The sequence below is a fragment of the Hippoglossus hippoglossus genome, chromosome 6 (genome assembly GCF_009819705.1).
Source record: "Hippoglossus hippoglossus isolate fHipHip1 chromosome 6, fHipHip1.pri, whole genome shotgun sequence".
Classification (NCBI taxonomy): Eukaryota; Metazoa; Chordata; class Actinopteri; order Pleuronectiformes; family Pleuronectidae; genus Hippoglossus; species Hippoglossus hippoglossus.
In genome coordinates, this window is record NC_047156.1 from 7058910 (window position 1) to 7169752 (window position 110843).

Here is a 110843-nt window from a genome sequence, read left to right on the forward strand (position 1 = left end):
GTTTCATAGTCTCTTTTCTTTCATAGGAAGACACACACTCATGAATTAGTCCCTGGGAAATCAGTGTCCACACCAAAATGGACACTACCGTCTTGTAGTTTTTGCTTCATTTTGCTCACAAACACACCAACAAACAAAGTGGACAGGGGTAGAAACAAGGTAAGAACAGATGTCCTGTTAGTCAGAGACTGCAGCAGAAGAATCAAAGAGCGGATGATTCACAATATTCTTTATATTAATCTTTATAGAGGAAAGATATATCAAGTCACACATGTACAGGTCGTATGGTTTCACTTCCTCCCGGAGGGCGTAACGTTGCCTGACCCTGGAGCCTCTCACACATGAAGTGACGACACGTTTACAGACCCATGCTGACGACAGAAGTCTCCTCACACGGCCGTGACAGCAGCTGCTCGGTGCGATCGTCCAACAGCTCAAACAGAAAATTCCAAAACACAGTCATCCCTCTGACATGCAACACTGAAACAGATATTTTACAAGATGAGGCTTTTATGTTTTTTTACAGCCGTATCCAACCGCAACACGCATGAGAAAACATCTGTGGATATATATATGTACATTAACTTACATTATCAATAGCTCTGTTTTTTATGAACAATATGTACACAGTCGCCCGAGGAAGGTAAAAATCCTCTTTACCGACCCAGTCAGCCGACGAAAGTCCCCCTTTTGTATTTTGCATCAGTCACATTAAAGATACTTGTCAGTTGTTTTACTAGTTTGGCTTTTAAGAGTATTCAGCACAGACAATACTAAGTGACTGACAGATGCACAAATTGATGACTCTGTATGGATCCAGATGTTCGAGCAAATAATCACAACACGAGGCAGCGGTTCTTCCTCGTTGGCTCATCACGCGACGCCGAGGCTGTTCGTCATCTGGAGACGCAGATCGAGTCTCCTCCTCTGCGTTTATCAACATGTAGCACACGTAGCTAACGCGCTAATCTGAGAGGTTCCTGCTGGACAGTGTTACAGTAAAAGATGTTATTGGCAAATTGTGACATGACACAGCGATCTTATGACAGTCGTATGGACGGACATCAACGAGGCAGACAGACAGACTTGGATCCATCTGTGCTAAGATAACAAGAAGCATATTAGCAACTGATGAGCTTCACAGAGACAAAGATTGGATCACGAGTCGTATTTTTCTCTTCCCGTCGTGATCTCAGTACAGCGTCACGTCTCTGGTAAACAGTCTCTGCTCCTGCCGGGGTCGGGAGGTCAGACGATGGATCCCTTGGAGGACGACAGGTGGATGGACTGGATGCGGTTGGCCAGCGTTTTCTCCAGGTCCTGCAGGATGTCGCAGCCCGGGCTGTCCGGGGGTGCGTCGTACAGCAGCTGCTTGAACGGCTCCAGCTCGATCAGGATCACCATGTTCTTCAGGAAGTAGCCCTCGATGTAGGACGACAGGACTGGAGCGTCGAGAAACTGCACAGGAAGGGGAGAGAAGGTTTGTTTTTTGTTTTTATCTGAGCACTGAAAACGCATTCTTCCTGTGCACCACTGTGAATGTCTAACTGTGTTTGCACCTTGGTGTGGTTGTAGATCTCCACACACGTTTCTGTGTTGATGTTCTTGGAGCAGATCATCTCACAGTGCCTCTGCAGCGCCTCCAGCTGGAAGAACTTGGCTGCAGACAGAAGCTGCAACAAAACCACAAGTAGCTAATTTTACAAAAACATTATTTATCGTCCACAGGTAACATTGAGATTACTCAGTTAATTTCAGTGCCGACACAGTGATTAGAGGGCGGATCCAGGATAACATTGTTAGATATGGCATTTTTAAACATTTTCATTGATTTCTCAGAGAATAATTCATGGATCTTGATGAAAAAAGAGCAGACTGATATTCACGATGCAAATAAAAATCTGCATCTATTGATTTTAAATGTGATTTCATAAGTGGACTGAGTAAAGTAAAGGCCTAACCTCCATAACCTCAGTGTTCCTGATGTGCATCGCTTCTGTTGCTCCAAAGTAGAGATACTGCATCACCAGCTGAAAGCAAAAACACACGAAAATATATACACAGTACACAATTAGACAGGAAGTACTAGGAGAGCGTTGTGCACGGGTCATAAGTCTGATTATACTGTATTACCTGAAAAATGTTGTATTTAACATTGCTGATTTCAATGCATGTGTTTTCACCACAAGGTCTGTTTGCTAGGAGAGATTTGAACCTTGAGAGAAAGAAAAATAAAAAACAAGAAATTATCAGCTTGGATGGAAAACAAGTTATTTTCATCAGGTTTCTAATATTGATTGAAAAAGAAACATGAATAATACAGAGCAGAATAAGTCTTGGTTGAATTACACAGTAATGGGTTAGTGGAGTTTGTTTGATGTTTCCTCTGAGGACGTGAAGTCAACAACACATTCGACTGACGTGTCATTTCTCTTCAATCACCCTGTGACAGGACTGATTGGTTCATGTCAGTGTCATGAACCAATCAGACACAGGAGTGAAACGGACGTCCTCTCTAGATCCCAGGGGCGGAAGGAAACATGACCTTATTGATCAGCCGGAGGAAAGGTAGCGTTCTGACATCTCATCCCAACGAGGTAGTTGTGTATTTTGAGAGCTGATGCGTTCAAGTACCTGCTGGAAGCTGTGAAGAGCAGGACCTTGTGGGCGTAAAAAGGTTTCCCCTCCACCAGGAAGGTCACATCAGACATCTCCTTATTGTTCAGGAAGTGAGGATCTGAAAGGTGAAAAAACAGGAAAACTTGATTTATTTTTTCTGATAATCATAAAAAATAGAGGTGTACAACTTGGCCGTCCAACATTCTGGACACATTACCAGTAAATCTACATTTCTTTTCCACTCTCCGAACACTAGATGGCGGTATTTGCAGTGTAAACCTATATACTGGTAGAAGCCAACTAAAAAAACTACATCACATCATTTATGCTGCTTTAATCGTGTAGTTTTTCAGTATTAAAGAAAACATCAGAAAAATTAAATAAATAAAGGCAGGGTCTCACCCAGACGTGACGACTGCTTCCTCTTGATCTCGACCATTTTGGGGATGGGGTACGGGCCGTAACACTGGGTGAAGATTGCAGACAGCTGCTGGCTGATCACTTCATTCTAACAACGACAACAACACACACAGAGCAGCAACACATCAGAGGCTGCACAGAGCCGCGCTGCAGATCCGTCCCTGTGTGGCACATTCAGGAGTCCAGGAACATATGCACATGCTGTTACACTCTTCCTCTCTCAATGCAAACATCCTCCAACACAATTATCACCGAGGTTAATGTTCCTCAACCTCTCATCTAGCTCAGCACTGACACTGTTCCTGCAGATGTTTCAATACGCTTCACTCTCGCTGCTATTTCACACCTCAGACGAGGATCAGATGAATATCAGACTCGTTTCTTACTCCCCCGGCTCCTCAGAGAATTCTCTGATGGAAAACAGGACGAGTTAGTGTGGGAGTGTGAGAGGGAGAGAGAGAGACAGGAGAGTGAGATGTTCTTACTCTTACAACTAACTTTCTAGTGTGTGTGTGTGTGTGTGTGTGTGTGTGTGAGGAAAAGGGGGGGGGGGATGTGTCATTCTGCTGCAGCAGCAGTGCGCAACAATACAAACCCCACGTGTACGAGCTGCCTGCTCTTACTGAAGTGTGACGCTGACAAACAGCTACAGCTACTCCATCAATAACACAATACAGTGGATAAATGGATGGATGGATGGATGGATAGATAGATAGATAGATAGATAGATAGATAGATAGATAGATACTGTAGATAGATAGATAGATAGATAGATAGATAGATAGATAGATAGATAGATGAAGTTTCCAGTGGGCTGAGACAGCAGATTCTCGTCCTGGTGGGACAGACAGACAGTGTCAGGGGTCCCTCATAGAGAGGAGGGTCACTGGCCCCATCATATATCAGCCAAGACACAGAAAAGGACCGACACAGCAGCTGTAAGTGTGTGTGTGTGTGAGAGAGAGAGAGAGAGAGAGAGAGAGAGAGAGAGAGAGAGAGAGAGAGAGAGAGAGTGTGTGTGTGTGTGTGTGTGTGTGTGTGTGTGTGTGTGTGTGTGTGTGTGTGTGTGTGTGTGTGTGTGTGTGTGTGTGTGTGTGAGTGTACACTACAGTTCTACATTATCAGCACTGACAGAGAAACTCATGCACGGTGCCCGGGGTAAAGAAGGTAAAACAAACAGCGGTGCCAGATGGGACAATGATGCTGTTTTAGATTTGATAAAACTAAACCAAGAGGATCATGAGCTTAAGTAATGAGATAAAGTCGCGACTGTAATGAGCCGCAGCGGAGAGGAGTGCGGGGGGGGGGGGGGGCCATATCATTAATCATTATCATTTTAGGTAATTGCTATTGAGTCGGCCTCTGGGGCTCCGTCAGTGTGTGTGCAGCTGATGACCTGACGACCTAATGACAGACATCAAATACAGAGGAGGGGGATGAAGCCGTGGATCAGTGAACAGGACAGATACAAATAAAAGCAGTGGTGGAATGTGACAAAGTACATTTACTTTGCTATATATATTTATGTCTCTGGAATGTTTTCCTCCTCAATATTGGTATCACCCTCCAAATGCAGTACAATACAATTTTTGTAAATTTTTTGGTACTTTTACTTGAAATGTTTGCGTACTTCCTACACCACTTCCCCAAAGTGATTCCTCACTCAGTACCTTGCTGGCTCTGAGGATCTGGAACATGAGAGGCAGGCCGTGCGTGATCAGCTCCTCGGTGTACTCCTCTTCCTCGATGCAGCTGAACTCTTTCAGGAGACCCTGGATCAGAGGTCGGCGGTGCTGATGGAAACACGTCCGCAGAGACTCCATCCAGGTGTGCAGAGTCCACGGCACGCCTGGAAGAGGGAAACACACATAAACACACATGAAGCACACACAAACATGCACAGAGGAGGAATGAATGCTGCATGCAGAATGTGATACTGTAGAAAATACATGCACGTGTTTGATAGTGTTTACACAAACGTACCAAGGCTCCGTATATCTATGGTGATGTCTACGTGTCCGTGTTCTGAGCTGTGATACATGGCTTCTTTCAGGGCTTTGAGTTTGGCCTTCCCCGATCGGATCAGGTCAATCTGAGACGCACTTCTTCCTTCCAGGTCTGTACCTTCGGCCAGAATCTCCTCCAGGGACAAGACATCGCCTTTCCCCGTCTCCGTGTGGGACAGGAGCTTACGGAACACGTTCCTAGAAGAAGAGAGGCACAGACACAGAGGCGAAATTTAGTTTGAGCGACGTGCACAGATTACGAGAGCCTGGATAATGACTGATTTTCAGATGTTTGTTGTTGTAAGTCTCCATAAGTGGCACAGTTGTAGAAAAATGTGTAATGTGATACGACAGTGATTGAGTTCCAGTCATTACTGTGATAGGCTAATCGGTAATCTGCATCTTTCAGCCTTGCAGCTTTGATATTTATTCCTGCATGAAATGATGGTTTAATTAACAAGTATAGCAAGATTAACGCATTTTTCTATGCAAATCGATAAACAATAAAAAATCCTTCACGAAGAAAATGCTCCTTTTATGCAAATAGACAATCAACTGTCTTCGCAGGCTGACAAAGAGTTGGTAGGATAAACAATCTGCGACATGAATGAGCGATGAGGGAACACAGGATGTCTTTTAATAGTCTACACCCATTTCACTCATTTCTATAAATAGCTAGAGCCTGTGTGCAGAAACAATGTTTTTTATCTAATGGTGCATGTGCAGAGAAATACATTTTTTTATTTGTTCAATTCCCCTAAAGGTAAGCTTCTTGTTCCTGGTTCTTGTGGCCTTTTGTGAAAACTGGATGAAATATAAATTGGTAATCCTCATTTATGGCATAGGGTCTTCCCAGTCTTTAATTCACTGGCTTAAATTTCATGTAAATTGCCAAATAAAGTTTATTTATTGTTATTGCAGACGTGACTGCTGTGTACGAGCTTTACACATCAAACACAAAACAGAATACAGTGCAAGGATTATTAAGATTAAAACAATTTAAAATTAATTAATGAATTCAATTAAATTAAGTATTATATATAAATTGTAGTAGTATTATCTTTTGGTCACTTTAGTTTCCATTTTTATCCATTTTCATTCAATGCATCATTAACATATATAATATATAGTATACATAGAAATTATATGTATGTTTATGACTATATTTCAAATACATCTATCAAGCAAAGGTGCACGTTCTTTTCCTATCTCCTATTTGTTTTGTGAGCATCAGTTAAACAAACAAATTTATACATCCAAAAAATATGGATGGATATGTGTGTGTGTGTGTGTGTGTGTGTGTGTGTGTGTGTGTGTGTGTGTGTGTGTGTGTGTGTGTGTGTGTGTGTGTGTGTGTGTGTCTGAGTGTGTGTAACCTGTGTCCGTGAGCTGCTGCCAGGCTGTAGGAGTTCATGTCTCCGTGAGGTGCAGTGGAGATGCCGTTACGGTACGTGGTCCCCACCATGGGGTCGGCCCCACGCTCCAGCAGCAAACTCACCAGCTCAAAGTTACCTGTGCATGAAGAATACATGTTTATATACACACAGACACTATAAGATTGAAGCAGAGTGAGACAGAGTGAGACAGAGTGAGACAGAGAGACGGATGAGAGTGAGGCAAACGTTGGATCATTTGTTCTGCATGCATGCTTCTATTTGTCTTTATTTTCCAAGCCCCCAGGATAGATGTGCCTGTGAAGCCGTAACTCAGCCAATGAGCCTGCTGACAGTCAGGTGTTGTTATCAGCTGTTATCAGGAGGGGGGGGGGGGGGGGGGGGGGGGGGGGGGGTCACGTTGTGTGTCTGTACCTGCAGCAGCAGCCAGCTGCAGTGGGGTCTCTGTGTAATTCTCCATCCCGTCCTGCAGGGATCCCTCCACGTTCGCTTTGGCATCCAGCAGCAGCTGCAGAGGTCGGGCGGGGACACAGAGGGGCATGATGGGAGAGAGAGGGAGACGGGTAGACGGGGAGAGGAGGGCGAGGAGAGGAGGAAGAGTCAGTCGGCTAATGCGCCAGTTTGGAGTCAGGTGGGTAAATTTGAGCTTCTCCTGTCTGATGCTGGTTTTAATGAAGAAATCTATAGCAGTGAATGTTTGACTGCTACAAAGCTGCCTGTAATTATACGACCTTTACTTTTCACAAATTATATTGTTCTGCAGATGCTTATTTTATTTTCATAATGTATGACTGTAAATAAAGATGCCAAAACATCTTGAGCGCCTTCTAGGGGCTGGCTGCAGTATAGTTACTCTGCCTTCTCCATGTTAGCAGTTGGGACATGGACCAAACTAAAAATTCTAAGTACATGTCAAAAACATTTTTCTCAAAGATGGCTGCTGTGATTTTAGTCGATTCTTATCAAACAGATGTTTGTGCAAATGTTGATTTTTATAGTTAGTTTGGTTTTAATTTATTAATTTGATGCAATAAAAACGTGGATGAAAGATGACACTTGCCGCTGCAGCTCCACAACAAACAGATGTGAAGACACTTTGTCCATCTTTATATTCAGTCATTGCAGGAAACTCACACATCTGCATTTACAAATTTGAGGCCCTAGCTATAGTACTGTAAAACTATATTTAGTTTTATGGTGTGAAAGTATATCTCACAAAATGTCAAAATACTGTCTCAATGCTAGCTGATGTTTTTAGAAGTAAATGCAGTAGTAACTTGGAAAGTGAGTGGAATTGTGATTAAACGCAGACTAAACAGTCTCACAAATATGTTTTACTGTTAATTAAAATTAATTAATTTGATTTATTCTACTTATTTCATATTTTAAATCACTGCTCTTACCAGTAGAAAGATTTGTCACTGATAAACGATGAAGCTGAATTACAGTTACTTTTTTGTAAATGAGAAAATGTTCTCAACAAGCTCCTGACTCTCAAACCTTTATGTCGTCTAATAAGATGAAAACCAACATCTTGGGAATAGCAAAACATTTCATAATTTCACTCTGAATTTTAATCTTTCCAACTTCATCCTTTCTTTTTTCCCTCAGAGACGTCACAGTGGTCTCACACGGCTTAAACACTTTCCATTTAGAATCTAATGATTCCAAGTCCAATGGACAAATCATTCAGGGGGCAAACTGAATTAATGAAATGAGTTCAATAACAATTAGACAGCTGTGTTTCCTCTTTCCACTCACTTAATGGAGTCTGATCCATTTGCACAAAAACGCAAATGGCCAAGAGGAGGCTACACTCCACATAAAAGCTCAGATCTAAACAGTGACTGGGCAAATGGCCTCTTTAAAGATGAAAAGATTAAAATCTCACATAAAGCATCTCAATAATAATTCAGGAAATAAAAAGAGAGACAGAGAGAGAAAAAGGAGAAAACTCGTAGCGGAGGGACATTATCATCATCACCACCAAGAAGCTTTGATGACAGACAATGACAATGACGATCAACCATGAGCTGAGGCACAACGAGAGGTCGTGATGAGAGAATCACAGGTGAGAGAAGGACGTCACTACCTGCACCACGGGCACATGTCCGTGTAACACGGCGAAAGTGAGGGGCGTCGCCTGCCGTGTTTCAGGAAAGACTGAGGGGTGCTTGTGCACTGAGTTTGGCACCTGGGGAGGGGACACAGGTGGGTGGGTCGGGTAGGTTGGGGGGGGACAAAGGTGAGGGAGAGAGATACGAAGCCATTAAAACTACTACATGGCTTGTGGAGCACAAGACAAGCAGCTGCAGGGGGGAGACAGGGAGGACAGGAAGCTCTACAGGAGAGTAATTAACTGGGAACCCCCGGGGCTGCAGAGGACATCCTGTCACCGTGTTCACCTTCTAATGAACACCATGGATTGATCTGTTCAGTTCAAGCCTCGTCCTAATGGTCTCACCCCGATCTCTTCACCCTCCACTTGGGTTTGTCTGACTGGGCTCTGACCTGACCTCTCTAAGGCTCATCTCTCTGGTCAGGATGAGATGAATAACTATGAGCCAAATGAAAGCGTGACATACATGAGACACGCACATGAGCAGAACACAAAGGCAAACATTGCTCCTCAGGCTGCTTCAAGGGAAAAAAGGGAGGATGCAGCAGAGACACACGCAGACAGAATGATTCAGTGACACTTTGAAATACTGCGACAGAGCATGAGGGCCATGTACAAAATAATTATAATTGGAGATTACGAGAATAAAGTCAGAATTAAGAAGAAAGTCATAATATTAGGAGAATAAAGTCAGAATTTAACAGGAAAGAAAAAGACATAATATTGCGAGAATAAGAAAATTGGATATGAGCTCCAGGGAGAACTCGGGTTCCACTCCTTGTAGATCCAGAATTTTGATTAGCTAAATTTTGATTCGCAACTCAAAAATAACCCCTTCCAATATCATGCAGATGTAACTAACGATATCATCGCAGTCGACCGCCACTTATTCTCATAATGTTACGACTTAATCCTGTAAAATTATATTCTATATATATATATATTCTTGTAAAGTTACGACGATAGTTTTGTAAAATTCCCATAAAGTTCCGACTTTATACTGAAGTTACGACTTTATAGAATAATATATAAAGTCGTATATATTACGAAGTTGTGATTCTCATCAAATCACAACTTTATTCTTTTATTAGTATGACTTTATTCTTGTAATATTATTACTTTTTCCCCCATAATATTACAATTTTATCTTCGGAATATCACAACTTTATTGTTGTAATGTAACAACTTTATTCTCGGTAATCTCAGATTTGTTGTTCCTTTATTTGGCCCTTATACTCTGTCGTAAAATACAGCATGGACACAGTTTGATATAATGAAATACTTACCTGCACCTACTTCACAGGTACTTAAATGTACAGTAACAACAGTGGAAGAGATGTAACAGTCTCAGGGGAGTAAGGGAGCAACACTGGTGTTAATGAAAAATATTTAATCTTAAAAAGAATTTAGGAAACATGTTTCATATTGAGGCGTTTGCAAACATCACAGTCAAACAACATTCATCTTGAACAGTTCACATTTAAAACCAGGAGCATGAAATGAACATGAAAGTGGGACTTAGTCGTGTTAGTGAACAGTGCTTTGTGTTTTGGGGGGGTTCATGATTACGGTGGACTGCAAATCAACTCCGACACAAAGGGCTGATGGGACGTGTTGTGGCTGAGGTTGACTAACGAGGACCGGGATCACGAGGCCTCAACTGACCAACCTCAGCTGAGCTCAGTGGAAGGAAGCCAGCCGGATTCTCTGCAGAATCTATGAGGGATTCTGTTTGTTTTTCAGCCAACCGATCGTTATCACTTTCTCTTTTTTTCCGTGAGTGGTTAAACAAAATCGACTCAGCCACAGACCTCTGAGTCGTGAGGCAGGTGTCGGGGCCTCATGGTCTTTAGGTCTTTTACATTTACCAACGGGACACATGGGAGAGAACAAACAGGGGGGATGAGCGACAGTGTTTGGCTTTCTCCAGTTTAACAATACAAATACTAACACACACTGATACATCTTTCTATCCCTTTGAGACGTTTCATATATAACGCTGTACAAACTGAAGGCTGCAAAGTCCTGTCAACACTTCTCATCTGTCCTAACCCCCCCCTCTCTCTTTGACATATTGCACAAATCAGATGTCTCCCAGTAAAATTGCATGTGACGATCACAGGGTCGATCAATGTCATGATGAGAAACAGATATTTCTATTCTGGTTTCTGGTAAAGGCAATGCAGACATTCTGGTGCATGTGGTTTTTACATAACAATTGTTCTTCCTTTATTTGACATTGATCTCCCAGAGTGTCGACACAAGAATGTTGCAGTAAAAACTTTATTTTTTCACCGACCTCGCTGTTAATATCGGCCCCTGCATCCAGCAGCATCTGCACCATGGCCTCGTCTCCACGGACACAAGCGTACATCAGCGGGGTCATCCCCTTCAGAATGACACAGACACAGAGAACAGGATCGTTGCAGAAGAACATAAACTCCTTCATTTTGCACCAAAGGCAATAAAACATGTACCTTCTCAGTCATTTGTGTATAAGTTGACCTCCATGTCTATAGTTTTTGAGAATAAAGTTGGCTTAACTTTTGCTCGGCTCTAAACTTGTTATAATTGACACTTGGACTCCCAGGACCTCGAGTGTGGTGAGAGTAATAATCTGCTATTGATCAAAGTTTTAAAGGACAAGATATAAGTCAATATTTCCTCTGAGGCCGTAAAGGGCGCCGGCTGAGCCTCTGTGAGAGAAACACACCGTACGAGACTTTCTGCTTTGATCAGCCCAAACTAAAAGTTCATTTTCCCATGGAAAATCATTTCAGTTTCACTTGTAGTTTCCCCTGACGATTTACTGCGCTGGAGGAGATAGTCACGATATAATGCAGAGCTACGAGCTGCAGAACAAAAAAAACAAGTCTGAATATGTATGATCTGCACGGTGCTCACAGGTGAAGGAGCCACAGTTTAACAAAGCAAATGAAACTTTCTCCACAGGCTGTGCACGAGTTTGTGTTTGTATCCGTATCGATGTGTGCTAGTGTAAATGTGCCTGCCTATGCATTATTTAATGCGGCATGTTGCCTGTGTCTCTAACCTGCTCACTCATGCTGTTGATACCATCCGGCCCGAGCAGGTTGACAGCCTGCTTCACCAGGTCCGTGCGTCCGCAGCTGAGCATACGGAAGCCCAGGTCCTGCAGGAACTTTGCCTCAGTGGAGGCAGCATCCAGTTTCCTCGAGGCACAGAAGCAGTCATCCGTTCTGAAGGGCAAAGCACACAAAGTGATTCACAGCGCGAGTCAACTCTTTGGAGTGTTTACAATGCGCCACATCTCCCCTAAACACCTGACAAGCTTGATTTTTCTAGACCGCGAGGGGGGGATGCGTGTTTTTGAGAAATGCACGTATCTCCCCTTGCTCATTTTACTGATAATGAGTGTTTTGCATGTGAGTACACTTGTATGCCTGCTGGTGTTTTGTATGTGCAGATGAACCGCACACACACGCTCTGCGGCTTAAAGGCATGGGGGGGGGGGGGATTTCTTCATGCAACCATACCGGAGCTGGCGGGGCTCACAGTCCACTCCAGGCAGCAGCAGCCTGGCCGCCTGCCGGACATCATCGCTGTCCACAGAGAAGCTGCGTCTGTGTTCCGTGTGGACCACTGCCACGCGCACCCACTCCATCAGAGGCGGCAGCACCAGAAAGGGCCTGTAGGGGGAGATGAAAGCACATGTTCTCTCCACAACACAAACACACACACAGTGAAGTAAAATCACACTGGGGTACTTAGTGTGCTCAGGCACTTCCACGGAAAATCCACCTAATAGAGAATTTGCATATGTTACTGTAGTGATCGTTCCCAGCGCAGCAGATGTTTGAGAACAGGATGAACTCCGACTGGAGCATCCAGACTATTACAGAGACACACTTTGATGTGAGGGAAAGCTAAATGGAGAGGAAGATCATTTGATAAACCACAGATCAGAGCAATACAAACTTTACTCGTCTTGACTTTGTTCTACAGACCTGAAGCTGTAGAGAGTCACACTCAGGCTCCGACGACTTACATCATCAGCATATTGCTTAACAAGCTCTACTTTTGCTTTTAACATGTGTTTTCCATTCTGCATTTCTGCCATCGATTCCCATATATTTCTGTTTGTTATGTGCTTTAGTCTGATCGCCGTGCTTCACTCTGCTTTTTGTGTGTTATCTGTCCCTGTTTAGAATTTGAAGGTCTTGACCTGACTGTGCAAAGTGCCTTGAGATAATGTTTGTTATGATTTGGCCCAATACAAATAAAACTGAATTGAATTGAACAGTTTTTATTTATATATCTCATGTGCTGCCCATCTCGACCGGGACTCAGTGGCAGATGGGATATTGCATCTCACTGGGACCTTCTGGGTTAAATTAAAATAAATATCTTCATCTGCTTTCTATCTATTACGCATGACGTTATAATGTCTTATAAACATCGAGGTGCTATCTGTGAACGTAATGGATGGGGGGGGGGGGTAGTGTCTGCAGTAAAGGTGGACTGTTTTTTTTCTTTTCTTGCTTAGACAGAAGCAGGAAATCACCGTCACACGAGTGTGGATGAATTACAGAACTTCTCCTCCTGCCCACCTCCTCTCCTCCTCCTCCTCCAGTGTTTACCGCAGCCACATGGAATCCATATGCATGAAGATACATATGCATGATGCTACATTTTGACCTTCGTTACTGTACTGAAAGCATGTTGTGGCTATAAATACGCACTTTAGTCACTTAAACTACACAACGAGCTGCCACAAACACATTATGCAAAAACACACCGACGCTCTGTCCAGTATGGAAACAAAAAGCAGCGTGATTTTCATAGGACTTTGTATTATTCATGCCAGATGAATAACATAATGACGTAATTGCTTTTCATTGTTAGATATATTATGATGAGACATTTAATTCCTTATGATAACACATCGCAACACATTATGGAGGATTTTTATTATTCATTGCTCATGTGTTAATTTGCATGCAGGCATATGGGATTTATTAAAATGCTTAATTTTCATTTTCAAACTAAATGATTTGACTATTGTGCGTAAAATATGCTAATGTAATTATAATTATTATTTTATTATTCCAAACCTGTATTCAGATTCGCATTAATAATATGTTGGAGGAGAAACTAAACGTATGCTGGTCATGTGTGTGTTGTCTGAGACTTGATCCGCTCCTCCGGGATTCACTGTTCAATACATCACTTTACAAAGGGTGTGTTAATGCTTTGCTCTGCCTTTGACACAACCTCGGCCCACATCTGTCAATCACCGTTAATCTATCACCCATCAGTATCACTCCGAGTTAATAGGAGGATCTTTTATTAATGGTTTGATCCAGGAGGAAAAGAAAAAGCCTTTTATTTGACTCACTTCAAAGTAGCCTGACTTGCAGCCGAGCGCTGTTATTGGTTCCACAGACTTTAATAAAGACGCACAACACCTAATCAAGAGGCAGGGAACGTATAGTGGCAATACGTTCCCTCACAAGCCCAAAGGAAACACCAGGTCACGAGCAGTTCAAGGTCTGTTTCCATGTGCGCCCCCTTCACGAATCCCAGTAAAGTCCTGACACAGAGTTTGCTGCAGTCTCAGGGCTCTGCCTAATTTTGGCTCTGGTACTGTGCTTAAATATGACTAAAACAAACACGCATGAATGGGATTTTTCTTTACAAACGGTGATTAGAGCTAAAGCAGACGTGAGTCGGACACCGGGGACACACATTAGCTGATAAGTCGCTCCACTGCAGGCGATAAAGCCTGGAGCCCCGGAGGAGGGCTGCTCAGGCTCAACTGTCAGGACTGTTTCCCACCTCTGCCGCAAGCTGACAAGGGTTTTTACCCAAACTGTAGGAAATACTGAACAGCTCGAGGTATAAACGCCGCAGTGGAATATGATCAGTGAAACAAAGACGAAATAAAAAAGAGAGAAACTTAGCAGAGAAGTCGCCTCATGTGTGGAGTGTTCTGTGCTTTTCTGACTAAGTGTCCAAAAACTACAGGATGAAGGATCAAGGGAATTAATACAACGGAAACATTGTCTAACCCTTATGTCATTAGCCTGTAAGTCACCAACGCAGATGCAGCTGCTGCCCGATAATGTCCCACTACGTCAGTGGCAGTAATTATCGATACTGCCTGAGCACATGTCTGTGCACGCTCCTTCCTGCCGCTCCTCAGGTCACCCGCAGGCCTCGCTCAAGTCGCCAGCGAGTCGACAATTCACTAAAACTGTGCTTTCCGTCCAGAGGAAAACATCTGGTGTCTATAAAGTTATACGCCGAGGTGAAAAGCCAGACAGATGCAGCAGGAGTGAGAGTGAGCTGTGGATAACCGAATGGAGTTTCCACTTTTTCACATTGTGGTCCCATGGTTTTCTTTTATTGTTATCCTGGTGAGCATTAAAGGTTTAATATTTTTACTGTCCCACTTTACAAGGTGCAGGGGTCTGATGAATTAGTCAGTGCCAGACGCTTCTGTGACTTTACCTTGTTTTACAATGACACTGTTTTTATCTAGAAACTGTATCTTTTCCTCTCGACCGAAAACAGCACATGAACAATGTTTTCTATTACTGCGCTCTACATTGTGCGACGTTGCCTCATTATCTGATGTTTCTGTTGCTTTTCTGCTCTTACTTGCTTCTTGTTCCACTTGTGAAAACATGAGATTTATATTTCTGTCAGTCACAGGCTTTAAGCTGTGCCACAGTCTTGATGATCACCTTCTCAGCTTCTACGGAGGCTGTGATAAATTCCCAATGACACCAATGTTTTCACGAAGTCTGTTTCGGTCCACGAGTATCTTTTAAATGTGTAACAGGTCTATGCTACTTCTTGGGTAAAGCAGAAAGGAGCTGATATGGAGCAAATCCTCTTAATGGAGTCATGTCCACCTGAAGACTGTGAGGACAATCTTTAACCTCTTTTAGCTCCAGTTTTGGTCTCCACCACCTCATGAGGGAAATATTTGGCTCTGTAGCTCCACTTTGTTCACCAACTAGTCACTAACTCCGTCTGCTATCTGGTGCTGGTTAAGTAACTTTACAGCCTTTTTCACTGAAAACTAAACAGTCACTGACGAGAGGGGAAATAACCAGAACTTTGATGTGGGTTCATCACTAGAAAAGACCTCTTTCACACAGACGTGATCTGTTCATACAAAAATGCTGATTGAAGCTGCTTTAAAGTCACCACATGTAGGACGTTTGATTTATCAGAGCATTTCTTCCAATGATTGTCGTCCCATAAGATTCTGTTCACGAAATAATTTATTGGTGTAAGCGTTTTGTTGTAAGTGTTCCTGGTTCAAACCACAGGGGTGAAGGCCAGTTGTTCTATATATGTCTGTAATGAAAACCAACAATAGACTAACAATGTATTAGTCTATGTCACAAACAGTGACAATCATCAGATATAAGTTAATATTTAAACTGCGGATTAATACATATTTTATGTTATTTGCGCAATATACGCTATTTACAGCAGCAGGACTTTGTTGTAGAGTTATCTCAAAATGTATGACAGTGCCCAGGCTGAGGGTAAAGAAGCGACGTATCATCCAGTGCAACAGTTTGGCTCCTTGATGTTTTTTATATGGCACCAAATCAGGCTTTGGATACACAGACAACACCTGTTAGTCTGATCATTCCATTGCTATTTCTGTCTTTTCATTTTATCTGTTTTAGGATCCGTGTGGTAGTTTATTATAAAGGAATACAGACGTCCTCTTTAAATTCATCACTGTGTTTGTGTCTCACCTCTCTGTTTGCAAAGTAACCTTGGACGGCTCCACATTGGGGTTCTCCCACTCCATCTGAGGGCAGTGCATGAAATAACACAGTGTGTAGATGGCTTCGGGCGCCCAGTGAATCACACTGCTCTTCTGGTGGATTGGAGTCCCATTGTTGTGATTCTTCATGTAGAGTGGCTGTAGGTGGTGCATGGCTCGGGACACCAGGTCACCTGTACACAAAAACACACATACATTAGAGGGAATCAGAAACTGAACACGAGCAGAGGGAGGGGGATTTTAGTGGAAGGCATATTCAGAGGCGAGGGAACGACAGGATTATTCTGAGCACACGGCCTTTAAAAAGACATCGGGGAATCATCCTCATTTCTTCCAGCCCCCTTGGAGCCGACTCTGTCAGGGGAAATCGAGAGTTTCCACAAAGCACAGTCGGGGAAGAGACAGGGTGGGTTCACCCCAGTCCTCACTGTGCAGCTCGCAGAGAGAACAGGGGGAGAGCAGTGAGAATAAGCATGATCAGGACTATACGGTGTGAAGAATGAATATTTATGGATCAACATTAGCTACTCCAAACTACTCCCTCTGCATAATTTGCCAGTACTTTAAGGTCATGCAGCTGGGCTTGAGAAATCAAAGCTGGAGAGGACTCTGCTATAATAACATTTTTAAATATTCTCCTAGTTCGGACTTAAAAGAAAGTAAGTTCAGCCCTTTTTTCAAAAAGTTCTTAAGGGACGAGACAGATCGTCTTTCAGCGCAGCAAATTCAGCTCATCGGAAATCAAGAGAAGGAATTAGAAGTTCTCTTTCAAAACCAGACAGTTTTCCTGAATTCATCCACAAGAAAACATCATGACCAAGCCACAAATCACAGAGTTCTGTCAGATTTCTTTCGCTTCTCCTTCCTGGCTACAACATTGACAGTAAATAAAGATGGATGACGTGTCCACACTCCATCCTCCCACTGTCCAGAAATGAAGCCAAAATATCCCAGATACGAACGCTGCCATCTTGCACCAATGACCTAATTTGGAGCCAGATCGGGGGGGGATGGAGGCCTGGTGGCGATCTCCACTTCCTCGTGTTGCACAAAAGCTAAGATATTCCAAAGTTTTGCAAAGTAGTGATCTTGGTGTGGAGCTGCTGTCTGTCCTGCCAATACACATGCTCGACCAATCATGGGTCAGTCTCAGCCGTCAATCATGAAGTTTCACCCTGTTTTTATAGCATCAAATGCCTTACTAAAACCAATAACTTACCGGGAAAAAATTAACACTTACATAAACATAAAGCTGTTTTATAAGAACTACCTAAATGATGTCCCATGTCCCATCTGCTAACATGGAGGAGGCACGATTTATAACCTATGGTACAGCCAGCCACTAGGGGGCGATGGAGATGCTTTGGCTTCACTTTCAGAGAGCCATCATTTCGTCTGTGTTCTGCACCCACTGCACCGTGACAAAATGTAACGAAGTCCACTTTGCGTAATACGGTTTCTGGTCAATTTGACCCTATTCACAGTGAAAGAGCATTAGAGCGTGATGGCTCTCGGTTCCTCCGTCTGAATGACGAACGCTGCACAGAACAGAGCAGTATATATCTGCCTATACAAAACAGGGAACACACAGCGGACAACAGATTTGTTTAGCATCAAAACTGGGCTGTGTGGCGCTTGCCAACATTCCATTTAGCCTCGACAATATGTGAGAGATGAGTGTGAAAAGGACGCCCGACTGAGGGAAGAGCACTGAGGCAATAAAACAGTCAATCCCTGCACAGTCATTCCCTGCACTGTCCTCTGGGAACACTGAGAGAGAGGGTCGCCTCCTGATGCAACGTGCAGGAAACATCATGACAGGAATGACCGCCTCGTGCACAAACTCCAAGATAGAGCTCTTCCAGTTGCTCCCTGTCGCTCCTCCAGTGACTGTCTCTTAATTGTACCATCAATAATACAGATGATCTTGTAACCATGGTCTCTGAGGTGGTCAGCAGCCGCCAGGTCTCATGTCTTATTATGCCGACCTGTGACATTTCCTATGTTTGCAGAGCAGAGCAGGACGGCACGGCTGAGGAGGAAGATTATTTCTCACAGTGAAAGAGAGCGACGGCAGTGAAGCAGCAGCAGCTTAACATATAAAGTGAGATTTCCGTGCAGCTCGTTCAGCAGGTCTACGCAGAAATAACAGCAGAAGACGGACTTAACCTCCAGCTGCGAGGGTTTGTTTCGGCTAAGAGAGAAAAAACTCGGAAGGCGGAAGTGGAGCGGTTTGATAAGCTGAAATGTCAATATTCTTTTCATTACCTTTAATCGATACACCACATCCTGGGTAATTAATTCTGTACGCTAACAAGAAGAGGTGGAGAGGTAGAGAGGTGGAGAGGTGGAGAGGTGGAGAACACACACAACTAACACAGCTAACTAGTCACTTGCTAATACACAATTTATGTTCACTGATGTGTGGCTTGGCTCAAATCCTACAGAGCTAACAGTAAACCAGGAATGACTTAAACGTGCACCTTACTGAATCTGGAATAGTGCATGGATGTTGGACATGTAATTGGCCCCTCTGTGTTAACTTTGGCCCCTGGAAATCCTATATCCGCCAATGTCTCGGGGACTAACTGTTAGCAGAGGGACGATGCGCTCTTTGTTTTCAAGGCTTTAAAATCGCAAAATCACACAAATACGTCAGTTTCCATGCAGGGAGCTGCTTTGATTTCAGGGTGGCACCTTCAAGGTCAGTACCTGGCACAGAACAGCCAACAGCTTGTTACATCAGCGTGTAAAGGATGTTTAATAGTGAGGCTCTTTGGAAATGTAGGAGTTGCCTCTCATTCCTAATAAAGCAATTATATTCAGGCGTTTACGGGGAAATAAATACACAGTAACCAGCTTTACTTTGGGTTTTGAAGGATGGGTCCTCGCTGCGCAGCTGCTGCCATCATCACAGTTTCCGTGTTTCAATTATTCGCCGCTACGCTGTCATGACTGCGTTTAATGGTCGCCCGTGGCCATCCATACACAAGATGCTGCTGTTCCTCCTGCTAGGTCCGTCCATATCAGATAACATGCAGTGCACAAACATTATCATTATGGAGCGGCTAGTGTGAAAAGACTCACTGAGAAAGAGATAGAAAGGAAAAGGTCAAAAAACAACTTAACCAGATTCTTTTGTGATGCAATGAGTGAAGCTGTCATTAAGAACGTCTTTCCTCATCATCACATCTCTTAACTTTCAGGAGGACTTCACACCGTATAATACACAACTCAGGAACAAGCACACATCGTCCCTGCAGTCTGTCAAAGTCGTGATACCAACCAACGTCAGGGTTTAATGATGTAATCCCTCCAAAATCATTGTCACAGAGCCAATCGCTAAAGATAAAACTTCCCACTAAAAAGAACTAAACTCTTATTTCCTATAATATTCTGCTGCTTTCGGCGCATACATGGTAACGTTATGGTTATTGGAGTTAAAATCTGTAAAGTGAAGTTGCCACAACAAACAGATGTTTGACATGTAGAACTGAGCGGACGGCCAAACAGTCGAGAGTCCAACAGGAAAGACAAAGCATCAGATGGGACGCAAACAGGAAAATGAACCCACATGATCTTTGAAATGGTCACGACCGGCTCCAAACTGTCTGTTTTCTGTGGGGAAATGTGGTTTTAGAATTTAAATTTGTCCAATAATAAGGAATGATTATGTTTCCAGTGTTTTTAATCAGGATTAATTGTGACAATGGCTGAGTGATGGGAGTCTAAAGCCGAGATGACACAGGAGATGAGGAGTAAAAGGCTGAATCTTTACTCACAGTCCAAAAAACACAGGGAGACGGTCCAGGAAAAGACAATAGAGATGAGCAGCAGTCACGAGGAAGAACATGTGCAAGAACATGAGAAACTATAGCTGCTTTCAGACATGCACTGAACTCCGCAGATCCTCTGTATTTTCTCCTAGAGGAGGTGCATGTGTCAACGCAAATGTCTGAGTGCAGTTTCTGCAGACTTTGTCCACCTGGCCTCCTTGTGTGAAGTCCGTAGAGATGTTACAGCAAATTACTGTACATAAAAATGGACGTAGTTTCAGGGGTCAGAAAGTGAAGCCAATGCAGATGTGCCTTAAACCTGTCGAATGACCAGCAGAGGGCCAAAAGAAATCAGTTTATCCAGAAGTCTATGAGAAAATTATCAGTAATCGATTTTCTAAGGAGTTTATGGTCTCGATCGCAATTCATTTCCAATATGATCGGATGTTGTAACTTGTTGTCCCATTTAGACTCAAATAGACGATAAAGCCCTGTATGCATTGGAGCATGGATATCATGTGATTGACAGCTAGTACCGTCCAAGGGGTGCAGGTCATATTTGTTGATCTCTCAGTCAGGCTCCACCCCCTGCTCCTCCAAATATAGTTACTTCTGGTTTAAATAAAACAAGATGGCGCTGGATAAATTGCACAAACTCAAGGCTTTGAAAAAGTGTGACGTCACAGTGGGTCGCCACCGCTGTATAGATGCTTGTGTGTAGAATTTTGTCTCCTGCATGATGACACAACTGCAGGTTTCACAGCCTGCACACTGCTGCCGTTTGAACTTGTTTCACTTTGTTGTGCAGATCGTAAACAGCTGTATAAGTTTTCATATTCTGTACACAGAGAAAACCTCCATCTATTTTGCGTCCTTCATCCGTCAGTGCTTCTAAGAATAGAAATCGAGCACAGTTCGGTAACACATCGAGGTATACACACGACAACTGTGCGGAACATTGTTGAAGCAGGTTGTTATTGGGTATGACTGAGCGATGATGCACACCAACAATTCTAATAATTGCCGTATTTACAATATGCTAATTTGGCATTTTGGCGGAGGAGAAAATGAGAAAATACAAAGAGGTAAATCAGTGGCAAACCTGGAAAACGGAGTCTAAATGCCAGTGCAAAAGAGCGTCCCTGACAGGATGCAAATTTCACTGTGCCTGAGCAGCCGGTGTCATTTCTATGCCTCTGTGCTGGAGACAGCTGTGGAGGGAAGGTTGTCCCTCTCTTCGTCCACCCTCCCATTCTGTTTTGATTGTGATATCTCAGCAACACCTCGAAAAATGATCTTCAGATTTGACCCAAATATTCAGTTCAGGACTCCAGGATGAACTGATTGGAGCTTGGAGGTTAAAGGTCAAAGGACAAGGTCATGGTGACCTTACAGAAAATCTGTGACAGGTTTGGGACATAAATTAAGAATTCAGGTTGCCGGAGCATCGCAGGGCTGCTTTCAGGCATTCTCCGGAGGGGCTGTATGTGAGAACACAAATGTCAGAGTTTAATTATCTGGACTTTCTCCGGAGGGTCTGCTGCCAGCCCCCTACTAAAAACTGAATGTCCAGATGAGCCTATGTTAGATGATGTCAAGAGAGCTTTTGGTGATAAGAGCCCAGTGTTGATTAATACGTCACATCCTGCCTCGGCACCCCTCACCCTGATGCTCCGGGGTGAACGCGTCTGAGTGGAGAATCTCCCACTGCTTTGTTAATGTGTGAAAGGCAACCTCCAGAGAGTCTGGACCCAACTCTCCCAACATCCTAAGGAGTTCATGTCTGAAAACAGCTAATGACAAGCAATCATTCATGCTCACATTCACAGCCATGGTTAATTCAACGTCTCCAATTCACCTAACCCCCGGTCTGGGTGTCTCGTGGGAGGAAGCTGGAGAACCTGGAGAAAACCTACGAGGAGAACAAACTCCACACAGGAGGTGTGAAGACCTTCTTGCTGTGAGGCGTCAGTGCTAATCGTCGCACCATCATGTTACTTCTATTTAAGACAACATACACTTACTACTTTTATTAAATTCCTTCCCTCGTTATGATTGTGGACAGACATGGATGTGATGCTGCTGCAACTTGTCTGGTTTGTGGTAATTCTATGAACTTTATCTTAGAGAAATCAAACTCTCGTCCGTCTTCTTTGCCCAACATTCCCATCTTTTATTCTGTTTTTGTTTCCCATCTCGCTCTCTCTCAAATATACTCTGTGACAGCCTGATAGTGCAATCACCGCTGGTGATTCTGCTATTCTCAATTATTCATTTCTCCCCCAGCTTGAGCCGTGTGTCAGTTTGCAGATCCCATATAGTTATTTACAGAATTCCTCTTCTCCACAGCTGATAACAATACCGTCGCACTAAGCTCTACTATTATCCATCGGCCCCTCCGCTGTCTGTTGTTTGCAGTGTCAACACAACGGAATGAGTCCTTGCTTGGCCTCATCAATACAACACGGCCCGGAGGATGGCGGCTGAATTGCCTCGGCGCTGCACCCTCCACCCCTCCCACCTCGGTCCTGAGAAAACACACACTGAAGAAAACTGGCTCCGTGTTTATTCTGATGATAAATGTTTACACTAGATCTATAGAAAAATATTTTCCCGGCCTTGTCTTGACACAGCGATGCCATGACAACAGAAACAGACCCTGCAGTCATTTCCCCTACAATTCGACTTGAGTATTTTTTTAAACATTGTTCTACACATCAGGGGATAATTTGTGTTTGTGAGTGAATTAGCTTTTCGTCTCTGTCCGCGGACGCTGCAGCTCTGAGATGTGTTTTCCTAGAATCAGCTGCAGAGAAACCAAACTGTGCCTCGCCTCCAATGAGCATCCTGATTCTGTGATTATTTCTGGTTAGGGTTACGTTTGGATTATTGTTGTGTATTCAGTGATTTTCAGATTGAAGCAGATTTATGAAAAGCTTGTCATCAAAGTTTCTGCAAAAATAGAAAACGAGGTAGAAACTCGTTTGTTTTGCCGACTTTGGTTGTGATGTATTGTATCTTATTTATGAGTGGGAACAAGAGGGAGACAATGATTATGCAGAAAACCTATTATTGTAATATAAAATGACTACTAAAGTCTATGTAAATGACTTTGTAAACTGCATAAATGCATTTAGAAAGTATTCTGATGCCCATTATATTTTGAACAATGAGTGCATTGTGAGTGAACAGACATTCAATTAACTTTAAGAGGACTAACTTATAAGCTATTCAGTGGCTCTCGTTTATTATATTAGTGCTGACAGTGACAGCACAACAGCCACTGAGTCACCTTCATTTAAATACTGTAAACACATACAAAGCAGGATTATCAGCAATTATCTATAACGCTTCTCCTTTCTTAAGGGTTGCCAGCGTATCGCATGGTCAACAGAGAATATTCACACTCACAGTCACACCTTCAGAATTAAGAGTCTCTCATTAAAGGTAGGGTTGCACGGAGAGTCGACTTCTAGCAGTTGTCGGATGTGCACGTTCATGTGTTTTGGGAGCAAGGGCCAGTGAATATTAACTACATATCTCTGTATTTTCACAAATCTAATTTCATTTTATTTCATTGGCTATTTTTATTATACTATTCAGTATTCATCACTTTCTTTTTTGTCTACCTCATTTTGTATTCCACAGCATGGGATCAATAAAGCTTATCATGTCGTATCTTATGATGTTTCCAAAAAAACAAACATGTGTTGAGTGTTGGGGTGGTGGGGGGGGGGTCACTCTGCTCGAGAGCCTCTAACACACCAGACTAATTTCATCTATTGTATCAGATGGTTTCAATACTGCTTCAATGCTGAGTTCCAGTCCAAGAACAAAATTCTGGTTATGGAGCATGGAGCGTTTCTTTGGCATGAAAATAGTCAAATTCAAAGCTCTTGAATATCGTCCCAAAATACCAGGTGTCAGCAATTTCAGCTAAAATCCACAGCTACTCGCTTTCCAGAACCCAAACCCGAAGACTAATACACACACTGACTTTGAATGTATTTTTCCAGGATAGTTCCCTGAACTCAAAAAGTAAAAAGTATGTGGACACTAAAACATTATTCTCATGTGACATTTGAACATCTCAACACATCAGTAGGTTGCTGCAGCATGACAGCCTCCACTCAGGGTGTTTCTCGAGATGTCGGTGACCACTGAGCATCTTCACTGAGACAATTGGCTGATAATTGCCTTGCTCAAGGGCAAACTGACCGCAGAGTGTATTGAGGGAGGGTTCAATGATGGTCACGTCTCCGCCCAGAGGCGAGCCGATAATTAGGTCCGTACCAGATCTCCCAGCGGTCCAGACCATTTACCGCACGTCACTTACCTACTCTCTCACCCGTGTCCTGTCTCTCTGTCACTGTCTATTAAAAAAAGAAAAAACACACACACACACACACACAACAGAGACGCACACAGATGACTCACTGAGTTCAGAGATGCTGCCCACTCGTGTTGCCAGTAAGCACTGCTCAACAGAACGCAGCTCAGACTGACTATAGGCGTTTCCGTCCCCGCTCTTTCCTGCTCGCTGCTGCTGCTGCTGCTGCTGCTGCTGCTGGTCCCTGTGAAGAGTCAGACCCTCAGGTAGGCTCAGCACACCTGGAAGAGAGAGAGAGAGAGAGAGAGAGAGAGAGAGAGAGAGAGAGAGAGAGAGAGAGAGAGAGAGAGAGAGAGACATTATTAGTCTTAATTTACCTACTAACTTGAATAATAATAATAATGGAAGGGTGGTTAAAGTTTTTGAGTCCACAACACACATTTGGAGTTTCAGGGGTAAACAGGCTGAAAACATGATGTAATTGATGCTGTTTCAAGTCGATGATAAGTCAATGATATCTGTCCCAGCAGATTTTTTAGTTATTCACCATACCGGACTGATACAGACATTCCTGGGAGTCGCGGTTGTTGATTTCCGTCATGGCAACAAAAATTCATTGAATCACGTAAAGTAAAAGCACAGCATTTGTTTTGTTGCTGTAATGCGTTACAGCAGGCTGAATTAAAGAACTTTTATTTTGAAAAGTTGTGAACTTGAGTCTAAAGAATGTGTCATTGCTTCACAGACCTCTGACATAACCAACAAGCAATGTATGAAAAAGTAAAATCAATTTAGTAAATCAATATGAAAAACATTGAATATAAAATCTTCACTGCCGATAAACCAGGTAGGATGAACGCAAAGTATTGTAACTTCACTCTGCACCACGGACTGTGATTTGTCATTACAGGACACAAGGAGACTTAAATAATGTCCTGATATTTCCCTTCATTCATTCCTCATATGACAAAAAAATATGATTAAAGAAGAGATTATTACAACACAGCATGATTGTGTAAGTGAGAGAAACAATGATGAGGGAAACAACAGAGACCATGCAGGGTAGTAATCATGTCTCCTTGTTGAACTTGTCAGAGGTTTGTCCCACAGGTAATAACGTGTAGTATTTCATTATTCACACCCCTGGATGTTAGTTACTCTTCCTCGCTGTGAGGGGGACGAGGCCGACTGCTCTTCATTTCACTCAGCTTCTCATTCCCTCTCACTGTTTGCAGGGTGGCGACTTACGGAGGAAAGGCTGAAAGCAGCGACTCCACTCAGCCGCCTAATCGCTGTGAAAAAAGTGTCTTTGCTTTTAATGGCTCCACCCACTTAATATGCTGCTAATTTAATGCACATGCAGCCGGCGGCAGAGGTGACATTCTTCATTCTTCTTATAGAGTGATTCATTTCAATTTTCCCTAATGAGACCGAAGGAAGTTGAAATTAAAGGACTGTATGAAAGTTACTGGCAGAGTTTCAGAAAATAGGGAGGGTTGTGTTACTTCCTTCTGGCTGAATGGAGGCTTGTTAAACTTTTTGAGTTGGACAAAATGCATCAAACAAAGTGACAGTGACAGCTCTATAAATGAAAAACTTTTTATTTTGTAATGTTTGCCACAACTTTGGTAATGTACCATGTATCTCTTGACGGTCGCAAGGGGAGAATTGGGCGCCAATCTCAGCTGATACTGGGCGAGAGTCTCAGATTAACTTTACTCAGTCTTCATGTCGTTAAGCAAGGAGAAGAAAACCCAGGCAGACACGAGGAGACAGAACTCACAGGTAGTAATTAGGGCAATTCTAGATTTACGTGTGTAGCAGCACTCCTCAAACCACTGAACAGACTTTGATTAGTAAATTGGTGGAAGTTTCATCATCTTAAAGTTTTGTACACCTTTTTTCTGCAGTTCAGAAAAGTTATATTATTCTCTATTTTATTAGAGTTATATAAATTTGGGAAACCATGAGGCACATGTTGCAGTTTTTCCCCTTTGTCAAGTAAAGTGTGTTATGGCTTTGCCTTGTGTAAAAACTGAAATATTATGTTCAAATCTCTATATAAGTTAAGCTCATAGAGAAATGTGGTTAATTAGTATGTAACACTTCCTTTGAAAATAAAACCCACACTTCTTTTAATGTGCTGATTTAAAAGGCGTGCTTGTGATTAAACTCGGCTTTTGTGACCAATAAAAAACAGCGTGGCAGAAACATCTGGAAATAGGTTTCTCGATAATAAGTCACAGTTAGTCTGCTTATAAACCTGCACAACAGCTGCCACCAGAGCAGTGGCCGCCGCGGCACCATCTCCTCCATCTTTGTTTAGGTCTGACAACCAGCTCCAGTCTGGAACAAAGAGACACCTCATGCTCCGGTGTCAGGTGTCCTGCGCCGCCACAGTTTTCCAGCCAAAGCTCCAGAGAAGCCAACGAGCTCAGCTATGAAGAAAAGAAACTTTCTGTTTCTGCAGGACCTCATCAGCAGGGATTACTCTAAAACACCTCCTCTATTGCTTTTATTGCTCACAATGTGCCCTGTTTGGCAAGGAGCTGTGCAACCTCCAGGAAATCCATTAAAACCATTTAAAGCAGTGGGAGGGCAACGCTGGCACCTTCCTGCTGCCCCTTTCTTCTCAAACAATTATACACCAGAGTAAATAGCACGTTAAGAGCATGACCACAGAATTCATGACCCACCTCTTTTGATGTGAACACTCTAAAGACCCCCCAGGTGGGATTTGGCAAAAATATTGCACTGCGGGCGCCGTCATTTTCATAACTGGAATAAGGATTAAAAAGGTCTCTTTCGCTTTAGACTTGGCCAGGTCTTCACCTTCAACATGTTTCATTCATTTATTTGTCTATTTGATTTTCTGTTGGATGTTTCTCCGGCCACAGTATCAATTATACAGGATCGTCAGAATGAAAACATAGGATCTGATCCTTGAAGAAAAAGGTCTAAACAAACAGAAAACTTAATGAAGGAAAGTTTGGAGAAAAACGATTTAATCTAATCTAAACTTTATCTTTAAAACTTTATCTTAGGACACTACCCTGGATAAAGCTTCTTCCATGTGCTGCATAGCTCAGAAATAACAAGATGATGCTAACAAGTGGTTAAGCAGTTGGGAAAAAAATCCTTATTATTAATTATTATCATTATTATTTCGTATTGAACAATGCATAATCTACCATTTGTGCACCACATAGATCACAGCAGGAGAATCAAGCCAGACTTTTTTTTTAAAGCAGAGTTGTAAATAATCACACCATAAATTTAATGTAAACTAGAACACTCAGTAGAACACAACAATCCCCTTCAATTCAACCAAGCTGCACGAAATTCCACTTAGTCCCCGAGATATGGTTACATTTTCTCTTCAAGATCCATGAATGACTCCATGAAAAAGGCCCAATCTCACTTTGTCAAAGAAAGAAAGTAAACTGATCCAGATCCACATCAAGATATTCAATGGGTTCTCCCCTCACCTATTCGAGTTAAAAACACGACCTCCTTGGTGGAGGTAATAAATTAGTCCTGCTATTGAGTGAAATGCCACATGATGTGTTATTATGAACTGGTTCTGCTAACGATGGCTAGCTGGACAACGTAAACATTGTTCCTGTGCAACTGGAACGCGAATAACTCTGATAATTGGGGTGTGACGTCATTCCGAGTGCCGAGCTCCAAAAGGAACGCGGCATTACCGAGCCATTGATGGTGCTGTTAGTGTCACCAGCATCCTTCCTACACTGTGTCTAAATATCTGCTTATGAATGAATCTATTGCAGAATAAACATATGAATAAAAACCCCTCACTGTTGCAATTGAGCTTTAAACTGCTCAGCTCCTTAACCTTGGTTCAGGGGAATAACCAGCTGACAGCAGAGGGCTGGATGCTCTCAGCGTGGACTGAGGGAAGGTGAATCACTCGCTCTCTGCGTCCTAATGCAAGCCACTGTCTGCCCTCAGGGAGGAACTGATGGAGCTCTTACATGCCAGCCAGCCACTATAGCTGCTCCCCCTGTGTGTCTGTGTGCGTGTGTGTCATGACAACACTTGTCCTCTGTATTTTCCTCGTGATTGTCACTGCACCATAAAATCTGCCAGGAAATGAAATGTCAGGTTTTTTTAAAGCAAGTTTAATTCCACAAATTGTTTAAACTTGTTTCCATGTCCATAATCGAAATGACAAAACAGTTGGTTATTGTTTTGTTGATGCATAATGGTGTGACTTGATATCGGGCACCTGCCTCTCTTTAAGTGGACCAGTCCTGTTTGCCATATGGCAGCTATTCAGTGTCGCAGAGCAGAGAGAAAGGAGAGGAGAGGAGGCTCCAGGCAAGACGCTGTCACTGGAGAAGAAGTAATGAGTCCAGCCATTAAGATGTCACTGAATGCACCTTAGTCATATTCTGTGATAGGCAGCTGCACTGAAAAGATCCAGTGCACGGTCAACTGGACTTACATCCTCAACCGGTTACTCTTCAAATCCACGTCTGTGTCTCAATCAACATATGTGGTGAAGACTGTGAATTTAATCAAATGTATTTAGAGTATTTTTGTTATAATAAGTGAATGAACTCTTGATTTTTTTTTGTCCAAAATGTGTGTTCTGAGGTCAAAGTGACCTTGACCTTTGACCACCACATTGTCACCAGTTTATCCACGTTTTTGCCAAATTTGAAGAAATTTCCCAAACGTGTTGAAGAGATATCGTGTTCATGTTGCAAAAAATAATTAAAAATTACACTTTTACATCAGAGCTAAAGGCCAAACGTCAAAGGTAATTTCATGTTTACACTTTATTAGCTGTGTCTTTGTGCTAAGCTAAGCTACGATACAGGAGAGTAGTCAGAACACAAATACCCTAAATATCTACTATTGCTTTCATGTGATATTTAATTCTGCTTAGTCCAAGTTTTTTTAAATTAAAAGGAAAAAACTTTGGATATTGAAATCATGTGCCATCATCTTTTTGGAGATTAAGTGACACAAATGCTGTATCTGAATAAAGAAACATTACAATGTTACTTTGGAGGTTATGTTTTCACCCATGTCAAAAAAAGACCCAAAACATTTTAGCGCAAATCTGGACAAAGGAAAACAGGTTTCCCAGAGAATAATTCACGGATCCTAATGAAAGCTATCAGACATACTAATGGGACTGATATCTACAAGTGTGTGCAATTTGGGGCAGATCAAAACAAAAATCCGGGAACTTGCAGATTTAAAAATGGTTTCCAAAGGGGACTGTTGCCAGAGGTATGCGCTCCACTGAGTGCCATTCTTGTTTTTCTTTGGGTCTGTCTGTCAGAGGGCAGACTGTTGTAGTTTCTATTCTTCCGTGTCCCAGGGTTGACTGGAGCAGTGGGGCAGCAACGCTGACCTCGATGTGGCTCCTACCCTGCACTTAAGTCTATTTTGGATGCGACACAGAGAGTAGAGAGCACTTCCCTAAACATACTGCAGATTCTGCAGAAACATGGCATCGGGTTTCACAGGCAGATAAGATGCAGCGGAGTCAAATCTGTGCATTGAAGCCGGATGAATGAGACGTGAGATCCGACCTGAGTGTTGGTCATTGATAAGATAGAGCTAAAGAAAAGCAGAGACGGTGAAGGGGCGATGACGAATGCAAAAAGCTTGGCGCAAATGTGATAGCAGAGCACCGTTGTGGCTCTAAAGGGTTAATCATGTTGTTACTGTACATGCATCACAGTAGTGCTTCCCCACTCTGGGCTCCGGCTCTATGCTGCCAGGACAGATGGCCGCCATATGTACTGTATACCGGCGAGTGATCATAGGGGGGCGACACAGCAAGATGGAAAGTGGGAAACGTGTGTGTTATAATGCCTTCCCTACTCTAAATGGCTGCTTTATTCACTCTGATTAATCTCCTCCATGTGTGGAGCTGCAGAGGCGTGAATGTGACACTGTGTTCGTCAGAGCCAGTGTTTGTGTACCTGGGTGGATTGTAAATCTCCAGAGGCACAGTCAGGGTTTGGGTTCTCAGGTGACTACAGTACGTTTGAAGGTAGCCACAAGTCTTTTAAAGGGTTAGTCCTGGCACACGGGCACAAAGGAAGACTGTACAAGTCCGACTCCAGTGACAAAATACATGTACACGTGCAAATGCCCGTTTAAATAAGGAAACTACAGAGGGAGACGTGCTTGAGAAAACTGCATCAACCACAAACACACGAACACACACACACGCTAATATTAAGTCACACTTGAATGTGAATTTTGAGCCGTAAACTAAATTATACGACTGTTCTTTGATGAAATACATTAATGCTGCTTTTAAAATCACATTTATCACAGAAGTTGTAAAACTCTACATTTACGGGTTGAATATGAGCTCATAATCCCACCCACAGTTTCAAACAGCGGCTTGAGCAGTGGTGTTAAAATGACGTATGAAGTGGAGAGCTCCTCGACACCGGCGAAGACCAAGGGCTCGGGAGTCAGGACATCTACGCTTGTGCCGACGGTTCAAACCGCTCGGGACAACCGTGGTCTCGGCCGTCAGAAAATTACGTAAGCGAAACTAGACTCTACTTAATACGACAAACCCATAAGTATTAATAATAAAAAAGTCTTAATAATGAAGTGTGACCTACTCTGCAGAGGAAAATACAAATGTTCAACAAATTTTTAAGTAATATTTCCAATTACTGGGGACCCACATTCAGAATAGAGTCCGTTGAAGATGTCTCTTGTCGTCCTCGTTTCGGAGCAAAGAAAAAGCTCCGGTTTTGTGTTGTGTTGCTCTGAAGGAAACACACAAGCCTCCTGATGTGTTGTCACGCGTATGAGTGCCAGAGAACCACAGGGGGGAAACGACTGTGGGTTTATTTTTATGTGTTCAGGAGCTCACTGTAAGAACATGGAACCTCTGTTGCTGTTGTTTTTACAAGTCAATGATAATGAATGCAAAAGAGAACGTGATATATTGGTCCTTTATTGACGCCTGTGAGGTCAGAGGTCAGACTCTGATACAAGGACACTGCAGGGAGGCTCAAACCATCCAGGGAATCATTCTGTCCCCCTGCCGCCCTCCACCGTGTTGTGGTTTCACTTGATATGTGTGAACACTGCACACGATCTTTTATTAGATTAGATTTTCCTGAATGAAGTGGCACCTCGTCATTGACATTCGTTGAAGCACGTCCGTCAGACACTAAGAAATCAGGAAGCAAACAGACGGAGCAATTTCACAGTCTGATTCGGCGGATTCTGTGTTCGCCTCTGTTGACAGCCCTTCAATTACGGAGCTGTTCTCTGGTATTATTTTCTTAAGGGAAATCTATTTAATTAGTCAAATGAATTGTGTAAAAGTTGTGCTAATCAATAACTCTGTATTAACAAAGGAAAAACGAGACAAAGGTAATGAGGAAGGGGGTCAACAATTAACCCTGTCACTTAGAACTTGTTTATTTGCAACAGAAAAAATGTTTTGGAACAAACATAATTGCAACAACATTTTTCAGCTAATTCTTCTTCAACTTTATAAGTGAAACAAAGACTGTTTATAAAGGGTCAGTCTCAGCTGTCAATCATAACACTTCCCCCATTTTTAAACCATCAAATAACTACTTGACACCAAACTTTCCAGAATAATCCACACTTGAATATACATCAATATGTTAAGAACCACCTAAAATGACAAAATATCTTTGAGAAAAATGTATTTGATAGTTGACTTTTTAGTTCATGGTCCATGTCACATCCACTAACATGGAGGAGACTCGGTTTACGACCTATAGTGCAGCCAGGCCACCGGTTGGCGATCTGGACACTTCGTCCATCTTCATACACAGTTTGAATACTTCTGGTATATATTGTAATTTAATTTTCTATACTGTTTACACTTAAATCATGGATTGGTCCTTTAATTTTCACATCAGTTAACATCAGCTTTCTAATGAGAAAAAGAAAGAAAGAAAGAAAAGAGAGAGGCTGAAGACAGGTCTGCTAGATCAACTCAAACCAAACATGAGACAGATGTGAATAAGTCAAGCGAAAACACACACACACACACACACACACACAGAGTACTTGTGACGGGTGACAACCAGGATTACACAATTGTCTCCAATCAGAGGGAAACCAGCCTCCCCTGCAGGCCGTGTGTTTTTCCAACCCTAAGGTACCAACTCTCTCACTGTTATTTCTTTCTTTTCATCTCGTTTCTTCCATCAAGGGTAATAAGTCTGAGCGTAACATCCATGAGTCACACGCCTCCCGCAGGACGCTTTCCAGACAATACTGGCAATCAACAGCAGCAGGGATAAATCTGAAGCCACTGAGCCGTAATCTCTCGGCTCATCCTGCACTACCTCCGCACGGGCTTCTGGGAGTGTCTTCAAAAGCAGCACTACAGTATTTTCTCCCTCACAATTATCTCATATAATCTGATATGGGGAGGGAGCGAGGGAGGGAGGGGGAGAAGTGGGTTTGTGCGGTCTGTCACATTTCAGGAAAGTCAAGGATGGAGTTCGCCGTGAGTTACGACTCTGAAAAATAGGAAAACGCCCCTGAAACAGACGGAGCAGTCTGACTAAATGCAGCCATGTTCTGAAGTAATTGCTCATTTAGCACTGAGGGCACTGCAGTAATTAAAGGATATGACTAATGACATAAAATTTGATTTGCTGCAGGGGGAAATTTTAAAGGGGTGACATCACATATTGGGCTGCTTGCAAACACTGGGAGCTTTTAAGCCGAGTCGCTCTCGGACATGAAAACTCAGCAACATAAATATGAAGCAACGCGCAAAGTAAATAAGACGGTAAATCCTCACGCTGTGTCTGCCTGTGTGAATGGTGGCTCCTACATCTGTACCAGTGTGTGTGTGACTCAGTCTGACTGTGTGGTAATGAATACATATTTCTGCACTGCACATTTCTGCAACCCTGAATCTGTGCAGACTCTGCATAACTCTGCTGCTGCTGCTGCTGCTGCTATCCCCAGACCATCGCTCTTGCATTGACCACATGTCAGTTTTAAAAGCACAAGATTCACTTTGCAACTTAAAGGTAGCCAAGGCTAAGGCCCCATGTTGCCATGTTGAAGACAGTGATCCACCCATTTATCCGAATCCACATGAAAATTTAATTTGTTCTTCCTTTCATCTTGCCCCGCCCTTCCAAGAAATTTAATTAAATTTGGTTCAGTAGTTTTTGAGTAATCCTGCAATGAAATCATGGAAGACAGGATGATTCAGAGCATTCTGGGGGAAATATTTCAGAAGGTCCTGGATGATCGGAGCAATGATGAACAGTGACACCAGGGTTTGTAAATCACAGTTCAGCCTGTTCAGTGGAGGATGTGTTTTCATTCTATTTAACCTTTATTTGACCAGGAAAAGTCCCGTTCAGATAAAAAACCTCTTTTTCAAGGGAGTCCTGACCAAGACAGGCAGCAACACAAACAAACTACAAGTTTAACAGGTAAAAAACAAGACGATCAGAGTTAGAACATAAAAACAAGATGATGCAAAACAAACCAAATGATCATAAACGTCACATCCCAACTATTCAATTTCCTGGTCTTTTAAAATGGGTTTAAAAGCATTCAATGAAATCAAATAGCATCGTTTTACATCTTTTTGTAAAACATTCAAGTCTGATGGGGCTGAGTATACACCCTTTTCCAAATTGTTGGTACAGACAACATGTAAAAGACCACAGGATATACAGTCCATCACACTTCTGTGTGCTATAAGAGCAAAGACTGGATGGAAGCAGCCCAATAATTGCCTTGTATATGAAGTGAAGCCAGAATGATGAGTCAAGGCTTTGCAGTTAGTGATGAAACGAAGGGCAGCATGGTCGGCTGTATCGATCAAATGCAATGTCTGAGCAGCGGCATACAAAGCTCCCCACAGTCCAGCACAAGTAAGAACGAGGCAGCAAGTCTCTTTTTCACATTGAAAGAAAAAACTTGTTTCTAAAATAGAACCTTAGTTTGAGCCTCAGTTCTTTTTTTTACCAAGCTCTGAATATGAGGCTTGAAAGTAAGGGAGTCATAGCAGAGTATCTAAAGGTATTAACCCTCTCAATGAGTTTACAGGGAACAATATGAAACGGGTCTTGTTCCAATATTGACAAAATTAAAGAATTACACCAGTTATTTCCCTTTTTCTCAAAACAAAATCAAGATTTACACGAAAGCCTGCAAGGGAATGACACTTCTCAAATTCTGCCAAAATTATGAAAAAGAAAAATGACAACAACTCAATATCAGATCAAATGTAATCAAAGTCAATTGGAAAATTGTATAATCTATTATAAAATTCATATATCAATTCATCAATTCCAATCTTGATTCCTAGGCATTTTATATAACTTTAATAGATTTTTGTGTTAGTTCCACCCTTGAAGTGACTTTAATTTTGTATTCCTTGCTGTAATGATGAATGATGAATGTAACACAAGGAAAAGGATGAAACACTGGTCTATCGTGGCTGTTTTAATTTAAAGAATTAGACTTTAAATAAATCTAATTCTTTCATCACATAGATTTTCAATTCACATGTGTTTTCATTTTCGTTAAAGCGCTCTACTACTTTTTTATTGTTTTAATTTCATTGTATTCCTCGTGGGTTTGCTCTTATTCACAAAGCCTTAATAAGATAATACAAACGTCATAGGTTGGTATCAGACAAACACAGGACATGAATGTGTTCATTAAATGTTCATTCACACTTCCATGTGTTACTACATTTATTCATTATTTCATTTCAAAAGTTACACACACACTGACACATACGCGCCTGTGTGCATCATAATATCCGTCGAGTATCAAAACCGTTGGCCACAAAATATATCCCCGCTTTCCCTCGGCTCCTCCCCGGAGTCCCGTGTCTGCAAACTGGTGGAAATAATCTGATAACTGCTGCCAACCTGGCAGACAGAACTGACCCCCGCTGTACTGTGCGTCACTGCAGAATCATGTCAGGCACCGCTCTCTCCTTTCTCCTTCACTTTCTAAACGCTGGTTTGTTGTATTCACAGTGGGCAGGAGAAACTCAGTTATCAGCCACCTGCATGATACACCCGGCACAGTGGAAAACTATAAGTCTCTCTCTCTCTCTCTCCTTGTGCCCCTAGTTCATATGAAACCGAATGAAAACACAATGAAATAAGACTTTATTAATCCCGAAGGAAATTCACAGTGATGAATTCAAATGAGTGTGGATTTACCTGTATAGGTTTGACGTATTCTATCGGTGTATATACCCAAGTCTGTATATTTATTGCACAAAGCCAGAAGGTTCGATTCCTGGTCTGTCCGGGGTCTGTCTGTGAGGAGTTTGCATGTCCCCCCTGTGTCTGCGTGGCTTTTCTCCGTGTTCTCCACCTTCCTACCAACCAAACACATAAACTGGAGACTCTAAATTGTGTGAATTGTACGTCTCATACGTGGCGGCCTATCCCTGCCTCTCGCCCACAAAGGACGAGGGGTGTTGATAATGGATGGATGGAATCCAAGCGGTGACTCTCAAAAAAACATCCTTTCCCATAATATTGTCATCATTAACATCAATAAAAAAGCTCAAACTTTGGTTTTCCTTGAGTGATGATTCATCGCTCCTCCCTGAGCTGCTTCATGATGAGAGACCAGCGATTTAAGCGGCATCGAGCTCCCCATCGCTCCGTAATTGTTTAACTCACCTCGTGTAATCGATCATTCTGACTTTGCAAAGTGGCTGCGTGTCGCACAGACACTGACTGGAAGTGGGCCATGCCTGGCAGAGAGTGATGAGGCCTGGGGCTGTGTGCCGCTCCCTGTTGCTTCCCTCCCCTACAAATCCCCTCCAGCTCCGACCCCCCCTCTGGGGGAACGACCCTCTGCTGGTCGGGGGCCTCCTCCGAGCGGCCCTCGCTTTGATAATGTAAGAGCGCCCGTATCGGAAATGTGATCAATTCTGAACAATGCTTCAAACCTCAGTGGAGGAGCCCCGGGGACCTCAAATGTAATGCTTATTATATGTTGGAAGTCGGACAAAAAAACAAACAATGTCCCCTTTGTTAAGTCTTGTGAATGAACGATTACACTAATGCTTGAGGGTGAAAACTGGCCAAGCTGTAATTGAGCAATTTGCAATATCACCCAGTAAATCAAGTTTGTCTTTCAGAAGAAACGTGTCCTCTCGCACTCAAGAGGCAGAACCAGCCTCATGCATCACAAACAGAAATAAGCAAAACACACAAGTTATCGGACTGGCTCACGTTCCCACAGCAGGATTGTTATTGCAGGTTCAAACCGTCACAGCCTGCGCACCAACCGTACATCCCCTTTAAGGAAACACACAAATCGAGCCAAAGAAAATATTGAAGGTATCGTATTTTGGACGTCTGCCCCGCGCTGACTGACTCCAGTCAGCTGCAGGTAGGCTGGGTCTCCCTCCAGCTCCTCCGGGTTCTCCCCCACATGTTTTCCCAGCCTCCACTTCAGGCACACTGGCTCTGCTGTGAGAGGCACGGAGGGCGGAGGAGGCTGGCAGAGAGCAGCCACTTCAAATCCAAACACACTGGAGTATGCACGCTCTCACAAACATGCACACACACACACACACACACGGACACATCTGTGGGTTGTGCACATGTTAATACATGCACGCTGCGCACACACACAAAGTGCTCCGTTTTTTTTTTGTTCCCGCTTCAGAGTTGTGAGATTCAAACAGTGCATGCCAGTAGTATAAATGCAAAAAGGGAGCCATTGTTGAAATGGCCAAGTTCAGTGTTCAACTCAGCTCAGTTCCTGAGGCGGGGTTCACTTAAAAGTTTAAACCAGAAAAACATGGAGACTGAAGTCTTTCAGAGACACAAATAGTGCACAAGTCAAACTGTGTCGTTCATTTCTGACCCCAAACTCAAGAGTTTGCTCTGAACTGAAGAAGTATCTTGACAAACGCCTCTGAGCGACTTAATCCCACACGATAAATCAAGATAAATTAGCACTTCTTCTTCTTCATCGTGTTTATTTTCATCTTAACCATCAAAATGAATCTTTCGCTGCTACACGCCTCTAACCAGCGCGGCCACATCTCCCCACATGTCCCATCGCAACGCTGCATCACAGATCTCTCTCTCTGCTCCATGACGGGGACGTGCAGTCCATCACCATCAGGTCACTCATGCTCAGCTCATTAGTGGTAATTAATGTTGGCCAAGTCCCAGGCTGCCCTCGGCACTGTGGAGTCCAAACCTAACCCAAGCGCCCCCCCGTCCCATCCCGTCCGCGGCAGGCACAAGTTGTCTTTCTGCTTGGTCGACTGTGGCACTTCATCTGCACAGCTTAATGCATGTGGGCTGAGAAGCCAGAGCTGGAAACTCAGAGAGTTAAGATTTTTTTGTTCATAACCTTTAAGAAAATGAAGTCAAATGAGAAAGTCTGACTCTGATTTGAGGACATTTTTACAAAAGCGATGTTATGGTTTGAAAATAGAAGCTGTTCTCGTGGAATTCTGTGACGTTCGTCCATGTGTGTTAAAATCTCAACAGTATCAACACTGGTGGGTGGCTACGGCTCAGGAGGTAGAGCGGGTCGTCCACTAACCAGATGGTTGGCTGTTCAATCCCAGTTTTGCTCGTTCTGTGTGAATGAAGCACACACGCATGAAGTGCATCAGTCCATGATCTCAAATGGGCGTCGTGTGAACTTGTTTTCCAAAGGTTCTGTTCGCCTCATTTCTCTCCTCGGACCAGTTTCAGTCCAGAGAGTTTCAGTGAAGATTAGCAGGAAGATGCCAGTGACATTATTCAATGCATGACTAGCCGACTGCTATTGCACAAAAACCAAGTGGTTATGAATTGCACTGAGCGGGCAAATGAAATAAGAATTCATGGACTCATAAGCCTTGTGCCAGACTTATGAGTCCTGAGTCTTGCAGACAGACCCACAGGCCGGTCACACTTTAATATCGTGCCGTCAACACACTTGTGGTAAAAGTCTCCATGCTGGTGTTAATGGGATTTTTACTCAGCCTACCATCCACTCCTCATTTACGTCTCATCGCTGCTTTTCTCGCAAGAAATGAGCTCCGTAATTGATTTTCCCTGTTTGCGTTACTTAGTGCCCTGAAGCCATTAAGTGCAGTCTCTTCTGTTTTCACAATAGACACTCGTGTGAATTATATAATGCTGACGTCGACGCCGTGGGTATTACAGCCAAGGTCTTGATGGAGGGTATGAGCATGAACAGACGACCTGAGGCTTTGAGCTCAAATCTGCCTTCTGAAGTTTTCCAAAAACACTCAGCTCCAATCAGACCTAACATCAGAGTTAACCCCCCCCCCCCCCCCACCCCCCACCCGCTCGGCCAACAGACACTTATTTTCTTTTAATTCACTCCAACAATGCACTGACTGTGCTCACGAGTGACCCTCTGGTGTATGTTCGGTATTACCGCGTGTGTGCACAGTGACAGTAAAGCGTGCCGTGGCGATAAAGTGCCCCAGAGCATGTGAGCTGCCTCCACGAGCACTGATGTGTTTTTCTGCCTTGCGCCTGCGTGTCTGCACACAAGGTCGCTAATCGTCCTTTGACTCCTTTCACGTACAACGATTTCAAAGTGCGGTAGTCGTCCATATGAATCACTCCATGCCATGTCACATTACCTGCCTTTCTGTTATCCAAGCAGCGCTGTACGATGCTCTCCTTGCCCCTGCCATGTCAGAGTGAAGGATGAATGACAGTGACACAGACATTAAATATGTCAGGGGCCCAGAGGCGCTGTCAGGACCAGGAAACATTGGTGGTTTAGCCCGGAAATCTTATGATGTTCACCCAATAATAAAGAGCAAAATGGAATATAATACTAAATGAATATAAGACGTACAATGTTTGTTTGTTTGTCAGCAGGATTACACAAAAACGACAGAATCCATTTCTGTTGGACAAGGGCCACAAAAGAACCCATTAAATCTGGGGCGGATCCAGAATTTCTGTCTTTATCACTGTCTTTATAATTGCAGAGATGAGATTAGGTTGTTTATTTTGACATTTTCAGCAATTTCCCAAGGAAGACTTAATGGATCTTGATGACGGAGGAGTGCACTTTACTGAATTATATGTATTTTCAACAGCAGGAGTAAAACCCCTTTAGAAAAATCATGAGTTTTAATGTGGATGAAGTCATATGTTAGATCGTATGTAGCAGTTATGGGAATTGACAAACACTGGTCTTGTAGCTTCTGCTCCGTTTGAACTATGACAGATCTGATCTATGACAAACTGCATTATCTCCGCGTCTGATACTTTCCTCTTCTTCATCTCTGCAGTACCTCTCTCTGATGTATCATCCATCTGCCGCTCTCCTCCTCTCTGCTCTCCTGCTCTTTGCAACGAAAATTAAACAAAATCTCAAATTTTGTATGTGATGATTCGATTATAAACATCAAAAAGCATCAAAACTGCCGGATGGAGCTGCAGGCCAATATTCAACAGTTGCTGTTGTTGTTGCTATTTACTGTGTCACTCACTGCAGTGAAAGTGGATTCTTTCTTCTGATAACATTGATCTTCCATAAAATCATCTCATCCTTCATCCCTTCCCCTTTGTGTTCTCCTATCTCTCTCTCTCTCTCTCTCTCTCACTCTCTCTCTCTCTCTCTATTGTATGGTAACATCGATGCTCTACCTCTTTCCGTCACACACTGGTTTTCCTTGGAATCACACTCATCATCTCATCAATCAATCTAGATGTAAGGAGCGGCTGTGGTGCAGGAGGTAGAGCGGGTTCTTCCACTTACCAGAATGCCTGTGACATGCAGAGAGTGTCCTTGTGCAAGGCACTGAACTCAGAACATGAGTGATGTGTGATAGGAAAGAGCTGCATATAGAGGCATTTATGAATAGGTTAATGTGACTTGTAGTGTAACGTGTTTTCAGTGGTGTTAGGATGAAAAAAAGCACTAGATGAATGCAATGCAATTACCATATGTAAAGGTGTGCCTTGGTGATAGATGGTGTGCTTTGTTGTGCTAACGCTAACCTCAGCAACCGGAGCTTGTTCTCAGGTCCTGACTCAGAAAACTCTTCTTCCACCTCCCCCAGCGTCGCCTGCTGCCATCAAGGCAATATGATAAATAATAATTTGGATGACACCACAAGAGCAACAATTTTTTTTTTCTGTAGTTTTTTTACATTTGAAGAAGTTGTCCCCAGTTACTTTAATTGTACTGGATTTGGCTGCAATGCTGTTTACCCCTGAAACTCCAAAAGTGTTTTATCGGACTCAAACATTTCACCCACCACCTCCATCGACATAGTGCTGAGATAATGTGAATCTTTATTTTTGTGTGAACTATCCCTTTAATACCAAGCTAAGCTAACTAACTAAGATACCAACAGCTTGACACCATAATCAGACTTTGCTCTGTAACATGAATAGAATATTCTTTTAGCAACTCACGTAAACATCATCATCAAAATCATTAGATATAATTATTAATTAATTAATAGAATAATTATTCAAAAGTCCTTAAATTGGTGTCCACGTAATGTTGTCTTTAAATGTAATGTCTCACCACATCACAAATCACTTCACATATTTTAGTGCGCTGGAAGGTGAAAGAAAAAAAGAAAGGGCAGGGATTTGTGGGATATGGAGGCAAACCAACAGACTATAGGTGTCAGCCATGATGCGCAACCGTCAACACTAACCCCCCAAATCACAGTGGAAAGGTAAAGCAGACGAGGACTGTGCCTGTTCTTACTGCATTTTGTTTCCCAGAATGCCTAGAGACCAAACCGTGAGCAGCCACAACTGAGAGGGAAAGGCTCAAATTAATTTGTTAGCTCACAAGAAGAAAGATATTACTTTTTCATGAAGGTGGAGAGAGGCGAGGCAGTTTTTGGGGCTGGTAGGTGGCCCGGGGGGGGGGAAATGGGATTGTGTTTGTTGCTGCCAGACTCGGTGTTGTGGTCGGAAAGCGCAGCAGGTTGTGTATACTGAGGAGCTTGCGGTGTGATGGGAGGATACAGCAGATGAGGCGTATGAAAGGGAAATGCTTAGTGAGTAGCAGAGGTGGAGCAGCAGGGTTTGAGTGAAAGCTGAACTACAGTATGTTGCAGTGGAGTTTAGCAGTAGTAGTCAATGACGGTGTGGGAGTTGGAGCAGATGATGTGTGTGAGGCAGCAGTGGGACACTCTGAGCAGGGAAACAGCCACAAGAGAGATTTCTCTTGAGAGACATCATAAGAGGAACTGCAGCATGTTTGCCTACATACTATTTTTTCTTAAATATATAGTGCAGGATATTTTTAGACATGTTTAGGATTGCTTGCACATTGGGTGCAAACCACAACAGCTTTGCGGGTGATTGAACCAACCCTGAATGGTACATCCCAACATTTTGGGAAAGACACTTTTTCCCTTCCTTGCAGAGAGTAAGATGAAGATTGGTCATCTTAAGCGTCATGATCAGGCAACCTTGTGGTGACAATAACATTCCAGGAAGCACATGACCCACCACAAAACCACGGTATGTGCTTTCTACGCTCTGTCGATTGGTCCAATTAAGATGATAACTAACTTTAGAGGTGCTGGAATGGAGATTTTTCTTATAGCTGTACAAAACCAGGCCAACTGCTACCGAGCTCCACATAGACTGACGATAAATGTGGAATCAATTAGAGTAATTCCCCCCAAAACACTTCACTAAAACATGCCTGTTTGGACTGTTTGCTGCGCCTGTGGTGATGCTGGTTGCAGCTTTTCTTTTTCAGTCTGTAAAAGTGACCTGCACTGATTGAGCAAGTGAAGAGCAGCTGCACTCAGTTTGCAGAACCCTGACGCTGCACCACAGAGTGCTGTTAACCTGCTTATTCAAAGTTTAGTGAGGCTCAGCTCAGGACGCAAGCAAAGTTTATTGATATTTAACATATTGTCCAAATCGCATAAAATTCAGCATTGCACTTTCTTGGGTCTTAACAACACACATGCCAAGTGTGAAGCTTTTACGATGAACAATTCTTAAGATATGCAAGCAGAGATAAATGACGATGTACATAAAGCTTTAAAACTCTGTGCTGAGGATGAATTGTGTTTCCCCTTGTTGTCAACAGCTAATGATGATTATTATTTCACTGTCAGACTGAAAAATTAATCATTTTAATGTCCCTTTCAATGCTGCAGTTGAAATCAGAGCCAGTTGTGTGATGAACAGGTAATATGGGAAGTAGGAATACTCGTACATTTCTAGAAATATGCTCCATTATTGTCCTTATAGAGATATGGAAGTGGAATCCATATTCACTGGTAACTGATGCTCTGCGCTGACGGGTTAACAGAGTAATGATTACAGCCTGACAGCCTCTGGTAGATTCACACGTTCATTCTTTATTCTTTGACATTTAAATCCCACATTTTGTTAAATCCCAGCAATGATGAATGGCACCAGTACAAGGACAGCTAAATCAAGCCTTTTTTTGTTGGATGCAACCGTGTCAGCTAACAATAGTATTGTGCACTCATCCAAAAACGAGGAGCTCCTTGGTGTTCCAATAAAGAGCTATTGTTTTCCAGAATTAAGTCATTGATTGATCCTTTCTTTCCTGTCTTACAGTTCCCTGCACCCAATAAGGAAAGACTGATTTTGCTGCCATTTAGCAACGATAAACAGGCCGACACCATAACAAAGACAACAAATGGAAACCAATTGATTTCACAGCAGTGCGGTGTCGTCTCAGACAAGAAGGAGCAGCGGAATTAAGGTTGAGTGATTGGACATGCATCGCTGGTGGAAACTATTGCTACCTTAAATTCTTTGCCTTCACATTGTGTAGAAGAGCGTGTCAATATATGTACTTTTTTTAACAAAAACAGCCGACTCAGTGTTTCCAAAAAAAACTTACTTGACAAACTCGGGGTAGAGAGGAAAGAAAATATGCTTAAGTTCCTTCAAATTATAAATAATACAAGTCTTATTTAAATAATTCCACACTTGCTCATCAATTTTTAATGCCAAAGCTAAAACTTAAAATTTGTAAAATGCATTTTCATGCTCATTAAAAGGCAAAATGTTCACACCGCACTCCCCGACTGTGTGTGTGTGTGTGTGTGTGTGTGTGTGTGTGTGTGTGTTTGTCTTGTCCTTCAGGAATCATAACGTAGCTTCTCTCTCACACCACTCGCTTATATCTTACATGATGGATGTGATGCCATTCAGGGTAAATGCTTTTTTTGGTGTCCCACAAATGTTTTATTAATGGTTTTCATTTAACCAAACAAGGAGAAAAAACAAGTCAAACTTAAGTTCCTGAAACTCTGTGCAAATTCGATTTTAATTTAGTTTAATTGAGGATTGATTTTTGGTGAAATGAGGATTAAAAAAACACCCACGTAGGAAAACGGTAAATACTTGCTGACAAAAATACCGCACAACAATTACAAAGTTAAAGATTCAGCTTTTAAAAGCAGTGGGGTTATGTGAGGGTGTCTGGGTAATATCTGTCTGACTGTTGTCCACTTCAAACGATCAATAAAGTTAATTTGGATGAAGCGAGGGGGCACTGCGGTTTTTCAATTGTACCACGAATTAACGAGAGATCACAGCGTCTGCGTCTCATCTTTAAAACACTTCTTTAATGGCCTGTATATATAGCACGAGAGTCATGAATGAAGCAGAAGTCGGAGGAGTAATTACAGACGAATGGTTTATTGACTCCATGAGGACTAAGGAGGAGATTCAGAGGACGTTCCGAGTGTGTGAATGGAAAAAAGAATGGCGTGGACTCATGTCAGTAAAGCAGCTTGTGCCACACCGGTGCCGCTCGGCCCCTGCAGGGATTTCACATTCGCCAGAGAGATTTTATTTGCCAATGAACGTCTGGCAAGCCGTTCATATCCTGCCTGCGGTGATGGTGTTGGTGATCCTTTGATTCACTCTGGCTGAAGGCAGGAGAAAAATCACAGATAGAGTCGCCATTGCACTGTTAAGACTGCACGGGGAAATGAGGGGATTTTCTTTGCTTTATCTGGCACATTACGAGGCAGCGTGCACCTTGGGCCCATGAGCAGAAAATAACACACAGGCTACATTCTGTTTGCTGCTGAAGAAGCATTCAAGCTTCCCATCGGACATGGCAACCTCCCTGAATGACAGCTAATCAATCTGACTGCATCCACGTCCCCACGAGGGGTTTGGTGCGTGGAGGTGTGTGAACAAGCGCTGACGCAGAAAGGAAAAGATCTGTGGGTGTTTCTCTCTCCTGTTGCCTCAGTGAAACTACAGTTGTCATTGATTCACTCTGACTGGATGAAAGTGACTCTTTGATTCCAACATATATCAAGACATCCTGTGCTGCTTAGATATTTTGCGACATATCGAATATACAGTGACGTTCACATACACTTATATAAAGTCTTACACAGATTTCTATACCCTCATGTCCTCTGCGGTTGGGCGAGTCCGACACAAAGTCTTGGCAGGGTCAGGGCTTTACCTCACATGCATGAAATGTTAGGGACTGTGGTAAAGTTATTTGAGGGGGAGGGGAGTATGTATTTTCTTTCCTTTTACTGCAGAAGAGCAAATATTCTTATCCCAGATATATTCCTTTATTATTGTAAATCTGGCCTTATCTGCAAATGAAACAGTTAACACGACAAAGATGGGTTTTGTTTCCATATTTAATTTCGAATATGCTCCTCCATGTGCTCAGCATCATGAGATAGATTTTAAGGGATAGTCCTCTGACAACATATCTCACAGAAAGATCCAGACAAGTTTATTTTCCAGAATCAACAATGCAGAAAAGATGTCCATTTAAGTTTTATGTTAAAAAATATATTACGCAAGCTCTAGATATTTGATTGTATTTCTGTTTTTATACATCGTCATTCTTAAAAAAGAGCTTTTTGACTTGACATGAGGGTTTGATAACAACCAATTTTTTGTCATATATATATAAACTGGCCAATATATCCTTCATCGGTGCAAATAACTTGGTCGGGCTGCTCATAACTAACAGGCTTTATCTTCATCTGCTCTGAATCATACACATGTATGTACATTTTGGTTAAGTAGAGTCTGGGGATGAGGAGAAACTACTGCGGCATGCAAGTAACACAAAGCAGCTGTTTGTACTCATTTGAAAATAGAGAGTGGTTAGAATATTCATCGTTTTTGTTAAGCCTGCCTAAAGAAATCTTTTGACTTAAAGGGGGAGAGGGGCTAAGATCCAAAAAGCTTTACAAATGCTGGACAGGGTCTTTTCATAAATTAATTATAACATTCAACCCCCCTTTCCATACCAATAATTTTCATACAGTCCCTAAATTAATTTGGATTAAAACATCAATCAAATGACAATCTACTGGCCCGAGTGAACGGAGACGCAAAGTGCTGCATGTTAATGTCCGGCACTTATGAATTCAAGTCATTATAGTTATAATAATAGGTTTCTTCATCCTTCTTTCATACTTCTTTGAAATAAGCACATTGTCCTCTCTGCTCGCTCTCATATTAATTTTTCTGACTAGCCATGAGAGGCCTGGATTATCAAACGACAGATGTGGAGAAAAAAAGGCCGTCAGGAGTGATGAGTTGAGTGCAGAAGGGGCCGGGTGCGAAAATCAAGAGAGCAAATCGATAAGAACCAGGGAGACAGTGATGGACAGTCAATAGACTCGAGTAGATTTGGAGACGCCGCGGCCAGGAACTGACAGTCGCCTCCCCTGTCATCAAATATCACGCAGAAACAACCTGTCCGGACGTGACTGTCACTCAGCTGCAAAAAGCCTTCTGCTGTCTCTCGTCGTGACCTTGTGACACGCGCCCCCGATGCAGAAGGGACAAAAATACAATCCGAAGGTTGGAGCACAGTCACTGATGCCCCGTTGGTGGAAAACGTGATAGTGTTTCTGCCTTTGTGCGCTGCGAGCAGGACAGAGCGGCCCGCGGGACCGTGTGAAACATAATCGTTCGCCGTCAGCTCCAGGTCAGCAACTTCTGCAGCACCAAAATAGGCCTTTGTTGTCAACCCCTGTAATCAGTGTTTTAAAAGAGCCGCCACATTACAGTTCATTTAGCTTTTGTCGCCCACTTAACTCCGCTTATGTTTAGCACCCAGCGGCTATACACAGGCTAAAGTAAGGACAAGGGGAACAAAGGAAGTCTTGGATGTTGTTGTACAGAAACAACCACAGCTGAGCACACATCCAGAGGGCGTCGATACCAGGATGACATCAGTAGCTGGAGGCCGTCCTCGCCACTGGCCGGCAGCCATTCAGCTAGGAGCTCAAAGACGAATAGAGCTCCTCCCACTCCCATGTTGCCTGGAGGAACCGCTCTGCCTCAACCGGAGGGCTGACGGGCCGCTGGCTCACCCATCCAGAACATTGCACTGATTGACCAGAAACGTCCATAGACATAACAGTCGCACATGAATCTGACAGGGGAAAGGGAGCGAGGGCAGCAGAGTAAATTGTTGGATTGACTTAACACAAGTGGGAAGCAATAAAGCTCCCCACCACACAAACTAATGACTACAGCATGCGGACTGCAGGGTGCAGTCCCTCCCTCTCTTTTCTACTCCTTTCTCCTTCTCCCACCAAAGACCTTGAGGAAAAAAAAAAAAAAATCTCCACTCCCAAAGCCGAGGACAAATCTGTCATTTCATGTAACTAACGGTGAACACTAAGTCATTCAGTTTGCACGTTGTTGAAATCAATCCAACCTTTGCAGAAGTCTCAATGTTAATGTCCCTGTTGTGCCAAAGACAACAGAATTTAGCTAATGCAGATTTAACAGCGAAGGCTAACGAGCAGGGCTGACCTCTCTGTGACCGTGCACGTTTCATCTGTGATATTAATTGAGTGGTTTGTCTGAACTCTCCCAGCCAGGCAGGCAGAATGATATGCGACACCGGTTATTCCACCTGCCAGGCTGCGTTTCCTATATGGAGACTAGCAAAGATAAAAAAAGAAAGGAAGTAATAGCAGCGTCAGAGCAGAGGGAACGCAGTGAACGACCAGAGGGAAGAAAGAACCAGTTCAAAGGGTTACACACTGATTCTCTTTGTAGGCGTGTTCGGTTTCTGACCTGCAGGTGTCCGAGGCCGTAAAAGAAAGAAAAACTCAAACATAAAAGGGAAAATATCCTGCAGGCGTCGGATGTGGAAGACAGGATGATTCAGCAGGTGATTTTCAACTTCTCCGTTTAAAACGCCTCTCATCATTATTGCATAATAAGTTAAAATAAGCAGTGAAGAAGGACGTCTTGCTACTTCTTTTTCATGAGGCATGACTGTAAATTATATGTCTGTGGAGTTTTCAACACTTTTGGCAAGAATTTAAAATTTGATGGGAAATGCACAAAAACAAAATGTCAATGTGCCTTCTCCCAATTATATACATATAATATATGACATATAGTCATACCATTGAGGGATGTCATACCCAAGGTTAGTCTGCTGGTTTACCGAAAAAAATAATTGAAAGGAATAATTTAACAGTTGGACTTTTTTAAACATTGGTTTGATTAAACATGAGATAGATTACGTTATGTTGCTGGTTTTAAAAAAGCTGGTCTTTCCACCCGTTTCCAGTCTTTAAACCTGAGCTTGTCATATTCTGGCTGCAGCTTCATATTTAGCTTACATACATGAGACTGGGATCATTTCCTCATTTAACGTGTAGTAAGAAAGAGAACAAACACATTTCTGTAGTTGAAGGTCCGGCAGAAATACTGTGTTTGAATACCGGAATCTTTTTTTTTCTGTGACATTGCAAGAAATCTGACCTCCTCTCCTCGTTCTCTGTTCCCATTTTATATCTGTAATATAACAGAGTTACCTCTACAGGGAGGCAAACCCGAAAACAAAAACAAGTGTACAATAAAAGGAAAAGCAATAAAACTGTCTTGCTATAAATACAACCTGTGTGACGGTTATCTGGTAATTCTACTGACTGTGTCCCCGAGGAATTGACTCAGCTCCTTATGCCAATTTATGAGTCTGTGGATGATTTTGTCTGTCATACTGGATTACATGATATTGTACAGTGTTGGTGTTGTTGTCCGTGTGCAGCTCCAGCAGGAGGAGGCACACGGCCCGCGTGCTGTCATCACTGTGCAGATCCCCGCACAGCTAAACACTCACAGGATGATCCGCCATTGATCGCACACACGCTGATCAAACACCGCCGTGTAGCCACTGGGATTGCAGCACATTGGACTCCATTGATCGCAGATTGATAACTTTTTTTATGTATTCAGAAGTGTCCTGGCCGCCCTCCAGCTGTGTCGGTGGTTTAAGGAGATGTCAGTTCCCGATTGTAGCTGAGGCACCGAGAGCCATTAGCCCATCTGGATGTTGTGCAGCGGCGTCAGAGAGCATAGATCTTCCAGTTCTGTAGAGGCATGTGTCTCCCAGAAGTCCTCTCTTTTTATTCTCCACCTCCTCCCGCAACAATGGATTCCCAACCGAACAAACAAGGTTTTTTTCTTTCTCCCACTGATTCTACTTTTATCCTAAACCGCTCCCTGATGCTTCATCCAAACGACTCCCTCATGGGACACAAATAAACAGCTAGAGGGAGACTGTCACTGTGTGAGTGACAATTTATTGTTTGAAATAACAGCTAAGAGCACTTATCTTACTTTGCATGAGAAAAACAAAGTGATGCAGCCTTTTTTTTTGGTGTATTCTTTCTCCAGTGCTTTTTGGAGCTGGCTGAGTTCAGTCAAAAGCTGGATCAGACCGAGGATGTAGTCAAAGGCAACACGGCGGGGACTTTAATGAGTGCACCCAGGGTGAGGGATCAGAGCCACGGTGTGACATATTAATCTCCTTCCCCCTCGGGAACCTGACACCACCAGGAACACAACAGGTAAGAGAGGAAATTCAGCTTGCAGTTGTCGGCACCGGGGTTTAGTGCCCGATCGCTGATTACAGATCGCTCTCGTTTTCTGTCTACCGCACAAACACAGTATAATCCCTCACGTGAAACATAAATGTATTCTCGTAATTGTTATTGTAGCAGTTAGCATTTGGTCGGTAGCCTTGTCCTGAACTGTCTTGGGAAATGTGAGTATTTCCTCCCTTTTCAAGAGGTGGGGGTGATAATTACATGGCCCTCAGGACAGGGCGGCACGGTGGGGCAGTGGTCGTGCACCGACAACAAAAAGGTTCTGGGGTTAAACCTGCGGGCTGACCAATGCATTTCTGTGGATATTCTCCCCATGCCTGTGTGGGTACTCCGGCATCTTCCCACAGGCAAAAGACATTCAGCTTAGGTTAACTGGAGACTCTAACTGGCCAGTTGGTGTGAATGATTGTTTGTCTCTGTATGTTGGCCCGGTGATACACTGGGGACCTGGTCAGGGTGTAACCTGCCTAACAGCCAATGGGCTCCAGCCGCCCTGCAACCCTCAAAGGATAAGCAGTATAGGTAATGGACAATAGAAACCTGCTGGCCACCCAGGGGTATGCAGTCATGTATGCATTAGTATTTCTTTACATATATGCCCTTCCAAAAGCCATCAATTTGTTACACCAAGCTAAAGCTAATCTATTCTAAGGATGCTTTCACACTGACCTTGTTTTGGTCCAAACCTTTTCAGCGGAGGCGTCTTTCAAGATTCCTTTAATCTTATCCTCTGACAATATAATGTGTAATGATGAGGACGTTCATTTGGCCCATTCAGACAAATGTCAAGATCTGCTCCTGAAGTCAGTGATGCTAGTAGTAATACCATAATGATATTGCCATGGCAACCAAATTAGCAAACATAACAGGTTCATGTCAGGTATAGATAGACCAGGCCACACGGGTGATGATGACAGGACGTATGTAGGTCTAATAAAAGTCTTATTCACTCTTTTCACTTTCAGGTGTGAAAATGACCCAATACTACCATTAATAAATCATCCTCCCATGAAGGTAAAGAGATTTGTGTCTGTCTGATCATTTTGGAGGATGTGGAGTGTAACACCACTCAGCTCCACTCTGAGACACTTCAATGATCCACTACAATTAAATAAATAATTGAAATAACAGTTTGTTGATTCTTCTTTCAGCTCTTGTCTCAGACTCGATTCGCCTGCCGTCAGCAAACTGGATGTTGTCATCGCACAGTGAGCTCGGGGACGTCTTGCTTGTGGATCGGGGAATGCTGCTCTCATAATAGACCTTTCTTCATGTGGCTCTCTGCCATCTTTCCTTCATTACACCATGAGCCCAAACCACCGCCCCCCCCCCAAAACCAATGTGACCACAACCCAAGCATGTGGGTCTCCTCCGTCTCGTCCAAATAGGTCCGCTGAGTGGTGTGATGTCATTGGGCAATTTTCATTAGAAGAGCTCACCGTGAACATGTGAACATCCATGCAGGTTTAGACAGACATGAGCAATTAACGATTTACAAATGAACGCTGTCCCCTGCAGCTGCAGTGATACTGTGAAGGAGCAGCTGAGTGTGTGTGTGTGTGTGTGTGTGTGTGTGTGTGTGTGTGTGTGTGTGTGTGTGTGTGTGTGTGTGTGTTGCTCTGTTTGCAGGGACAGAAATGACTAATTAAGCTTGTTTGATAAAACCTGACGGGATAATCTTATGTGACACACCCGTGTAAAAAAACTCCCTTCCTCTTGAACTGCATGATATCACTGCTGCGGTTTGGGCCCCGAGAGATGAGCCGGTATTCTCTGTTAAAGACCCGTCAGAACCATCCACAACAAAATCCAAAGCACATTCCATGAGTGTGTAAATCCAGACACAGCTCTCAAAGCACAGGGAACATTTGCAGTGAGCAGAATACAAACTAACCCGACAGAACACAGCCATGTGTTTAGAGGTGACCTAGTGCCTAGTGTCGTATTTAAAGTCCCCATTTTTGTGATATTAAATTAAAAGCTGATGTTTTTTTTTGTATTACATATTGATTAAGGATGGTTTTCACCACTGAACTCCAACTATCTTTGTGTACAAGGTACAGTAAGAATTACACCACACTCCCACGACTCACTTCATCACTGCTGTCAGAGCAGCTCCAGCTCCACACACACTGTTACGTGAAGGAATCTCCACGAAGCCTCGGCCACATTATGTAGTTTCCATGTGCAGAGAAATAAAGTGGGTTGGATTTTCAAAGTGAGGCGTCTCTTAATGGTTCTTTAATGACGCTTCAGTTCCACTGAAGAGCTGCCAGTAGTGAATCCAAGAGCAAATAAAGAAACTGTATCCTGAGTCATTTCTCTATGAGACGAGATTTATGCTCATGATGTAAGAATATTATGAATCCATATCATTTTTATGTGAACAAGCAATGGCACAACCTCTCAGGAAATAAAGTTTTTGAATAAGTTTTAAATAAGTTTTGACTTAATAGGGTGGCACACACACACACACACACACACACACACACACACACACACACACACACACACACACACACACACACACACACACACACACACACACACACACACACACACACACACGTCTCAACTTTCCCCCACTGAAAAAATAATTAAGCCAAAATATCCCAGATACGGACGCTGCCATTTTGCTTTTTTGTCTTCATTTGTAGCCAGTCTGCGCAGTAGTAGTCAGTCTCAGCTGTCAATCACAATGTTTCATCCTGTTGTTGTAGCATCAAATAATTTTAAAGCCAAATTTGGAAAATGAACATGTAAACAAACATCAGTACGATAAGAACGACTTAAAAGGACACAAACCATCTTTGTACTTCTACTTCTACTTGTAAATCATGTACTTCTACTTAAGTTTGGCTCATGTTCCATCCACTAACACGGAGGAGGTGGGTTTATGACTTAAACTGGAGTCAGCCACCAGTGGGCGATCGAGACGCTTTGGCTTTACTTTTGGGGAACTGTCAGGTCGTCCATCTTTATATACAGTCAATGATACACACACACACACACTTGTCTCTCCCTAACCCTAACCTAATTCTAACCCCAAAACCAAGTCTTAACCCTCAAACAGCCCTTTGGCCAAAATGTCCTCTCAATGATGGTATTGGACCAAAATCACACACACACACACACACACACACACACACACACACACACACACACACACACACACACACACACACACACACACACACACACACACACACACACACACACACACACACACACACACACACACACACACACACTACACAAAGGCTGTGTTAAAGAAAGAAAGCGGAGCCTGACATCAATGAGGTATTAAGGTCTGTGCAGAATAGAAAAGAGCGGTCTCATTCTCTCAGACAGAAACAGTGACCCAAACTTGTGAATACTTAGAGTGAATGTTTAATAGATCTAATAAAATACAAGGCTGAGATATGGAAATGGATTTTTTCCCTCATCGCAAAGTAATTCTACTCACACACGATATTCTAATGACGCTGCTTTTCTTTACAAAAACACCATCCGCTGCTCAATACGGAAGAAAAACAAGATGCAAGTCATTATGATGAAAAATGTATCCAAATAATGACTAAGTATTTTAAAATAATGAAATAACTTTCTGAGAATAATGGGTTGTAGCTCAAAATAATTGTTTTTTTTCCCCCATCACAGTGGTGAAAATAGACTTCAGCTACACACGAATACAACTACTTATCATGAAGCTGATCACTTCCCATACACTTGAGCTGCTTTTCAAACGTCAACGTTTCTGATAGGAAAAAGAAATCTTGAGAATGTGACTTTGTCAGCTGAAGGAAACTAAATGATTTATCTGGCCCGGGTCCCTGAGCATATCAAAATCATCCCCTGCCATGTTCTCATTTTTCTCCTGCTGGCAATAAGGCCTTGAGAGGCATTGCCTCGTGTGATAAGTCCGACGTGATTTATTTGTCTGCATAACAAAGAGGGGACATCTCAAATCTGTGCACAGATATTTCACATCTCACGGTTCCCCAACTTGGATTAGACATAAAATGACCCTTCCCGTCTCCACGCGTTCACTCTTAACCTTCACAACGTCCGCCCTAAATAAGAATCTGCGTACATGCAATTGTGTTATCCCTGGAATCAGAAATCCAATTTGCCTCGTGGTGGAAACAGTTTGGATGCGACAGGTCAGCTCTCATCCTGCCACAGTGAATATGTAAATGACTTATATCTATTTGGAATCTGTAATCCTTGTCCGTGGAGAAAATCAAATTGTGTGGCACCTTCAAACACGGTGACATGAGAGTGGCGCTGAGAATGTGTTTCTTAAAGGCAACATGATGTGCTTTCACCCGATCTCACATATATCAGTCATGGTGAGGCAGGAATCAGCCAGAACCAGTATGGCAAACATTACAGATATATAGAAAGACTTTTCACCTCCCAATCGAGGATATAGATGACATATATTTAAATATCTAAACTCTAAACTCTGGTTTTTCTGTCTTCAGTTTAAGTTTCCAGAGCTGACATGAGGAATGCAGTCGGCCTCTTATCAGACTCGATCTGACCTCATCAGTTCACCCATTAAATCTGAAATCAGTCTGAAAATCAATGCTAGCTTTATATTGTCAGCTCTGCACTTTGGAAGATGGCACTTCAAAGAGCAAAGAAGCCGAGGACCAGGGAGCGCTGCCTCTGATGCTCCGGATAAAATGTGGAATCTTTGTCTGTGTGGATTTAGTCATTTCCTGAGGCTCCCTGGGTTACTCAACACCTCCCTCAGCTCCAGTCAGACGCAGCGGCTCAACTACACACTCTGAAGTCCGTGTAAAAAATCTTTTTGCCCCACAGGGGGTAACACTTGGGTCAACATCCCTCGTGTGTCCAAAGGAGCCCTCTACTTGCCTCTATCATTGTTATTACACAGCCAGAGGTGGTGGGAGGGGGCAAAGGGCAGAGTCTATATCTTAAGGTGCCTCCAACCCTATTTGACAGAGACGAATCTGCCTTAATAAGCATCAGTGAGCAGAGAGCTGAGCTCAGGGGGTCAGAGGGCATCATCAGTTAGGAGAAAAGCAGCACGTCAACAATGGAGCTTAAAGAAAAGTCGGAAAAGTTCGGGGAGGGCAATGCATGTCTGTGTAGTGGCTCTAACATTGTGCATGGGATTAGCAGTATGAACTGTGCTCACCAGGAGAGGCCGTCCACAGATCAAATGTAGCATAGTTTCATGCACAACCAATGCTAAAGGTAGCACATGTTAGGTAAAGTTAGTTTGTGAACCACAGGAAAGTCCCTTGTTTAATGACATTCTGCCACGGCACGGTCCAACATCTGAGCCAGGATCTGCACGTGAATATACAGAATCCGTTTAAATTACAGGAGCTCAGACGATCATGTGAGGATTCAGTTCCGGATCGTTTCAGGAGAATAACACAGCTTTTGTTAGCAGGGTTTTTTTGTACATTTACGTGCATGTGTCCAGGTGCAACTATAAGGTTGCATCGCTTTAAATATTGCTGCCACAAAGTATTGTGGGGCGGTATTTTCTCCTTTCCTTTCATTAAGTATGGTCTGATGTTTCCTATGCTAAAGGTGATAAGTTAGGAAGCATTGAAGCTCCTTTACTTATCCTTTAGAGAATTCGAACAGCTCTTATCATGGCGCACACTGAAATATTTCTGGGTCATTTCACTCAGTTTGGAAGGTTCCTGAGCAAAATAAAGATCGGTTAACTTGTAACTACTTGTAAAACAGGGAGAATCTTCAACGCCTCTTTTGAGTTTGAAGGTCAAACATTAATGGATAATATCAATAAATATTATTTATTTATTATCAATATTGTTACACCTTTAATAAAAGGAGCTCAACACAAGTACCTCAACAGCTAAAGGACTTGCAGAATTGAACAAAGTTACTCTCCTGCATTACAAGTGGCCCCAAAGGCCTCATCAACATGTGAAAATCTCTTCTTTATATTGTGGTACTTACCACAGCTAGAAGCTTGAAAAAAGCTATTTTTGAAGCTTGGCCTACAGCTCTTCATTTTACTAACCCTCCTTTTTATCAGCCCCCTTCACACACCTAACCCAGCAGAGGTTCAGTGAGCTGCTGCACCACCTCCTGCCCCTTTCTGTCAGCTGCTGTCATCCATCTTTTCAAGTGCGGGACCATAGAGTCGCTGTGGCAGCGCTGCTTTTGGGTGCCGCTTAGCCTCGTTGGTTCAAGCCACTGACAGGCAAGCAAATAGACCAAATTGGATGGATGCAGCTTCCCTGCCAGCAGAGCCGACCTTAATAGTTCACTTTAGATCTCGGCTCAGCCCTCTGTCACACACACACATACACACATATGCATACACAAACAAAATGCGCAGTCTCTTATGCATCAGCTTCTTCTCTCTCCCCGTCCCTCTCAATGAATACAATAACTGAGTGTGTGTGAGTGTGTGTGTGTGTGTGTGTGTGTGTGTGTGTGTGTGTGTGTGTGTGTGTGTGTGTGTGTGTGTGTCAGTGGTTCTCTGAAGGAGCACAGCACAGGTTGAATTTTTCATTTCAGTCACTGTGTAAGTTTTGCAGGTGTGCATAAGGTTACAATAGCAGAAATTGGCTTTGCAATCAGTCATCATCGCCCGGAGATCATCAATAATTGATGTCCCGGTTGAAGAATGTGCCTCAGTTTGACATTTTCAGATGTGGGACTTTGTGTGTCACTGTGCTTCATTGCACTACTCTCCGGGGGAGCACCGTTCCTCCGCTCAGAAGCGTTTGGTAAGGATGGTTAATGATTATAATGGGACGCTGGGACAGGAGGACGTAACCAGGGGGTGCAACTGGTGGATGAATCTCCTCCTACCCCAGAGACAAAGGTCTAATCTTTTCCATCAGTTTCAGGCACGAACCCCGAAGCATATGGCCTCTTAAATCATGGATTCCCTCCTGCAGCAGGGGGTGAGACAACTCTGGTGATAACGAGTTACATCACTAGCCTCAGGAGTCTTCTACAGGTACCACATGGCATGACGTATTTTTATATTTCCTGAGAGATAAAAGTAAGCAGGCAAAATGATTGCATTCCATTGGCTTGAATAGACAACATCCGTGCGATGCATAGAACGCATGAGAATTCTTTTATGTCATGTATTTTTTAGTCCTCACTGCATCGTGTGATCCCTCCTCCTCACGCTCGTCCTTTCTTTAACAAAACTGAGTTTCCGCCACGACACTGTGTGGAGCTGATGCAATAACATGCCAGGTATAAAGCTGACAGACAGTGTGTCATCTCTTCAGCTCCATCCTGTGAGTCAGAGAGCGCTCTGAATGTCCGTCAGTCCAAAAAACAGACAGTGACTGCAGCTTAAAGAAGAGTCAGAGCACGATGACGAGGCTGAGTCACAGCAGTGGCTTTTTAATCTGTACTGTACTGCAGCAGAGGTGTTTCTCAGAAATGCTCTTCGATTATCAACAGGTAAAAAAACAGCTTTAAAATTTCCCAACGGATAAAGTAATGAGATGCATCATTTTTAAATTTCAGAGATATTAGATCGTATTTAATAAGCCAGAGATTATTTGCTGATCTTCTTTAAACCCTTGACAAGTTTTCAAAAATTATTCCATAGGAAAGTGAGATGATTGATGAATACAACGTGCAGTTCTCACACACTTGTCTACAAGCCAGTCAATGTCAATTATAGATGCAGCCCGACGATGGTGATGATGACAGGACGTATCTATGTCATACAAAAGTCTATCGTCCGCTCCCTTAATTGTAACGTGAGACCTAAAGTAACCGGATCATGTGTTTATAATTTAACAAAGACACGAACCTTGGTCCAGACTTTCAGGTGAGAAAACGACCTTCCACACATTATTGCAAGGTAATATTTATCTTTTAGGTTTAAGGTGCTATACACTGCTCATGTCTGTCATAACAAAACATACAGTCAAATGTTTTAGTGTTTTGTTTAAAAAATAAGTGAAGGGCAGACGTTCGAGTCGCTGCTTGCGTCTGTCTTTTTTCGCTGAGTGGTTGTTATTCCGCAAATGAGAGTAAAGCAGGACCCAGCATATGTTAGTAATAAAACATGTCATGAGCAAAATAGACATACACCTTCTCCTGTGGTAATCTGTACCATATGCCTTCAGTTTGGTTGGGGGTTGAGCAAATACACTCAGTCGGAGCTAAGGATTGAGACGAGGTTCAACATTCAGCTGTTCATGTTGGAGAAAAGTCGGTTTAGCTCTGGGAACATGGAGCTAAGGTAAAATTATTGATTGGTTCTCAGGCGGAGTTTCACTGTTTGGCACAATTCTCATCAACTGACCCTCTGATCACCCAAACGCAGCCCTGCCCGCTGTGGAGTACTACAGTTACAGATAGTAGTTGGATCTGGAGGAGATTTGTCATGGCTCCAACATGTGTGTGTGTGTGTGTGTGTGTGTGTGTCTGCAGCGTGTGACTGGTTCAGGCTCCGCTGCAGGGCCCTCCATGTCTGGATTGACAGAGTTATTAGAGCTCGTAGGACGGGACAAGGTTACCTCAACTCAGCGCTGACTCTCCATCAAAGGCAGTGGCAGAAAACTGGACTGAAACAGGGCGGAGAAAATGAAGAAGCAAAGCAGAGAGAATGAGAAAAGAGCTGAGAAGCAAATGAAGACAGAACGACGCAGACAGAGAGGGAGGGAGGAGTAGAGGACTTCTGCTCGTTCACATATTATATCCATAAGTCTTATTAAAATCATCTGGACAAATCTTTCAGGTCATGGGCTCTGATTGAGGCAGTCGCACACTGGAAAATAGAAAGAGGGGATGGTGAATATGTGCAATGACGCACACATATAGTCCGAAGGTCAGCGTGCTGAGCTCTCATGGGAGGTAATGGGATACCGGTCCAGTGGAACAGAATCAGTACTGCATCAGCAAATCCACGGCCAGCAAGAACGCTACTATAACCCAGCATGTGCTTCTCTTAACATCATTGTTCACCTGCACACTTAATGCGACAAATCTAATCTGAAACACAGCAGTTATCAGAGCTGACGTCAGAAAAATCTTTCATTGGTCTTATATCATTTAATATAAGTTACAATGTTTCGAAGAAAAAAAGAACAAGTTAGCTTAGCTACCTTAGTTCGCTACGTAACTTAACAAATGACACTTAGCCTAAAATAACTTTTTCCTTGTGAAGATACAAATTCATTTTCGAAATCTCCAATTTTCTTTTCTTTAAGTGGCCGTCATAGAAATCCATTGAGGCCATTCACAGATATAGTGAGTATTTTATTGTCTGATTGAAGTTCTTATGATTGAAAGCCTATGATAGGCTACGACTGATTGCTGTAAAGCTCTGTTCATCACGTATCTAAAATCCTTTACCTACAGACACCTCAAAAGACCAGAATGCATTGCAGCAGCCCTAAAGATGGAGTGTGACTCTTGTTAATGTCGCTATCACCTTCACTACTGAACCTTTCACGTGCAACTGAGCGAAACAAGTTCAAACACATCTAGGGGCTTGTTGGGAAAGGTGGGAGAACAGTTACTGATTTACAAGAAGCGCTGTAGGCAGATGAAGAAAAGGCGGGCGTGTTCAAGTTGATTCAATAAAATATCTCTCTGATTTTGAGGCTCCGCTCTTCGTTTTGAATCCAAATCTCCGAGCAGCATGTGAAAGATTCAGCAATGACGCACTGAACAGCAGAAGAGATCAGCGCAAACCAATGTATACATCCGTATATTCAAGGATAATTATGTCTTCCAGTGAAAGTATATGTTTATTCCATGGGAACGCTGGCATGTCAAAAGCAGAGTGTGTTTATTTCTGTTACATGAACTAGAGCTGTTTATACAGCTGATTGCTCTGTATTCGTCATGTGCATGGGAAACACACATAGAGTGGTTTGTTGACTGAAATCACAGAAGTCCAGCTCCCCACGATTCAGCTCAGAAATCCCAGACATGTTTGCACCCCCACGGCTCAGCGTATATACTGCAGCAATGGATTAACAAAAACCTGCAGGAGAGATGAACAGCGGCTGCTCAGAGGGTGTATACGAGCACATTTACTTCACCTTGACTAATCCTCTGTATATGTACAGGATACCTAAGGATTGTGGGATAAAATAAGATTAATGTTACTTAAAGGAACAGTTCAACATTTTGGGAAAAAGACGCCTGTTTATTTCTTGTTGAGAGAAGTGAGGAGAACGATATCCCTATTATAAATGACTGTTAGATAAAGGGCTATGGTTAGCTTAGATTAACACAAAGGCTGGAAACATGGGGAAACAACTAGCTTAGCTCTGTTCGCAGCTAGCATCTACCTACCACTGCCTTGGTAGCTCGCTAATTGTTAACCGTTACAGCTTGTTTGTTTCCTGGTGTCTTTGCTGGTTGCTTGGTAATCTCACGGTGCCAACAAGTATCTAGAAAGTCACTGGACCGAGCTCAGAAATAATCCCACTCCCACATATACTGCCCCGTAACCACAATCTATCAGGTGTTAGTTATTAGCTTTGAGAGGTGCTGGTTGGCAGATTTCGTTAGCGTCATACAGAGCAACACTAGTTGTCTCCCACTAATTCCACATCCTCACTACTCCAGAGTCTTAGAGCCGCTAAAACTAGGAAGTTAGGAAACGCTTGAAAACGCTGGCTCTCTGGAAACGGAGTTGTTTGGAAACAATGGTGTTGACGTACCCAAGTGCTTGATGATTGGGTCTTTTCTGTGACAACGTAGCCTTTGCTGGTTGGTCAGGCTCCTATCACATTATCCTCAGCTACCAGAACACAACAACACGGATAATCAATTACAAGCGTTGCTGATCCCTTCTGTCTTTGCAAAGGGTCGTTGTGGAGTTAAATTCTGCATTATACAATGATACAACTGCTTAAATGCGGAGGAGACAAGCTATATAGCATGCAGAGTCACGTGAGAGGTCATGTGATATGCAATATCAGGCGTGTGGATAGGGATTAAAATAGTAATTTAAGCTTGAAAACACCTTTTTAAAATGGAAATGTAGTGGAATGGATGTAGCCAAAAGCTATGAGTGTTTCATGGGGATTGGATAAGTGGAAACTTACATCAGTGAGAGTGGTGTCTGTCTTCTCATCTAACTCTCAGCAAGGCGTCCAACTATCCCTTTGACTGAATTCACTTCATATTATTTTCATAGATTTTCATCATCATAGTCCATTATTTTGTGTGAGAAGCTACAGTAATCTCGAGAAAACGTAGGAAAACTGGGAGATCTCCATCCATCCCGGAGAAGTCATCAGAGCTGTATTAAAAACAGGGTTGGGTGGGTGTTCTGGGCAGATACAAGCTATTCTTCACAATCTGACTGTGTGGCACTGGGCTGCCGGCTGGTTTGGAGAAATTATGTCCTGATATGACAGTATTATTGGCAGAGGAAGGATTATCACACACACACAGAGGAGTATAACTGACACTGCAGATGGTTTCCTCATAAGTAATGAAGTTACAGCATAAGCAATGTTGCTGCAGGCAGGTCCTCCGACTATGTTACTGTGAAATAAACAACAACAGGTGAGACGACGCCGGCCTAAGTGGAATCGCAAACGTCGGTTTGTGACAGGTGCAAACCACGATACGAAATGCGCATGCGAGTGTGTTTGTGTGTGTTATGTAAATACCTTGGAATTTGGTTCGCAGTTCACCAACTGTCAATCCAAGTGTCTGGATGTGTCCTGACTTGCCACCCTCTCTATCAGATATATCACTTTTCTGATGGTGACAAGACGAGGCAGAATGACTCAGGAGATCAAAATCCACCGGCTTCTGGTTTGATCCCCGGCTCCTGGAATGTGTTGAGGTGTCACTGAGCAAGACACTGAACCCATCAATGCTCCTGATGCTGTGTATTCGGTGCATAGACTGTCTATAAAGATGGATGACATGTCTCCGCTTCTTCCCACTATCCAGAAATGAAGCCAAAATACGAATGCTGCCATGTTGCACCGATTACATTAAGTAGAGCTAGAGTCTGCACAGAGTCCTGAGCCGCAGTAGGGAGGTCCTGTCGATACACGCACTCCGACAATCATGAGTCAGTCTTAGCTGTCAATCATGACTACTACCCAATAACCTTAAATTACCTTATTGATATTTAAGTTTGACCCATGTCCCATCTGCTAACATGGAGGACGCCAGGTTTATGACCTATACTGCAGCAAGCCACCAGGAGGTGCTCGAGATGCTTTGGTTTCACTTTTAGTGAGCCGTCATGTCCTTTATCTTTATACAGAGTCTACGATTCAGTGTGAATGAATGGGTGAACGGTTGACAGACGAAAGCACCGTGTAAATACCAACATTAATAAGAAAATTTCTTCAAGCTTCTCTGATACTCAGCCCACAGCAAACCAGGGAGACAAGTTAAAAGTGTGTTTACTGGTGTTTTCTTCATAATTTCCAGGCAGAGTGGATGATACTCAAACTGGATTATTTCTCCCTCTACAACAACAGGATTTCAGAGCTGCTTGGAAAAAAAACCTGTGTTGTAGATACTGATGCTTCACCTAACTAATCCACTTGCTGGTACTTGTTTGCTCCGACTCTTTTCTCCTCCTATAATAAGCAGTAGGCATTGCTTGTCTGGGTCTCATCTGTCACCCACTGCTTCTTTTATGAATTTTCTTGTTTTGATCCTTGCCATCTGAGCCTCTTCCTCTCCCCCTGCTTTGCTTCCAAAGTCGGCATCATGAACAATTCATTCTTAGCCACTGGATTTGGCTCCACTGTGGAGAGTCATTTTTAAACTATTCTGGTCTGGCACCGGTACAGTATATTCTCATTGTCTGCCAAACTAAGTGCTAACACAGAATAGTGGGAGTGGTACAAGTGAACTTACTCAGAGTTGGTAAAACTTACAAGAAGAAAAAAAACACCCAGATGATTTAAAAGAAATTTCTCCCAGGGATAAAAACACTGAAGCTTCTCTACTGACAGTAAACAGAAAGCTAAGCACACTACGCAGAGTGAGTTTAAAGGAATAGGTGCACACTCTCTCTGGGCTGACATTATCAGGGCTATAATGGAATAAATCTAGTTCTGGTGTAAAAGGTCAAGCATGAACATTAGAAACGTCTCTAGCAAATTAGTACTAGCAGCAGCTGCAGCAGCATTTTCACATCACAGACTGGTAATTTGTTTTTTTAGCTTTAGTGTTTAGACCTTATATAAAGATGGACGACGTGTCTTCACTTCCTCCTACTATCCAGAAACGGAGCCAAAAAATCCTGAATATGAACGCTGCCATCTTGCAAATTTGGAGCTAGAGTTTGCGCCGTGGTGATCGGGGGATGGAGCTGTTACACAAGCTCAACCGATCGTGAATCTGACATTAACTAACAAATTAAAACCCCAACTTTCCAGCAAGAATGAGCAATCAAAGTAACAAGAACTACCTTAAAATGACAGAAACTATCTTAGAGAAAAATTTGATGAGTACTACGACTTTTTGGTTAACTCCATGTACCATCTACTAACATGGAGGAGGTAGAATTTATGACCTATAATGCAGCCAGCCACATAATCTAGATGCTTTGGCTTCATTTTTGGGGATCAGTGATGTCGTTTATCTTTACATACAGTCCAGGATTTGAAGCTCGTTCGTGAATATCGATTAAACTGGACAAGATTACGTTAGTTAAATACGAGGCACAGTTCGACCCGATAATTGCAGTCTCGTGCATCCACCAGCTGCATGTATCATCAACACACCTAGCAACGAGTGACACCGTGCAACTGACACTTTATATACAATCCTCATGGGCATGAGAAAAACGGGGTGTTACAGAATGGGAAAAGGCCCCCGATCCATCATAGGCAGTACCAGCTGGGTGCAGGATTAACTGTATTTTATCACCTGTCTCCTCTTAATCAACTTGGCTGCAGCTCTCCCTCTTAGTACCAGCCTCCATGTCACATCAGCATTCCTCCTCCTCCTCCTCCTCCTCCTCCTCCTCCTCCTCCTCCAAAACTCGCAATTAAAACCAGATCTGCTCCTGGGCCATGTGCAGTTCTTTTGAGTGTGTGTGTGTGTCCTTCTCCGTGTGCATAAACCTGTGTGTGTCTGTAGCTGCCTTACATATGTCTACTGCTGTATAAGGGTTTTCTCTTGCACTGATACGCTATATCTCGCTCCCAGACATAATGGGGACTGTCTCCACCGGTACAGAGTGGTACCACTGCAGACCGCAGTCATTCCTGTCTGCCTGCTCTCCCCACAGCATGTGTGCACCAGGCACCGACCTCGCACATCAACGCTGACTAGTGGGTGAGGAATAAAAGACGTGGACGGAATGGGACCTGCACTCTCTCACCCCTGTGAAGCTCTGCAACAACAAATGAAGAGGAAAGGGTCACTATGCTAATATAACACACATTGTACCCCCTAAAGCATGAGTGAAATTTAATTGGGGGAGGGGTATAAAGGAGAAAAACTTTCTTTCCGATACTGCATACCTCCACCAAGGACCAATGACTTCTTTTTAGGCCTGCATCCTATCCTTCCAACAAATTTTGTGGTAATCCATCAATTTCATCCAGTTGTTTTTGTGTAATCCAAACAAACAAACAAACAAACGATTGAAATGTACAAATACAACCAAATATATAGAACTTGAATTGAAGAAATAAACATATTTTTAGGTAAAATAAAAACATAAGTTCAAATCCTTTCTGTATTGTTTATTTTATAATATTAAAGTTTACATTATGGTGCTAATCGGCAAACACAGACATCTATACCGATACCGGTCCCTACCCCTTCTTGTTCTGTTTTTCACATGTGAACACACAAGTCTCATTTCTATATGTTACATGCATAGGGCCGACCAGATCATATTCTGCTGATAGAGCATAAGCCTTTAAAAGGAAATCCCCCCCTCACTTAAACACTTCACACTGTAATGGTCCGATGGTTTCTGAGGGAAGTGCTAAAATGCTGCAATTTACTATTTTAGTGTCCCCACTTTCCCCAAATTTGCCTGTTCACTTGGTGATTTTCCACATTTTCAGCCCCCTTTTTTGACAGGACTCAGGGAGGTGTGTGTGTGTGCATGCGTGCTTGTGTGTGTGTGTGTGTCCATCAGCAACAGTGACAGCGGATACAATTTTCCAGGCAGGAAAAAAGTAAGAGTGAGAAGAGAACAATGCCAGAGAACAGCTTGCCCACTTGTTCAAATTACCTCAAATTACCCCTCAACAGTTTTGTATTTCACATGCTGCTGGCAACTGCTCCACAGAGATGCAAGTCGTGGCTGCATTGAATTTCTATCGGGGCTGCTAACGGTGAAGAAATCTGCGACAGCTCTGTGATGGATTTCTCTGTGTATGATTGATGAATGTCAATGCGAAATCGCTTCTCAACAAAGGAGCTTATTTATTCAGCGAGACTGAAACTCAAAATATATTGACACTTTCTCTGCCTGTGTGTTTAGAAAAGTCAAGCGAATCGGTAAAAAGACAAATGATGATTTATCACATTAATAATCGCTTTCGCCTGTTTGGACCCCTTTCACTTTACTAGTCATTTTATCCATTAGTGCGGTGTCTGTACTGATCCTGCCTGTTTGGAGTGGGCTGTTTGTTTGGTCAGTGGTGAGGCTGGTTGCAGATTTCTTTCTAAAACTGTAAAAGTGACCTGCACCAAATGAGCCACAGCAAGTAAAGACCGGCTGCAGAACCCTGAAGCTGCACAAAGAGTCAGAATCAGTTGTCTTTGCCATTGCCATGAACCCACTGTTGTCATGATCGGCAGCGTCACTTAAATTGATGAGTCCAAGCCGCTGCTGCTACAGAGAACCGGTTACCTGTGTTTTTTTAAAGTTGATTAATATGTGTAGTAGTATAATATGTGTAATATGTGTAAGTGTGGAGCCAATAACATGAACGGTTATCGATATATATTCCACATACAGACAGAGATTTACAGAATTATTAGATAGATATTATTTCAAATTTTTTATCATAATAGCAGCATTGTATATGTGATATTCATCCAGCAGTTTATGGCTACATTCCAGAAATGGTCAACATTGAATATAAAAAACCTATATGTGAACTTGCAGCTAACCAAGCCAGTGTTTCAGCATCAGGTAATGCATGTTTCGTCCATTTAAATAAGAAAAACCAACTGGGGCCACTAAACAAAATGTGTCAGTAATTTCAAGGTATATTGCATTTGTTTCAAATGACTTCAGGGTGACAATTTCATTTAACATTTTCAGCCAAACCAGCTCTGCCCAGACTTGAAAGTTGTCTCATGTCTAAATTAGAAATTAGAAACTCGTCCTCTGGGTGGTACATGTCCCTGAGCGCTGGGTATCATGTTCACACTAGATGTTTTCTTTGACATGCTCATCATTAAGGAAATCAAAGAATCACTGTGTTGCAGATTCTAGTGGGAACCATAAGAAAGATCCCACCATATAGAGTAGTTTCCAGTTCCGACAGGATACCACAGCCGGAGAAGGGAAACCCAACACCCACCTGCAAATAACACTGAGTCAGACGTGCTGAGAGGAGCCCCTGACATCTTGATGTATGTGTTTGAGTATGTGTCTGTGTGGGAGGATGTGGCCGTATGCTGAATATGCCACTGCAGAACTGTGGGCAGCAGAGAGTGTGAACACGCATTATAGCACAGGGTAATTACGGAGCCTGTGTTGAAGGCTGACATTTCAATTCAAGAAACAAACAAGAACAAGCTTTTCCTCCTTTTTTGAATAAATGAAGGAATTACAAAGAAATAAATCCATGCATACAAATATGTAAGATACAGTATGAACAGTCTCTTGTGTTCGTTGGTTCTGCTCGTATAACTCCTGAAGACTTAACGCTCCTTTACTCATTCGCTCATTTATGCTGCTTTTATGTACGAAAGGGTATGTTTTGAACAATGTAGCGTCACTGTCCACATGCTTCCGTGTGTCTTTTACATTGGCACGATATAAGCAACGCATCCACAAGAGGGCAGCGCAGAGTCGAGAGTTTCCGACGACAACCAACATGGCGATGGTGGAGGAGGTTGTGATACTGTGCCTCTTAAGAAAAAGGCAAAAGCGGCTGTTTGTCCATGTGCCCAGGTGAAGTAAAATCAAATAGATGCTTGAAGTTTCTTACCAACTCGCAAAGTCACACCTCAAAAAGTTCTTCCTCATGTCTCTATACTGCCCCCTACTGTTCCCAGTGGTACTGCTCTATTTCATCTATTTCATTCGTTTTCAAAAGGCGTGCACAAATACAGACGACATGTACAGAAGGCTACGTCCATATACAAATTTGTATCTAATTTTGAGAATAAATTAGCCTTAAAAGCAATAGTGTGACTTTTTTCTTTCTTTTATTGGATTCTTAACACTGTGGGAGTTACTGCTCCTGTCAAAGAAATTATCTGGCAAAGATAACTTTATAAGTACTGCACAGACATGAGAGTATCGTCTATCTTCTTAAAGTCATGGCAAAAAAGCAAATGTAAGCATTTCTGAGAGACTATTCTTCTGCATGATAGATGAAAATAAATTGGCTTATTGCCAAGGTAACTAATAGAAGCTTCAAACATTCAAAAGGGAAAACACTGAGTGACGAAGCTACCTGATTGAATCTGTGACAGCACAAAAAAAATTAAAAAGTAATCAGCTTTGGCGGCAGAGATGAAATAAAGATATTCCTAAAGGCAAAGCTGAGTCATCAGCGTCATCAGCATAATATGGAAAAATCACCTCAATTACTCCCACTTGGCAGAGAGAGGCAGAGAGGATGGATGGAGTGATGTTCAATTTGGCAGGCGGCGGCTGGGTTAAGGTCAACCCACCCTCGGATCGACGGGCTGTTTGATTTTTACAGGGAAGACAACAAATGATGCATCTGTGTCCCTGCTTTCTCTGTCAGTGCAGGTAAAGGGCATCCCGGGGTGTGGAGGTCCTGCTGTGTCACAAGATGAAATGTGGACCAAATCTTCCACGACAAGGAACTTCCTTTATTCTCTAACAGACGCACACTTCTCCCATCTTAACTGACTGATCTACCTGAACAGCTAACTAGCTGGTGGACATAGCCAGCAGCTAACTGATGAAAACCAGAGAGCAGTGAGATGAACCACTGCAGTGCTGTTCTGTTAAAAGCTAAAAACCTGAATTATAGCCAGTTTAATGTATTTTTTTATGGTCGCAATAACAGCCCATTACCCAAGTAGGAATAACAAAGTTCAGCACTGCATTGCATGGACTTCATGCACACTACGACACCTTTCTAGCCTTGAGCATTATATCATTATTCCACATGCTCCAGACGTTTTTCTTGCATCTCATCTTATTCAGCGGTCCAATGCACCACTGAACACTCACCGCATCTCTTCTACAGCTGGAGCCTCACTCCATGCCAAGTGGCCTGAGTGTGCACAGGACTGACTCTCAGTACTGTAAAGGTCTCTGCTCTCACTGTAAACTCTGAGGATACAGTACACTGCATCATCTTTGCACTGTCATTGTTGCATGTATACAAACATGGACAACGTGTCTCCACTTCCTCCAACTGCCCAAAAATGAAGCCAAAATTTCCCAGATATGGGGGCTGCCATCTTCCCTTTTGGACGTCATTTGGAGCCGGAGTCTGCGCAGAAGTGATCGTGGTGTGGGGCATATAATAGCTAACAAAAAAAATAAGCACAAGAACATAAATCAGTGTGATAAGTAATACCTAAAATGACTAAAAACATCTTTGAGAAAATTTTATTTAAGGTTTACTTCGACTTTTTAGGTCATGTCCCATCTGCTAACATGGAGGAGTCAGGGTTTATGACCTAAACTGCCTCAAGCCACAAGGGGCCAATCAAGATCATTTGGATTCACTTTTGCAGAGCAGTCATGCAGACTATGGTCTTGACCATAGTCTGCAGTATATGTCAAAAAACCCCACCTCCTCCATGTTAGTGGATGGGACATGGGCCAAACTAAACAGTTAAAATACACGTCATATCAATGTTTCTCAAATATGGTTTCTGTCCTTTTAGGTAGGTCTTATGAAGAATGACAGCTGAGATTGGTCCCCTGATCAATACTATGGAGGCTCCGGCTCCAAATGACACCTGCGCAAGATGGCAGCGTTCATATCCACGACATTTTGGCTTCATTTCTGGATAGTGAGAAAAAGTGGGGATGGGTCGTTTGACTTTACCGTCTATGATACAGTGATATAAAGATAATGGATGTTGTCATCACTACAAATGGACACACGCATAGACTGTGCAGCTGAACCTTTACAACCCTGTGCTTTGTGAGGACACAGATATGGACAATGTACACAAACTGACATCAATATATAAAAGGCTTCGTTGCAGCTTTAAAAACAAAGAGTTGACATAAAGGGCCTCTCTACAGGCTTCTGTCTGTGATTCATCAATACAGTGAGAGTATTTCTTTCTTTCTTTCCATCTGTCTGTCTGTCTCCCTCTCACTTACTCTATAACTCAGTTTTATTCACATCACTCTGCATAATGCATGATAGCACATGGGTCCCCCAAGGCCTTTCATTACGTAAACCTGTTGCAAGAGGAGCCACAGCGGCACTTTTACAACATCCATCAAAACAGGGGCAAGCCTGTGTTTGTGTGGTGGGATGTATTGCTGGTTAAGCTGTGGTGAAGGCAGAATACAATTACACTTACTATCAAAGCACACAACAAAAGTATTCCTCAACACTTGGAGCCAATGTGAAGTGTACTGTGTGTAGACTCAGCACATGCACACAGGGATGAAAGACTTCCTCCATCTTTGGGAAGAAAAGAGTAAAACTAACCTCTGCAGGGCATCATTGTAGGAAACTGGGAGAGCCGCTTTCACTGAAAGCTCTCACAGAGAGAGAGAGAGAGAGAGGCTGTAAGCCTGAGGAAATCAGGCCCAGCTTCAGCATTTTGTGCATCAAGTCAACAGCCACATACAGGAATGATATGAGAGAGTAACAACTACAATATAACAGCACAACAAGACACAGGAGGCAGGAGGACCACTCTCTCCTTCCCTGGCCTATACTCAGTCAGTCATCCCCTGCCTGCAGCTCACGCAGCTCCACTGGGAAACACTTGTTCAGCTGCAGAAATACTCTTAAAATCTACAGCTCCTCAGCAAGAGTAAGACTGAGGTATAACCTTTTAATATCCTGGCAGCGAGTGAATCCGAGGGATATCTTTCTAGACATTCTCACAATGCTCATAACTGTAACATTTACGGTTCAGACGAGAGTTTAACATGCAAGATTAAGTTTTATACTGGTGATGAATATATGAAGTAAATCCAGTGAAGAGGGCTTTGCTTTGTGCTGCTGCTGCAGAAGAGAATGGAGACTCTACAGGTTACATGAAGCAAATGGATTTGAAAGCAGTGGTTGTGTGAAGTGGAGAGAGACCCTGCAGTTGCTCTCAGATCATTACTCATCACTGTATAACATTAATGGTGCAGATGAGAGTTTTAAACACGCAAGATTAAGTCTTAAATTGGTGATGACTTTATTGTAATTTGGGATAAATCTAGTGAAGAAGGCTTTGCTTTGTATTGCAGCTGCAGAAATCTACTGAGAGACTGGAACTCCACAGGTTACAAGAAGCAAAGGGGGTTGGAAGCAGTGGTTGTGGAAGAACCCTGCAGAGGCTCTCAGTTCATTACTCATAACTGTAGGATATTTATGGTGCAGGTTTATAGGTTAAACACGAAAAATTAAGTCTTATAAAGGTGATTAATATATGGTTGTTTGGAGTAAATCCAGTGAGGAAGTCTTTGCTTTGTATTGCAGCTGCAGAAATCTACTCAGGGGTGATTATGGGAACTCTACAGGGCTTTGAAAGCAGTGGATGTGTGTTGAGGATGTGGCTCTCAGCTCACAACTCACCGTTTGCGTTCTTCCCGCAGATGAGGTGCTGCCAGGGCTGCAGGGAGCCCCAGATCTCTGCCTCGCTGCTGACGGCCTGCTCCAGGGTCTCCACGGTGAACTTGGGGATCCCGTTATCCCGCTCCAGCAGCGCGCTGCGCAGCACCCGCGCGTACACCTCTCGGAAGAGGCTCTCCATGCACGCTGCCAGGTAGATGGCGGCGTGCTCGTGGATCCTGACCGCGACCCTGCTGTCCACCATCCACCTGAAGAACTTCCCCACGTTGAAGACGAGTCCGCAGCGCACCGACTTGCCGCGGCCGAACTTGTCCTCCTCCGTGCTCATGTTGTACAGGGACAAGGCACCGAGGGCCGCGCCGATGCAGTTCATCGAGACGCTCCACGACAGGGCGATCTTTGTGGCACTTTGGATCTCGTATTTGGTGCATTTGGCGTAGCGCAAACTCAGCCGCTGCGCCTCCTTGGCGACCCGGACCAGGGCCCGGCTGACCAGCACCGAGAGCCGCAGCAGGACGTCCTGCGGCGGGGTCGGCAGGCTCCTCTCCTCGTCCCTGCTCAGTGCGCTCGCCACTTCCCCGAGGCTCCACGGCACATCCTCAAGCTCGGGCAGTTTGGCGCACTGCACGGTGCACTCCAGGATCTCGGCGTCTTCCACCAGGACCGTGTTCACAGTGTCCAGACTGTTGTGTCGACTGTGCATCGAGTCGGTTAAATGCCAGTAATTCGCCCCATGTGCATCCGAGCAGCACAGCGACGCACTGGAAGATCTGAAGGAGTCTGCGGCTCCACCATAACCTGAGTCTAGCGTCAAATCCTCCAGGGTCCTCGCTGCTGACTTGCTACTCCGAGCCATGACTGCACTTCATGCTGTAAAGGAGGGCTCGTGGGAAAAGTGGAGGAAAAAAGGTTCAAGACGACCGGGAGCTCGGAAACGCACGTGTCCGAATAAAACACCTCCACTTGTGCGTTTGTGGGAAAAGTCCACCCGAGGCTGAAGTTGCAGTCTCTCAGCTCAGAGCATCTCAGGGACCCGCACTGTGCCTGACAGATGGAGGAGGGGCCGTGCGCGACCGACAACAGCTGTCAGCCAATGGACTCTCGGGATGAAGCAGCAAAGAGTTTTAATTGGATCTCTTTAGAGGATCGATAACAAGCTATTGATAAGGCTAACTAATCAATAGGCGGTGTAAACAGTAAAGGCAATGTTTGTTTAATTGTCCAGAACCTACTTTTCTAAAAACTTAAATTCTCTTAACTTTGAAACAGAATAGACGAAGAGGTCATGTCAAGTAAAAGTAAAATGTGTAAAGACAGAAATTGCACTAAAGTATGAATCACATAATGTAGAAGCAGCTGCTTTTATATAACCATGTTTAAGAGGCCAAATCCTCCAGAGTATCAGGCTGTTCAGATATTTTCTCAGGGCCCATGTCTGATGGTAACATGACTCAAGTCCATTAATAATAGATTGCATGCATAATGTATCCTTTGCTCCGCCGGTGGAGAACTCATTGAAAAGATCTGAATTACTTTCAAGGTCATTTGTCGTGATCGCTCACAGGGTCTAACCTGAGCTGTATCCGTTCAGCTTCTCCCCCTGATCACATACAGGCCTCTTGCTTTGCCTCACTTCAAATCTGCATAAAGCATTAACTTGTATTACAGCCAAGGTGAACACAGGGATAGGTCAAGTTTAAACAACGGTAGAGATATTCAACAGCAGTGAGGTGTGTGGTTAAGTGCTCTGAAAAGAACCGCAGTCATGTTGCAATCCTTAGACCACCAAATATCTTCAGATCCATGAGTGACAATATGTCTCAGGAGTGTATGAATCCAAACTGGTGGTTAAAATAATAAGTTCATGATCTGAATGTTGCTCTTTGTTCTGTCTGTGTTTACATCTGAGATGCAGTAAAACTGCAGCTTCTGTATCTGACAGCAGGTTGAACGTCATTCTGGAGCAACAGTGAACCCTGGTGTTGCGCAGTGAAACTTTTAGAGTTTACTTGTCAGTGCAGGTGAGGCTCCAATTTCTTTTCCCAAGAGTGACACCGACTCTAATTGAATAACAAAATGACACGCAGTGCAGAATTTAATTAAAAGGGAGAAATCTTGTTTAGTTGATGATTATAATGTCCATAGCAGCAGTTAGCTTGGCAATAAAATGTTATTAAAGAGCAGATCTCATGTCTCCTGGTCTGTGGAAGCACTTTAAACTAACTGCACATTTTCTCTGTAATGGCTAACATAGTGCTGGAGTAAGATTCTTACTGACATCAGTGGGAAGATGTAGGTTTAAAATTTGTGATGATACTTTAATCATCTATGTACCAGGAGTATTTCATGTGACTTTAGGGGGCCCCTGTGAAGGGGACCTTGGGGCCCTACATCAAATCAACCCACAAAGACATGACACCAAACCACATCATTCAAATATACAACTGATTCGTTTCGGTATAAGAATGATAAACAAAGGGCATACACATAAAATTGCTCTCAGCAGATTGCATACCTCCAACATGGCCCAACAGTCCCCTGGCGAAAACACATAAATATCAGTCCCCTAAACATCGCAATCCACGAATTATTCTCTGAGAAAAAACAACGAAAATGTTGGGAAAATCCCATCTCACAATGGTAAAGAAAGTGAAGAAAAATCCTGGATCTGCCACCTGATCTGGATCCACACCTATATTTTGCTGCATTGGGTCATGATCCATCCATTCACAAAATATCATGGAAATCGGTTGAACAGTGTTTTCATAATCCTGCTTACAAACAAGCAATCAAACATACACAGATGAAAACATAACCTCCTTGGCAGAGATAGGAAAAAGTCCAAACCCCCACTAGCCCTCATATCATTGCTGTGGACAAATGTAATTCCCATTCTCGGGGGGTGCTCTCTATCAGCTCTTGGTCCCAGGTAATTGCCTACTCAGTTACAACGCCCCTGTCTCCTACACTGGACATCTGCATATCCATTAGAGACATGTGCATATAACTACTGCATCTAACACGTACACATAGAGAGAGACTCTCTGAAGGTCATAGGAAGGTCATGGTCACGTGGGACAGCTCCACCCCCACGTAACCACGTTCTACCTCACACAATAAGAGCGACTGCCACACAAATTACTGTCATAAGGCCAGGTCTCTTTCATTCACACTGATTTTAATCATATTAATGTTTCTCAGTCTCTGTATTGACTGCTCCATCTTTCAATGCTGGGCACCAACAAATCTTTATTGGAGAATCACTGCTGTGAAGATCACGATTCAAAACTAACTCCAAGGTCTTTATCAGTCCTTTATAGTCAAGAGGGATGATTTAATATCACAGTTTCATGTCTATGTTGGGGGCAAATTAGCCTTTCCAAATGAGTGACTGCTTTAATTATATTTAATTTAGAGGGAGCAGCATGTCAGAGAGAGCGGTAATTTAAAAAAAACGGCGATTGTTTGATTTAATCCATAAACCAGAAAAACTAGGAGGACAAGAATCCTCTTCCTGCTGCCTTGACTTTCTGCCAAAAGGCTTTTTTTTAAACGTCTCTAATTGCTTGGCCTCAGATGATCTACAAATTGTCAACACGCCTCTTGTCTCAAGTGGTTGAAATTTGCCGTCATAAAGAGCACATCACTGAAAGGCCTGTATCAACTCTCCTGTTCTTAGGTCAAATTACTTCTAGGTTGTCTAGTATTGTTAGGATTTCCTCCAGTCGGGATTTCGACCACAGCACTGAAACTGCTCTTATTATGGATTTGCCTGCAGGTCTGCTGTAACTCCCAGTTTATTTAAATCAAGGCTGTGGACTCTTCTGTTGAACTCAAATAATGACTCATGTTGTAATCCGCACTGTAACTTTTACTCTTTCCACATTTAACCAAATGGTCTGTTTTTATATGCTCTTATGTTGCTTTCAGATATTGTCTTGATGCCTTTTATATCTTAACAAAATTCAATTAATTCATTATTTTAATAATATGAATACTTTGAGTGTAAAGCAAGTGACCTGCTTTTAAGCTACACTATCAGCAGGAGCCTAATGATGGCAATGTTAGGTCTGTCCACCACTTATATTTCAACTACTACTGCATGGATCTCCAAATAATGTAACGCAGGTATCCATGGTGACCAAAGGATGCATTCAATTGATTTAGGAGATTCCTTGATTTTTCCTTTTGCATCAGTCATTTTTACTTTATCCAGGAAATATCTCAACAACTTTTAAGTAGATTAGCACAACCTGCCCCATCAGGAGGGGTTGCAGTGTCTCTGGTGATCCCTTAACCACAGTCTAGAACCATCATCAGCTCAAACCCTCAATTTGTCCAATAATATGAAGACATAATACAAATGATATAATGCAACATGTGCTTTATCAGACACTGTGTGATGCTAACTGTGTGATCAGATAATAGTACTAACTAGGGCTACGTTGTAGCACTAACGGGCCCCAGCACAGGCATTTTGAAGCCTGTTGCAGTTAGTGGAGAGAGCGATCAATAGGGCCTCCCCCGGTTCGGTGCACGGGCCCTAATTAGTTGCTTTTAATTGATAAGTGGTTTTATATCATTATAGACAGTAAGATAGATGAAATATTGCTGCCAATTCAGATGTAAAGTAAACCCTCTATAATTACGATAATTGCCCCTATATATATGTTGATATGTATGTATATATGTGCTTTTTTCAAAGTTATAGATCGTGTGTGTGTGTGTTTTTGTGTTATGTCAGTACATTTCCATAGATATGTTCCCTGCACTAATAGTTTGTTTTAATGGTGTAGTTCATTTGTGCATCGCTCCAGAGAACGAAGTTGCCCTGTGAACTTCAGGAAGCCATAATGAAATGGGAGAAGTTAAAGCCTCCGGAGCCAGATGATCCCATGTGCTGCTGCGAGTGTGATATCTACCAGTACGGATGCTGCTGTGACTGTGAAGATCTGGACGAGGTTGTCTCGTTACAAATAAACCATTGGCCGGCAAGGATTGACAACACGTGACGGACGCAGGAAGTGAAGCGTTTGTCCTTGCCGCAGTGCGCAAAACGCATGTAACGCGGAGACGTTGGTCATTGATTGCTCTCTCCACTAACCGCAACAGGCTTGAAAATGCCTGTGCTCGGGCCCGTTAGTGCTACAACGTAGCCCTAGTTTTTTTATTATTTTCCTATTTCATTTTCAAACAGACAAGTTGTCAAAATAGAAATCAGTCAGACAGCAGATGATATGTTAAATTTGTGCAGGTACAGACATATGTAAAATAACATGGCAGTGCCTGCAGCTTCATTTCATAAAGAGACAATTCAACAAACATGTAGTGTGTACTTTTTTAAACAGTTAACACTTACCAACACTTGATAATAAAGTAACTAAAAGTAACGAAAAGTAACGAAAAGTAGCGTAAAGTAGCGTAAAGTAACGTAACGTAAAGTTACGTAAGTGGCGTGAAGTTACGTAAGTAACGTAAATTTACATAACGTAAAGTAACATAATGTAATGTAAAGTAACGTAAAGTAACGAAAAGTAAAGTAACGTAACGTTTTTCCTCTTTATAGATGTTTTTTTTTCATTATAAATTCATTATTAATCTTTCCTCCCTCCTCTTTTATAACGTGCTTTTCAAATGAAAATGGGCCAATGGTTTATTTGTAACGAGAAAAACTTTTTTCTTAAAACAAAATACTTTTTTATGCTTTAATCTTGCACTCATCATTTCTTTGTTTACTTCACGTTACGTTACTTTACTTTTCGTTACTTTACGTTGCGTTACTTTACGTAACTTTACGTTACTTCACATTACTTTACGTTACTTACGTAACTTTACGCCACTTACGTAACTTTACGTTACTTTACGTTACTTTTCGTTACTTTTAGTTACTTTATTATCAAGTGTTGGTAAGTGTTAACTGTTTAAAAAAGTACACACTACATGTTTGTTGAATTGTCTCTTTATGAAATGAAGCTGCAGGCACTGCCATGTTATTTTACATATGTCTGTACCTGCACAAATTTAACATTTCATCTGCTGTCTGACTGATTTCTATTTTGACAACTTGTCTGTTTGAAAATAGGAAAATAATAAAAAACTAGGGCTACGTTGTAGCACTAACGGGCCCGAGCACAGGCATTTTCAAGCCTGTTGCGGTTAGTGGAGAGAGCGATCAATGACCAAGCGTTGGTCCAATGACCAGTGCGTTTTGCGCACTGCGGCAAGGACAAACGCTTCACTTCCTGCGTCCGTCACGTGTTGTCGATCCTTGCCTGCTAATTGCTCATTACGGTCCACGCTATCAATTGCACATCACACTGTGAAAATTTTATGTAAATCGAATGATAGTTGTAAAACAAAGCTTACTTCCTGTTGCCAGTAGGTGGCGCCATCACTATTATTACCTAAGTAGGGGCTCTGATGTAGCGTGAGCAATTTTGTGTCAATTGGACAATGTTACAACAACTTAATTTTCACACTGATCAGTAGGTGGCGCTATGACCCTGAACTAATATTAATATATGGATGTGTTCAGGTCAGGATTGTGATCATAGGGCAGTAGTTCGGAGCCGGTTGGATAATGCAGAGGGGATTTACAAAGTACTTCCTGTTTCATGGCGAATCAGTAGGTGGCGCTATGACACTGAGGAAATATTGACACATAGAGCATTGACACAAATGGCGGGCTTCCTGTTGCTTTTTTCCAATTGCACCTCTGACCGTTTGTCTGGTCATGATACACCTGGGCTACGATTTTTGTGAAGATCGGTGAAAGCTAACTGAGGGGCTTTTCCTTAGATGGCGCTGTTGAGCCATCTTTCCACGCCCATTTCAAATTACTCCAGAATACAATTACTTTTTGGGGTTTTGAATTCCCTGCAAACTTTGGTAACAATTTGAGCATGTCTAGGCCGTGAAAAAACCCCAAAAGGGAAATACAAATCCTTCGAAATACAATAGGGCCTCCAACCGGAGGTGCTCGGGCCCTAATAATAAAAACGAGGGGGAAACGTTAAAATGTGAGGCAGTTGATTCCAAAACAAGTCCTGGTTAAGACTGCCATCTAGTGGTCATAAAAGCTACGTGTTTTCCCCTATAGATTATTTCCTTTATCAGGCTCACAACAGGGATGCAGCATAATTAACAGATCACAGCCTTTTTCAATCACTTGTTTGAGTAAAAAGTCGGTTTAAAACATAAGACCTAATTCTATTAATATTATGAGAGTATAGATACAACTATGGATTAAACTGGAGCAGTGTCTCTCACAGTAAGATGCCCCGGAGCCCTGGAAACTAAGCCCAAAGAAGCAGCTTGATGTAGGCACATCCACTATAATTTACCCAGGAAGGGGAGGATGTGTGGTCAGGGAGCCACTGAAGACGTCCCTGAAGCAGCTGAAAAAAGCAGCTTGGGTTAGAGAGCTGCAGACATCCCCCCCCCCCGTGAATACACCAGGAGTCAATATAGAATAACCACAACACACACTGTACTGCCTTACATTAAGCTGTTTACTGTTAGACATTGGTTTCTGGGTCCCAATAGTTTGTTGTAAAAGACTACAACTTAAGTAGAAGTTGAAATGTTTAACGTTCTGAGCAGATTAAAAGCCTGTACAGGTAGAAACTTATTATAATAGCTTCCTTAAACTGTAGCCTCAGATACACGGGCTGTGGCAGTGACATATTTTTGACATCTTGCTCCAGGGTGATACCGTACGTTCTTATTCAGCACAGATCTCTTTTGTCTGAGTCTGTAATTTCTGTGTGACGTAAAAGAGCAAGAACAGACTTGAGTTATTCATAAAACTCTTTATATATAGGGGGGAAAAAGTAATGTCCACAACTTTTAATAAAATATGTATAGGCCATAACCTTGTACATAGAATGATTATCCTCCCAAGGCTCCAGTGGGAAAGAATGTGTTAAGACCCTGATCAACAATCACTACACATGGCTATTTCATTATTTCCCCGGGTATGTGGGAAGGAGTACTGTGAAAGTGAAATTGTTAGCTGATACATTCATTTATTGGAATGACAGAAAATTTACAAAACTGACATCACTTAAGTCAATGGTTGAGTACCAGCCAATCACATGTCAATATTCACCATTCTTCTATGATAGAAAACTCTTTACTAGGTTTTACTCTCGGTTTCACAAAACAAGCAATTTAAATATTTTAACTCCGGCTTCAGGGAATAATATTGGGCCTTTTCACTACTTCCTGACATTTTATACATGGAGCAATCAATTGATTATCACAGAAATATTTGCCATCTATCGATAAAGAAAATAATTGTTGAACATCTTACAGTCGTGACCTAATGTGTTGCCTTAGGTTTATAAAGCAATGAGATCAAACACTTTACAACTAAGTTCTACTAGAAGACCTGCGTCATTATAATAATACTTGTTATTGTTGTTGTTGTTGTTGATTAGAATAAGTGACCGTTTCTCTTGCTGAATTAATTAAACAACACAGTAGATTTAAAGTGATACTTTAATACTTCACAGTGCTGGCAGATGATCGCCTCTCGGTGTGGGCGGGGTTGGAGACGTGTGTGAACGGAGTGTTCCCTGCGGTAAATCGAGCACACCCGATGCCTCGCCGCGCTCCACGTGCTTATCCGGGTCCTTCAGTGTGCACGCCCCCCCTTCAGTCAACTTCTCTACCCGACACGTTTATGAGTCAGTTTTTAATCTAAAGTGAACCCTGGGTGCAGATATTAAGAAAACACGAGTGGATAATGACGTTGGTGTGATTTTTAACGAAGGCGCAGACGACACATTAAAACACGTTACAGAAACGTGACGGACATAAAGTTGCATAATGGCTGGATCTGACCAATCAGAGCGCTCCGTTCCTCCCCGCGCGTCCCTGTGGGCGGACATGTCAACACGGACAGGACGTCACGCGTGGCCGACGACTTCAGCAGGTAGAGGAAATAACTCGTTTCAAAGTGTTGCAGGTTTAGAGTCAATGTAGACTTTGCGTGGACGTGCGGGAACAAACCGGAAGTGTCCGCGCGGTGATTTGTGTTACAGGGGTTTCACCAAAGTTAGAAACCTGCCGGTGACTGGAAATGTTTCTATTCTGAACTTAATAACGTAACATTGCTTGCGTTGCTAGTTGACGAGTATCGGGAGTTGTCGGGTTGTTTTTGCGTTTGTTTGTTGTTTTTGCGTCTGTTTGTTGTTTTTTGCGTGGTCTCCTGCTGTCCACACATGCAGCTCATTCTGTGGATACGTTCACGCAGGAAGCTTAAACCATAAACCCGTCAACGCTTCTTCACAAACCACGTTAACAACACTGATCCGTCCTCGGATGGTAATGGACACCTGATTATTTTTCTACAGTGTCAACGCAAGAGGGCGCCATTTTGTTGTTGTTGTTGTGTGTGTGTGTGTGTGTGTGTGAGGGAACCCCACCAGTAAAAAGAGGAACGCAGGCGACATGGTGGTCAACTCCATCCACTGGTTCCGGAAGGGACTGCGGCTGCACGACAACCCGTCCCTGAGGGACTCCATCCGCGGGGCCGACTCCCTGCGCTGCGTCTACATCCTGGACCCCTGGTTCGCAGGCTCCTCCAGCGTGGGCATCAACAGGTGGAGGTAAGGGGCGGGGCGGGGGAGTCACAGGTTTGTGGGATGGGGGTGTGGTGTGGGTGGAGGGCTCATGTTAGAGATCAGTTAAAGGTCCCTTAGGTGAAAGGGATCTATTGGTGAGATTGAATTTGAAATAATCGTAGTTAAGTTTTCACTAGTGTGTTTCATCTAAATTGTACGAATTGTGGTTTTCTTTACCCTAGAATGGAACCTTCGTATTTAAATACTTTATATTTATATCGGGAGCGGGTCCTCTCTATGGAGGCCGCCATGTTTTTTTACAGTAGTCCGATTTACTCTCCACTTGTTCGTCCACAACTGCCACGTGTTGGTATTTCTGGTAAAAAATTTAATTAAGTTAAAAACTTTCAAATTAAGCAAATAAGCTAACGATTGCAAATCCATTCACAGTATAAGACATTATATCTTTACACTAACTACATGATGTGCTTTGGTTGTCAAAAACAAAATGCACACTATTTAGGTCATAAATAATACAACAAGGCAATTGTGTATTCACTGAATGTAAGTAGAAACTCATTTGTCACTGTGCAATAAACCTGTTCAATTTGCACATGTTATCTAAGCATATTAATGTTCAGCACACAAACATGACCATACTCAGGGTCATGATGACAGTGTGGCTATAAAGTAGGTCACCTGACTTTCACTTGGACATCTGATGAATTAGAACTTGGAGGCAAGGCCAATTCATTCGTGAAGCGCATTTCAACAGCGATCTGTTAGTAATGAACTGTAGCACAACAGACTGCAGAAAGATTCCAACGCGTTTTTGAACAGTGAAAGGATAAAGTAAAGAAAAGCTACCTGAAAGGAGGCTTTCTAATGGGCTGTATAATCTAAATTGCCCCACATACAATCCTCTGATTGAACCTTTTGATTAAATCTACCTTTTTAAGGGTTTTACAAACTGGCCAATAGACAGCCTAGAATTTATTTATCTTAAGTAATCTTCATAGGCGGACACCTACTGCTTTTAAAATATGTTTATTATACCTTACCTTGTTTATTGCTGCTGCCCAGGTCTCAATGAACACCTCTTCACTGTCCACAGTGTCCATTCTGATGGCCTCTAATTTTTCAATTTGTCCATTTGCTTTCATCTCAGTGTCAAGCTTTGGTATGGGGGTTTGTGTTGAATGAAAAACTGGCATCAATCGATTTCGAGTGGTTCATCCGTAGTTGGTTTTGAATTACAAATATAGACCCGGACCAATTACAACTAATTTACTGTGTGATACTGTGTGATACTGTGTTTGGTGTCCTTCATTGCATAAGAATCCACGGCGCTTGATTAGAGTGAGGCCTCCTTTTTATTATCTCTTTGATTGTGTCCGTGAAATCAACCTTTAGCTTTAGATAAGCCTCACAGTGGCTGAAGAAAACAGCTGCAGATACAGTAATGAAGCCCCCGCTGCACAAATGGAACAAACAAATGTCAAAGAAAGATGAATCTGAGAGAGCAATTTCTTAAGAATGGTCAAACATTTTTCTCGAATCTGGGCCGCCGGTTTCCTGGTGTTCAGTCAATAATTTAAGTGGGGATAAAAGGAGAGGAAAGTATTTTAGCTTCCATGTCCTCAGAAAGCATGATGTAAAAGCTCCGGGCAGTGAGCGTGGAGCTGGCGCCTAACCACCATGATGACAAGTAATTTTTCCCGCTTACAAACTTTGCCGCTCAGGACTGATTGGAGGCCCGAGAAATTGGATCAGTGTGCTGCTGTCATTACATCACACCCTCTCACAGTTCTGAGCCACATTAAACGCACACGTATGGATTTGTAATTGTAGACGAGGAAAAATTTATAATACAATTCACCAAAGATGCCGTGCCTGTTCTGAACAAGTTCAGTGTGGTTGACACTGTGCTGATTGCACTCAGAGAAAAACTTTGATGTAAATGTAGAAGCTTTTATCATATAAATAAAAGTCTTGTTAGCTCGTTCTCCCTTGTGTTTGTTGATAATAACTCAGAGTTCAGTGTGTATGAAGATGTCACCAGTAGAGGGCTGCCTTCTCACACTGAAACACTTGGATCTCATGCACTCTTTTCCTTTGTGTAAGCTGTTTATATACAGTATGGTCTATAGTCCATATCTAATGCTATTTGTAATTTCAGTGATTGTTACAGCAGATCTGTTGGCTTTCTCAAGATAGTGGTGGTGAATGACCATAATACTTGAGTTACTGCAGTGCAAGTTAATGACACAGTTCATTGAATTTAAGTTAATTTAGATGCAATAGCAGTAAATGTACTTTTATGATTAAATCATGAGCCAAATATTGAAGGTGTCATGTGTGGTTGAACCTGTATGATAGTGACTGAAAATGTTAGGTTTGGATGGTAAAGTAGTGAGCAAGTGAAGTGTGTTGTAAAATAATTGTAATTGCACAATGACCATTGTTGCCTACTGTAACGCTGGTGATTGTTAACTTGGTTACTTAAGTTGTTTACTTAGGGCCATTAGTGAGGATATAAAATCATGTTGTCATTTAAGTGTTAAAACATATATCCAGATGTACAGCTCAGTTCATTTATTATATTGTGGACATAACATTTTTGTTCTATCTAAAGGCCGTTTTGTTAAGACATTAATGTACATAGAATAGAATATATAGTTATATTTAATGTCAATGATCGGATTTCACACCGTTTACCAAGACCAACTGCTTTGTTGTTTTTAACAAGCAGGAGACTGCAACGCATCGGCCGTGCCAAGTCAGCCAGCAATTTAAAGAAGAAGAAGAAGAAAAAAGTTAAATCAAATCAAATCCAAGTCTATTTCTTGTTGTGTTCCAATGAAACAAAATCGCCCAAGATATATTTCGCACTCATCATATATCTCCATTGGCTTTTTTTAAATCTCACACAAGGTGGACAGTCTGTTATGTGGCGACTCTGAATTTACTTGGAGTGATTTGATCTCAATGTGTCCTGTTCACACCTGTATTTGAATCTGTTCACTTGGATCACCCATAAACTTAATCTATGAATTCTGTCAGGGGAGGTTTCACACAGACATTACTACTCCAATGAAGCTTGACCTGTGTGATGTGCGGACACACACACACACACAGACACACAGTCTTTGTGTAGCAGTGGTTGTAGCCCCCCAATCAATTTCAAGTCAGCTACACTTCTGATTGATTCTCATGATCTCATGGTTGCATTTTGTGTAACTGTGGTATGGAGAATGATCTTATATCAGTAATCGATTGATCCTTGTGACTCTGTGGCTCCAGATTTTTGCTGCATTGTTTGGAGGACTTGGATGCCAGCCTGCGCAAACTCAACTCCCGCTTGTTTGTCATAAGAGGCCAGCCTACCGATGTCTTCCCTCGTCTGTTTAAGGTACAAAAGATCGGACAGATAAGATGCAGTCGAATACTTTGCTTTGGTTTTGCTATTCTTTGAAATACATCCAAGTAAAAAGCAGCCAAAATACAAAGCAACATTATGATAACGCTGAACTTATGTAAGGGCCTTTCAAATTGATTTCATAGAAATAAAACATTTCAATTCATTCTTCCTTGAAATCTCTTATGATTCTAGTTACATATCAAGGGACCTTACAATGTTGGCATGACCCCTAGTTTGAGTTCACTTACTTAATTTAGCAATTTGTTATTAATGATATTTGAACTTAGCTGAAGATTTTATTCTAACATTGTGGTCTTAGTCTGTATCTCTCTCTTTAACAAACATGTCTGTGCAGATCAAAACAGTAAATAACATATCTACACACTACTGTGTATGTGTTAAGTATGTCACACTTTTCCTCAGGAATGGCAGATCACACGTTTATCTTATGAATATGACTCTGAGCCTTTTGGCAAAGAACGTGATGCCACCATTCAAAAACTGGCCAACGAGGCTGCGGTGGAGGTTCTGGTGCGGGTTTCACACACCCTCTATGATCTGGACAAGTGAGTGACTGTGCAGTATTAGTGGATTTGACCTGTGTGTGTGTGTGTGTGTGTGTGTGTGTGTGTGTGTGTGTGTGTGTGTGTGTGTGTGTGTGTGTGTGTGTGTGTGTGTGTGTGTGTGTGTGTGTGTGTGTGTGTGTGTGTGTGTGTGTGTAGCTTTTTATTGATTCACCTTTATACATGTTTCTTTCTTAAAGGATCATAGAGCTCAATGGCGGTCAGACTCCTCTCACCTACAAGAGCTTCGAGGTTCTCATCAACTGCATGGATCCTGTGGATGTGCCTGCAGAGACAATCACATCTGAGGTCGTTAGAAAATGTGCCACGCCCATTGGAGCAGACCACGATGTCAAGTTTGGGGTGCCCTCTCTGGAAGAGCTTGGTAAGTGTTTCTCACATAAATGTGTGTATGTGTTGTATTTAGTGAGACACCGTTTTTTAAATCTCCGCTTGTACATTTTGCTTTCGTCAGGATTTGAGACAGAGGGCCTGAGCACAGCAGTGTGGCCAGGTGGAGAAACAGAAGCTCTCATGAGACTAGAGCGGCATCTGGAGAGGAAGGTAAGCAGACATGTTACTACACAGTATATACACAAAAGAAGAAGTTAATGCAGGTACCATTATATCTGCTTTAGCTCACCAGTCCCTTTGCTCTAGTCATCGTCTTAATGTCTCACCAGTTAAACTTTCAATGCCACACTACCTGCGTTCAGTGATGATTTAAATCTGTATATATGAATATTGAGCATAATTAAAGCTTCGTCTTTTTACAGGCATGGGTGGCAAACTCCGAGTGTCCACGTATGAATGCGAACTCCCTGCTGGCCAGTCCCACAGGGCTCAGCCCCTACCTGCGCTTTGGGTGTCTCTCCTCTCGGCTCTTCTACTTCAAACTCACAGATCTTTATAGGAAGGTACGAATGACCACCAACGAGTTGTGAGCCAGTATGATATAATATGGAGAAATATTTATTTTTGTGTATTGGAAGGAGTCAAAACAGTCTATACTGCAGATGATAAACTTTATTTTGAATCAAGTTATCTTTATTTTCTCTATCCCATCAGGAGAAGGAAAACAGCAAGCCGCCACTTTCCTTTTATGGGCAGCTGCTGTTGAGGGAGTTCTTCTATACGACTGCCACCAACAACCCCTGCTTTGACAAGATGGAGGGAAACCCTGTGTGTGTCCGGATCCCTTGGGACAGAAACCCAGAGGCGCTGGCCAAGTGGGCAAAGGGACGGACGGGCTTTCCCTGGATAGACGCCATTATGACCCAGCTAAGGCAGGAGGGGTGGATCCATCATTTGGCCAGGCGTGCCGTGGCCTGCTTCCTCACGAGGGGAGACCTGTGGATCAGCTGGGAGGAAGGCATGAAGGTGTGAACTGAGAAAATAGATCAGTGTGGTCAATAAAAGAAGGATTAGTCAATGAATCCACCTGTCTGCTGTCACTGCCGTGTACAGGTCTTTGAGGAGTTGCTGTTGGATGCAGATTGGAGTGTCAACGCTGGCAGCTGGATGTGCTTCTCCTGCAGTTCATTTTTCCAGCAGTTCTTCCGCTGTTACTGCCCTGTGGGATTTGGACGACGCACAGACCCCAACGTCGAATACATAAGGTCAGTCCTTCTTTCCATCTCGTCTTTCATAAGTTCTGAGTACTTGGGTCCCCTGCAGTCATTTAAATGGTTGCTTCACATGGGAATATTATTTGTCATGGTTGCATTAGTGTTGGGGGACATTGTCTGTTGAAGTTATCGTTGCCCTGTGAAATTACCAATTGAAGATACGATGTGCTGGCTAAGCTGAACTCATCTCTCACTCATCATCTATCTCTAAATTACAGCATGGCAAATTAAATGCAATATTTATTTATTACACTACTATTAATAATGATAAGTTAATACAGATCATCATCATATAACTTGTTGTAGTCACATGCATCAACTGATGGACAACATTTGAAATGCTGTGACCTTATTCTCGTTGTCAATATGTGTGGATAAATAAGTGATTTAACACTAAGTATTAATGATGGTTGAACACCAGCTCATCTAACAAGGCCCTCCTGCACCATCGCGGACAAAGTTATCACACTTGATACATGAACATCGTTAACCTTCACATCATGTTCCTCATCTTTACAAATTTATCTTCATTCTTTTTTTTTGTATCTATTTTCAGGCGTTACTTGCCCATATTGAGAGACTTTCCAGCCAAATACATCTACGATCCCTGGAGGGCCCCAGAGGAAGTGCAGAAAGCAGCCAAGTGTATCATAGGAGAGCACTACCCCAAGCCCATGGTGAACCATGCTGAAGCCAGCCGCATCAACATTGAGCGGATGAAGCAAATTTACCAGCAGCTTTCCTGCAATAGAGGACTGGGTAGGGACATGACTCAGATACTCCCACTCCCACTCCCAAATAAATACAAACTTTTTAAAGAAGAGATTAAGGAGGTCTGAAGATTAAAGGTTTTCAGCAAATATGATTTAAAAAATCCATTTTAATTCCTCTAAGTCAGGGCCAGGATTTAGCAGTTGAAGCCTTTGTGTGTAAGTAAGTCATATGGCTGCAATCGGCAGCTTTTGTTGCATTCAGCCTTAGGTTTATCAAAGCTCTCGTTGAGTTGAGCAACCAGAATTTTATTAATACACAGCACTGTGACTATTGTATATGTCGCTTATCCATTAGCTTTGCTAAGAGTTCACTGATGTTCATGGTCACCGCCAAACATTCAAAATGTTCCCAATCTCCAGATCGCTCCTGGGCCTAAGAAGCATTTTAACATCAAGTCTTAGAAGCAGTTATTCGTATACATCGTTTTTACAGAGAAGCTCTGTCTTGCATGTAAATTAAAATGCTTTGGTTTCCCTGCAGGCCTTCTGGCAACAGTACCTGCCAATCCACACAATGGTGCAAGTGGCAGTAACATGGGGACCGGTCGAGGTCCAGGAGGGTCCTCTGAAGAACTGTACAGTCAGGAGGGAACGTCTCCAACAGGTACACAAACTAAATGGTTGACATTGTGGTTGAATAAAGTACATTTCATAATGTACATGGGAGATTACTAACTTGTTTTTTTACTAAAAATCATCGCACCTCATGTTAAATTTAATAGACATGAGACTTGGGTCATTTGGCAAACTTGACATTTATTTAATCAAATATTGGATATCTCTGGCTAGAAGGATTGCTATTGACCCCACAGTATAACCAAATTCAAAAGTGCTTTCCATCGTCCTGTCTGACTTTATGGAAGTCAATGTTATTTTTATTCCATTCACACACAAAAAAGATGAAACCAAATCAATTAGAAGTAGTCTCATGACGTGTGTTGTGTGTCTTGTTTGAATGCAGAAAGAAGACAGTTGACGCAGAAGCGGCGCTGTGAAGAGGCTCCATCTGGAAACAGCTCTAAATCCTGGAGGCAGAGCAAGTAGACGGTATACAAAGGGTGCCTCTGTCGCTATGCTCTCATAGCATTCGCTCCCGCTGTGCCCTCAGCTAACACACAGTAACTGTAGCTAACAACCACGAAGAAGAACAAATGTGCTGCTGGAGTTCAATGGAGCTGGTTTGTCTGAAGAATTCATTTCAGATAATAGCGTTGGTTGTCATTTAAGATCATCACATGTTGGACTGGACAGTCGGCACAACGCGTCTCGGTCTGCAGATGCAGACGCGTCACACATCTCAGGCACAGAGGAAGGAATTGAGACAAATTGGTCATATTTGTGGGGGAAATGAAAAGGATCTTTGAAGTTTCGACATGAAGGTGTTGTGAGGACAGCTCTTGTCTTCCACTGCCGCAGTGGTTCTCAAACTTTTTCGGACCTGCCCCCCCGCCCCTACAGAGGCTAAAATACTTCTCGTCCCCATTTGCCCCTCTCGCGTATCTTGATAATACGCTCCAAACACAGCCCCAAGTCATGTCACATGGCGGCACATGCAGGTTACAAGACAACTTAATTAGCTGAAAATCTGAATAATGTAAGAAGCATTATCCTTTAAAGATAAACATTAGTCACAGCTGGCTGGTCATGATGTAGCGATAAGTGTTTAGCGTGTGGTTCAGTTGCTAATATTGACTTAAGGTTTGTGACTTAACTCGAGCTAGGAGTTTATTACTCAAATATTTTTGCTTTTTGGTCTGGAGATGTATGCGCTCTCTGAGTGCCCCTCTAGTTCAGTAACCTGCCAGGTCTTTGACTGTAGGAGAGTCAAACACCAGCTAAATACTGGCAAACAAAACATTTTAACTTTTTTGTGTTACCATGAAAAAGTGTAAAATGGAAAAACGATAAAATGAAATCATAAACGTCTGTTCATTGTGGGTGTAATTACCCAGATGACTCTAGAGTAGAGAGCAGTCACATTGTAAAGGGTTCAAGTATGTAACAATACAATGATAAGAGTCAGTGGCAGTTGATTATTAACCAAACTGATAATGAAATGATGACAAATTCAGGATAAAATCCCGGTGTGTAAAAGTTCTGTTTAGGTTCGTCAGTTACGATTCTAGTTAAATCATCTATCATTTCCATTCAACCCAATATCTTTCCCCTGGTCATCCAGTGTCTCTCCCTCCAAGTGGCTCTATAGCCTCTTTTCCTCTGGGCAAAAACCCCACTAACATCTGGCTTTTGTCTGCGGTGGGAATAGATTCCATGTGACCTCCACGAAGGAGGAGCACCCAGTTTGAGAACCACTGCACTCAAGTATGTTTGACCTCCACACCTTATTGTAAAAAACATTTTGATTGATGGAAATCTAAAGGTCTGTCTGACGTCCTCATCCTGTGTTTGCGCACCCACATTAGGAAGGTTAGGGACAATTGGAAGTCTTATATTTTGTAAATAATTATTGCTTTTGATTTCCAACTTTTGTATATTTGGTTATGGATTTTCACAGCTACCTTTTGTAAATAATGTGTCACCAAAACTCAAAGGTCCTACCGTGAATGCATGTGCTTTTGTCTCCAATGTGATTGTAAATCTATTATTTTTCTAACTCTATTGAGATTACAATGTAAGACGCAAACATTGTTGTATATATTTTTATTTTCTTTCACTATTAATCAAATGTTATCTCTTCACAAAGGGAATTCATGTAATTGTGAACAAAATTTTAAAAAGTTTTCATGAAATTAGTTTCTTTGCAAATTTAACAAATTAAATAGTTTTGGTTTTGTTAAACATTTGGAAAGGAACCTTATCTCAGGGTCTCAACAGGCAGGGATGGTACCTCCCAAGTACAAGGAGAGGTCACATCTGAATTCTTCTCAGTGGCTGATAAGGTTTGTCCATCTCATTGAAGATTCTGTCACAGCTCATATTTTTGGCCAAAGCAGAAAAACCCAAATGGATTTAACATCAATGTTACAGTTGTGATTTTCCTGCTTTGACGAGCCAAACTATCTGATGTCCCAGGGGTTTATTATAGTATCACAGATACTGATAAGTGTCGCATTATAATGCGAAATGTTATAAAAATGTGTTTTTTACATAAGGTATTTTCACATTGTTATATATGAACTTGTGTTATCATGGGAAAAAAATCACTTTTAATGTGAAAACCTCCTATGTTGTTAAACATGAAACCTTTTTACATTATAATATGCAATTTGTTTGTAATTACATGTTTTTCCACATATTTTTTGCTTGTCATACAAACTTTTCACATTAAAATTTTATTTTTTCTCATAACATGTAAATGTTCCTATATTTTTTAACTGTGATGTTTTACATTGTTTCCTGAAAAGGTTTTTTGCAATAACAAGCATTCCACATTATAAAAGTTCCTATATTGTCAAAACATGAAACATTTTACACAATGTGATAAATAGTGTAATAATGTGAAACATTTCTTGTTTTAGTGGGATAAGTTTTTATGTTTCAATAATGTAAATGTCATGTTATAAAGTTGAATTATAACATGAAACGCATCTTGTTATTACAATAAACTTTTTATAATACGATACAGCCTGCATCTGCATTTCAAAGACAACCAAAAATGTTTCTTGGGCCAAAGTGCTTCAGCAGCTGCAGAACAGTGCATTGTACAACAAGAACAACAAAAACAGTACACAAGGACATACCACGTAATTATGTAGAGTAAAAGTGAGTTGAATATTGCACCTGCCCTGAAACACTTAAAAGACTATAACAAGGTCAACAAGATGAAAAACAGAACCTGGCAGTAAAGCTTCAAAACCAAAGTGTAAAATGTGCCAGACAAAGTGCAGCGGTTATTGAGATTCATGACCTATGACATGACATATCAGGGTCAGGAATGAAGTACAGTGCTACTAGATTGCAGACAGCCCCTCCCCAAACACGTTTGATTATGCCGTAATGATTTACAGTGGATGAACACTAATACCCAACCAACAAGACAAATAACTGAAGTGTGAGGACACGTCACAAACGATGGCAGAAAAACGTGAATAAAGGTCCAGACCTCAGTCTGATCCAGGTTTTGAAAAACCCTTATCCTTCGTACAACCTTTCCAGAGCTGACACACTTATCCACCTGTAGACTCAGGCTGTAACTGCTGCCAAATACACACATATCAGTACTTTATTGATCCGGTGGGAAAGCACCCAGTAGCTTACAGTGTGCGACAGTTACAAAGAAAAGCAGCACACAGGAACACAAGGAGGGTACAGGAGAGTGAAGAGCATGAGATAAATAGATAAAAATAAAAGCAACAAGCAAACTGAATGTGCTACAGCATTGACTAGGATCAATTTGTGCTCATTATTTTTTTTACAAAGAAGAGTTGTGTTGTTTTAGAGTTTTTCTTGTGCTACAACCAACCACTTGTTGTGTTGTTAGTGGCTCTGAGCTGTGTGCTCGCCCATGTGGACTCTGGGGAAGCTCTCCCGGTTTGGAACAAACGATGTTCGTCCTGAATCCGTCTCCGTGCGTGGTGCTTGTGTAACAAATCCTCGTGAGTGAGTCACGCCGCGGACTGATTACACATCAGGCTGATGTGACCGAGCTGGAAAACCAACAACAGCAGCGGAAATCCACCGTGTCCAATCGCGGCCGCCGGTCGGTGGGCGGTGATCGTGAAGTTCTCATCCCGATAAATGGTTCCCGCCGCCGGACTCGGCTCGCGTCGCAGACCCCGATCCCGCAGCGTGTGTCCGGGCTCCCGGTGTCGTGTGTTCACCTGAGCGAGATGGAGAAGAGCCGGGAGAAAAGGCAGAAGAAGCCGGTGCGCCTCATCGCGGCTGCTTGCAATGACATGGGCATCGGGAAAGACGGAAAACTGCCCTGGAAATTACCGTAAGAGAGGCACACACATTTTTGATATTTCATTCATATTTATTAGGGGGAACAAAGTTTGTACCTGCGGCAGAGTGTGTTAGAAACATTTATTAACGAGGGCTTCGTACAAACTGTTTTAGAATCGCCAAAAATTCCATTGACAACCACGGTACAGTGAAACAGCTGTGACAAGAGGAGAAGCTGCGACATGGAGATGTTTAGCTAAACATGATAAGCTGTCCTTTGATCTTCAAAGAAGCTTCAAAAATCTGTTAAGAGAAGAAATACAAAAAAAAACGAAAGATAAAAAATAAATTATTTAAATAAAGGTGACAGTTGGAGGCTGAATGCGTAATACATGGGCTGGGCAATAAAACAATGGCAATATCAATATAACAAATGTATAAAAATACAACAAACGTTCAATATTTATCAATATATTACTTTTGATCAATATATATGATTAATATTCATATAAGTTGTTGTGTCTTTGTATTACTTACGCATTGAGCAAGTTCAGTGAGGAGGTACAACACATGATTGATTGACCGAAAATGTTTTGCTGTTTATATTAAATATTTGTCATCCTCTGCTCATGAAAGAAGTTGATTTCTGTATGTGTTTTTATGCATTATTTAGCTATATAATCTATAATTGCATATCATAATCATAAGGGGATTTCTCAATCTATTTGCAAACTATAAGTAGTTGTATCTTTGTAACAGCCGTCTGTTTTGTGCTTGGGTTAATGTTGAAAATGTGACTTTTTCAGGTCTGAATTCCAGTACTTCCTCAACACGGTCACCAGGGTGTCCAGACCAGGTATTCCCCAGGATCAACATCCTGTCATATCATCTTATCACCTCACGTAGGGTCACGTATAATCCTGTAATGTGTTGATGTGTTTTATGATGTAAAATGACGTAAAGGCCACTACTATAGAAGCTGTTATCCTCATCATCCATGCTTATCTCTGGAGTTGTAGTACCAGGCATGTATCATCATCAGAGACATGGGAGCTGTGCTGCTTGAGAAGTCGACGTTAGTATCAAATATTTGTATTTCTTTTGATTTCAGGGAAGATGAACATGATGGTCTGGGGTAAACTGTGCTGGTTCTCCCACCCAGAAACAATGTTCCCATTGGCTAATACTCTACATGTGGTGTTGAGCACCAAACTGAAGTGAGTCATATCTCTCTCTCTCACACACACACACACACACACACACACACACACAAACACACACACACACACACACACACACACACACACACACACACACACACACACACACACACACACACACAGCTCATCTGTTTTCTGTTGTGTTCGATGTTTTCAAACACAACTACACACACACATTCTTGACTCTGTAGTTTTGAGGACACTTATAATGCATACTCGTCAAGATGTCCTTTAAACCAAAGTTAGCCCTCAAAACGACCTGGTCTTCAGGTGTTTCAGGACTTGCAGCTTTGGCAGAGTTCAGTTTACCTTTAGGCGATTTCCACAACCTGTTTTAACACCTCAGTTCTCAGAGCAATGCATTCCAGATGCTTCTTTTGGCTTCAGCGTCGTTTCTCCGAACTTGAGCTGGCTTACGTAATACGACTCATGTAAATGACTCACTGCTCACAGTACAGGTTGTATTGTTATGCCTTGCTATTTATTTTTTTCCATCTTAATATACTACTTCAATGACAAATTCAAGGCTGCAACACAGTTCAGCTTCTGCAGAAAACAGCGATCACACCACAATTCCTTCAGAGATTGACTTTTTCTGGTTCTTATTTCTACGCAGTCGTTTAAAATGCTCAGCTCACGTGGGACAATCTCGCATGTATTTAGTTTTTCAATACATTTCGTACTTTCTGAAATATTCAACGTTTAGTTTGAAGTTTTTCCCCGTTGAAATGAATGAAGGGAATGGACACGTCTTCTAGATTTCTCACCACTTTGAAATTAAACCACTTCAGCCCACTTTCAGCTCGAGACTTTGTTTGAGCTTCAAACAGACCACAAAACTTTCAGCTATGACCCTTGTATTTCATCACAGTTTTTGAATGATTACATTTTACCTGTAATGCTTTTTATTGACAGTTGCAGGGTTTTTTTTAGGTCTTTTGTGCTTCAGCTCTTGCAGCTCCCACATCTTCCACTTCTCACACACAACCTGTACATCAGGTTTTAGACCAACTTGTGTCGTATATCACACACATGACACCTGGTCGGCTCTTGAGCAACGAGAGGAGCCCTTATCTGCTCAATATACTCCAGGGAGTAAACACACATCTTTCGTGAACTCTGTTGCCTAACAGTAAATTTCCAGATCACGCCCACTTCCTGTCCGAAGACTTTGAGAGCGCTGTCCGCATGTCTGCAGAGCCCCCCCTCGCTGACCTGATAGAGAACATCTGGGTCGTTGGTGGTATGCAGGTCTACAAGGTAAATAAGTCGTAGCAGCACATTCAGAGAATAGCTGGTTTAAGCTAGATCTTTGACTGCTGGACAAAAATTTGTTGATATTCATTGGTGATAGAATCCATCAGACCCAATGTTAGCTCGTTAAATAAACCTTTTGTCTTTCTTCCCTTGTCTTTTTTTTCTTTTCGACTTGGCAGAGTGTTGCAATGTGACTTAATTACCTGTAATTCAAATTAAAAGCATAAAACAGAAACGCTGAATAACGAGGATCCAACAACATCGCCATATGCTGATAAATCTTTAAAATGACCTCACACCAGCAGTGGTGTTGAAAAGAAAACTGGCATCAACATGCAGAGTTTCCTTTGCAGCTTTGATTCAGTCTCTCTCCTTCTTGTGCTGTATAACCATGAAGAAGCGTCGCAAATGTGACCTTTTGCTCCTTGTTTTCTGACCAGGACGCGCTGAGCCACCCGTGGTGTGATTTGGTTTATCTGACCAATGTCATGGCTGACTTTGAGTGTGATGTTTTCTTCCCCGAGTTTGACAGAGGAGTGTTTAAACTACAAGAAAGGTTAGTGTTTATTTTATCTCCCGACTGTAGAGCGATTAGAGAGCGATTTTGACTTAGTCACAAAGCAAACATCAGCACTTTCTCTAAGGTTGCATTGTCTGTACTTGGAATAGCTCAGCTCAAAAGATTCTGCTGACTTCCACCCTCACTGGTTTGCCACAGCATTGTTTTGAAAAGCAAAGTTACTGCTGTCTCCACGTAGGCAACTGGACTTGTGTTTGTTGAAGACGTTTCATACAAGAGGTTTCTGTCTCCTCTGGCCAAAATATGTACACAACCATCCTCAAATAGTGAACAAATAGTAATATCCCTCATACTTGAGGAGTAACAAGTGACACTCTATTGAGGATGGTAGTCTACGTACAGTATCCTGGCCAGAGAACACAGATGGTTTGAAAGAGTGAACATCTTTGTAAACCTGGAAAAAACATTCCTTAACAGAGGAGGTGGTTTAAGACTTCCAATACTCTCCCAGTTCACTCCCCACACAGCTCATCACCCAACCACACCTCAAATCAAATGACCCTACTGACTCACACAATAGCAGGGGGGGGGTCTACAACTTACAGGTAGCAACAGCCATTCCCAGCTTGACTCCGAGGACCCCAACGATCCACTAACTGGATAGTTTGACCTGCATGTTTCACAGAACGACTCTCAACACAGGTACATACGTTTAAATACCTGATGAGAGGTAAAACCTCTTCAAGAAAGACGAGCAAGTCCAGATTGTCTATGTCCATGTGAACTTCTTTAAATATAACTTCTGTTCCATTTAATTTTATTGGTAAATTAGTGAGTGTGTCCATTAAAGGTAGATTCTTACCTCTCGTTTTCGTGGTATCTTTGTTTTCTGTCATTTGATTCAAACTTGTTAACTGTTATAAAAGCAGTAAAATATTCACTGAGTATATCAGTGTGATTTATTTTACAATAAAAGCTCATTTATATCCCAGTTCATGGTTTTGCAGATGATCAGCAGCCTTTCAGGGTTTGCCTTCTTTTATTAAACTATTCATCCGTTGCATTGTTATATTTATATTTAACTGTTTTTGTCCTAATGAACTCAAAAAACCTTCTTTCCCCTTTTGTCTCCAAATAAGATTTCCTCAAGTACCGAGTGGCATTCAGGAGGAGGACGGCATTAAGTACAAATTCCAAGTATTCAAGAAATCGATCTGTGATGCCATTTAGATTAGAGACTGCAGAAATGTATATATTATCAAAAAACTAAATCACTGGATTGTTCTGTTCTTCCTTAAAAACCCTGTGCACAGCTCCTGGATAAACCACAGAGGCGTTGCATACAAAGTGTGTCGTACTTGTGCAAATCCAAGGAAAAACGTGTTGTAACTACCTTTTGGTTTGTCAATGACCTGGTGAAAATTTGACCAAACGGTATTTTTAATCCATGAAGAACACTGAGAATAGATAGTGTGGCAGCGGAGCAATTTGTAAACCCAAGAATTTGTGTTTCGGCTTAAATTTAGTTTTGCCCTTTTGCTGGGAAAAGATCTTTTGCCGCCATCTACCGTCACTTTGTCACTTGTCAGCGTTTCCATCTTCTCCTCCTTGGTGATAGTGAAGCTCTATGGAAAATATGCTCGCCAGTGAGTCAGTCAGCATCGACAGCCTGCGCTCCGGAGTGAGATGTCTCAGCAGACACGACAGAAACCAGTGAATTATCCAACTGGTTTGCTTTGATGCTATGATGATATATCTTTTCATATATAGATGGATGTAGAGATATAAATAGATTGTGTAATTTGTTGTGGTTAGAAAAGCTGCAACATATTTATTGCCAATGGTTTTCACTGTATAGCTTTTTGCAAGGGTTTTTAATGAAGTGAGCCAATTAATGGACCAATTAAGTGACACTGGGCGAGTTCAATTTTTCATTTTTGAATAAAGTTATCCTGGTTCATCTGGTTGTACATGGTCGTTTTTGCCACAAGGGGGAGGCATTACAGAAGGACATGTGACAGCACTGAAGTAACCTTGCCAACATACCTCAGATTATACCAACAGAGTTAATGTGACATTTAAATTATACACTGATTCTGATACCTCTACAGCGACTGAGTCTTGAAATAGTGATGTTGTACGTTACAAGTATCATGCACACACAACATAGAAACGAACATAGGGTGAAAACATAACCTCTCTCAAATAAAACAATCAAAATGCATTAAAGTGTCAATCAGGGTCGATCTGGGGGGGAAGGAAGAAAAACTCCTGGTGCGAGTGCAAACATCTGAGTTTCAAATAAACATCATCTTAGAGCTGCACACACACACAACTCTCACCTTTTATTATCAGTGCATCCTCCAAAGCCTGAACACATGAAGCACAGTGCTGCATCTCAGTCATTCATCCTGCCACAGTCGTGTCTGCCACCTCGTGCACCATCTCCACAGACTCAGCCACCAAACTCACCATAAGACAGAAACTCAACCACTCACAATGTAACCAAAAACAAAACCAGCATGGTTCTGTCAAAAGTCCCACACAAGCATCATAGGAAGACCCTGCACGCACATATAGCCCAATCAGGCTTATTGAAATAATGCTAATTCAGAATTACCATATGATGATGGATGATTGGCTGATTTAAATAACCTGTAGATTGTGTCTCTAATCTTATTGGTTGCCAAATTTATTGTATTTCCATTCATATTCATGTATTATGACCATTCCGGCAATATGATCATGAATCTTTTTTTTAATCTCAGAGCACCTCCGATTTTTTTTGGATACCTCTTTATAACGTCACTGATCATGTGACATCAACTCTCTGATCGATGAAAGCTTTAGATCTGTTCCTCTATCATTTACAGAGACATCTTGAAAAATTCACTTTTCAGACCTTGACCTTGACCAATCAGCACTAAAAGTTCATGGTCAGGACAAAATCTGTCTCGTCTCAAACACACACAAACACCGAACACACACACACACACACACACCAAGGGACTTTTCTCTCTGTAGATCCTTTGATTTATCATAGACGAAAAAAGTGTGACTGAAGTTTTACGACGTCACCGATGTTAACCATATTAACAGTTAGGCCCTTGGCAAGCCTGAGACACAGTGATCATTACAAGGACACTGAAACTAAAGTTGCCGAATGAAATTGAGCCTCAATTAATGTCGTTATTTATCTACGGTAATTAGTCAAAGTGTGATCTGTGAAAAAATGAATTTCTGACGCAGTAATTTCAAAGAGTAGAGTTATTCATGGGTCTCAAGGACAAGCATCGACAAACGCTGCTTTAAACGGTGAGTGGCAGTATAAAATCAGACATGAATGAATCTGCCAGCCGGTGATATTAACACAACAGACCGCACCTCGCCACAGGTGACAAGTGCAGCGGTGACAGATGAGTCCATATTGTGAATCTCAGATGCAATGTTTAATATAGAAAGTCATTTACCTTCTGTGCATTAGACGTCCATCAATGTGACATTTATTTCCCTGCAGGTGTATCTTCACTATATCTGAGTCGTCTCATCAGGTCACAGGTGAGTTTGAGAGACAAGTGATGTCACAAAACATGGTAGGTGTTTTTTATAAGGTCGTTTTTAATAATAATAATAAACTTACATTATTATGGCCCCTTTCAAGGGACCCAAGGACGCCATCAAGATAAAAATGATACATTTTAATTGCAGTTGTCGCCCGTTTCTGGTGAGAAATGACCCATAAAGACAATGTTAAGAATGACTTATATCAATCCATGAGCCGTGTTTGAAATGTTAAGGGACGATTTTATTCTCCCGTTAATTAACCTCTGTGGCTTGTCTGCGTGATCCATCGCACACAGCAGGAGACACAGCAAAAGAAATAGAGGTTATATATTTTATACACACCCGAGGCCTCGTCTCATCTACTTCACCTTCAAACATCCTGATGAACTCCTTGTATTGGCTCCTTAGCACTGGTGATGGACACAACCCTGCGACATGATGACTTACATCGTCACTGAATAAAATTAGTAACATCAGTACGTCAGCTGCAGTGAGCTTGAGGTGCGATGTTGCCCCTGGAGGGCTCCATGTTGAGAATGGTTGGAAAATGAACCAGTCAAGCATCCATCTGCTGAGCACAAATTCATTACCAGATGCACTCACTTTTGCATCATCTGCCCAGTGGCTATCGCCATGACTACGGAACCATGCTGAGTGATGCAGACGGCAGCAGATGGGAAGTGGAAGTTGTTAATGTATACTAACACCAGCCACCCGCCTCCTCCCTCTGGACACACAAGTCCTCTCTTTCTTTGCTGTGACCCCATCATCCACATTACGAGAGCGAGCGAACCTCGAGGCATAAAGTCGTGGCTTCATTACCGGCGAAGCTCGCTCCCATTAAAAGCCACTCTTAAGCATTTTTCAAGGGCTTTCGCTGGCTCCCAAAGATTAAGACGCATTCAAAACAAGACGGGAAACCTTTTACAGTGTCCTCTCTCGGCTTAGACACCGCTCCGTAAGATTGTATATTGATTTTTGTGGCTTACTCTAAAAGAAATACGGGCACTAATCTATGACGCACACAGACCTGAAAAGCTTATTAATAAAACCAAACATAATGGAAAATCAATTTCGCATAAATGATCTGAAACTCTAAAGATGGCGAGAGAGTGTGTTCAAATAAAGCACTTCCAATCCAAATCAAAGAAACTCCATTTCCTTCCTTCTTTCATTTCATCTTGTGGGTGCATTTGAATTCATTTGAAATGATAATGAAGTGACATTTCTGTAGTGAGATAGCTTATAATGAAATTTCTCCATTTGTAAAGTAACAATAAAAATCTGAGGCACAGTTAGATCTTCACCCTGAGGGAAACGGCTGTGCTGCCAAGAACATTGTGTGAAAATGTGACTCGGGCAGTAAATAAAACAGTTTAAAAGCCTTGTTTGTCCTCGGTAATGTGTTTGATAGACGAGTCAGCGTGTCGCCTTTTACACACTTAAGTCATGCAGCGCTATGTGTGAAGTTGTTGTGATGAGATAAATTGTAAATAAGCAGTAATAAATTCTTTATTTGTCGAGGGACTATGTTTCCTAAAACCTGTGACATATTAAGAGCCCAATGCATTTGTCTCACTGTCCGATGTTGCTCTGGACTCCTCCAACATGAATTTACATCTGTGATAAAAGCGCTCTGATTGTCGTGTGTAATAATATTACGCAAACTGATAAAAAGGCTGTGATCACAATCTTCTTTTGTCTAATTTATAAATGAAACGTGTCGAGGCAAAAACGGGGGCTTGGAGAGAAAATAGCACTCACATGAGTCACAAGTTGTTTGCCACTTTTCATCCCCCAAGGTTCGGAATTTTGGCAGCAGGAAACAGATTCTCTATGCTGTACAGATTTGAGCACATGGTGAAATAAAAAACTATACACAATTAATTCTTGCATTTTGAGATAATTTTCTGTGGTCGATCAATTTTGGCCTCTCGGGGCATCTTTTAATTCCATAAGGCATCATTGTAATTTTTCCTAATCAAACTGAGGATAAACACGTGAATGTGATTCTAGAATAAATACTAGAAGTGGTTGCACCTTTAGACTGAGACACTTTAATACTGACACAGTATAAATTATAAGAACAGTACAAATCCAGTTTCAGCTTTAATTCCCTTGCTCCAGTTCCATACAACCTATGTCAGTCGTCTACTTTTAAAGGGGCGACAGGGTTAAAAATTGGTCTCTCTGTGCGTAGCTGTAGTTTTCCATAGCTCATCTCAAAGTTCTTCTTCGTGCCATTTAGTACCTCCAGACTACCGGCCCCGACAGCATAGCCCCGCTCCCTCAGTCGCTGGATGCGGTAATTCACTATTTGCGTGGTCAGCTCCAGCAAAGTTGGAGTGCCCATGATTTGAGACATGCTGATCCCAGCACGAAGGAGCCCCTCAAAGCGCTCTGCCAGAATATCCTCAGGGTAGTACAGCAGAGCCGGGCATGTGAGGACGATGTTCCGCAGCTCTGCCTCAGAGCAACCCACGGTTTCCTGGGAGTACGCGAGGCTGCGACGCATGCTGTCCGGGTTCAGCTCGATGACAAAGCCCTTGAGTTTGGAGATGAGGTGGAGGAGCTCTGCAGTGCTGAAGCCTTTGTCCCTGAGGAACAGCAAGTTCTGCCTCAGCACCTCCGGGGCCTTGAGGAGAACAAACGGGTTCTGGCTCAGCAGCTTCTGAAGCCAGACCTTCATGTTGGCCTCCTCCCCTCCCAGCTCCAGGTAGGCCTGCTGGAGGGCGCGCACCATCACCTCGTTCTGCTCCACCGGCCGGCTGAAACTCTGGGGGGCACTGGCCATGAGTTTGGTGATGATCCGCTTGTTGAGGTTTAAACTCTGGAAGTAAGCGATGTTCTGTCGCTGGTTGTCGTGGTGGCTGGAGCAGGTGAAGAAAGAGGCCGGGAATTTCTCAATGATCCCAACCAGCTCTTTCTGGTTAGGGCACACAATCATCCACAGCGCTCTCTGAGCCTGCATCTGCTCCGGGTGACAGAGGACGGCCTCAGGATGATCTGCTAAAATCCGAGAGATTATGAACCCTGAGGCCCCCATGTCCTTCAGCAGATTAGATACCTCCCTGGTATAGGCTGGGTTCTGGTGCAGGACCCAGCCCTTAAGTTGCCGGACCTTCTGAATGTCCACGGAGAGATCATAGAGTTCCTGCACCGTCTGCTGGTTTTCTGTTGAACTCAGCGTCGAGCATATCCTGAGGTTTAGAGGTAGAGCGGCGACACGTTGGCACCGGAGGCTCAGGGATCTTGCGATCAAGTTCAACATTGATGCAAAGTCCTGATGCTGATCCCCGGAGAGAGTGAGAGAAGAAGGGACAATGGGTGACAGCCGAGCAGGAGAATAACTGTATATGTAACTATTGACTAAAAATTAGAGCACGACCAATATAGATTTTTGAGGGCAAATATTGATTCATATACATTTCTTTTTAAGACCTTTCTTGGACCATAATAAATGAAAATTAAGATGTATGACAAAAGAAAATCCCAGTGTCATAATAACTTACACTTCCCCAAACTTAAGGATAAGGTTAAGTAGTGAATAACCCTTAAAATCCCACTTTATCTCACAAACTACAGGCAGAGACAGTCTCCATAGTCTTTCCCACCGCTGAGCAGAGTGTAAGGAGATAAACTGACCAGGGGTGTTTGCTATGAGTTCCATGTGGGTCTTGTTTGTGGTTTTCTTATGTTATCAGAATCAGAAAGTATTTATTGCCAAGTAGGTTTACACCTACCCAGAATTTGCCTTGGTATATAGGTGCATACAATGAACATAAAACATAAAAACACAATAAGTACTACACATAAGAAAAAAACTATATATAAAATAAAAAGATATAAAAGATATAAAAAGTAAAGTAAAATGCAAAATGCAAAACAGGAGTGCAATGTGAATAAAACCCTTATGTCAAAGTTTGCATCTGAAAACCCAGAGACTCCTGCCCACCTTATTTCTAATCTGACTGTTTATCTCCCTCATGTTTTCTGTAATTTAATCTCCCTGCTTTGACACAGTCACTGGTTGATGCCCCTCCTCACAGCCTTGTTGTCATCACACAGGATCCCCAGCAGCAGGGTAATGGTGACTCTGCACAGCTGCTGCCAGATGTTTCATAGGGGACAGTGGAGGAGGAGCCATTAATCACATCTGTTGTCAACTCAAGAGTCAAATCAAACAGATTCGGAAGCTCGTTCCAATTTAATTACCACAGTAACTAAATCTGAACTTTACACTGGAGGTTTCCCCCGTTGACTCAACGCATCAGGTCAACGACTTCAAAATAAAAGTCTTCCGTGCTTTTATTTGGAGAAACATGCTAACTGCTATTAGCTTGCTGGCTAGCCACTACAGGAGGCAGTGACGCTGCTCCACCAGCATCGCGTGTGATTCCCCTTGGAGATTTTACATTTAAACATAACTTACTGTTGAACTAATGTGTTAGAATACATGATGGTTTATTTAAACAACACGAAACACATTTGTCAGAACGTGATTTACCTTTAGCTGCGGTCAGCGGATGTGACGTTTTGTTATGACACCGATTTCTTCTTCTACTGTTTGCCTGTGTTGTCCGATTCACCACAGCGCCCTACAGAGGCGGTGGTGAGCAATGCAACGAAGCACGACAAACGTTTCTAATTCAAACTGGACCCTGAAAAAAAAGCTTTTATTTCTTAGAAGATAAACATTCAACATTCATGATGTAGAAACGTCGATGTGTCATTTGATTCCACGCCCACACTGCCCCGATATCTCCCCCCCCTCCTCAAAGCTCCTGCTCTTTTATCGCAGCCCGTATGGCCAGTGATTAAAAAAGAAATTGGCCAAATAACATTTGTATCTCAACCAGCAGTTGGTGCAGCTCCAGAGCTCCAGAGCCGGCAGCATACGGAGGCCCTGATGAGTGCAATCAGCACAGGGCTGAATTGGAGTGAACACACAGAGAGTTTTCTCACAGTTGGTGCTTAATCATGATGCTTGATCACCAGCTCGGCAAGCTGTTCCCTCAGCAGCACGAGAGCCGCTGCTGCTGAGTGGGTAGCTGGGTTCATTATGGTTTATGTACTAGTAAACAGATGAAACGCCTCGAAGGGGAAACAGGTTGGTGCGTCCTTTCTTTTTTTTAAAGCCAGTATGTTGACATGAGTGAGCTGGTTATCGCAGAGCACTGAGGGTGTTGTTATCGTGCTTCATGGGGAACAACGTTCCTCAGAGAGGAAGTAGGGATATGACACAACATGTGGGCCTGCAGAATAACAGCCTCATTCACCCTTCTTCTATTTGCAGTCAACCTGTTCAAACTTCCTTCAAGGGTTTAAGCAAACTCACGCAATCAGTACATTCCTCTCCTGACTCCTCCTCTTTCTCTATATGCAAAATATGAGGAACTTAAAACTTGAGCAGGATTAACATGAGAAAAGAAATCACAAAAAAACAAATGTAATCAACTGATTAACTGAATCGTCAAAAGTAAAATAGACACACAGACTGAAGCTAAAGATAAAGCATAAGGTCAATGGTGTGTATTTATTTATTTTGTAGTCTCAATGACTACTCCAAGCACTTTACTGTACAGTTTTTGCCATTCACACAAACACACATTCATAAGGTGCAACTATGTGCATAACTTTTTTTAGCACACAAATCAAGGACACTTTGGCACACATAAAGATAATATACATGATGTGTAACTGATAAGACAAACTTAACTGATTCCACACCACAGAGAGAAGGACGACAAAGGCAGGGATGAGGATTGAACTTTGGTTTTTAAAACTAATGCTGTCAGGTTTTATGCAGCAGGTGGCCCCAAAAATGCAGATTCAAAAAAAGTGGGGGTAATTGGACACAGGTGAAACACATGAGGAAGAGGTGTAGACAATCACAAGGGCGGGAAACAGGGCAAAGACAGGAAGTCAAGGTGGAAACACACGAGGAGCAAAAACTACAAAAAAAAAACAGGAACGTCAGGGAGAACACAAATCCAACACAAACCTAAACACGAGGAAAACAGGAAAAGTAATAGAGAGTCCGAGATCAAAACTAAAATACTCTTCGTAAAAGGAGTCATAACAAATGCCAAACCACAAGGCCACCATGCCTGATTATAATATTTACACAACATGGACAATCCTTGTGATTTAACACGATCCGCTCCTTGATAGAAACTGAAGCTGCTTTCAGACATGCACTTAACACTCCGGAGGGGCTGTCGAGAAACTGTGGGTTCACATAAAGTCATTCGGATAGTCGGTCAGCGGCAGCTCTCCTGGTTAAACTGCATGTCTCTCTCCAATGACTGTCAAATAAAGACGCAAATAAGATAACTGTAGTAGGTGTTTGAAAATTGTCTGAACTTGAAATCCAGACGTGTTGGCACATACTTTGACTTGTTATGTTCCCACTCTCATTGTTGCTGGTTGCACAAAATATGAAAGCATCAACAGTGACCAGGTAACAACAGCCCAAACACACCAGTGCTCAGGGAACAGCGGCATCAGCCAGAGACAAAATGGAGAGGAGGGAGCAGACGTCGGGACAAAGACGTAAACAAAAGCCATTGAACTGGAAGAGGAGAGAAGAAGCTTTTCCAAACTGCCGCTGGGCAACAAAGGCAAATTGTGATAGAGGCTGTCAGACCACTCGCAGATGCTCACACACTTGGTGCAGCTTTGTACAGACGAGATATGAACGGATTATAAGAAAATGGACCCCTAGGCAAAGATAGTGAAAAGCCCCCCCCCCCCGACTGAAAGAGATACAAAATGTTAGCACACAATGCAATCTATTCATGGTCATTTTGCATCTCTTTGTGCGGTCGTTTTGTCTCTATGTGTTGGGTTTCACTCTATGTGGTTGTTTTTTGTCTCTTTTGGGTCATTTTTTATCTCTTTATAGTCGTTTTGTCTCTTTCGTTTTATCTCTTTGTGGTTATTTTTCTGTCTTTGTTGTTTTTTTTTGTCTCTTTGTGGCCATTTTACATCTTTGTGGTTATTTTTCTTTGTCTCTTTGTGGCAATTTTGTGTCTCTATCTATTTGTTTTTTGTCTTTTTAACTTTTTAACACAAAAGCTTTCCCAGGCTCCGTCACTTTCTTTGGCTCTGGCCCATGGCTCGGGTCCTGGGTAGAATATGCTGCGTCGCAAAGGATACATTATTTTGTCCAGATAACTTTCAAAACTTTTTTCTCCAGGACCACCTCTGCTCCGCAGTCGACCAGTTTTCTTGACCTTCATCTCACTTGGCCCAGAGTCTAACAAACAGGTTGATTTCTCCACATAACACCAAAGGTCCCACGTGACCCACTTCCTCAACATGTGGCTAAAGTGTTATGTGTTTTAATGGGTTTTCCCAGCAAGGTTTATCTTTCACTTAAATACCAGAGAAACTTCAAAACATTTACATCCTGAAAAAGAGAGAGCAGGAGTAAACAAACAAACCAGTTCCTGATAACACAGACTATCATTGTTTCAGATTTCATCTTAGAGTCAGAGCCGAGTGTAAAACAGAAAGTCTGATTTGTTTCCTGTTCATACACCAGGTTTAACCCTTGTTTGGTTTATTTTGTATATTAACAAGCACATTTACATTTGCCAGAAAATTAGTTTTTAGTGGCTCAGTTATCTTGTGCTAAAGCTCAGGATTATGAGTTCAATAACATAATAGCTGTGTTCAGTTGTACTAAAAGCAAAATATGTCATGAACTCACACTCAGTGAAATTATATTAAACTAATAAAAGACCATCAACCTCCCACTGTGTTGTGTCATTGAAAAACAGATTGCACATTAACAATGATGGTTAGAATAAAGAAACCTAACGTAACATGAACAATAAGTAAAATATAAACTCCAACATCATGAGGCTGCTCTCCCGAGGACAGGAAATGTTTCTATTTTAAAATATTGTTGGCGAATTATAAAACGACTGGACCCATTTGGATTTTACAGCTTTTATGTTGTGTATCACACGACCCAACTCCAGAATGAATGGGAGTTTTGTGTTGCCTCGCAGTGACAGAAGAAATAGTGAAATGAAAGCTGCCAGAACACAGAAACACATTATACCCGATACCTCAGAGATTGAGTTCAGATTAGCATGCTCTTTTAATAAGGGGCATGTTGGGGCAAAAAACATGATCCGGGTGCATTTCCACATAGCAATGACTCTTGCCTGCGCGGAATTTCCACAAAGTGCAAGTGCAAACGAACACTCCTTTAAACTGCTGTCATGGTGACTGACCACACCCACAGCGGAGAGAAATCCACTCCGACAACACAGCAACGCTGTAAATGTACAACCAGAATCCTAACTTTTTATTATTATGCTCTGTTTGTCTCCATCCGTTGTCTCAGACTTGGCACAATTAAGTTAAAGACTTTGATGCATCACTACCCGCTCAAGTAACTTGGCGTGTGTGTGTCTGTCGCTGTGCATCTGTGTTTGTGTGGGTCTGTGGAAGAGGAGGGAACAAGCTGGAGGTGGATCCAAAGTGACAGGCAGCAGTGGATACAGTAAAAACCAGCTTACTGTATGCACGCCTCCCCAGAGTGTGAGCAGCACATGGCCCGGGACAGCCAGACAAGATGACCTCCCTTTGGTGTCTTGAGTTTCTTCTTTGCCTCCAGCTCCTCCACCGGGCCTACAGCGAGGAACCACATCCCGTGTTCAGAGTGCAGGGCAGCATTATCATGCTGGGGTACTGCTTCGGAGTCGATTATATTGTTGTTTACAGATCTGCACCGGGGGGAGACAAGCTGCTTGGAAACTCCTCAGACACCAGCACGGACGTCACACCTCCAGATGAACTGCTGGATCGCGTCAGCCTCAACCACGACAATGGGCTGCTCGGGCTGCAGATACTTAACCTCACGCACATGGACTCTGGGATTTATCGTAGGGAATGCTGGCAGAACCAGAAACTCGTCAGCCAGCTCACACAGCAGCTCTCTGTGTGCGATGAGGAGGTTGAATCTGAGGAGATCATCCTGAAGGAGGGAGCTGCAGGGGTCGAGCTGCTTTGCAACAGCACTTCCACTGGTCTGGAGGGAACCTCTGTGCGCTGGTACCATGAAATGTATTCTACCTATAAAACCACACTCTTCCTGGACAGCGGCGTGTCACTGGAGCCTGTGGTGGAGGAGATGAAGGGTCTCCTGGAGGTCAGAGACAGAGGGGCCAGTCTCGTGATTGACAAGAGCTTGTTGAAGAGTTCGCGGAACTTTCACTGTGTTGTGATTAAAGGTAAGAATTGCCTCAGTTTCCAAGACCTGTATTTACCAGACCACAACGAGAGCAGGGACATATTTGTGTCACACGGGGACAGAGTGGTGCTGAAGTGCCCCTCTGATGAAAAGGACCAGCAATGGGATACACCACTGGGAAAGATCAACAGCAGCAGCACGAGGAACAGTGAGATGTATATATCAGCTGGTGATAGATCACAGGACCTTTCGTTGGTGATTCCTGCCGTCACTGATAAACACATTGGGGAATATTCATGTGTCTCCACCTCACTTGAGCCGCAGTTTTTGCTGAAGCACTGTCCCAAAGAGAAACCCCAAGAAAAAATGGACTTTGGAGGCAGGAACATTTCTTTGGAATGCAAAGTTAGCCACAACGATCCCCAAAGTGTGCTGTGGTACCGCACTGAGACGTCAGGGGAATATAAACTCATCCTTGACTCAGATGACAAGACTGCTCCCAGCCTGGAGGATCTGAAGGGCAGAGTGACTCTGTCTGACAACGGCTCCTCGCTGATAATCTCCGGCTTGCAGATGAACGATGCAGGCGTGTACTGGTGTGTTGTTTTAGAAGAACCTGCGTTACTGGACGATGATGACGATTACCCATATGATTATGATCATATAGAGGATGATGAATATGGTGAGGACCATTTCTGGCACAGGTGCATTTTGAAACAGGAGACCATCCTGACATTAATCAAGCCTGTGACCTCTAATCCGAAGAACAGAAAACTTGATGCCAACCCCACTGCTGACCCGCCGGCGGCCTCTAACGTTACTGCTTACGCCGCGGTGGCAGGAGTGGCGACGCTGCTGGTGGTTGGAGCGATTGCTGCAGCCATTGTAATCAGGAAAAAAATGGCAAAATCTCGTTCTGGAATAAATAAGGAAAGGGAAATAAAAATGACTGAGGATCCTGGTTGTACTAGGAGCTTAACTGGTGATGAATGTGGCGCTTAACAGCTTTTGTAAAGTAGCTCCGAGGTATTTTATATCCAACTTAACTGTGCGATGAAATATGTCCATAAATCACATCTTTATTGAAATGTTTTCCATTATGAAATGGTTGTATTTATACTCTCATGTTTAAACCGACTTTCTTTTCTGAGTTGCTGACACCGACAATGGATTTTAATATTTATCGAGTTAAATCTGAAAAAAAAATTTTAACCAGTGACTGAAAATGTCCACATTCCATCCTGTCACAAAGTGTCTCTTCAGGTTTAATCACACAGTTCACGTTAACAGTGATTTTGACTTATCTGATGGACGGAGAATGTCGTACAGCTGTAGGTTGTCATTAAGTGAGGACTGAAAATCAGTCAGGCTGCTCTGCTGTCAACAGATTGATTTGGTGTCGATAAGGTGGAGCGACAGAGAAAGTACCTGAAGCTCCACTGCCAAAAGAATGATTTCATTGTATCGTGTTGCACATTAAAGAAATGTGACTGTTAACAGCTCAGGAGAAGTTTGTTATTTTAAGAAGACACAGACCTGTTTTACACTTCAGTTAGAATTGGATTTCTATGAACCTGCCAACATTTGCTCCTTTTTGGTCTCCACCATTTCCTGGAAGACATATCTGCTTCTTTAGCTACAAAACAGTTTGCTAGATGCCAACTTGGTTTATCCTACTTTTTGGCACCTGGTAGGTTGTTAAAGGTTTTGTGCTAGAAACAGCTGCAACAATGTGAATCTCATTACTGACATTGGACCAAATGAGTGAATCTGTGCCAAAACAAATGAAGATGCCAAAATGTACTGTAAAGCCAAGAGGAACAAAAGGCTGATGCTAAATGTCTGTATTTATCATTACAAGCAAACCCTTCACATTACAAACTGTCATTTGATCCAGTGTGAATATAAAGATATTGATTTGTGCAGCTTTGAAGGAGCAAAGTGGATTTTACTGGGATGATGGCAGACTACCATGCAAGAAATTAGCCAAAGATCAAAATCATTATTGTATATTTATATACTGTATAAATATATTGTATATATTCAAATTTTCAAATGATCTCCCCTTCTCTAAGTGCTTGTTTTAAACGCTCTATTCCCCAAATCAGGAACCTTGTTGCTGCATGTATATAGATATTTATATATCTTATAATGATCAAGGGGGGAAAAAGTGCCACCAATACTTTGATTTTTCCAAAAGGCTGAAATGTTCATTTTGAATGTGAAATGCCAGCTAAAACAATAAACACCGGACATGACACATGTTAAAGTATCTTACATCTCCGTGTGCGGGATCTATACCTGAGGCTGTCTCATCCAACACTACACACATTAACTGCGATATTCAATCAATATGTGCTGTAGCTGAGTACTGAGCGAGTTAAGCAGCACACTGCTGCAGAGCCAAACGTATCGATCCCATATTGCAGTTTATGTTTGCAAAACACAAAATGGGATATAGAGTATAAAGTGATTATAAGCATTACTGACTAGTGGGTTCTTATCGATTCTCTTGTGCATTTTATTGTACGCGACAATGTACAGAGGGATGTGCAGTTTATGTTTTTAAGAAAATATGAGCGGCTGCCTCCGAGTCTCGTGGTGTCATGCTCAGGAAGCTGAAGCGCTTCAGGTCTCTTTTGTAACGAGCTCACATGAATTTGAATAAAGATAAATGTATCATCGTCATCTAATCTGAATTTGATTTGTGCGGCTCGAAGAGCTTGTTACTGAGAAGATGTGGTTTTAAAAATTCTTGCATTTTGACAAGAGTGTAATTATCCATTTAATCAACAACGTGTTTAGTGCTGTTATGCAGGTTGTTGAGCTGCTGAAGGGGAGCACGTCCACAGCGAGGCCACTGGAAACCTCTTCTCTCCCCCCCTCACTTTGTCAGTAATAACAAGGCGAGGAGAGGCTCCGATTCTCTTCTCACCCCCTGACCTCACTTCACATCAAACATGAATAAGTCCCAGTGTCCTGAATTACGCTATTATGAGTTAGAAATTAAAGGAAAAACCTAAATATGCCAGAATAAACCAATGCCCATAACAGTCACCTTATGAAACCACATTTAAAATCTGGATCTGCACCAAATTTCACACAGTCATGAATATCAGTTCACTAAATAACCCCTAACCCCGAACCCACACCAACATTTTACGAGTTCTTTCCTGATTTTCCCTTTTTTTAGTAATCCTGGGCGTCAAAACATAACAAAACAGATGATTCAGATTTTTCATCACGACAACAAGAGGAAAAGATGTGACTTTGAGAGAATTTGCTGCAGACAGAAAAAACAGGGACATCTGTCTTTAGATCCCCGGTAAAGACGTCAGTAAACAGAAAATGGTCGACAGCACACATTTGATGCTTGTGTATTGTCGTACGGGGAAAGGAAAAAGTGAGGAGGAACTGAGAATGTCAATTAAGGACATGACCAGACTGTGTCAGCAGGAACAATCAGTTGACTATCTGAGAGAGAGAGGGATATTACAGCAGTGGGGATGTGGTCAGATGAGTCATCCTTCAGCATATTCTCCAGAAGTGGGCGAGTGCATATGTGTGGAGCACGACGAGAGAGCGGTGCCGGCCTGAATGCTTGACCTGAGCCTGTTGGCCTGGTTTCAGGTCCACTTGTCCCCGTTGAGGCCATGTCACTGCAAATCCACACATTTTAATTCTATCCTGACGGGAGTGGCCTCTTCCAGGATGACAATGCTTTCATCCCACAGGGCACATGGAGTTCCTGAGTGGTTTGATAAGGATGAAAATTATGTGGATCATAAGTTTTGGCGTGTTGAACCATTTTCTCCATCATTAAAACACAAAGTGATTGAATATCTTGACAAAGAATAGTTCATTCACTCCTCCAGTAGAAATCTGACGGCTCATCTGACCAGAGTCTGCAGAAACTGCTGCTCATTTACAGCTGTAGGTTGTTATATCTTGTGTAATTATACGGCCATAAGGTATTTATTCACTGAATAGTGAATAATGAATCTTGCACATGCTGCACAGTCAGAGTATAAGATGAATT

General features: G+C 42.5%; 4 protein-coding genes and 1 long non-coding RNA gene across 7 annotated transcripts; 2 read left to right on the forward strand and 3 right to left on the reverse strand.

The window, feature by feature from the left end:
- Positions 1–226: 226 nt before the first annotated feature.
- On the reverse strand, positions 227–71250 carry btbd11b (BTB (POZ) domain containing 11b). 2 transcript variants are annotated; one of them, XM_034589116.1, is made up of 17 exons: positions 70237–71250; positions 24567–24740; positions 16322–16526; positions 12074–12226; positions 11611–11776; positions 10858–10947; positions 8532–8633; positions 6854–6947; positions 6422–6557; positions 5023–5243; positions 4710–4888; positions 3022–3127; positions 2635–2737; positions 2134–2215; positions 1962–2030; positions 1560–1673; positions 227–1458 (listed from the first exon to the last, which is right to left on the reverse strand). In XM_034589116.1, exons 1-17 carry the CDS (start codon positions 71087–71089, stop codon positions 1249–1251), a joined length of 3057 nt encoding a protein of 1018 aa, XP_034445007.1. In that variant the 5' UTR covers positions 71090–71250; the 3' UTR covers positions 227–1248. The 2 variants fall into 2 exon arrangements, with proteins under 2 accessions (XP_034445007.1, XP_034445008.1); XM_034589117.1 differs by lacking the exon at positions 8532–8633 and having other exon boundaries at positions 70237–71089.
- A 4887-nt stretch (positions 71251–76137) lies between these two features.
- Positions 76138–88246, reverse strand: LOC117763747. Its single transcript, XR_004614208.1, has 3 exons — positions 88234–88246; positions 77722–77725; positions 76138–76296 (listed from the first exon to the last, which is right to left on the reverse strand). It is a non-coding gene; the product is annotated as an uncharacterized LOC117763747 (long non-coding RNA).
- On the forward strand, positions 79408–87596 carry cry1b (cryptochrome circadian regulator 1b). The gene is made up of 11 exons (XM_034589123.1): positions 79408–79847; positions 83106–83214; positions 83647–83789; positions 83987–84171; positions 84262–84350; positions 84563–84703; positions 84855–85166; positions 85254–85405; positions 85971–86173; positions 86669–86791; positions 87149–87596. Exons 1-11 carry the CDS (start codon positions 79690–79692, stop codon positions 87229–87231), a joined length of 1698 nt encoding a protein of 565 aa, XP_034445014.1. The 5' UTR covers positions 79408–79689; the 3' UTR covers positions 87232–87596.
- A 2518-nt stretch (positions 88247–90764) lies between the features above and the next one.
- Positions 90765–95662, forward strand: zgc:153031 (uncharacterized protein LOC557552 homolog). Its single transcript, XM_034589131.1, has 6 exons — positions 90765–91084; positions 91839–91888; positions 92144–92249; positions 93386–93512; positions 93950–94065; positions 95169–95662. The coding sequence occupies exons 1-6, from the start codon at positions 90978–90980 to the stop codon at positions 95257–95259; spliced, it is 597 nt and encodes a 198-aa protein (XP_034445022.1). The 5' UTR covers positions 90765–90977; the 3' UTR covers positions 95260–95662.
- Positions 95663–99627: 3965 nt separating this feature from the next.
- On the reverse strand, positions 99628–102131 carry mterf2 (mitochondrial transcription termination factor 2). 2 transcript variants are annotated; one of them, XM_034589129.1, is made up of 2 exons: positions 102101–102131; positions 99628–100882 (listed from the first exon to the last, which is right to left on the reverse strand). In XM_034589129.1, the coding sequence occupies exon 2, from the start codon at positions 100862–100864 to the stop codon at positions 99737–99739; it is 1128 nt and encodes a 375-aa protein (XP_034445020.1). In that variant the 5' UTR covers positions 100865–100882; positions 102101–102131; the 3' UTR covers positions 99628–99736. The 2 variants fall into 2 exon arrangements, with proteins under 2 accessions (XP_034445020.1, XP_034445021.1); XM_034589130.1 differs by lacking the exon at positions 102101–102131 and adding an exon at positions 101621–102086.
- Between the last annotated feature and the right edge of the window lie 8712 nt (positions 102132–110843).

Coding starts and splice junctions, on each gene's coding strand:
- cry1b (XM_034589123.1), top strand. CDS start 79,690: ATGGTGGTCAACTCCATCCACTGGTTCCGGAAGGGACTGCGGCTGCAC. Junction 79,848..83,105: donor GTGGGCATCAACAGGTGGAG/GTAAGGGGCGGG, acceptor CTGTGGCTCCAG/ATTTTTGCTGCATTGTTTGG. Junction 84,172..84,261: donor GCCCTCTCTGGAAGAGCTTG/GTAAGTGTTTCT, acceptor TGCTTTCGTCAG/GATTTGAGACAGAGGGCCTG.
- btbd11b (XM_034589116.1), bottom strand. CDS start 71,089: ATGGCTCGGAGTAGCAAGTCAGCAGCGAGGACCCTGGAGGATTTGACG. Junction 11,777..12,073: donor TGTGAGCCCCGCCAGCTCCG/GTATGGTTGCAT, acceptor TTTGCCCTTCAG/AACGGATGACTGCTTCTGTG. Junction 6,558..6,853: donor GCAGCTGGCTGCTGCTGCAG/GTACAGACACAC, acceptor CTTCATGCACAG/GTAACTTTGAGCTGGTGAGT.
- zgc:153031 (XM_034589131.1), top strand. CDS start 90,978: ATGGAGAAGAGCCGGGAGAAAAGGCAGAAGAAGCCGGTGCGCCTCATC. Junction 91,085..91,838: donor AAACTGCCCTGGAAATTACC/GTAAGAGAGGCA, acceptor TGACTTTTTCAG/GTCTGAATTCCAGTACTTCC. Junction 93,513..93,949: donor GTGGTATGCAGGTCTACAAG/GTAAATAAGTCG, acceptor TTTTCTGACCAG/GACGCGCTGAGCCACCCGTG.
- mterf2 (XM_034589129.1), bottom strand. CDS start 100,864: ATGTTGAACTTGATCGCAAGATCCCTGAGCCTCCGGTGCCAACGTGTC.